The 139533-nt window shown below is 37.5% G+C and overlaps 13 protein-coding genes, 4 long non-coding RNA genes and 2 pseudogenes across 34 annotated transcripts in view; 11 read left to right on the forward strand and 8 right to left on the reverse strand.

Annotated features, from left to right (window-relative positions):
- Window positions 1-13327: 13327 nt before the first annotated feature.
- Window positions 13328-18425, forward strand: LOC126626151 (LRR receptor-like serine/threonine-protein kinase RGI3). Its single transcript, XM_050295377.1, has 2 exons — window positions 13328-16522; window positions 17698-18425. Exons 1-2 carry the CDS (start codon window positions 13648-13650, stop codon window positions 18180-18182), a joined length of 3360 nt encoding a protein of 1119 aa, XP_050151334.1. The 5' UTR covers window positions 13328-13647; the 3' UTR covers window positions 18183-18425.
- Window positions 18426-21195: 2770 nt separating this feature from the next.
- Window positions 21196-31875, reverse strand: LOC126626152 (cell division cycle protein 48 homolog). Its single transcript, XM_050295378.1, has 9 exons — window positions 31682-31875; window positions 30927-31092; window positions 30605-30833; window positions 29717-30483; window positions 29406-29627; window positions 22784-22855; window positions 22421-22702; window positions 21932-22291; window positions 21196-21653 (listed from the first exon to the last, which is right to left on the reverse strand). The coding sequence occupies exons 1-9, from the start codon at window positions 31738-31740 to the stop codon at window positions 21357-21359; spliced, it is 2454 nt and encodes an 817-aa protein (XP_050151335.1). The 5' UTR covers window positions 31741-31875; the 3' UTR covers window positions 21196-21356.
- A 2119-nt stretch (window positions 31876-33994) lies between these two features.
- On the forward strand, window positions 33995-35071 carry LOC126625602 (arginine-specific demethylase JMJ20-like). The gene is made up of 5 exons (XM_050294652.1): window positions 33995-34235; window positions 34321-34343; window positions 34492-34569; window positions 34655-34767; window positions 34879-35071. The coding sequence occupies exons 1-5, from the start codon at window positions 33995-33997 to the stop codon at window positions 35069-35071; spliced, it is 648 nt and encodes a 215-aa protein (XP_050150609.1).
- A 5476-nt stretch (window positions 35072-40547) lies between these two features.
- LOC126626153 (uncharacterized) lies at window positions 40548-45143 on the reverse strand. Of its 2 annotated transcripts, XR_007624616.1 has the most exons (8): window positions 44275-45143; window positions 43858-43944; window positions 43534-43746; window positions 43169-43333; window positions 42992-43045; window positions 42718-42864; window positions 40775-41606; window positions 40548-40742 (listed from the first exon to the last, which is right to left on the reverse strand). XR_007624616.1 is itself a non-coding variant. In XM_050295379.1 (7 exons), exons 1-7 carry the CDS (start codon window positions 44761-44763, stop codon window positions 41229-41231), a joined length of 1533 nt encoding a protein of 510 aa, XP_050151336.1. In that variant the 5' UTR covers window positions 44764-45143; the 3' UTR covers window positions 40548-41228. The 2 variants fall into 2 exon arrangements, 1 of the variants encoding a protein (XP_050151336.1); XM_050295379.1 differs by having other exon boundaries at window positions 40548-41606.
- Window positions 45144-52417: 7274 nt separating this feature from the next.
- Window positions 52418-54464, forward strand: LOC126626157 (plant UBX domain-containing protein 10-like). The gene is made up of 3 exons (XM_050295385.1): window positions 52418-53265; window positions 53599-53772; window positions 53977-54464. The coding sequence occupies exons 1-3, from the start codon at window positions 52711-52713 to the stop codon at window positions 54370-54372; spliced, it is 1125 nt and encodes a 374-aa protein (XP_050151342.1). The 5' UTR covers window positions 52418-52710; the 3' UTR covers window positions 54373-54464.
- Window positions 53293-54134, reverse strand: LOC126626168 (uncharacterized). Its single transcript, XR_007624629.1, has 2 exons — window positions 54002-54134; window positions 53293-53757 (listed from the first exon to the last, which is right to left on the reverse strand). It is a non-coding gene; the product is annotated as an uncharacterized LOC126626168 (long non-coding RNA).
- An 844-nt stretch (window positions 54465-55308) lies between the features above and the next one.
- Window positions 55309-58059, forward strand: LOC126626162 (phosphatidylinositol transfer protein CSR1-like). 2 transcript variants are annotated; one of them, XM_050295394.1, is made up of 6 exons: window positions 55309-55555; window positions 56056-56214; window positions 56391-56537; window positions 56735-56887; window positions 57094-57216; window positions 57759-58059. In XM_050295394.1, the coding sequence occupies exons 1-6, from the start codon at window positions 55421-55423 to the stop codon at window positions 57834-57836; spliced, it is 795 nt and encodes a 264-aa protein (XP_050151351.1). In that variant the 5' UTR covers window positions 55309-55420; the 3' UTR covers window positions 57837-58059. The 2 variants fall into 2 exon arrangements, with proteins under 2 accessions (XP_050151351.1, XP_050151352.1); XM_050295395.1 differs by having other exon boundaries at window positions 55310-55555; window positions 56062-56214.
- Window positions 58026-61130, reverse strand: LOC126626156 (probable apyrase 7; annotated as a pseudogene).
- A 1450-nt stretch (window positions 61131-62580) lies between these two features.
- LOC126626154 (protein MODIFIER OF SNC1 1-like) lies at window positions 62581-71787 on the forward strand. Its single transcript, XM_050295380.1, has 11 exons — window positions 62581-62909; window positions 63816-63892; window positions 64092-64166; window positions 64257-64301; window positions 64428-64791; window positions 66313-66415; window positions 66875-66949; window positions 67078-68386; window positions 68469-68742; window positions 68817-71433; window positions 71509-71787. The coding sequence occupies exons 2-10, from the start codon at window positions 63861-63863 to the stop codon at window positions 71337-71339; spliced, it is 4800 nt and encodes a 1599-aa protein (XP_050151337.1). The 5' UTR covers window positions 62581-62909; window positions 63816-63860; the 3' UTR covers window positions 71340-71433; window positions 71509-71787.
- A 1457-nt stretch (window positions 71788-73244) lies between these two features.
- Window positions 73245-75966, forward strand: LOC126626161 (uncharacterized). Of its 2 annotated transcripts, XM_050295392.1 has the most exons (5): window positions 73245-73493; window positions 74028-74094; window positions 74290-74420; window positions 74637-75077; window positions 75242-75966. In XM_050295392.1, exons 2-5 carry the CDS (start codon window positions 74068-74070, stop codon window positions 75654-75656), a joined length of 1014 nt encoding a protein of 337 aa, XP_050151349.1. In that variant the 5' UTR covers window positions 73245-73493; window positions 74028-74067; the 3' UTR covers window positions 75657-75966. The 2 variants fall into 2 exon arrangements, with proteins under 2 accessions (XP_050151349.1, XP_050151350.1); XM_050295393.1 differs by lacking the exons at window positions 73245-73493; window positions 74028-74094 and having other exon boundaries at window positions 74642-75077.
- A 1072-nt stretch (window positions 75967-77038) lies between these two features.
- Window positions 77039-80920, forward strand: LOC126626158 (uncharacterized). 3 transcript variants are annotated; one of them, XM_050295386.1, is made up of 5 exons: window positions 77040-77394; window positions 78162-78228; window positions 78502-78900; window positions 79710-80053; window positions 80368-80920. In XM_050295386.1, exons 1-5 carry the CDS (start codon window positions 77314-77316, stop codon window positions 80578-80580), a joined length of 1104 nt encoding a protein of 367 aa, XP_050151343.1. In that variant the 5' UTR covers window positions 77040-77313; the 3' UTR covers window positions 80581-80920. The 3 variants fall into 3 exon arrangements, with proteins under 3 accessions (XP_050151344.1, XP_050151343.1, XP_050151345.1); XM_050295388.1 differs by having other exon boundaries at window positions 78191-78228; XM_050295387.1 differs by lacking the exon at window positions 78162-78228 and having other exon boundaries at window positions 77039-77394.
- A 232-nt stretch (window positions 80921-81152) lies between these two features.
- Window positions 81153-82650, forward strand: LOC126626163 (cysteine-rich receptor-like protein kinase 10). 2 transcript variants are annotated; one of them, XM_050295397.1, is made up of 4 exons: window positions 81153-81286; window positions 81383-81620; window positions 81739-81862; window positions 81953-82650. In XM_050295397.1, the coding sequence occupies exons 1-4, from the start codon at window positions 81253-81255 to the stop codon at window positions 82022-82024; spliced, it is 468 nt and encodes a 155-aa protein (XP_050151354.1). In that variant the 5' UTR covers window positions 81153-81252; the 3' UTR covers window positions 82025-82650. The 2 variants fall into 2 exon arrangements, with proteins under 2 accessions (XP_050151354.1, XP_050151353.1); XM_050295396.1 differs by having other exon boundaries at window positions 81739-82650.
- An 824-nt stretch (window positions 82651-83474) lies between these two features.
- Window positions 83475-89623, reverse strand: LOC126626155 (uncharacterized). Of its 3 annotated transcripts, XM_050295381.1 has the most exons (13): window positions 89045-89623; window positions 88785-88920; window positions 88448-88584; window positions 87917-88118; window positions 87399-87637; window positions 87181-87292; window positions 86797-86941; window positions 86503-86645; window positions 86226-86392; window positions 85810-86109; window positions 85667-85728; window positions 85148-85359; window positions 83475-84885 (listed from the first exon to the last, which is right to left on the reverse strand). In XM_050295381.1, the coding sequence occupies exons 1-13, from the start codon at window positions 89252-89254 to the stop codon at window positions 83693-83695; spliced, it is 3258 nt and encodes a 1085-aa protein (XP_050151338.1). In that variant the 5' UTR covers window positions 89255-89623; the 3' UTR covers window positions 83475-83692. The 3 variants fall into 3 exon arrangements, with proteins under 3 accessions (XP_050151338.1, XP_050151339.1, XP_050151340.1); XM_050295382.1 differs by lacking the exons at window positions 88785-88920; window positions 89045-89623 and having other exon boundaries at window positions 88444-88584; XM_050295383.1 differs by lacking the exons at window positions 88785-88920; window positions 89045-89623 and having other exon boundaries at window positions 88440-88579.
- Window positions 89624-93832: 4209 nt separating this feature from the next.
- On the forward strand, window positions 93833-98759 carry LOC126625603 (homeobox protein knotted-1-like 3; annotated as a pseudogene).
- Window positions 95417-97925, reverse strand: LOC126626167 (uncharacterized). 3 transcript variants are annotated; one of them, XR_007624627.1, is made up of 4 exons: window positions 97518-97925; window positions 97313-97434; window positions 96492-97227; window positions 95417-95610 (listed from the first exon to the last, which is right to left on the reverse strand). It is a non-coding gene; the product is annotated as an uncharacterized LOC126626167 (long non-coding RNA). The 3 variants fall into 3 exon arrangements; XR_007624628.1 differs by having other exon boundaries at window positions 95417-96550; XR_007624626.1 differs by having other exon boundaries at window positions 95417-97227.
- Window positions 98760-99772: 1013 nt separating the features above from the next.
- Window positions 99773-106737, forward strand: LOC126626166 (uncharacterized). Its single transcript, XR_007624625.1, has 2 exons — window positions 99773-100099; window positions 106138-106737. It is a non-coding gene; the product is annotated as an uncharacterized LOC126626166 (long non-coding RNA).
- LOC126626164 (uncharacterized) lies at window positions 102186-107804 on the reverse strand. 7 transcript variants are annotated; one of them, XR_007624618.1, is made up of 6 exons: window positions 107790-107804; window positions 105217-105529; window positions 104747-104832; window positions 104501-104620; window positions 103826-103915; window positions 102186-102486 (listed from the first exon to the last, which is right to left on the reverse strand). It is a non-coding gene; the product is annotated as an uncharacterized LOC126626164 (long non-coding RNA). The 7 variants fall into 7 exon arrangements; XR_007624619.1 differs by lacking the exon at window positions 107790-107804 and adding an exon at window positions 107738-107752; XR_007624621.1 differs by lacking the exon at window positions 107790-107804 and having other exon boundaries at window positions 104501-104626; window positions 105217-105557.
- Window positions 107805-112117: 4313 nt separating this feature from the next.
- Window positions 112118-114357, reverse strand: LOC126626160 (uncharacterized). Of its 2 annotated transcripts, XR_007624617.1 has the most exons (4): window positions 114251-114357; window positions 113666-113997; window positions 112774-113575; window positions 112118-112294 (listed from the first exon to the last, which is right to left on the reverse strand). XR_007624617.1 is itself a non-coding variant. In XM_050295390.1 (3 exons), the coding sequence occupies exons 2-3, from the start codon at window positions 113985-113987 to the stop codon at window positions 112863-112865; spliced, it is 1035 nt and encodes a 344-aa protein (XP_050151347.1). In that variant the 5' UTR covers window positions 113988-113997; window positions 114251-114357; the 3' UTR covers window positions 112619-112862. The 2 variants fall into 2 exon arrangements, 1 of the variants encoding a protein (XP_050151347.1); XM_050295390.1 differs by lacking the exon at window positions 112118-112294 and having other exon boundaries at window positions 112619-113575.
- Window positions 114358-135593: 21236 nt separating this feature from the next.
- LOC126626159 (homeobox protein knotted-1-like 6) overlaps window positions 135594-139533 on the forward strand; it is a 7123-nt gene continuing 3183 nt past the window's right edge. The window contains exons 1-3 of the mRNA XM_050295389.1: window positions 135594-136116; window positions 136499-136627; window positions 136796-136913. Coding sequence (XP_050151346.1) covers window positions 135712-136116; window positions 136499-136627; window positions 136796-136913 — 652 coding nt within the window. The 5' untranslated portion in view covers window positions 135594-135711. The remainder of the gene's footprint in view (window positions 136117-136498; window positions 136628-136795; window positions 136914-139533) is intronic.

The following is a 139533-nucleotide window of genomic DNA, read 5'->3' on the forward strand; positions in this document are numbered from 1 at the left end:
CAAAAAAATTAATCTCTCTAACATCAACCGTTACTACATGTCCGAAAATGCTCCATGAGTAACACACGGCATGTCTGTGTATGAATTGATACGTAGAGGTCCATGCATCCGTGTGTGTGCATTGATACGTAGAGGTCCATGCATACGTCTGTGTATGCATTGGTACGTAGAGGTTCATGCATGCATGCATGGACAAAAGTTTTCTTAATTGAAAATTGAAAGATGATCCTTCAGTCTTAAAGAGATAAAGCTATGAATATATATTGTACGTTAATCAAATTTAATTATATATATCGCGCCGAAAGAAGGAAAGCTAATTAGGCCATTAACCTTGAAAGAAGGGAAGAACATCCTTCTATATATTAAAAGCAATACAACAAAACCCACAACCACGTCAAAAGTTCGTCAAAGATAAAAACTAGGGCAACTACTATACCCTCAAAGAAAAGAATAGTTAGCCTTCACTACGTTTGCTTAATTATTTAAATACGAGATTAATTCATTTCTAATGATTAATTTGACTGCAATAATGCACACATAAGTTCGTAATTGATGACATATTTCAAACAAATTAATGTTACTTAATTCCATTAATTAACAACTTTGTTCAATTAATCATATGTATATCTACCATCATCAGTTCGTGCGTTTTCCACTCGTGATGGTGACCCAAATGGGCCATGCATATATGCATTCATGCTTGGAAAATAGAAAAGTTGCTTAGTAAAAAAGCCTCATAGTTGATGACGAACCCTTGATGATATAACCTTTTTCATTGGGATCGTTTTTGCTCTTATTGTTTAAATCAGTACGGGATAATTCAGTGGTTGGGAACGAATTTCAAATCTGTATTCCACACGACACGTCCTTAGTTTGATTCCTAGCGTTGGTAAATTATAAGATGATGGTTAAGAGTGTTAGAATGACAAATGGCAGCATCTTAGTGTGACAGATGTAGGGTTATGATGAGTGAATAATTAGATCATATTGAGTTGTTAAGGTGGTTAGAAGATTGTTACAAGGAAACTTAAAGAGTAAGCTAGATAGTTACTATAAATAGTGGCAGCTGTAATATTGGTTGTTGTTGATGTAATATTCCTTTAGTAAATACAAGTGACTTACTGTGCAATTGTGAAGACGTAAAGTGAGTTTTGTAACATTGGTATCGAGCCAGTCGACGATTCCTCTTGATCCTTCAGCATTGTATGACTCGCCAGACTACCAGAAAAGCCATGGAAGCCCGCGTTTCGAGCATGGAAACTTCGATTGACGATCTCAAGAAAACCCAAGAATTGATCCTGATGCAACTACAATCGTTGGCGGCCAAGGGTCATGGTGGTTCTTGCGGTGGTGAATCCTCTGAAGCTACACCGAGCAATCCAATTGGGCAAGAAAGGGCAAACCCTAATTTTGGTCAGCATTCGACCCAACAAGTTCGAGCGCCATTCATGAAGATGGAATTTCCCAGATTTATGGAAGGAGACGACCCTTTGGGCTGGGTTTACAAGGCCGAACACTACTTCAATTTCTTTGGTATCGACGACTCGAAGAAGGTGAAAATGGCGTCTTTTCATATGGAAGGTGAAGCCCTTCAATGGTTTCAATGGGCCCAGTGTCTCTCTAATTACCCACATTGGGAAGATTTCACGAAGGTATTGTGTCAAGAATTTGGACCTTATGAATTTCAAGATTCTGCTAAAAATTTGGTTAAATTGAGACAGATTGGTACTCTTAGAGATTACATTCTAGAGTTTCGCAGACTATTGAATCGTACAAGGGATATCAGTCCTGCATTGCTCAAATCGTGTTTTATTGGGGGACTTAAGGCTGAATTACGCCATGATGTGAAGTTGCTTAAACCACAGGATGTGCTTGAAGCTTATTCCTTCGCTCAACAAATAGATGCCAAGATTTCAGATCTCAAGGTGAAATCTTTGCCTAAACCACCTTTTGTTCCACCTACTTTCAGATCTCCAGCTTTGAGTAATGTCCTTACTCAACCATAGTTTGATTCTCGTCCCAAGTCTAATACTGTTCAAAGGCTAACCCCTGAAGAGGTAGAGCATTGTAGAAAAAATGGATTGTGTTTCTATTGCAAGGAGAAGTACGTAAGGGGCCATTCTTGTGAGAAGAAGCAATTACTTTTACTTGATGTGCAAGAACAGGAGTCGGAGGAATTGCTAACTGATGAAATGGAGAATGAAGAACCCGAAATCATGGCTTGTGCTTTGTTCAGTACTCATGCACCGACTACAATCAACACAATGAGGGTTACTGGATTCATCAAGAACTGCTCGGTTACCATTCTTATCGATTATGGCAGCTCACATAATTTTGTTGATTTGGGGTTAGTTAAACGTTTGAGAGGGCAGTTGGATACAAGTCACATTTTTAATGTGAAAATTGCAGATGGTGGTCGAGTAGCTACAAAGGGGACTTTGGCTCAAACAACAATCAAGATTCAAGATTATAATTGTACAACAGATCTCTATGTGATTCCCTTGGGTGGTTGTGAAGTTGTACTAGGAGTTCAATGGCTGAGAACTCTTGGTCCAATACTATGGGATTTCGACAAGTTATACATGCAATTTTCGAAAGGCTCTCAGACCTTTTGTATTACTAGCCCCCGGTCTACATTGCACCAAATGGAAGATATATCAGCTATGCAAATGCAGAAGCTTCTTCAACAGGAAAGCACAGTGGGAGCAGTGTTGTATAAGATATAACAGGAGCCTATTCAAGTGCCAATTGGAGATCATTCTGTCAATCAGTACCAACATCTCACTGTGCAACAGCAACAAAGCTTGCAATCATTACTAGACAAGTATGAGGTACTGCTTTCAACTCCTAACACCTTGCCTCCACATCGACTGCATGATCACAGAATTCCATTAGTGGAGGGACATAAGCCTCCTAATAATAGACCATATCGATATGATCCTGTTTAAAAGACTGAAATAGAGAAATGTGTAAATGAGCTATTGCAAGCTGGGTTCATAAGGGTTAGTAATAGCCCTTACTCATCTCCGGTTATTTTGGTTAGAAAAAAAAAGGGCACTTGGAGAATGTGTATGGATTACAGGGGTTTAAATTTGATCACCATTAAGGACAAATTCCCTATACCTCTTATTGATGAATTGCTAGATGAATTGTTTGGAGCTCAGTATTTCTCAAAATTGGATCTTAGAGCAGGGTACCATCAGATTCGAATGCATTCGGATGACATCGAAAAGACAGCTTTTAGAACACATGATGGCCACTATGAGTTTTTGGTTATGCCATTCGGTTTAACTAATGCTCCAGCCACTTTTCAATGTTTAATGAACGAAATTTTTCAACCATTATTAAGGAAGTTTATTTTAGTCTTCTTTGATGATATTTTGGTATACAGTTCATCTTGGGAATCTCATTTGCAACATCTGCAAGTTGTCTTTGATACTCTGCAACACTACACCCTCTTTGTGAAGAAGTCCAAGTGTGCATTTGGGAGGGATAAGGTGGAATACTTAGGTCATATTGTATCTAAAGAGGGAGTTGCTGCAGATCCTGCAAAGCTGGATGCCATATCCAAATGGCCTATTCCTACCTCTGTGAAAGCCTTGAGGGGTTTTTTGGGATTGACGGGATACTGTAGGAAATTCATTCCTCACTTTGGAAAGATTATTGGGCCACTCACTGCCCTAACAAAAAAAGACAATTTCAAATGGTCCGAGGAAATTACCAAGGCATTTCACACTCTCAATGAAGCTATGTTGTCCCCTCAAGTCTTAGCATTACCTGATTTTAGCAAACCTTTTATAATTGAAAGTGATGCTTCGGGTCATGGCATTGGGGCCGTGTTGCAGCAAGAGGGCAAGCCAATTGCTTTCACAAGTAAAGCTCTTAGTCCTCGAAATCAAGTTCTTTCAGCTTATGAACGTGAAATGTTAGCCATTGTCCATGCCATCCACAAATGGCAAGCTTATTTAGTTTGCAACCATTTTATAATTCAAACAGACCATCACAGCTTGAAATATTTTCTGCAAGGCCGAGCTCACACTCATTTTCAACAGAAATGGGTGTCTAAACTCATGGGATTCGATTACGAAATTCAATATAGACAAGGCTGTGATAATCAGGCTGCAGGTGGCCCTTTCTCGTAGTCCATTAACCATTGAATCTTCATTACCTGTTGATTGTACAATCAGTGAGTGTGTGTCAATCTCCTATCCTTATTCTACATAGATTGGTGATCTGAGGAGATACAATGAAAAGGATTCTTGGATCATTGAGAAGACTCAATCAGTGTTATCAACCTCTCCCGAGACAACTCCTATTGGAAATTTCAGATTCACAATTGATAATGGGTTTCTAAAGTACAAACAGAGAATTGTTCTTAGTCCTCTTAGTGCTTGGAGGTCTAAAGTGTTTCAGGAAAACCATGCTACCCCTACTGCAGGCCATGAAGCTTTTCTTAAAACTTACAAAAGAATCTCACGAACTTTCTTTTGGGAAGGCATGAAGAATAATGTGAAAGATAGGGTTGCTGCTTGTTCAATCTGTCAACAACACAAATATGAGACACTCTCTCCTTCTGGGTTTTTACAACCATTACCAATTCCATCGAAAGTATGGACAGATATCTCTATGGATTTCATAGTCGGTCTCTCTCCTTGTAGAGGTAAAACAGTGATTTGGGTAGTAGTGGATCGATTGTCGAAATATGCACACTTCTTGGCTTTAGCTCATCCCTTCTCAGCATTAATGATTGCTCAACTCTTTGTTGACAACATTTTCAAGCTACATGGCATGCCCACTTCTATAATTAGTGATCGAGATCCTATTTTCTTGAGTAAGTTCTGGAAGGAGTTCTTCACATTACAAGGATCTGCATTATGTTACAGTTCAGGGTACCACCCTTAAACAGATGGCCAAACTGAAGTGATGAATCGATGTCTAGAAACATACCTCAGGTGTTTTTGCAGTCTGGAACCAAAGAAATGGGTTATGTGGCTTTCCTGTGCTGAATGGAGTTTTAATACCGGCTATCATACTGCAACGAAGCTAACACCTTATGAGATTGTGTATGGTCAACCCCCTCCAATTATTCCCTCTTATGAGCCTGGTACTACAAAGGTGGAATCGGTCGAGCAATGTTTGGTTGAGAGGAACAGGATGTTGTCCCTACTCAAATCTAATTTGGAAGCAGCTCAGTGTCAAATGAAGGTCCAATATGACAAAAAGATGACAGAAAGGAGTTTTGAGGTAGGTGATTGGGTTTATTTGCGATTAGTGCCTTATCTGCACAAATCTCTAGCTTCTCATTCATTCCACAAGTTGCAGCCTCGCTTCTATGGACCCTTTGAGATTTTGGCAAAATTTGGGACAATAGCATACAAATTGAAGTTACCTGACAGTTCTAAATTGCATCCCGTTTTTCATGTATCTTGCTTGAAAAAGCATTTGGGTACTCAAGTACTGCCCATGATGCCCTTACCTGTCATCACTGAAGCTGGAATTCTGCAGGATGTTCCGGTTGCAATTTTGGAAAGGAGAATGGTTAAAAAGGGTCACGGGGGTGTCACTGAGGTGCTAGTGCAGTGGCAAAACCATTCACCAGAGGATGCTACTTGGGAGTTTTATACAGAGTTGAAGACCAAATTTCCAGATGTTGTCAATTTCTGATAGCTATTACCTCGATTGTACTTGTTCTTGTCTTTTGTATTAGTAGGTTTTCAAGGGGGGGTATTGTTAGAATGACAAATGGCAGCATCTTAGTGTGACAGATGTAGGGTTATGATGAGTGAATCATTAGATAAGATTGAGTTGTTAAGGTGGTTAGAAGATTGTTACAAGGAAACTTAAAGAGTAAGCTAGATAGTTACTATAAATAGTGGCAGTTGTAATATTGGTTGTTGTTGATGTAATATTCCTTTAGTAAATACAAGTGACTTACTGTGCAATTGCGAAGACGTAAAGTGGGTTTCGTAACAAAGATGAGGCTAAAATGCTACTATAAGTTTTCTTAACCTCCGGAAGAATGGATTGCCATTGTGAAGCCATCGTATGGTTTTTTTTTTTTTTTTTTTTTTTTAAGAAAAAGAAAAAAAAAAGCTAGCAAAAACCACGTAACATGTTACAAATGTGCATTATAGAATCTCTCCTTTCTGAATCTTTAGAATTTGAAGGCGTCGAAAGAGAGAGACATAGAGAGTAGATATTACAACGGTTACAAGATTTTTCTCAATACTAACTAACAACATATTCCTATAGATAGATTAATAGGTCACGTACTATTGCACCGTTTACTCTAAATTTGTAATTAACTAGAAGGAGATGTCAAATATGCTAACTAGGACTTAAAGACATCAAAGCCTTCTCCAAGAAAATGTCATATATGACGTGGTAGCTGAGTCATTTGAGTCATTACTTTCTAGTTGTTTTCTTTGTTTGCTAACAAAGATGGAGTCTAATGCCTTTAATTTAATTTTTTGATGTATGGATCTCATTAACAACCAATATGATGAAATTTTAATTTTTTTTTAATAGTTAATGTAACTATAAAGCCCAATATATTAATAAATAAATATTTAACACATCCATTAACAATAAAATAAATTTTTAACATATTATATTTGACATATTCTTTAAAAATGCTCTAAGTCGATATATTTGAAAAATGGTATATTTTAAGAAGGACATGAAAGAACAACAATTAAGAATATATAACAAGAAATCCAATGACGGAATGATAATATATATATATAAAGTATGATATAGAGAGTTGTTGTGACTTCCAGCAATTATGCGTTCTCCTCAAAAAATAAAACACACACACACAAAGTCACTTGGTCGACAGAAATATATGATCGCTATTTAAATAACTAATCAAAAAGTTTGGAAATTAAAAAGTAGAAAACTCTGTCCATGCTATATGCTAATATTAACAGAAAAATGCTAATATTAACAGAAAAAAGGGAAGTCATATCATCCTCCCAAATTCTTAGACTACGATGATTTTATTGTATATAATATATTATTAATTTATGTGTTATAATATCAATGATATGATAAGATAACTATTTATTGTATACTTGATTTAGCAACATTTAACCTTTACTTTGGTTGCATGATGATTTATTCCAGCAATACTCCATTTTTTTTTTATCGAATGAATTTTTGAATTTTAATTACTCATGAAATTGAAAGAGAAAAAATTATCTCAAAAGGTTGACAAGGTTGACCTAACGTGCCTTGTGGCCCAAACCTGAATAGCTAACAGCAAGTCCACCTTTAAAAATACGTTGGCACCCAGTTCATTTAATCCACTCAAATAAATAGTAATTGACCCCAATAAACAATAAATGGCTAAATGCATCTTCACCCCAAAAAAATGCGCTCGCACAAAGTCTACTCAATTTGTATTAAAATATTAGTTTTTTTATAAAATAATAATAAAATAGTTTTAATTTCAGATAGGATTTTTAACCAATCTTGTTATACCACGTGTCATTATCCGAAAATACTATTTTGTGGATAGATTTTCGATCAAATTTTCAATCAATCCTAACGCACCACGTGTCATTATCAGAAAGTACTAATTTGTGAATAGATTTCCGATAAGATTTTCAACCACTCCCGACGCACCACGTGTCACTATCTATTTATAGAAAGAAAAAAAATTTGTATTTTAAAACATTTTTTTATTAATTTTTATTAAGTTAATTAATCTGGACCGTTGGATTTGAAAAAAATTGAAATCCAATAGCCCAGATTTGGACACGTGGCCAAAGGTAATAATTCTGACCGTTTGCTTTTTTTTGGCCGAAAATCGTGGACTGTTGATATAGGAATTGGACGGTCCAAAACGCACCACATCACTAGCCTTTGGGTTTGAATTTCAATTGTTTTTTACCTTTGGAAATCTAACGGCTCAGAAAACTAGTCGTTGGAAATCCAACGGCCGAATAAGCGCCACATGGCTTTTCCCACTCCCCTTTTTTGCGTCTAAGAAGGCAAGCCCTGCTGTCTTTTTTTGTCAGGAACGCGCACCCACTTGCGCGTGGGTGCAAAAAAAAATTATTGGGCCTCGTTGACGTCATACTGACGCCAACGTGACGTCACATAGCCCGATACATTGCTCATCACATTTTAGACCGACCTACATGCTGGCTTGGGTTGTAAGCTAGCCTATTTGGATCGGCTCGAGGGGATTTGAGTGAAGCTAGTCTATTTTGTAGGCTTTGTCCCAGCCTACCCCATTGAGGTAGACTTGCTCTAAAATAAAAATACGCTGGCACCCAGTTCATTTAATCCACTCAAATGAATAGTAATTGACCAAAAACAGTAATTGGCTAAATGCATCTTCACCCCCAATAAATGCACTGGCACAAAGTCTACTCAGTTCGTATTAAAATATTAGTTTTTTTTTATAAAATAATAATAAAATAGTTTTAATTTCGGATATGATTTTTAACCAATCTTGTTACACCACGTGTCATTATCCGAAAATACTATTTTGTGGATAGATTTTTTATCAGATTTTCAACCAATCCCAACGCACCACATGTCATTATCAGAAAGTACTAATTTGTGAATAGATTTCCGATAAGATTTTCAACCACTCCCGACTCACCACGTGTCACTATCTATTTATAGAAAAAAATATATTTTTTAAAAAAAAATTTCTGTATTTTTAAACATTTTTTTATTAATTTTTATTAAGTTAATTAATCTGGACCTTTGGATTTGAAAAAGATGAAATCCAATAGCCCAGATTTGGACATGTGGCCAACGATAATAATTCTGACTGTTTGCTTATTTTTTTGGGCGAAAATCATGGACCGTTGATATAGGAATTGGACGGTCCAAAACGCACCACATCACTAGCCTTTGGGTTTGAATTTCAATTTTTTTTTACCTTTGGAAATCTAACGGCTCAGAAAACTAGTCGTTGGAAATCCAACGGCCGAATAAGCGCCACATGGCTTTTCCCGCCCCCCTTTTTTGCGTCTGAGAAGGCAAGCCCCGCCATCTTTTTTTTGTCAAGAACGCGCACCCACTTGCGCGTGGGTGCAAAAAAAATTATTGGGCCTCGTTGACGTCATACTGACGCCAACGTGACGTCACATAGCCCGATACATTGCTCATCACATTTTAGACCAGCCTACATGCTGGCTTGGGCTGTAAGCTAGCCTATTTGGATCGGCTCGAGGGGATTTGAGTGAAGCCAATCTATTTTGTAGGCTTTGTCCCAGCCTACCCCATTGAGGTGGACTTGCTCTAAAATAAAATAAAAAATCGGTGAAGGCTGAAATTAAGCTAAATGTCCTTTACAAAGCAGCTTGGCCAAGCTTTGGTGTCTAATGTCTGTATGCACATGATGTGCTTTGCTTCCCTCCATGCAATTATCTAAGAAGATTTACGCTCAGAGTAATGTTGCGTTAGCTATGCATTCAAACCAATCTATTGATATTGACAATACCAAGGGAGCATTTTTGCTCATCATTTTGCTTAAGGAGTGATGAGCTAGCTTTATCACCTCATTAACTGTCATTAAACGAGTGTGACTTTTTTGAAAGAAAGGAAACTTAAATTGCAAAAGCCTCGAGGGCACAGAATACAAGCAGCGTTAAACATATATGAATTTCCAAATGTTTGTAGCGCAAAGATTAAATCACTCATCAATAACGGTAATGCTTATCATGCACCAATCAAGGGGGTGAGCAATAATTAGCGATCCGCGACCAATGCATGATTTAGGTTAGCAATTTTCGTTCATTGTCTTATGATTTAGGCCTAATTAAGAAAATAGCTTGTCTAACAAAACATAATCAAATTTCTTTTTTAATAATACAAACGGAAAATCGAACACAAAATCGAACAAAAATTCAAACAAAGGATGATTGTATTTGATAATTTTTAGTTCAATATTGGATTGGTAATGGTAGATAGCAAATATTATAGAAGACAAATTAGAGAACGAGTGAGATGGATGTATAATATAGTGAAGTGACACGTCTACTTTTTGTGATGGGATGTGCTTGTCTCTTTCCCTTCGCCAACGACAATGCAAAAAGGAGACTATAATATATCAAAAAGATATATGTCCTGTACTCAAAACAGAGATCTCTCTAGAGTTTAAAGATCAGATGATTATGATCGTTCAAAATTAGATATTCGGATTCTTGCTTTATGTGAGATAAATCAGTAAAATATGTCAATGAGAAACACAAAATTTAAAATGAGTACTTCGGATCACCTGGTCCGTTGGTTTTGTGCACAAAAATCCGAAGAGTGTCTCGATTCCTGTACTCCTCCATGGCCTATTTGTCCCAATCATCATCTTCCTCTTCTCCCACTTTCTCCCACCTCTCATGTGCAAAGCTAACCCCCAACTAGCCCTCCTCATAATCTCGTGCTTAGATTCCTAATTAAACACACTTGTACGATAATTTGATTGGATTAATAGCAAGCCACTCAGTCAAGTCACGAGGCTGCAAGCAAGCAAGGCATTATGTGTGTGACTGACTAAATATAATTAAATAACATAATCAAACCCAAATCCTAATTAAAAACACAAATGATTCGTATTATTCTCAGTATGGCCTCTTGTCACACGACACCACGTGACCGGTTTTCCCCCCCACTAATTACAGTTCTCAAGTGTTAGTGGGATTTAAGTATTCAATAGAAAATTAAGGTGGCAGATTTAGTGGGTTGCAGGTCACCAAGTCAAATAATCCCAGCAAGCAATATAAATCTGGTTAATTATAATTGGATAAAATTATTATTTAGCTAGATTTTGATCTAGTAAAAGTATGATGGGTTTGAGAGCTGGTGTGTGATTTTTTTTTAATTCTTATCCAGAGGAATCATTCTAAAAGAATATGAAATTTATAGGATGAAATAAGCTCAAGCAATAAGAGTTGATGGCGTTTTACCATAGTGGAGAAAAACAATTTTGCGTATACACTCTAGTGTGAGTTCGATCTCCAATAATCCACTTTCCGGCCTTTTCCCCTCTTCTTCCTCCCCTCCTCTCTCAGTTTCCTCTTCTTCTTTTCCTCTCTACAAGGGTAAAACAAGATGATAATGTGGCTTAATCTTGAGCGTTCAAATAGGAAGGGAGGAGAGGGGAGAACAAGAGGGGAGCAAATCTAGATCTATTTCGAATAATCTGAACATATCTTATTTTAGGCTATCATTGAAAGAATAACGTGCAAATATTTCGCTCAAATCGAAAGTTGTTTAGTTATCTTATTGTGACTAGAGACGAACATAATTGTTGATAAACAATGAAATGTTCACAATAATAGTCGAATGACTGAATGATTTTTTCGAGTTTATTAAATTTGTATAAAGATGTTATATGAATGATGACCTAAAAAATGAATTGATCGAATCATGAAATTACTATGTGGTGGTGTTTAGCGCAGTCGTATGTGTGTGTATGTATATGTATAAATGTGTATGTATAGTATATGTATTACGGTAATGCAACATCTTACTGGAACAGTAGTTGAATGCAAACTTTATAGAGAACCATACATTTCTGTTCAAGTCCATGTTTTTCTAATATAGATTTGGATCTAAATCTGAGCTCAGTTTTAACGTTAGGATCAGGATCTGCAATTTTATATTAGACATGAATATTATTGCTTAAAATGTTGTGGACATGGAGCCAATATAAACAAATATATAGTATTTCACCTATCAGCTTTGTTTTTCCTTTTGCAGCTTTTAAAAATTGCCAAAATGGTTCATGAGATTTGCATAACTTATCACTTTGGTCCCTAAGATTCCAAATCGATAAAAGTGGCCTCTGAAATTGTCTACCATCCATCATTTTGGTCATTCCGTTAAAAACTCCGTTAAGTGTCCCAGAGCTCTTGGCTGGAAGTTTGGGCAATTTTCAAAGTTTCATAACTCAATCGTTTCTTAACCAAATTCGACCCATAATATATCAAAATGAAGATAGGAAAGTGTAGAATAAGATTATACCTATTTTAAAGCCCAATGGTTGCCAAAGATGGCCGGAAAATAGCCTCCGAGTGAAAACTTGAAAACTCGCAGGAAACTGGGTAAACTTTAAACGCTCATAACTTCTTCAATACTCAACGAAATCAAGTGATCGAAAAACAAAAATCATACTTCTTGACAAGAATAAGAGAATGGTACCTTTTTCGATGGCTAACAAACCGTGGTTTGGCCAGAAAACGGCTCGAAAGTAGCTAACTCGAGACCAAAACAGCCACTTTCGAGCCGTTTTTCGGCCAAACCACGGCGATTTATCCTTAAAAAAAGGTACCATTCTCTTTGTCTTATTGAGAAGTATGATTTTCGTTTTTGAATCACTTGATTTCGTTGAGTATTGAAAAAGTTATGAACGTTTAAAGTTTACCCAGTTTTCGGTGAGTTTTCAAGTTTTCACTCGGACCAATCAACTTTGAGGCTATTTTCCGGCAATCTCCGGCAACCATTGGGATTCGGAATGATATAATCTTATTCTACACTTTTCTATCTTCATTTTGATATATTATGGGTCGAATTTGGTTAAGAAATGATTGAGTTACGAAGCTTTAAAAATTGCCCAAACTTCCGGCCAAGAGCTCCGGGACACTTAACGGAATTTTTAACGGAATGATCAAAATGATGGATGGTGGACAATCTCAGGGACCACTTTTATCGATTTGGAATCTCAGGGACTAAAGTGATGAGTTATGTAAATCTCATGGACCATTTTGGCGATTTACCCAACTTTTAAATGGTGACTTTGGAATCGAAAACTTTCCATATCTCTATGTCCGTAGTCGTTGGTTCGACCATTCAATTCAAATTATTTGGTACTCATTAATTCATTTTACAAGTTCATTTTATACAAAATCAAGTTTTTGAACGGTTAAGATTTCGGGATCCGTCGATTTCAGATAGAGAGATCCAAAAAGGATATCAATTCGTGGTTGGACATAAACAATTTTACCATTTTGATACACAAAATTTACACGCTTGCCGACACACGTAAATAAAAATAGGTTACATCTTTCTTTACGGGGAGTTTATATCAAGTTATCAACAACTATGTCGGTTTTTTGTGACTGAGTCTCGTATTTTCAGTCCAATCGTTTTCTGAATTTCATGCAAAAAATAAAAGAAAAGGTGAAAAAAAAGAAATCCAAATCCAAGAGACAGTGAAAGATCATTGTCCATGTCCGATGCCCAAAAATATTAAAAAGGAAAAGTTCATCATAAAAAACAAAGAAAAAAATGTATATAGAAAAATCTCACCCACCCATCTCTTTCTCCCCAACCCATTGTTTATTTATTTTTATTTTTTTTTAATTTTAAAAAAATAATATTGATCCCCTCCTCCTCTTCCCTCCACCTATCTCCGTCTTTGGACAGTAAAACAAATAAAAAATTGCAGAAGAAAGCAACCATCTAAAATTCCATTTCACTCTGCTCAAACATCATGGCCTAGCTGTTGCTCTTCTTGGATCCCGAGTTTTTGGGTCCTAAACCCTATGTAATATATACCATCCTAGCCCACCACCCATGATTGGCTTCCTCTCCTTGTCCCTCCCTCCAAGGCAGCTGCTGCACCTCCTCCTCCTCCTCGGACTTCTCACCCCTTTCATTCCGTAGCCTGCAGCCCAGTTGTCTGTTGTAATGCCTGTTCATCCATGGACGACCCTCCTCTCCTCCTCCTCCTTATTCATGTTGCTCCTCCTCTCTTTTTCTCTCGCAGCCTCGGCCTTGAACCCGCAAGGTCGAGCTCTGCTCTCGTGGAAGCAGAGCCTCAACGGCTCTGTTTCCACGAGTGCATTGGGAAACTGGGACCCGAATGACGAAGCGCCGTGCGGGTGGTTTGGGGTCACCTGCAACTCCAACGACCAAGTTGTGGAGTTGAATTTGACGTACCTTGATTTGCTGGGTCAGCTCCCTTCTAACTTTACCTCATTGTCGACCATCACCAAGCTCACGCTCTCCGGCACCAACCTCACCGGCTCGATCCCGAAACAGATTTCCACCCTCAGAGACCTCACCGTACTGGACTTGAGCGACAATGCATTAACCGGCGAAATCCCAACCGAGATCTGCTCGCTGCCGAAGCTCGAGCAGCTTCACCTCAGCGCGAATAGATTGGAAGGCGAAATCCCAACCCAAATCGGCAACCTCACCAGCTTGAAATTGTTGGTTCTTTACGACAACCAGCTCAGCGGCAACGTTCCGAAATCGATTGGCGATTTGCACAATCTTGAAGTGATCAGAGCCGGCGGAAACAAGAACCTCGAAGGCCCTGTGCCCCACGAGATTGGAAGCTGCAACAATTTGGTAATGCTGGGATTGGCAGAAACCAGCATTTCGGGCTACCTCCCTCCATCTCTTGGCCTCCTCAAGAAACTCGAAACACTCGCAATCTACACCGCCTTGCTCTCAGGTCCGATCCCGCCGGAGCTTGGAGACTGCTCCGAGCTCCGGGACATCTATTTGTATGAGAATTCGATAACGGGATCGGTCCCGAGCCAATTGGGGAAGTTAAACAACCTTCAGAACCTTCTTCTCTGGCAGAACAACTTGGTGGGAGTCATTCCGCCGGAGCTCGGCAACTGCCTGCAGCTATTAGTCATCGACATCTCTATGAACTCATTGACTGGAATCATTCCTGTGTCTTTTGGAAACTTGACTTCGCTTCAGGAGCTGCAGCTGAGCGTCAATCAAATATCGGGCGAGATTCCGGCGCAGCTCGGAAACTGCCGGAAACTGACGCACATCGAGCTCGACAATAACCAGATCACCGGTTCGATACCGGCGGAGTTCGGAAACTTGTCGAATCTTTCTCTTCTTTTCTTGTGGCAGAACAAGCTCGAAGGAAACGTTCCACCGTCGATTTCCAACTGTGTGAACCTCGAGTCCGTTGATTTGTCGCAGAACGGCTTGACGGGGCCGATTCCCGGAGGGCTCTTCAATCTCCAGAATCTCACGAAGCTGCTGCTGCTATCTAACAACTTCTCCGGTGAAATTCCGTCGGAGATCGGAAACTGCTCGTCGCTGATTCGGTTTCGGGCCAGCAGCAACAAACTCGCGGGAGGGATTCCGCCGCAGATTGGGAATTTGAGAAACTTGAGTTTCTTGGATCTTGGATCGAATCGGCTTAGTCGAACCATACCGGAGGAGATCTCCGGCTGCCGGAATCTGACTTTTCTGGATTTGCATTCCAATTCTATTGGGGGAGATTTGCCTGGAGGTTTTGATAAGCTTGTATCTCTCCAATTCGTGGATTTCTCAGACAATTTGATCGAAGGGACGTTGAGACCTGGAATCGGATCGCTGAGTTCACTCACCAAGCTCGTTTTGGGAAATAATCGGTTCGCGGGTGCGATTCCGAGTGAACTCGGTTCATGCGCGAAGCTACAGTTGTTGGATTTGAGCGGGAACGAGCTGACAGGGAATATTCCGGCGAGCTTGGGCAAGATTCCCGCCCTGGAAATAGCTCTGAACCTGAGCTTGAATCAACTCTCCGGCGAGATACCGAAGGAGTTCGCCGATTTGGACAAGCTCGGGATACTAGACGTCTCTTACAATCAGCTCTCCGGCGACCTCCAATTTCTCGCGGACATGCAAAATCTCGTGGTCCTCAATATCTCGCACAACAACTTCTCGGGGAGAGTCCCAGACACGCCCTTCTTTTCGAAGCTTCCACTGAGCGTCTTGTCCGGCAATCCCTCGCTTTGTCTCTCCGGTGACAACCAGTGCTCCGCCGCGAACAAAAATCCCGACGGATCCCGCCGCCGCAATGTAGCAGCGCGCGTGGCCATGGTCGTGCTACTGTGCACCGCGTGCACGCTTCTTCTCACGGCGTTCTACATTATCCTCGGAGCAAAGATGCGGGGCCCGGCCGGACTCTTCGGACGGTCCCATGAGCCCGACCCGGAGGACGACAGCGAGTTAGACGTGGGCCCACCGTGGGAGGTTACGCTTTACCAGAAGCTCGACCTGTCGATTGTCGACGTGGCGCGAAGTTTAACTCCTTGCAACGTCATCGGACGGGGCCGCTCTGGCGTCGTTTATCAAGTCACCATCCCCTCAGGCTTATCCATCGCAGTAAAAAGATTCCGTCCGTCGGAGAAATACTCGGCCTCCGCATTTTCCTCGGAGATTGCCACGTTGGCAAGAATACGACACCGTAACATCGTACGGTTACTCGGTTGGGGCGCGAACCGGAGGACGAAGTTACTGTTTTACGACCATCTGGCCAACGGTAATCTGGGTTCGTTACTGCACGAGGGGTGCGCAGGATTAGTGGAGTGGGACACCCGGTTCAGGATAGCGTCCGGCGTGGCGGAGGGGTTGGCGTACTTGCACCACGATTGCCAGCCGGCTATCTTGCACCGCGACGTGAAGGCGCAAAACATTCTGCTGGGGGATCGATACGAGGCCGTTTTGGCGGACTTTGGACTTGCTAGGCTGGTGGAGGATGACTCGAACGGTCCGTTTTCAGCCAACCCCCAATTTGCCGGGTCCTACGGCTACATTGCGCCGGGTAAAGTTTAAAAACTTTTTAATTTCGTTTTAGATGTCTTAATCATGGGTTTTACTTTTAACCATTATTTTCTTTGCTCGGTCATTATAACCGTTATGAATGACTTCTGATTGTGGTAATTAGACTTTTATTTAAGAATGTTTAGGAAAAGAACTTAGATCTAAACACATCAAATTTAGCTTCTAAAATAGTAATTTGACATTAATTAGTGATTACCATTAGACTTTTGGTTCAATTATGAGTTTGATTAGGTGACTTTAGATGAATATGATGGAATTGATGTGGGTATGATAGATGTTAATCATGTCTAGCAGGAAGAGAAACTCGGCCACAACCAAGTTTTCATCCACTTAGATGTACTTGTAATTTTTTTTTGCTATTAGTATCACTCACATCACGTGATAAGACAGAGATAGAAGGAGAGCGATGTATCTTGATCGAAAGCTAGAATCCACTAAGTGGGACTCAAGATGGGCAAGTAGTAGTACAGCTTTAGTAGACGGACCCTTCTAATTGTAGCTTTTCTTGTTGCTTGGTACTTGTCTAGTTAAATCAACCTTATGGTCCATATGCTGTTTGGGGTTATTGGAAAAAGGGACTTTTAACTGTGTGACATGACATGACATCCACCTTGCGATATCAAGTGTCGGAAAAGGATTCTCGCCAGATCTTTTTTTTATTTTAAGAATCTTAAGAATTCTGTGATCGTGACTGTTCATCGTACATCGTGCAATTATTTTTTGATAGGTACTATTATATTTAATTTTAAAATGATTTCTGACCGCATAATGTACGATGAACGATCATAATCATGAGATTTTTAGAAAAAAGATCCGGCGGCGATCCTTTTCCTCAAGTGTCCAAAACATCACATTCTTGGTGCTAGCTAACATCAAAAGATGCTTATTTTTTCAGCAATATTCGCATGGTTTTCATTTCATCTTTTTGCATTTGTCTTCCTCTCAGAAAACCGAAAATTTTACGATGCTTCTGAGTGTCTTAATGTTTTTAAAAAATTTAATCATTAAGTCTCGGGTATTGTATTTTTGTGAAAAATCTAACTGTTAAAACTCCTAATATATAGAATACACCAGTATATATATAAAAATCTCCTTAAAAAAAACTTGCATAGTTTTCCACAACACTAAAGCTAATAATTCAATTGTTACTTGCAGAATATGCATGCATGCTAAAAATCACTGCGAAAAGCGATGTGTATAGTTATGGGGTTGTCCTTTTGGAGATTATAACTGGGAAAAGGCCAGTGGACCCATCATTCACAGATGGGCAACATGTGATTCAGTGGGTCCGAGACCACTTGAAGAGCAAGAAGGACCCTGTTGAGATTCTTGATCCTAAACTTCAAGGTTACCCAGACGCACAAATACAAGAAATGCTCCAAGCTCTTGGAATCTCACTCCTCTGCACTAGCAACCGGGTGGATGATCGTCCCACGATGAAGGATGTGGCGGCATTGTTGAGAGAAATTCGACATGATCAGGGCCCGGTGGGAGGCGAGGTGCATAAGCCGGCTACCAACGCGTTGAAGAATTCATCGTCTTCTGTGACACCGGCTCAATTGCTTCAGCTACAAGGCTCCTCTCATTGCTCACTTGCTTACTCATCTGCTTCAGCTGGTTATCTGTCAGGAACTCAATAACAATAATGTCATATGTTGTATAAGTTGAAAACATATCATTATTTGTTAGGAATTAGGATTAGGTGTGAGATTATTTGTAGGATTAGGGCAACATAATATGGGCATTGCCAAAGAGTGCTTAATTAGCAAGAGTGAGATGGATTAATAGATATCACAAGTTGAGCATAGTGATTGTACAGCAACTTGACATTATTGTACTAATTAGTGAGTAATGAATGAGAGGCCAGCCATCAATTTCTTGAATTTCAATTTCCTTTCACATCTTATTAATGTTACGGATAATGAGTTGGGATCCACATACAGAACACGTACAAATGGTTGTTAATGATTTTTATTAGCTCGTAAGTCTTTTTAAAATATCAGTTAATCACATGCAATATCCTTGAAAATTACGCTTAATTCAATTTGTCGGGCTATGGAACAAACTCCCATGGCATTGGCCCGATTCTTTAATAAACGACAAATTTCAATACAGTATCAACACCATGTCAATATCACTATGACCAACATAATGTACTGACATGATATCGACGCAATTTCAACAATATCGATGCGCGTTCATTCTCTAGAGTAAAGAACAAACGTTATGCACAGAAAATTTCTATAATTTGATAATATGAGAGAGAGACACACACACAAAGAATTTTTATAATTCGATAATGAGAGAGAGAGAGAGAGAGAGAAGGGGGACAACAAAACTACTTCTATTGCTTGAATGTGAAGTCATTTTCCATAATTTTTTTCTCAAAAAAGGAGAGGGGGTGTGTTGATGGATGCGTGTGTTGTGTGCATGCAGATTGCAGATGCAATGTCTTATTTTTCTCATCTCGGGGATGTGAAGGTGGGAAAGGGAAAGGTAGGGGATTTATGCGTGGTGGGAAAATGTGGGCGGCTATATATAATTTGAGAAGCCAACGTCCTTATCTTTCACGGTCGCTGTCTTAAAGATAATAAGCAGCATCAAGGCCCACCATGTGAAAGTATTAGACAGAAGAATTTATCTAAATCAGAATAAACAAATAATATCTAAATCTTTTTATGCAATCGTGGTTGTAGTTACATTGTTTATAATAGATGCACTCGAGTTTGAATTGTGAAGAACTTCACCTTGGAAGTTTACTAAAGATTACATGTACTAATATAGAGTCAGGTTATTTCTCATACCGTCAATTAGTTTTATAGTATAATTTAAATTTGTTCATGATATTAGAGTAAGTTGATTCATGTGTGAAGCCTAAACTTACACGTGTTTTACGTCATCCTATTTATTTTGTTTATATGTAAGAACAGAAAATTCCTTACATCTTATCACACATATGGGCCGTTTTAGGATTTGAAGAAATGTCTAACACTGAGTTCAGCCAAACTTGTATGTCCTTATAATGAGTTGGGTTAGTCTATATATTGGCAATTTGTTTTATGATAAATCATTCATGTAGTTTGGATTAGTATAAAATAAAATGTTGCTTGTAGGAAAACAGTATTGTATCATAAGAGTATTTATTCTGTATTCCAGCTTTAATTTATGGCTAACTACATTTTATACCCTTCAAGTTTGAGGTGACTTTGAGGTTTCATTTTCTTCATATCGCACCCCTAGGTTTTGAAATTGTATCCGTTTACACCTTTTGTCTCTTTAAACATCTAACTCATCCATTACACATTTTGTCTCTTAAACATCTAACTCATCCATTAAACTGATGAGTATTTTTGTCAATACAATGCAAATTTGTCTTACATGTTAACTTTTATAAGGATCTCAAGCTCACCAAATCATCAGTTTAATGAATTATCATATAATAAATCCAACTGAATACACAAATTAAAACAATTTTAACACCTCCAATATGAAAAAATTAAAAAGTTATAATCTATTTTAAAAATCACTCCAAACCTAAAAACCTAAAAGTTATAAAATGAAAATATTTATCAGTATCTTCCATACTGGTGCAGAAAGGTAGACAGCAAGGAAAAGAAAAGGATACCTGTCTGGTGATCCTTTTGCTCGCTTGAGCTCACGTGATACACGTGCTAGCATGTGAGATGAGAGATCTGAGATCTCTCCTGTTCTTGGTGCGTTAATATTACGGCTTTTTTTTTTTTTCAAAAGCACACATCAAAGATTCCCAGTGTAGATCATGAGGGACTTGTATGGCGTATATGCAGCAGTTTGCAACGTTGTAGGGTCCACTGTTCATGATCTAACGGCTATATGATGCCCAAAGGCCTAAGGAACCAAGGCAGGCATGGAACCCAGTTTTTGTTATTCACATTCTGAGGTACTATTACTTATGGAAATGTTAGGTCAGTTGCAAATGCGTTTGCACGGGTTGATAATGGTCGTCCATACTTTTTGGTCTGGTTAGTTTTCGTCACTCATGTTTGTAAGACGCATAAAATATGAACGGCTACTTTAATTTATGGGCACGTGAACAACTAATCCTAGCACTTCTCTATCCGCCAATACTTGGCACTTGATCTATGAGGGAAGTGAGACATCTCATATGTTATTCCTTTGATCATACTTATCTGCAAATTTAAGGAAAATGTATGCCTCCATCACCAAGTATCAAGTCTACCTTAATATATAAAATAAAATAAAATAAAATAATTTGATTTGTGACTTTCAATTTGTTGTGAGGGAGAAAGGGTACATCTGAAAATTTAAGACCCAAAGGAGACGTTGTCCATGTCAATGTGAGAGTTTAGTTTTCTTTGGTAGAAGGTCACTAAAGTAGGATTTGTTTGGAACTCTTTTAAAATGGTTAAAAGTGTTTTTTGTGAAAATGTTTTTTGAATCAATTTTTAAATACAAGTGAATTCTGAAAAAACATTTAATGTGTTCCCATAAAAAACACATAATTGCTACTTCTTGCAGAAAACACTTTACATACTTTTAGAAACCAAAATATTTTTTTTTCTAAAAACACTTTTAGTCATTTTAAAAGTACTTACAAACGAGGCTATTTTATCAGACAATGATTGCAGAACAATAACCAATTCGGTAGTAAAAAAATATGGAGTAAACTCATACAATAAACAAAGTATAACCTCAAAGTTAATATTTATTACCTTAATATGACAATTCTTCCTCATCAAAATATAACATCAAAGCTGAATATATACCTAGGCTACTAAAGTATCTAAAAGCAAAACAAGAACTGGTTGTAGTTCTCAATCGTAGAGATCATCATCCTCTCCAGCAACTGTGGCTGAAGAAAATGGGGTTGGAGCTGCTTCTTCTCCATTGTTCTCTGTCTGTGGAAATCGAAATTCGGATCCAAACCCACGAGATTGCTGCAAAGTCTGAGCAAATACCTGGTACTTCTTGATGTCTGCATCACTCACACTTCTTCGGGCATGTTTCATTGATTCCTCAAAGTGCGCTGGCTTGATCTCGGGTACCTCATCAGTTTCATCTTCCTCCATGGCTTCGGAGTTACCATTCTTTCTTCTTTCCCTCTCAATATCCTATAAGTGTTTGAAAAGAGGAAAATATTAGTATAATTTTCATTAGTGTTGTGATTTTCATGAGATTTATAAAAAAATTTAGAATAAACTTCAACAAGCGTCTATGATCATGTTTATGCTGCAATTAGGTTTCTTGTATGTCAAGGAATGTTAAGGAAATTTTGTATTAGAAAACGAAAAAAATCTTTGAAGGAGCATAAGTTTTCTTCTGAAATTAGGGTTTTTGCTTGTGCTGCAAATAATTGCTTAATTAACTCAACTGGGGGAAAACCTCTTACCTTCTCAATGTCTTCTCTGATGGCATATTTGCAGGCACGTTGACATATCTCGGTGATATCTGCACCACTAAAACCGCGCGTATAACGGGCAAGAGCTGCTAGGTCAATATCCTTAGAGATGGGTGACTTGCGCAGACATGCTTTAAAAATCTGAAGGCGCGAAGCCTCATCTGGGAGCGGGATGTAGATAAGTTGGTCAAGACGTCCAGGCCTGAGCAATGCCGGGTCAATAATGTCTGGCCTGTTTGTCGCCCCAATGACAAAGACGGTTTTCTTTGCATTCATTCCATCCATTTCGGTTAGAAGTTGGTTCAAGACTCTGTCTCCAGCACCACCAGCATCCCCCACAGAATTGCCACGCTGATAGAGGAGGGGGTTTGTGAGTTAGTTCAAAGCGAAAAATAGTAAACCTCAAAAGAAACAAGTAAATTAACCAGTAAACAGACTTTACAATGTGATTGAAAGGAACAAAAATATAATCGTAAGTACCTGAGTTGCAATTGAGTCTAGCTCATCAAAGAAAAGAACACAAGGAGCAGATTGGCGAGCCTTGTCAAATATCTCACGCACATTCGCCTCACTTTCTCCGAACCACATTGTTAGCAGCTCGGGTCCTTTGATACTGATGAAGTTGGCCTGACATTCATTGGCAATTGCCTTGGCGAGAAGGGTTTTCCCACAGCCAGGTGGTCCATAAAAGAGAACGCCCTTAGAAGGTGACATCCCAAATTTCTCAAACATCTCTGGATGCTCCACGGGGAGTTTAATAGTCTGCCAGAGGTAAAGTAATTAGTATAAATTTTGGTCCAAAAATATTACGTATTGAAGAGGAAGATGAATCGAATCACAAACCTCTTGAAGTTCTCTTTTGACGTTCTCCAACCCGCCAATGGCATCCCACGAAACATTAGGTACCTCCACAACCTGTAAAACAAGAAAACAAGTTATCATCTCAAGTCCAAAGATATTCTGACTCTCTGAGTAGCAGCATCCAAAAAACAAGTTAAGCTTGCTTGCTACCCCAAAACTTCAACAACAACAACAACAACAACAACAACAAAGCCTTTTCCCACTAAGTGGGGTCGGCTATATGAATCCTAGAACGCCATTGCGCTCGGTTTTGTGTCATGTCCTCCGTTAGATCCAAGTACTCTAAGTCTTTTCTTAGAGTCTCTTCCAAAGTTTTCCTAGGTCTTCCTCTACCCCTTCGGCCCTGAACCTCTGTCCCGTAGTCACATCTTCGAACCGGAGCGTCAGTCGGCCTTCTTTGCACATGTCCAAATCACCAGAGCCGATTTTCTCTCATCTTTCCTACAATTTCGGCTACTCCTACTGTACCTCGGATATCCTCATTCCCAATCTTATCCTTTCTCGTGTGCCCACACATCCCACGAAGCATCCTCATCTCCGCTACACCCATTTTGTGTACGTGTTGATGCTTCACCACCCAACATTCTCTGCCATACAACATCGCTGGCCTTATTGCCGTCCTATAAAATTTTCCCTTGAGCTTCAGTGGCCTACGACGGTCACACAACACGCCGGATGCACTCTTTCCATCCAGCTCGTATTCTATGGTTGAGATCTCCATCTAATTCTCCGTTCTCTTGCAAGATAGATCATAGGTAACGAAAACGGTCGCTTTTTGTGATCTTCGCTAGATTGCTCCGGTCATTAGTGTGGATAAGTATATAAATGGATAGAGATAGGAAAGCAAACACAAGATGTACGTGGTTCACCCAGATTGGCTACGTCCACGGAATAGAAGAGTTCTCATTAATTGTGAAGGGTTTACACAAGTACATAGGTTCAAGCTCTCCTTTAGTGAGTACGAGTGAATGATTTAGTACAAATGACATTAGGAAATATTGTGGGAGAATGATCTCGTAATCATGAAACTTCTAAGTATCGGAGTGTGGTGTCGTCTTGACTTGCCTTATCTGTCTCATAGGTAGATGTGGCATCTTCTCTGGAAGTACTCTTCCTCCATCCAGGGGTGGTATCTTTAACTGGTGGAGATGCACAAGGTAATGTATCAATTTCACTTGAAGCTTACTTGTAGTTTCAGGCTTGGTCAAGCGCGATACAAACCATGTAGTAGGAGTCCCCCAAGTCGCCGGGCTAGGGGGTCTGCTGAAAGAGGTGACAGACAAGGTAAGCAATCAGAGCTCCGACTGATTGTTCACCTTCTCCCCATCTTGCAGCAGCATGAAGGATAAAGAGAAGAAAAATGAGAAGAGATGATATGAGATACTTTTGCTTTTGAAGAAGTAACTTTCCACAGGCTTATTCTTGAACTGAGCTGGAGGGTTTTCTGGTTTCCTCCAAAGTATAAGGCCGACTGAAGAATTTGAGGGTCAAAACAAGTCCATCAAATCTAGAGTACGTTCCACCCTGCTGATATGGGATACTTTTGCTTTTGACAGAGTAATGGATGTATCGGCACGTGTGCTGTTACGCTTGTCTCCACATGCTTCCTTGTATCCTTCGCACTTGCCCTATCTGTTCCTCAAGCAGATGCGGAATCTTCCCTGGAAACATAAGATGTTGAAGATGAGTACTCGAGAGCAATGCCAGGTAAGTAATCAAGTAAGGGGTTCCAGGCAGTCAGTTCCTGGCTGGAAGCTTGATTCCAAGTGCTGACTGATTGCTCTCTTTCTCCTTGTCTTGCAGGTAAAAACAAGGCCAAAAGAAAAAACAGGGAAAAAGCATGATATGGGATACTCTTGCTTTTAACCCTGATGATATGAGATATTCTTGCTCTAGTATAGCTTGTTTGCAGAGGTATTATCGGGGGGAAAGAAAGCTGAATATTTCGAAAGGCTTTGTTGGGAGTGCCCTATCAAATATGATGAAGGGTTGAGCATTTTTGCAGGTCTGCCTGTCCGTTGGGGATGGAGGTCGACATATATAGGAGTCTCCCTAACAACAAGTAGTAATGCTATTCCTTTACCCTGCTTGGTCATAGCACGGTAGTAGGAGCTGCCAGTTTCACATGTTTTAACTCTGTCAGAGCACTTTGAAAAAGTGGTCTGTGGTATCTGGCTCTTGAGATTCGGAGAACGATGCCTCTTCGATTTTTGAGAAAGCAATCATGTTGGGGGTCTGACTCTCGAGATTCGGAGAGCAGTGTCTCTTCGATTTTTGAGGAAGTAATCATGTTGGGAGTCTGGCTCTCGAGATTCGGAGGGCGGTGCCTCTTCGATTTTGGAGCAAGCAATCTTGTTGGGAGTGTTGTCTCGAATGTGAGTAAAGGTTGGACATGTTTGCTAGTCTACCTTGCCACGAAGCACAAAGGTTGACACATAGGGACTTTCCAATTATCCAGCAATGGTACTGTTCCTTTACCCTCTCTTCGATTTTGAGAAAGTAGTCATGTTGGGAGTCTGGCTCTCGAGATTCGGAGGACGGTGCCTCTTCGATTTTGGAGCAAGCAATCTTGTTGGGACTGTTTTCTCGAATGTGAGTAAAGGTTGGGCATGTTTGCTAGTCTACCTTGCCACGAAGCACAGAGGTTGACACACAGGGACTTTCCAATTATCCAGCAGTGGTACTGTTCCTTTACCCTTGTGGGTAATAATATGGTAGCTAGACCTTCAAAATTTATGTGTCTAAACTTTGTTAGTGCTGTTTCTTTGCTATTCTTTTACCTTTCTTGGTCAGAGCGATGTAGTGGGAGCTGCAAGCTTCACGTGCTCAACTTTGGCAGAGAACTTTGGCAAAGTGATCTGTGGTACCCATGAGTTATTGTTGCGTGTGGGAAGTGGGTGATTGAACAGTAAGATTCATGTGCTTTCTACTTCACCAGAAGTCTTCGACAGAATGCCCATAATTTCTGCAAAGCTGAGTGTGCGTGTGACAGGTGCTGACAAGGCTAGAAAAGTAGGTGCCTCTTTGATTTCTGAGATCGGCCCTCGTGGTCTCTGAGCAGCCCAGCTTTTGAGAAAGCGAGCGCCTCTTCGATTGATTCGGAGAACGGTGCCTCACCGATTTTTGAGAAAGCAATCATGCTGGGGGTCTGGCTCTCGAGATTCGGGGAGCAGTGTCTCTTCGATTTTTGAGAAAGTAATCATGTTGGGAGAGTGGCTCTCGAGATTCGGAGGGCGGTGCCTCTTCGATTTTGGAGCAAGCAATCTTGTTGGGAGTGTTTTCTCGAATGTGAGTAAAGGTTGGGCATGTTTGCTAGTCTACCTTGCCACGAAGCACAGAGGTTGACACACAGGGACTTTCCAATTATCCAGCAATGGTACTGTTCCTTTACCCTCTCTTCGATTTTTAAGAAAGTAGTCATGTTGGGAGTCTGGCTCTTTAGATTCGGAGGACGGTGCCTCTTCGATTTTGGAGCAAGCAATCTTATTGGGAGTGTTTTCTCGAATGTGAGTAAAGGTTGGGCATGTTTGCTAGTCTACCTTGCCACGAAGCACAGAGGTTGACATACATGGACTTTCCAATTATCCAGCAGTGGTACTGTTCCTTTACCCTTGTGGGTAATAATATGGTAGCTAGACCTTCAAAATTTATGGGTCTAAACTTTGTTAGTGCTGTTTCTTTGCTATTCTTTTACCCTTCTTGGTCAGAGCGATGTAGTGGGAGCTGCAAGCTTCACGTGCTCAACTTTGGCAGAGAACTTTGGCAAAGTTATCTGTGGTACCCATGAGCTATTGTTGCGTGTGGGAAGTGGGTGATTGAACAGTAAGATTCATGTGTTTTCTACTTCCCCAGAAGTCTTTGACAGAATGCCCATAATTTCCGCAAAGCTGAGTGTGCGTGTGACAGGTGCTGACAAGGCTGGAAAAGTAGGTGCCTCTTCGATTTCTGAGATCGGCCCTCGTGGTCTCTAGGGAGCCCAGCTTTTGAGAAAGCGAGTGCCTCTTCGATTTCTGAGATCGGCCTTCGTGGTCTTTGAGCAGCCCAACTTTTGAGAAAGCAAACGGCTCTTCGATTTCTGAGATCAACCCTCGTGATCTCTAAGCAGCCCAACTTTTGAGAAAGCAAACGCCTCTTCGATTTCTGAGCAGGCGCCTCTTTGATTTCTGAAGCTCCGTCGAGTGTAGATTTTTATAGGGGCTGGCATTAAGTTCCAAAGCACACTTGAATCTCCACCAGTAGAAGCTTCATTCTTGCACTTCTAAGATCTTGATTTGTCCGACCTCTTCTCTCTTCAACACCTTTGAAAATGTCTGGCCCCTCCGACCGTCGTTTTGACTTGAACCTTGTTGAAGAGGCAGCCCCGCCTTCTCCAGACAACATATGGCGCCCATCCTTCGTCTCCCCAACTGGTCCTCTTACCGTTGGGGATTCCGTGATGAAGAATGATATGACCGCTGCGGTGGTGGCCAGGAACCTTCTCACTCCCAAAGATAACAGACTACTTTCCAAACGGTCTGATGAGTTAGCTGTTAAGGATTCGCTGGCTCTCAGTGTTCAGTGTGCAGGTTCTGTGTCTAATATGGCACAACGCCTATTTGCTCGAACCCGCCAAGTTGAATCATTGGCGGCTGAAGTGATGAGTCTCAAACAGGAGATTAGAGGGCTCAAGCATGAGAATAAACAGTTGCACCGGCTCGCACATGACTATGCTACAAACATGAAGAGGAAGCTTGACCAGATGAAGGAAACTGATGGTCAGGTTTTACTTGATCATCAGAGATTTGTGGGTTTGTTCCAAAGGCATTTATTGCCTTCGTCTTCTGGGGCTGTACCGCGTAATGAAGCTCCAAATGATCAACCTCTGATGCCTCCTCCTTCTAGGGTTCTGTCCAGTACTGAGGCTCCAAATGATCCCCCTCCGGTGCCTTCTCTTTCTGGGGCTCTACCGACTGCTGAGACTTCTCCTAAGCAACCTTTGTGAAGGCTCCCTCTTGTGTGTTTATTTTGACTCATGTATATGTACATATTTGTAGCTTATCGGGGATATCAATAAATAAGCTTTCCTTCATTTCAACGTATTGTGTTAAATACACCAAAGCCTTCTTCGCTAAGTTCTTTGAATTTTCTTTTGTTGAAGCTTGTATGTTGAAGCTTTCTGAGTGGAGCATGTAGGTTGGGGTAGTGTTCCCTTAATTTCCCGAGTGAGGAAAACTTCTTGGTTGGAGACTTGGAAAATCCAAGTCACTGAGTGGGATCGGCTATATGAATCTTAGAACGCCATTGTGCTCGATCCTGTGTCATGTCCTTCGTTAGATCCAAGTACGCTAAGTCTTTTCTTAGAGTCTCTTCCAAAGTTTTCCTAGGTCTTCCTCTACCCCTTCGGCCCTGAACCTCTGTCCCATAGTCGCATCTTCTAATCGGAGCGTCAGTAGGCCTTCTTTGCACATGTCCAAACCACCGTAACCGATTTTCTCTCATCTTTCCTTCAATTTCGGCTACTCCTACTTTACCCCGGATATCCTCATTCCTAATCTTATCCTTTCTCGTGTGCCCACACATCCAACGAAGCATCCTCATCTCCGCTACACCCATTTTGTGTACGTGTTGATGTTTCACCGCCCAACATTCTGTGCCATACAGCATTGTCGGCCTTATTGCCGTCCTATAAAATTTTCCCTTGAGCTTCAGTGGCATACGGCGGTCACACAACACGCCGGATGCACTCTTCCACTTCATCCATCCAGCTTGTATTCTATGGTTGAGATCTCCATCTAATTCTCCGTTCTTTTGCAAGATAGATCCTAGGTAACGAAAACGGTCGCTCTTTGGTATTTCTTGATCTCCGATCCTCACCCCTAACTCGTTTTGGCCTCCATTTGCACTGAACTTGCACTCCATATATTCTGTCTTTGATCGGCTGAGGCGAAGACCTTTAGATTCCAACACTTCTCTCCAAAGGTTAAGCTTTGCATTTACCCCTTCCTGAGTTTCATCTATCAACACTATATCGTCTGCGAAAAGCATACACTAAGGAATATCATCTTGAATATGTCCTGTTAACTCATCCATTACCAACGCAAAAAGGTAAGGACTTAAGGATGAGCCTTGATGTAATCCTACAGTTATGGGAAAGCTTTCGGTTTGTCCTTCATGAGTTCTTACGGCGGTCTTTGCTCCTTCATACATATCCTTTATAGCTTGGATATATGCTACTCGTACTCCTTTCTTCTCTAAAATCCTCCAAAGAATGTCTCTTGGGACCCTATCATACGCTTTTTCCAAATCTATAAAGACCATGTGTAAATCCTTTTTCCCATCTCTATATCTTTCCATCAATCTTCGTAAGAGATAGATTGCCTCCATGGTTGAGCGCCCTGGCATGAACCCGAATTGGTTGTCCGAAACCCGTGTCTCTTGCCTCAATCTATGCTCAATGACTCTCTCCCAGAGCTTCATTGTATGACTCATTAGCTTAATACCCCTATAGTTCAAAAAAAATAAAAAAACTCAATCTATGCTCAATGACTCTCTCCCAGAGCTTCATTGTATGACTCATTAGCTTAATACCCCAAAACTTCAAAAAAAATAAAAAAATAAAACATACAGTTTCGCGCAAGGCAGAAGGATTTGTAGAGGACAGTGCGGTCTGGAAGTGTTCATTCGTCACAGCCATCGAATTCAACACCTCAGCATCAATCGTATCGTCTTCCAAGTCAATAACATCCATTTTTTCACGGATGCACTGGAGCGCAGCCTCTGTGGAGAGAGCGGCAAGATCTGCACCAACAAAACCATGGGTATCTTTTGCAACTCGTTCGAGATCAACCTGTAAGAGTTACAAAACACCAAGTAATTAACATAATTTATTGCAATGCAGGATAAACGATATGAAAATTCGAGGATAGAAGATCTTACATCATCTGCAAGTTTCATCCTCTTTGTATGGATTCGCAAAACTTCCAATCTTCCAACTTCATCCGGGACACCAATGTCAATCTCTCTATCGAATCTTCCAAATCTCCTTAGAGCAGGGTCGATGCTGTTTGGCCTATTCGTTGCTCCCATTACAATGACATGCGCACGGGACTTAAGGCCGTCCATTAAAGTCAGGAGCTGGGAAACTATACGCCTTTCCACTTCACCGTGGGTCTTTTCCCTCTTCGGAGCAATAGAATCTATCTCATCAATAAAAATGATTGAGGGTGCATTCTTTTCAGCTTCCTGAAACGCCTTCCTCAAGTTGCTTTCACTTTCACCTGCCATCTTGGACATTATTTCAGGTCCATTGATCAAAAAGAAGAACGCTCCAGTCTCATTTGCTACAGCCCTTGCAATCAATGTTTTCCCAGTCCCGGGTGGCCCATAGAGTAAAATCCCCTTCGGGGGTTTCACTCCAATCGATTTGAAGAGCTGTGGATGTCTAAGAGGCAGTTCTACTAACTCGCGTATCTGAGCCATTTGCTTTCTAACACCTCCAACATCATCATATCCTACATCCTCTAGTCTTTCCTCGTCCTCGCGTTTGACAGGCTCTCCCTCACAGAAAATCTCAGTATCCGGCGCAACAATGCAGTACTCATCAGGGTCTGTCTCAATGACCTTGAACTCAATGCTTCGCATCATGCCCCGAACTAGGAAAAGATCACCCTTCCTCACAGGGCGGTAAGCTTCCGCAAAGTATGCTGCCAACCAAGTAACAATGTTAAGAGACATGTCACAGAGGCACAAAGTGTAATTGCAAAAAAATATTTATGCGTCACATAAACAGTAAAAAAGGAAATAATTTTCGAAGAGAATACTCACGCTTCAAATATGCATCGAATAAGCTTCCTGTCACGCCTTCAATTGTATCATCGATTGGAAGGATGTGAACCTTCTTTCCATACTTAACATCAGGGCAGGGATGAACAGACACAATATCCCCGAGGCGAACCCTAAGATTAGCTCTCACAACTTTGCTCATTCTGATTTTCGGCTCCTCGCATTCGCTATCAGCCATAACAATGCAAACTGTGTCTCTCCTTTTCTTCCCCTGTACACCCAAAAAGGAAATAGTGAGATTTAATTTCTAGGCATTAGACACTTAAAGTTCGAGGCATTAGAAACATAGAAGAGCGAAATATACCTTAATTAAAACAGTGTCTCCACGGAAAAACTGAAGCTTTTCCATTGCAGAAGGGTGCAAGGAAATCACAGAATTATTATCATTGACAGCTTCATCGACAACAAGGCGATTAGGAGACTTCTTTCGTTCCAAAATGGCGGTCGAAAAATCTTTCTTGTTACTTTTCCTGTATTTGCAAAAATAAATACTTCAGTTTCTACTTTCTCGTAACGAAGCACTCACCAAAAACCAAAAGGGAAAATCACCAATGTGCATAAATTAAGAATCTAACAAATATCAAATTGTATCATTCAAAACCAGAATCCTGCATTACAAGACTTTCGGCAAAAGTTAAACATGAACTCCCCTGTAATTTCACGCTACAAAATTGTTATGTGGCTCTCTCCCCCTACCATAACCAAGCAATGCAAACACAGCGGTAGACGAGCATTCTTTGGAAACAAAAATATGGTGCAGAAAAAAGAAAGGTTGAATCTATCGAGTTCAAGATTAGCTAGAGCGGATGTGCTCCCCATGTGCACTGAGTTTGAATTCAGTCAGGGAAGTTTAGATTAGTTTAAAGTAGAATACCGTTTACATTGAATTAACAAAAACAACAAACACAAGCATAGACACATACACTGCCGTAAACCCTAAACCCTATTCAGTTTCATGAAAATTTTAGAAGTTAGGTTCTTTTCATGAAATTTTCACACGAAACAAACAGAGGCTAATACGAACTGCGAGAGCAATAACATATGGCTACGAATACATACGGGTCCGAGGACGAAGACGGCTGGGATTGATCAGGAGCAGATGGACTAGGTGGCGCCATTGTTGCTGCTTCTTTGGTTATGGTTTTTGGTGGTTTCGTTCGATCGTCAACAAAAGGCTTTTGGGAGTTTGGAAATCTGCAAAGTATGTGACAGTGAGAAAGGTGTTTCGTATTTATAAGAAGCTATAGAGGAAAGAGTGCACCTATTCCGTTTAGGAGTAGGGGGTCTCTCCAGCAAAGGAGTAGGAGTTTTATTCCGGTTACTTGCGGAAAAAGATACTTCTCTGCCAACGTGGCAAGAGGACCAAATACAAACCTCCACAGAAAAGTTATGGGTTATTTATTGTTTGATCCCTGTAAATTGGGCGAAGTTCCACTTGGGTCATTATAGCTTCAGTTGTTGGGGTTTAAGTCCTTGTAATCGACTAGGAAAACTAATGAAAATGGTTTGAAAACTTTGAGTTTTAACGAAAATGACAAAATAAAAGGTAAAGTGAATAGTACAAGAATTGACTTTTTAGTGAAAAATGTGGTTTTTCGTCAAAGTGAAAAGTACCATGAGCCTTTCGTTAAAGTTCCTTTAAAAAAACTTAATTTGATAATTTTTTTGCTAAATTAAGGGTGGTGTTATCTACACACCTCTTTTTATCTTTTACATGCATCTGTTAATTTATGTCATTTAATCATCTTTAATTCATTCAATTCAATGGTTGAAAATTGAGAAATGTGTGAAAAATGTAAAATAAGGTGTGTGGATAGCACCATCCTAAATTAATTTGTGTGAGGTTAAATTGGTCTTTACATAGGTATATAACATGCACATGCCCCTCAATTTCTAATTTCTGAAAATAGAACATTGACCGAATCAAATTAGTCCCTAAATTGCGACATTTATAAAGTTATACGGACTTAAATCGCAATAATTGAAACTATATACACTAAGGTGAAATTTCCCCCAAATACATAAACTAAAATCAAATTTGTTTGCAACGGGTTATAGTTCAGTTGTTAAGAGCATTTTTTCCCACCGTTGAGGTCATAATTTTGATTCTCACTTTCGCACTATTGCTTCTATAAAATAAGCAGAAAACAAGAGAGTGATTTTTGCACTTTGTTGTTTTAGTCATTTAATTGAATACCTCAACCAAAAATCAAGGGATGGAATTAAGCAGAGAAATGTAGAAAATCAAAATTAAAGTGGAAATCACTTCTTGAAAACTCAATACTTTTGGCAAAATGTTATTGGGCCCAGCCATAAAATAACTTCGGCTCTCTCTGGCATGGCCCGGCCCAACTCAAGTATTCTTCTGCAAATCAAAGAGGGCGCGCAGAGAAACAGGCGGAAGAAAACATGGGTAGTCAAATCTTCAAACTTTCGCCACCCATTTCGGAAAATCCAAAGTTCAGGTACTAAATTTCTTGAAGAAAGCTGATTTCAGTGAAATTTATGAATTATGAAGTGTGTTTAGAAGGAATTAATCATAATTAAGAGGATTGATTATGTGGTAATTAGATATTAGCTAACCCATCAGCCCTTTTTTGTTTTCTGTAGTTAAAGATTCAAGCTTTGTACGTTTGGTGCAATATTGCAATGCTAATTAGTTTGAAGGTGATGTGTGATTGTCATGATTAAGAAGTATGTTAGAGGAATTAATCATGATTAACAAGATTAGCATTTTGGTAATTAGATATAAGAACCCACAACCCCTTTTATTTTGCTTGGTTTTCTGTAGTTTGTAGTAGAATTAATGGCTTAAAGGTTCAGGCTTTGTGTATTTGATTAATTTAAGGTGAGGGGATAGTTTGTCACCTAATTTAAGGTGAGGCTTCAGGTCACGAAGCTATGAGCCAAATGTTGCTATATTTGAAGGACTGACATTTTGTGAAGGTACTAGTTAGAGACTTAGTATTCACCTTTATTTATGGTGAATTACAGGGCTGTTGATGACTTACTTAGTTTCATGGTGATTTATCCAGGAGTACCTGGAATATGAAGCATATAAAACTCCGGTGTTCTTTTGTGATGATTGGCTCAACATGTATCTTGACAATTATCACATGCACAATGATCTCAAACATTTACTCAGAAAAGTAATGAAATAAGTTGCTCGGATTATCGACGTTTTGTTTACATGGGAGCAAAAGGTTACAGAATATTAGTGATACGTTCATTCTTTCTCTCTCGCTCTCTAGTCTTAGATATGATCTGAGTCAAATTTTTCGAGGATATTAGCTGTACCTTTCTTTGGTTTATGCAGGTACTTAGACTCCTCTTCATGCTGATGTTTTCAGGTCATACAGCTGGTCAGCGAATATGTGTGGCAAAAAGCGGTGGATTTTGATCTCACCTTTCAAAGTCATCGTGTGTTTGGCGGCTACATTTACCTGCAATAATAGTAATCAGTTAGATCTTAGTTGGGACATTTTGATACTGTATTGCTCTGATGAAAGAAGCATGTATTTCTCTGCTTATCCAACTCTTGCTCTCTCTCTTTCTGTAGCTAAAAGCTGTGTACATAATATCTCTGGTGATGTTAGCGAAACTAATGTTCCTGGTTTTTAAAAGGTAAATCATCAATCTATATCTTCAAGTTTTCTCTTGTCTAATTGTATTTTTGCTGCTTTTCGTGTATTGAGCAGGCTTTGTTGTTGTTGTTGTTCGTGTATTGAGCAGGCAATCTGGTTGGAGTGCATTCAAGAACCAAACGAGATTATCTTTGTACCGAGCGGATGGTATCATCAAGTCCATAATTTGGTATTTCTTCAAGTTTGTTTTGTGCTTGTTGTTCCATTCTATCATAATGCTTTCAGGAAGATAGAATTTCCATTAACCACAATTGGTTCAATGCTTATAATCTTCATTGGGTGTTAAGTGGAACACTACTCCAAGTATATCGTGTTAAATTCTAGCGTTCCATGTAAAGCTGGCGATGCCAGTGTTCTATGGCACTAATTTATATCTATTTAATTGTAGTGGGATTGGCTTTTGAGGGAGTACTACGAGGCTAAGGAGTACATAGAAGACATCAAGGATATATGTGATTTGAAGGTCTCTGCCAACGCAACCTTGCCGCTAATACAGGTAATGTTTAAACTTCTGAAGAAAGCTTAAACTCGGTAGAAGACAGTTATCCTAATATTCTAGCAGGTGTACATGCAATAGCCTAAAGCTTGCATCTAATATAAAATCTATTGAAGATCTGACAGGAGTCATGGATTTCATTTGGATTTCCGGGAAACCTTAACTGATCCTGAGTTCTTTAAACTTAATACTGATTTGGGAAGTATATATGGGATGGTACACATGCAACCGGACTGTAGTTGTGATACTAAGAAAGCTTGGTTAGATGATATGAGGGACATGGACATTGTAGGTGTTGGAATTTATTAGGTTTATTTAGGAAATTAATTAGAGATTTGATTTGATTTTGTAGTAGGGTATTTTTGGCATTTATGCATTAGGGTTTCTTAGGTTTACTGCTCTATAAATAGAGCTTGTAATTTAGTTTGAGAGTAAGTGAGTCACAATATAGCCTCTTAGGGTTTTGTAGCCGTTTCGGCATTCTCGTTTATTTAATAATGTTTGGGATAAAATCTGAACTTTGGGCCAGAGAGAAAGTCGGCCCAAACCCAAGGCCCAGAGGAAAACTTAGGAGGCAGGAAAGAGGCTTTCGGCTGGGCACAAGTTACAAAGGCCACCTGCTTACCTGCTCAAAGACCACAGGGGGTAGGCTATTCAGTCACTACACAGCCCAATAAAGTACTTTATTGGTGGCATTCATGTAAAAAAGCTAGTGAGTCATCACCAAACCGCATTCGGGCACCGCTATTGCTACAGGAACCCAAGCTGAAGTCGTCTATAAAAGGAGGAAGAGAAGACAGAATTAGAGACACTCAAACAAACAAACAAAAGCCAAAACTCTGCTCAAGCCAGATTTGCCTTCAACGAAGCTGTAGTCAGCACAAGCCTTCATCCCATTCGGGATAAACCTTCCCAAACCCCTGTAATAGCTCTGCTACCTTGTTCATGGTGGTATCGATTCATTTTGTATCCTCTTCTCCCCCGTCAACCCCTCTAAAAGCTTTCAGACCTCTGACAGAGCCACAAAGATAGATTTTGTAAGAAGTTCAGCCTTGGCTGATAAGGTTCAAACTTACCCGACTATCTTTGCTCTGTCTTTGTCTTTTCTTTCTTTTAAAAGCACAATAACATGTTATATATTCCCAGTTATATACAAGTTATTTCTAGCAAAGTCATAATGAAAATAAGTCTTCAGCACTTGAATCCGATCTGAATCGCGTCAGAGTTCAAATCAGATCTAAGTCTTAAGCCCGGCGGGCATGTAATTTAAAGATCAGTTTAAAAGTCCTTGGCCTCAAGGCATAAAAAAGAACTCTATGTGGACTCAACCCATCCACGACAATCCTTGATAAGCGAGAAGTCCGAAGTTACTTGGGGCGCAAGTAATCAATCTATTTCTCCGTTTTGTTGCTATTATATCTTGATTCGTAGAAAAGGCTTAAGCATGGAGTGAATTCTGATAGAAAGCCTCAAGGCCTACACCTAAGGCCCCACGAAGGCATCTATTTAGCTTCATTTCATGTTGCGGTCTAGTTGGTCCGAGTATAAGGATTAACTCTGATGGGAAGCCTCAAGGCCTATACCTAAGGCCCTACAAAGGCACTCATTTGGGTTCGTCCTACCTCTTGGATTCAGATAATCAAAGGTATAATAGTGATAAAACTCTGGCAACCATAAAAGACCAAATATGATACACCCAAGCGCTGGTTTAGTTTGACAGGAAGCCTCAAGGCCTATACCTAAGGCCCCACAAAGGCACCTGTTATATCTAACTTGGTTTCTCGGGCGTATACGTATTCAATCAAAGCTTAACACCCATTCAACATCTGCCATACTGAAGATGGCAGTGGCACGCCTGAGCACGACAAAGTTAATCTTGATTGTGAGCCTTAAGGCCTACACCTAAGGCCCCACAAAGGCACCCTTTCAAATTAACTCTGTCCTTCTCTTTCAGAACTGCCCGACGAGCTTTGCCCAAAGTGTGTCTTGCCCGACCAAGATCTACCCGACAAAGGCTTGCCCGAGCGAGCCCGAGAAGAAAGCAGAAGTACGACAGATACCCTCAACCGACGCCATTCTCCCAGGGGAGCTGTGTGCTCGTCCGCCAGGAGATTCCTGCGACGAACATAGTTTTGGCACGCCCGGTGGGATCCTCTGATCTGAAGATAAAGATAAACATGCCAGAAGATTTACAGAATACATTGTTTCAAATGCTACAGAGACTGAATGAAGCCTCCCTAGGCTCTAGAAATGAGACAGGTTTGGCTCCTCCTAAAGGAGAAAGACACAGGACTACCCAACCAGATGAGGTAGTCATAGTCAACCCTGTGTTGCCCTTTTCTGAAGCCCCGGTAAACATGCTCAACATGACCTGGGCAGAGAAAGGAAAAGGGAAAATTATAAGGGAAGAAGAAGAAGGGAAACTAGCCAAACGACCTACGGAAGGGATAGGCAAACCATCCGAGTACCCAAAGGCTGCCATAATCAAAGATCTGGTTATGTGTAGTGGCACGCCTGAGCACGACAAAGTTAATCTTGATTGTGAGCCTTAAGGCCTACACCTAAGGCCCCACAAAGGCACCCTTTCAAATTAACTCTGTCCTTCTCTTTCAGAACTGCCCGACGAGCCTTGCCCGAAGTGTGTCTTGCCCGACCAAGATCTACCCGATAAAGGCTTGCCCGAGCGAGCCCGAGAAGAAAGCAGAAGTACGACAGATACCCTCAACCGACGCCATTCTCCCAGGGGAGCTGTGTGCTCGTCCGCCAGGAGATTCCTGCGACGAACAAATAATATTCTTATTATTTTGTAATCTTGTTCGTTGCACACCCTGATATTCAACTGTAGGAACTTGAAGGTCTCAGGTCTGTACTGCCAAGGGTCTTGTTAAATTTATAGAGCATGCTGTTGCGGAATTCATGGGTGTCTAAACTGCAGAAGCTGTTTCGCCCTTTAAATTGTATAATGAAAAGAGTTTCATGAGAATTGTCATCCAGCTACAAGATGTCCATGATGAACTACTGGTTCTCAAAATGTTTTGAAGGTGCATCTTGACCTTTTTTCGTGGTGCTTCAACGCCAAGATACAAATCTGCCTACAGCGCTGCTTATTCGGCTTATGAGGGTTTGATAAACTTCTGGTGAAATTGCCCTTTTCGTTTATGAAGGTTTGATTTTCGTTTGTGGGATCCGAATGGCAAGAATGGTCATGCCAACTCAAAGAACTTTGAACAACTCTACCGAGTCGCTGAATCCACTGGTATCATTCTATGAATCTTTAGCTTAACTAAACGATAAGAGTAAATTATAGTAATGGTCCTTCAACTTTAATCAAATTAGAGCAATGGTCCCTCAACTAAAAATCAATTATCATTGGTCCCTCAACTTATCAAAATGTGTAGTTATAGTCTTTTTCATCAATTTCATCTAAATTTTGTTAGAATAAGTTATGTTGGAATGACAATTTATACAATTATGGTCCCTCAACTCATCAAAGTGTGTAATTATGGTCATTTTTGTCAACTATGTCAAATTTTTTGTCAAAACGAGTTATGTTGGAAGGACCATTGCTACAATTGGGTTAAAGTTAAGGGACAATTTCTGCAGTTGAATTAAAGTTGAGGGATCATAGCTGTACGTTTTGATGAGTTGAGGGACCAATGATAATGAATTTTTAGTTGAGAGACCATTACTCCAATTGAGTTAAAGTTAAGGAACCATAACTACAATTTACTCAAACGATCACTTTCTTTTCCTCCGTGCACCACTGTATATATGTTCTTTTTGGATGAAGTTCAATTGATGATTAAGCAGTTCAGCTTGCTTTACTTTGTTACTTGCATTGTACTCTAATGATGTTTAAATGTGGTAAATAGGAGGTGGTGAATCTTATTAACGCATTTCATGATTCATCTGCCCCAGAAAGTAAAAGCTAAAAAGAAATGTCTCCTTCTCCTCCTGTTTTATTTGCTTTCATGTTAAGCGGTCTTCTGGTGCTTTTACTTTTACATACATACATACATATATATATATATATATATATATATAGATTGTAGGCGAAACATTGATTTTGTTGTCTGTAGTTTGTCAAAATTCCACTTCGGCCCTTATAATGTAGTTTACTAATGGTTGTAATTTGATGATAGCTTAAACCCGTCAGGTATTTTTTGACAAAATTATCATGTGTATGAGTGTGTGAGGGTAAATGTGTGAAAAAAAACATAGAATTAGTACACTATGCCTTGAATTTTGTCTAAACTGAAGGTAGAAGATAAAAAAACAAGAATAAAAGTCATTCGTACACTACAAAAATTGTAGGATTAGAAGGGATAACTTTTTTGTCATCGGTAATTTATCATCTACCCTTGGGAGCAGCCTCTCTATAAATGGGGGTAAGGCTAGCCGACATTCACCTCTCCCAGATCCTGCGTAAAGCGGGAGCCTTGTGCACTGGGTACGACCTTTTTTTTTTTTTAGTAATTTATCATCTACCATCAACTGACCTAATTAAAAAGTCTGTCTATTTTTTCTTTAAATGTGCCTTGATTTTTATGAGTTATTTCATCTAAGCTAACATTCTCTATCAAACACAGCGCACAAGACTTCAATCGCGACAACTGAAACTCCCGAGATCGAACTACAACTTTGCCCAAACCACATGGACCAAAGTCATGCTTTGCCCTATAAAATCCTTGTCACATCCTTGTTCCTAAAAAAGAAGGTGATGTGATGAAAGAATTGGTTGAGAAGTATGGAGTTAGGTAGGTAGGTAGGTAGGTAGGTTTTCCATCTACAAAACTGAACGCCCTGTCCTCAGGTAGGTGGTACACTCTCTGGTCATTTCAACCTGTAAAAAAAAAAAAAAAAAAAAAAAAAAAAAAGACCACTATTAAAAAAAAAAAAAGTTGTTAGGAGCAAAAGCCTAGTCCGGGAGTCTTTAAATCTTCTGCACTCAAAATTTTTTGTGACCTCGTTGTGATCTATTTCATTTGTTGACGTCTGATCATTTATTTAAATTCCACTTGACAGTTTTAACTCTTTAACTTATATTCTTAATAAATAAAGATAAATTGAATAAAAAAAAAGACACGTCTTACTCACGTAAATAAGTGATAAAAATGTCACACCGAATTTTGGACACAGAAAATTTGAACTCTGGTTTGGGAATGCAAACTTCTGCTTTTTATATATTTATTGGGGTTGACAACTATATGTTAATGTCACCATTTTCTTTCAACAATTTATTTATTTATTATTCTTGTTGAGTGGAAACTGAGATTCTTGTAATTACATGCAGATTTAGAAAATAGGGTTGGAAGCTTAGGATATAATATTATAATGGTAGAAAAGAGGTTCCAAGTAGTTAAGTGGTTATGTGTGCTGGATTTGTTTACTGTTTGCTTTCCTTGTTGCTGCCCACATGCTTTTGCCTTAGAACAAGGATTTGCTTTACCTATAAAATACATAAAAAAATCATGCATTATATTTGCTTGGGAACAAGAAAGTTTTGAACTTTTAAAAGCAATGTGGATTTTTTAAGAGAAATAATTTTTGCACACGCTTTTTTTTTTTTGGTTCTTTAGGCAGTTTGCACACGGAAATAAATTACCAAATAAATTTTTAGTTTTTTAAAAAATTGAAAACTAAAAGCTGAAAATTGAGACCGAAATGATTATCCAACCGTCCCTAAATTTTTTAGCCTCGCTTTCCTTGTATTCGCTGGTGTATTCTCCTATCATGTGGAAAGAATTTGAAGAAAGAAATAGAAAAACACTATGGATCCATGCAATACTATCAACATAATTTTTTCTTTTTATAGAAACATTGTAAAATACAACAAACCGTGTTGTTGATAAACTCTTAAGTGCAAACGGCCAAACTACACACAAAGCTCCCCATGGCCCTTGTATGTTGGTCTCACTCATCCTTTTGTGTCTGGTGTCCTATACAAACATCCGACACAAGAAACTTTCCCTTTAATGACCTAGAGGCTAGATCCCACACAATACTGTCAACACTTTATATATATATATATATATATAAACACTACAAAATACAACAAACCATGTTGTTGATAAATTCTTAAGTGCGGACGGCCAAACTACACTCATAAAGCACCCCATGCCCCTTGTATTTTGGACTCACTCATCCTTTTGTGTGTTTGGTGCCCTATACGGATGTCCGGACACTAGAAACTCTCCCTATTATGCAATACTATCAACACTTTTTTTATATAGAAACACTGTAAAAATACAACAAAGAACAAACTCTTGATAAATTCTCAAGTGCGGACAGTCAAACTGCACACCCAAAGCACCCTTGGTCTTACTCATCCTTTTGTGTTTGGTCCCCTGTACGGCCGTCCGGACACAAGAAACTCTCCCTATATGGTCTATAAAGAAAAAATAATCAAATACCTAAACACAAGAAATAAGAAAAATAAACAAAAATTACTATGCTGTTATTATATTCATGGACACCTCACATTTCTTCCAGGACCTCCATAGTAAAAGTAAGTCCCCCACACATTATTTCTTCCCTGTCTTATATCGTAACAATTAGGGTGATCAGCCTGGAGGTGGAGATTTGCGAGTGGGAGCAAATTGTTATCCCAATCCACAACCTGCAAGTTTCTGAAATAAGATGCTTTTCCAAACCCAGCTTCTGCAAATTGTCCACTCCCCATTTGTGTAGATGTGTGGTACCCTCTAGATCTGCTATTTACAATTTCACCCCCAAATTGCACCATGCTTGCATGGCTCCTCAGGTGACTGAACAAGAATGCTGGCCAGTATCCAACCAGTAGGCCATTTCCAAATTCTAGCCACCAATGTCCATGCCTTGGATCCTGCCAAAAATACATGATTTCATGTTGATCAACTCTGTTTTAAACAAAAAATAGTTGTGATCAATTAGCTTCTTTTGTCTTGCAATGTTTTATTTGACTACATAATGATGAGTTTTTGGGCTTATATGACTGCACCAATATACTCGTTTTCTTGTCTTTCGATTCTCTTTTAATTTATCTAATTTAAATTTTGAAAAATTATAGAAGAATGCATAAAGAGAAAATAAATGCAAAAAGAAAAAGACATGCAGGATAAAACTGTAATTTTGCGTGATAAAGCTTCCAAAGCCAGTTGGAGGAGAGAGAATAAACATGTAAATAACACAAATGCCCTTCTAAATAAAGAGAAATTTTTAGTTGTAGCGGAAATACATATAGTACATTATGTGTTTTTATGCAAGTGATGAAAATTTTTAATTTTTAAGTTATTAAACACACATAACCGACCATTTATATAAGGACACTTGGTGTACCATTTTGTATCCCGATCACACTGAAAACCTCTTCTAAATAAAGCAGCAAAGTTGACACGTCTGGGATGACCTTGGGGAAGTGAAAGAATCTCACTCTTTAAATATAAAAAAACCTTGGGGCAGTGAAAGAATCTCACTCTTTAAATAGAAAAAGTGAAAATATTTTTGCTACACTCAAGTGACATTTTATTTATTCACTGACATTTTATTTTTTCACTGTATAGATCTTAAAATTTAATGTATTACCATCACTTATAGTAACGCGCAAATATATTCTCAAATAAGAAAGAAATAGATCGATTGAAAGGTATGTTTGGCCAAGTTGTTTATACAAGTGGACTAGATGAAAAAAAATTCAAAAAAGGTATTTAAAAAAAAAAACTGGTGAAAAAACACTTCTTGTTTTGGCTACCTTAAACCTGAAGGTAACAAACTGAAATTTCATATAAGAAAAATTATACATAAGACTAAATTTATCTAAACTATGAAAAGGGAACGTAACTTGAGCCAAAAAAAAAAAAACAAACAAACACCGCTTTAGTCAAATTAACTAGTAATATGTCCATATTTTTATCATATATTGACTTGAGTTTATTTTTGTTGTTTTTTGGATTTGAATATTGACTTGAAAAGCTCACCTTCCAAACCATCAAGCCAATGTCAAATTGTCTGCTACCATAAGAGGACCTTGGGGAGATTGCTGCTCCAATTGCAATTTTATTATTTGTTTGGACAAATCCAGAGCAAAGCAAGTTGTAGCATCCAGTTGCTTGATATGCATCTGTCTGCAATTATATATTAAGCAACAAAATTAGCACTAATCATACTTTATTTCCTCATAATTTATGTCTGCATTCTTCTCTATGCAGAAGAAAAAAGAAGAATTTAATTAAAAACTTTAATAGAACTCACTGTCCAGTATGTAAAGAATCTTGGGTAGTTATCTCCATACAACTCCGGGCTAACCTGGAAAAAAAAAAGGATAATCTTAAATTTCGCAATTAATAAATATTTTATACAAACGATATTAGGAGAAGAACCATACGACTTGCGCTTAAATTTTTTAAGAATCAAAAGAAAAAGACATACCTGCCATCCAGCTTCAATGGTGTTGAGATCATGGCCAAAAGAACCAGAGATAACCCAAATCTGGGACAAGCTAAATTCATACTGATCAGTGACTCGTGGCGCCCACACATTGATGCTGGCCTTTGCTCCGTAGTACTGATCTCCATTTACAAACACAACTGCATGCTGTAAAAATCCAACCCAAAATAAAGTCAACATATTAGTTGTTGACCACTGAATTATTGGACACCATTTAATAGCTCCGAGCGAGATGACAGTAGGCTGCTTTTGATAGTACCATGGCATACGTAGTGTGCAGTTTTACTTGTCTAATCCTTTATTGAGTCGTTATTAACAAACGAAAAAAATAAAAATAAAAGACTAACCTCATGGCCACTGCCAGAGGAGTCTCTCCTCACATGTCTTCTAGGTTTTCTGCCGAATCTTCTGAAGGAGCTTGCGCGTAAAATGTCTTTCTCTCCGGTGCGCCGGATCGGTACTGTTCCTTGTGGACATGATTCACCTGAGTCTGTCCATAGCTGATAGCTCTCACCTACTTTATCTGTGCTGTTATGGTTTTTGGGCCTGTCTGGTTCGTCCTGTATCATTATCCTAATTAGTCCCTTAATCATAAATTTACAAGTTAATTATCCCAAAATTGACAAAAATAGAATTATCCCAAAATTGAGAAGGGCTGTTGTGGAAATTACCAATGGCTTCTTCCCTTTGAGCTCAGGATGATCAAAAGCTGGTTGGAGATGAGATAAAACACAATCTATCACATCGCCATCTGGACTCTGCAAAAGAAATAAAACAAGAATCCACATCGTTAAATCTCAAAACAATGAGAAACGTAAATGACTATTTGATCTAACGACACTTAGTTTGCAGTAAAAAATAAACAAAAAGCCAATCAAGAAAATGTTAGTGACTATTTAGTCTAGCGGCGCATAATTTTCAAACCTTATGAATGACGTTTTGTCCTTCTCTATTTGTTTATATCCAGTAAAGAGTGTAGAAGGATAAAAAGAGAAGTGCGAAAATCACTTCCCAACGGAAAACTGCAGACAAGAAGAAAATGAAGATTTGCAAAGAAATCACTATCAAAGAAAAGGGAAATGCCATGCCTGAATAGTCTTGACAGCAGGCTTGTTGATTTTCCTTAAATATGTTTGGACTTGGACCCCCCTCAACTTGTTGATCTCCGAGCTGGTCCGAAATGTCCGATTGGCCGAGGAGGGGCGGCGTAGGCCGGAATCCGAGACAACCGGGTGGGACAATGCAGGAGTAAAGAGAGAAGAAGAAGCAACAAGAAGTAAGAGAACAAGAAGCATGGAGACGAATGAGAAGGAGGTGGAGGTGTGAGAATAAGTAGGAGGAGCCAGTTTGGAGGAATGTTTGGGTTTGATTAGGGGAGTAGGTTGTTGTTGCTGTTGTCTCTGTCTACTGTTTGGTACAAAAACGGAATCAGAGGTTTGTGTTTGGTTGCATTGGACTGGTTGTCTAGTTGTTGTTGTGTAGTGGGATATCACATTCCTCAGTTTTGTCCATGGAAGTTGTGGTGGATTAGGATTAAAACTTTCTTCTCCTACTCCCTTCATGTCCTTACAAAACATAAGCAACCATCAAAGATGTGAGAGTCTGCTGCTGCCACTGCCAGCCAGCTAAGTTGTTTGCTTGACTCACTACCTCACCATTTCCAGCATATAAACAACTCCCTCACTCTCCCTCTCTCTCTCTCTCGAACTTCTGAGGAGAGAGATTCTTGGGTTTTTCTTGGTTTTTGGTGTTCTGACACCTAAGAAAAATTTGCAGGCATGAGGATTTTAAAAAAGCGAAAGATGGGTGGGGCTGTACTTCCCCAAGTTTTAACTATTATTAGGGCTTTGGTCAAAAATGTTTTAAATTCTTTTCACAAAGAGGGGCAAGAAAGATATGGGTGATTCAAGTTCAGGTTTATTTACAGAATGGTGAGATATGCTACCGCTTGAGAGCTAAGCCAACTAGTATGGCTAACAAGTGACGGCCTATGCGTTGTATGCTTTTCTTTTTGGCTAAAAGAATGTCGTTGCTTCGCAAATAAGCTTCTCAAAACTCCGTTTCATAGTCGGAAGCATTTTTAAACTTCTGTTTTGAATATAAAAAAATGTCAAGGATTCAAATTTATTTTACGCGATTGTTATTACACCTAATTGCATTTTAGCATTTTGTACTTACTTTGCATGTGCATTGGAAGTATTTTAATTCTCGTCTCTCCAGCATTTACAAAAACATGTGTATTGATTATTCCACGTCCTGATTTTTCATGTGTTTGTTTATTTCTTTAATTCATAATTTCGTTCTAAATAAATAAACATGTCATGATATTACTAATTGTTAGAGGAACTGCACTAATCAAGAAAAATAATCTTTTTATTTTACAATTCTGAAAGCTCATTCCATGTTTGGCCCTTGCAGCATCTTACCAGTCTCATTATTTCATTTCTTTTTATCTAACTATAATGTTCTGAATATTAATTAACAAAATGACCTATCATGGTGTTGTTGTCACCAGTTACCACTAGGAAGTGAAACAGTTAGAATGCACAAACAACCTTACATTCTTAAGTGTCTTATACACTGTTCTAAAAAATTTCGCCTAGCGCGATGCTAGGTGGCTGGCCACCACCTCGATTAGTTTCTAAGGCGTTTGAAAATTAAGAAAGGGTGTCTAGAGCTGCCTAAGGGCCTATCTTGCCCACCGAGACCCGCTTAGGTAGCGACTCTCACTTAGACAGAAAATAGATAACTTTCATTTTGTATTTTATTTTTCAATAAATTGTAAGAGACTTGTCAAATATTTGGATGAACACTCGTTATATAATTGGTCCCCATGTTTTCCGCATGTTCTACTGCTATATAATCTATATGTCATTCTATTTAAGTATAAGTAAAAATTTCTTAATATGCAATATAATAAATTTAATTAAAATTAATAAAACCATCTGGACCCCTACTTATCACCCGACTAACGCTTAGCGCTTAATCTTATATATTGATCATTTCAAATTGGACCATGAAAATTACAAAAAAGAAAGATAAGTTCCTACTTTACAATTGCATAACTTTTAAGACTTATTATTGGTAATCAAAAGATTCCTCAATTACTTATTAGTTACGACAGAAAAGAGAAGAAAAAAAATATGTTATTGTAATTGGTTAGATCAAGTGAAAATTTGAGAAAAAATTCTGCACCATGTGGCTCTTGTGCTCTCTCAGCGCTTAACTTGCTAAATCGGTGTGCCTTATTGTTTGTTTACTGGATGGTCAAAGCTTTGAAATTCATCCAAAATTCAAAAAGTCAATGATATAGATAGTTTCAAGTTTTTAACTAAACAGAAACAAAACAAATTTGGGAAAACAGAAAATGATGACAAAGCTTATTAAAGTATTCTAATTCTGACTAACTAGCCACAATTTTTTGTTTGTTACAACTTACAAACGATATAATTACTCTAAGCTAAGTTGATAAAAATAAAAACAATTTAATCCGAAACTATAAATTGAAGTAGAATGTGTATCCACAGAGGAACCTAGAATTTGCCAACTGGCCACAATCACCGGGTCAATATCTATTTCACCCAGAACAGATCAAATTTATTGCTGAGTTTACCAAGGAAAACGGTGGATTATGATTTGATGGGTCACGGTGAATATTGATTAGATGGGTCCAATCCTGCAATCCATATCATAATCTATTGATCTTGAGTAGCTGACGCCAAAGGTCAAGCATCTCAAAGCCTCGTATGCCGACAATTTGTGATGACATATATGATGTAATGACATATATGATACATCCCAATAACCATCCAATAGACAATGGTAACAGAATTACTGTTGGAATTGATAGTCTAACTAACTTCAATCTGGGTGATTAACCCTAACTCTCGGAGGAAGATGTTAGGATCAATTTCGCGTATAAAACTGAGTTGATTTCGACCATTCATACTTGAAGAACACACAAAACATGAACATAATGATCTACCCATTTGCACGTACGACCAATAGTAACAATCTAGATCTATACCTTTGCTAGCTTAATGTCACAAGAGATTACATAATCTAAACCCTATAATAAGAGGCTGAGGGCCACATATTAGGCTCAAAATCTTAGAAGTTATTTGTCTTATCATACCAACGTCACATAATGTTAGTAGTTGATGTGTAATTATACTAGAAGTAATTAACCAGTTTGTACTTTAGAATACAATACTAATAAAAATACTCATGACACAAGTGAATTCAGTAACTCCACCTAACGATATTAAGGTTATCCCGAAAATAAGCCATTACAACTTTTTCTTTAGGATTACCAATTACGATTAAAGTTAAAAGATTCCTACCTAGATCTAGTAATTTTGTAATTATACCATATGAAGATATGAATCTCTAGGGCACTAGTTTGTGGGAGGCAGAAAGGTATGGGCCCTTTGCCAGAGTGCTTTGGCTCTCGTACTAGGGTCCTGGTCAAGCAAAGGTGCTTGCCACTTTCAAATGGCCCTCCCAATTCCTTATCACTGTTTGTTAATTATACACCATGCATTCTTTAAAATTCTCTCTTCTTTTCAGGAAAGACCCTCCACTCACTCACACTCCCAACAACTTCTGCAGCAACCAGTTTGAAGAATATGTATATATATTGGTCCACCCTCTAAACCACGCTCGTTAAGTAGTTCCATGCCCCCCCCCCCCCCCCACCCTTTTTCTGTAAAGGTCTCCCAGAATTGATTCCAGCTACAAATTATATATTATATATATTTATGTGAAAAGAATACATTTTTTTTGAAATTTTACATGGTTGAATTTGAAGTAATCGAAAAGATTATAAGATCCCTTAGGGTGGGTTATATTCTATAATTTTAGGGTTTGTGATTTGTGCTGGTAATCCATAAGGTTAATGTCATTTCATGGCATAAACTATATAAAACTGTAACTTTCTTTCTGGTGCATAATACTGTGTCACTTGACTTGGAGTGAAAGGCTGCCATTGTCGTGCTTTTTGAAAGGGAGCACCAACTGGCAAAAGGAAAATATTAGTTATCATGTTATTTTTCGTGGGGCTAGCTAGCTCGGATTATGCTGAGATTTGCTCTAATTCTTCAAGCTTGGTGTGATTAGGATGATTAGGATGATATAAAATTGTACTCAATGTCTCCATCGTCTGCTGTTTGTATTGTTTGTAGCAGAAGGCACGCACCAGCTGGTAGATTGAAGATTCTCTTGTGAATTGTGAACATGTAGTTATTAAAGAAGAGAACTTTAATGAAAAACTTCTGATACTGTTTACTTTTACGAAAAACCATATTTTTACACTAAAAAGTCAATTATGGTACTATTCACTTCACCCTTTATTTTGTCATTATCGTTAAAACTCAAAGTTTTTAAAACATTTTCATTAGTTTTCCTATTAAAGAATGAAAGAACAATATAATATAATCATAATTATTCATTGATTAAGATTGCAGGTTAAGAGAAGGGAATCTTATATTATGCACCATTTGGGTTCAGTTTGATCCCTATGTTTCTAAATATTGGAAAAATACAAACTCTAAATTTACAAATTGTTATATCATTGACCTCTTCGTTTATTTAGCTATCAAGTTAACTTTTGTTTTGTTGTCATAGCACTTGGAAAGTTCATTGCTTGTTTAAATGGATGCCCAACCAATAAAATGTGAATTACGGGAAAACTCTAACCTTCTAAATATGAAAAATCACCCACATATTGTCAACATAACATTCATGTTAGCAAAAGATAGGTCCATCGAGTGTCACATCAAAAAACATATATTGACTTGAGATTTAAACGTGCACTTGGAGTAATAGTATAACAATTTGTACCTTAAATGATGTTAAAAAAAAAATTGAAAATATATGAACCAAAATGGTACAAATTGAAAAAAATTCCACTGGCAAATTCACCAAATTTCTTGACCTAATTTTTCAGCACCCATCATAAGACAGTCCATTTTTAGCTCAGAAGACATATATAGTACAAGCACTAGCAAGCTAGGGTGAAGTACTGAATGCGATGCTTGCTTACCAAGCATGAGTATCTTGTCTTAAAAGAGTAGTGCCTGCAGAACATACTGCAGGAGTAAGCTATATAGTCCCACTATATATATATATATATATATATATATATATATATATATATATGTATGTATATGTATCTTAGTGCCTACCTTGAAGGTTGAAGATGGTGATAGTTCGTACAAATTCATAATTTGATATGAATGTGGTGACCATGTGATAGTTTACACTGCATACATATCTTAGTGCCTACCTTGAAGGTTGAAGATGGTGATAGTTCATACAAATTCATAATCTGATATAAATGCGGTGACCAAGTGATGTTTATCTTGTATAGGAGCTATACTATTTTACACTATATATATATGTGTGTATATATGAAAGAAAAAGTTGAAATTATTTGCCTTTTTTAAAAGGAAAACACTTTAAACCTTCAAAGGTATGATGGAATTGTACAATGTAGGGACTATCACAGTAACATGGGTAGCCACCATCGCCACAAAATGTTGGAACTTATATGGGTTTTTATTTTTATTTTATTAAAAGTTTGACAGAAAATATGGGTTGTGGTTTGGAGGTCAAAAAGATTTCTTAGCATCATGATTTACCCAGAAAAAAAATGAAAGAAAGACCAACCTCGAATTCTTCTGAGAAAACTGGTCTGGAAGACTGGAAGTGCTCAAGCAACTCAAGTACTAAAACCACTATCGGTTGCTAAACTTGACATTTTGAAAATAGTAATCATACTAATCTGGGAAAAGGGCTACCCACGATGATATATAGGTACAGGTTTTCAGTTGTGCTTTATTGACTAACTAAAAAAGATGATCCTAGCTGAAGTGATTAAAAACTCAAATACTCATGCACTTAATGTCCTACATTTGAATTCCAAAAATCGTTGCACATAATATTCACTTTAGCTTTTGTCCTTGCTCCACAACGTGCTTGGAGAGCTCAAACGGTTAAAAAAATTTACCCTTTCATTCGAGGTCCTGTCTTCAAATACTCTCTTCATTATCGTTTATTAAGAATTTTTACTCCTACATTTGAGGTTCTGTCTCCATATACAACCCTCCTTATTATCCTTTTTTTATGAACTTTTATGTATCACTATGAATGATCCTGTTTTCAAATCCCCCTTCCCCATTTTTGTTTTGCATAAAGGAAAAAGGGATGCTCCAAGATATGTGAAAACGAAATTGTTGCACATAATATTCACTTTAACTTTTATCTTTGTTCCAAGATTGTGGCCGCCCTTCACTTTCCAGCTTTCAAGTATTTGGTATTTTTCCAGTTTTTCAAAAATTGGTATTGAAAGAAACATTCATGGAACAACAGATTATGAAAATAAACAGATTAATTTGTACAATAAGTGGAAATGGCCTTAAGAGCAAATCCACCCCTAAAGACTTTGTGTCAGCACTCAGCCCATTTATCCACTCCAGTGAACAGTGATAGACTCTAATGAACAGTAATAGACCAATGCATCTCCATCCCTAAAACTAAATAGCCTAGTCAATTTTATTAAAATATTATTAATTTTTATTATAAAATAATAATTTGGTTTTTTACTTTCTGACTTCTTCTTCCCTTCTTCTTCTTCTAGAAATGGACCTCCTCCTCACCACACCGACGCTCCCCAAAAAATGGACCTCCTCCTCCTGGAAAAGAACCTTCTGGGTCTCTTCGTGGCAAGAAATTCAAGCTCCTGCCTGGTCTCATACTCGTACCCGTTTTTGGAAACTGGCTCCAGGTCGGCGACGACCTCAACCACTATAATCCCACCGACCTTGCCAAGAAATTCGGCAACTACTTCCTCCTCCGCATAGGGCAGCGCAACCTCGTCAGAGCTCACAAGGGGAATGGGGACATGGTGTTGAATATATGGATTTATCAGGGGAAGGGGGTTGATGGGGTTCTAGGGATCGGGTTCCAGGCGTTGGATGGGGTTCCGGATGAGAGAGACAATAGCCATGGCGTCAAATGAGCCGTCTTCTTCCTCTGTTGATTTTAGGCCAGCATGTGGACTGGCTTGGGCTAGGTGCCAGTCTATTCCACGGGTTGGAGTGAATTGGCTGAGTCCCAGCTTGTTTTTTCCACTGGGTGCTAGGCTATTCCACCTTCGGTGGAACTGCTCTAATTAGAGCAAGTCCACCCCTAAAAAAATGCGCTAGCACCCAACCTATTTAATCCACCCAGTAAACAGTGATAGACCCCAATGAACAGTAATAGGCTAAATGCATCTCCACCTCTAACAAAAAATAGCTTAGTCAATTTTATTAAAATATTATTATTTTTAATTTTTGACTTTATAAAAAATATTATTAATTTTTGATATTTTTCCGCTCCCCATTTTTCTGAAACCCTGCCCTCTCTCTCACCTCCAAGCCTTCCCTCTCTGCTTTCTTAGTAACTCCCACCTTACGCTGTCGGGCTCCTCCATGGCTGGTCGTGGTGTTGTCTGCTGCAAACCTCGACGCCAAGCCCACCATCCTCGTCTGAAGCTTGGAGAACCCGAAATCAACCTCTTACAATCTCAGCCCCGAGGAGCTCTGCACCAAGATCTTGCTCTGCGACGCGTTGATTGTGCGTAGCAGGACCAAGGTCACCCGCAAGGTGTTCGAGTCCTCCAGCGGGAGGTTGAAGGTTGTGGGAAAAGCTGGCATCGGCATTGACAACATGGATGGCCTGGTTGACATCAGATGGCTCGGCTGTTGGGTCTGTCAATTCTGGGCCGGTCTCTTGCCTGACTTGGGCTAGGTGCCAGCCTATTAGGCTGGGGTGGAGTGATTTGGCTGGTGGCCGACTTCTTTTGGGTGCTGGGTGCCAGGCAATCCACTCCCGGTGGACTTTCTCTAAGGAAATATCCATTTGTGCAAAGAGCATGAATTTTTTTGAAATTTTAAGTCCAAAAATAAAAGGGTGGTGCTATCTATACACCCATTTTTATCTCTCACACACTTCTTGTTAATTTCTGTCATCCAATCTTTCTTCAATTCATTCGATTCGATGGCCAAATGGATGTGTGAGAGGTAAAAAGTGGAGTGTAGATAGCACCACCTAAAAAAATCTTTCAAATTCGACTCTGGAAGGATCGATTAGAAGATGGACCAATCTGTTTCAGTCTATATAGATGCTCCATAGTGCATGAATCTCTTCCTCATTCAACGGTGGGTTGTATCACAAGCAAAGCATAATCCTCTCCTTTCATCTTTGTAGACGCTAAAAAAGAAGCATCTTCACATTCTTTAATAATTCTCTTTTTATCTCTACAGTTGAACTTTCATCTAATAAAGCAACAATGAAACTGATTGATTGTTGAACTACTTTGAACAACCATATATCTCAATTAGCTCCGCTGTCGTGTTCGATAATGTTCGTAATGGCTTCCCTAGAGGCTTCTCGTTGTAATTAACTGTCTTTCGTATATAAAAAAAATTAAGGACTATCTCAATTGGTCTTATTACAAAAGAAACTTTCAATTGTTGGCAATGAGGGAAGGCATAAGATCGGCAGCAGAGCCCTCTTGCAGTGGGATAGTTCGCCGGATGGTAAGCCTTCCGAGAAGCCTTATGGGACGATTTTCGAGAGCAGTGGGGCACGGTAGACACCTCATAGGAATAGGATCAGGAAGAAGAACTCAAACCCTACCATCAAACTTTCCAATGCAGAATCCAGAAGAGCCTCTAATCCTTCCAGAAGTATCGGCTTCTTTTCTAACTAGCTTCGAGCAGCAGTATGGCACCATGCATCCGTTCTTTTATGCGTGTAGTTTTATGGAGGCCTTAAAGATGGCAGAAGATGAGCATAAGTTCTTGTTCATTTATCTCCACTCACCGGAACACCCTTTCACACCTTCTTTCTGTAGAGAGACGCTGTCTTCGGAGGTGGTGGTGCAGTTTCTTGATGCTAACTTTGATTCCTGGGGAGCAATTGCAGATAGAGAGGAAGGTCTTCAAATGGCTGCAACTCTGCGTCCTACTTGCTTTCCATTCTGTGCTATTATAGCTCCCGTTGCTGGTGATAACATAGCAGTGTTGCAGCAGGTTAATTGAAACCTTAAACTTGAAGGATTTGAATGAACTTATCATCCATTAGTTCTAGATTTATTATTGAATGCCCAAATTTGCATCCATCAATGCTTAAATTAACAAAACTTTCCTGCAACGAGATGTCACTGTGACGGTATCCTAGGCGACTCAATGTCATGTGACACAAGTTAATTAAAACATATCATATATAATGCATATTCACTTGCTATGCCGCCACAGTGACACTCCCGTAAGTTTTTCTCTTTAGTAACAACAACAGTTTCAACTTCCAATACTAATGATAAGGATACTTCAACTCTCTTTGTTCTCTTCTTTGTCCATGCTTAGATGGAAGGGCCAATTACCCCAACTGAGCTGGTGGGGATTCTGCAGCGGACGGTGGAGGAGCAAGGGCTGGCGTTTCGCAGTTCAAAGGCCAAGAAGGCAGAAAAAATAATAGCAGACCGCCGTCTAAGGGAAGAACAAGATGCAGCATATCTTGCAGCTCTACAAATAGACAAGGTTTGTTTACACTTTTGTGTTAAAGGAAAATTTTCAGCAACACCCCTAAACTTACGGTTTTACTTTTGTCCGTTCAAGTGGGGAAACTAATGGAAAATGTAATACATTTAACGATAGAGGGAAAATTGATACGTTTTAAAATTTAATGGAGCTCAAAACCAAATAGAAAGTCTGAGAGGAACTCATATTCTTGCCTACTTGCAGGAAATGGAGAGACTAAAGAATTTACCTCCAGCTGTTAGACCTCATAAACCAGCAGAAGCCCCAAACAAAGCAAATCATGAGAGGCTTCAGAACCATTCTGTCAAACAACAGCATGGAAAAACTAGAGAGGCTTCCACTGATCCTCAAGATCCTCAGGCTGCCCGGATACTGATAAGGTTTCCGAACGGCGAAAGACGAGAGCAATGCTTCTTGTGCACAGACAAACTGCAGGCAGTTTACAGATACATTGATTCATTGGGTGTTCCTGGTATAGGTGGAAACTACAGATTGATATCAAGCTTCCCACGAAAAGTGTATGGAGTTGATCAAATGGGGATCACACTCAAGGATGCTGGCCTGCATCCAAGAGCAAGCCTATTTCTTGAACTTGTGTGACCGATATCAAATTGAAATATATTTGTATCAAAAACTCAGGCAGATTATTAGCTTGCAACTATATTAATGATCAAGATTAATATTTGGGTTAAGGAGAGGTGATTCCAAATTGATCCAACCTTTTAAAATATTCTAAATAACTACTCAACGTTTTGAAAATTTAACATACGTTCACTAATGTTAAGTGATGATGTGGACAAATATTGAATTACATTATAACTCTAAATTATTTATAGAGCTTTGAGTCCCCAAATTAATCACCTTTGCAGTTTAATTTGGCTTAAATGAGTCGAATTAGGGACTAGAGCTCAAAAAAGTGACGATCAATGAAAACCAACTTCAATATTTGTCAACGTCATACTTAACGTATGTGAAGCTAATGAATGCCCAGTTTTTAAAACAATAGTTATTGAAAATGTTTTAAATGATTATGGCCAATTTGAATCACCCAAAACATTGGGTAGTTATCTGTGTTTAACTCTTACTATATGTATCGATATCAGATCATGTAGAAATATGATTTCTTGTATTAAGTTGTGTGAAGTATTACAATATATAAGGTTATATCAATTTCTATTTAGATCGAAATCTTACACTAATTACAATCGAAAATTACATTCCTCTAATACAAATGACAATTATACAAGCATCAAGATTATATTTTTGTAATACAAACGATAATTACGAAGATAATTATCTCTAATTTAACATAAGACATCCGCCCCAAGGTCGTTTGTCTCTTCTGAATCTATTTACCAACCAGTCCTCTTAGACAAAAGATTTTTTAGCGTGATTGAAATACGGATAATACATTACGTGTCATTATACCAATAATAAAATACGTGTGTTAAAAAATTAATAACTTAAAAAATACAATATTACACTATTTATATAAGAACACGTGTTCTTGTCATAATGAAAATTTTTACCTCTTGAACAAATAGGTTTTTTTTCGGGCCTACGTGGCGGCACAGTGAGCTGCCCTCATCGTCCTCCTACCAAAAACCGCGATCGGATTCAGCGGTTTGAGACCACTTAATCAGAGAAAATGGAGCTCCGCAGTATCCGTAATCCCCTGCGTCATCTTCCCGTGCTCTCAAATTGCTCCTACCAAATTAAATCCTCCCAAATTCGCACTTTCTCAGTTCGGAGCTGCCGCTTAGACGTCAGCGAATCACACAAGGTAAGTGCACCTGCAATTCCCACTAACTCGGGTTCTGTTTGGTTTCTGAGAAAATGTGAGAAAGTGACTGAGAAAGTTGTAAATTATGGCTATTAGATATGCCAGCTGAGTTTTGAAGTTTGGATTCTCGGAAAATGTGGGGAAGTGGCTGGGAAAGTTGTGATTTATGATTCCTAGATGTACACGTTTGAATTTTTAAAATTTGGGTATTTTAATTCACATTCTGGGGAGCATAAAGATTTAATTTTTTTATGTTTCTTTATCTTTGGGTTTCTTACATTATCCTGAACTCTGTACTCTGTTTGGATACTCGGAAAATGCGGGCAAGTGACTGGGAAAGTTGTAAATTATTATTCTTGGATATGCAAGTTTGAATTTTGATGAGCATAAAAACAGATTCGTATGTTTCTTAATCTTGTTCGCATTGGTTTTGCTTACATTGTGTTTTGAATTGCTGATAAGAAAATTGTGGTTGTGCTTATCTTCTGTGCTTCGAGAAGTTGCAGCTGGTTTTGGAAGTGAAGGAGAAGCTTGAGAAAGATTATCGAAGTCTTCCTGTAGGGAAAAATGGAAGAGATGATGAGGATATGATCCTCTGGTTTCTCAAGGACCGCAAGTTTTCGGTCGAAGATGCTGTTGAAAGATTGAATAAAGCAATTGTATCCTTCGCTAGCTCGATCAATTGCATTATTTGCATTAGTCGTTGCTTGAACATGTTCAGTCACTTACATTTTACGTTGGAAAGGTTCTTTCCTTATAGAGTTTTCACACCTTAAGCAGGAAAAATAATTATGATTACAGTTTCTTTTTTGGTATTTCCCTAATCATGTGATAGAAATGGCGTCAAGAATTCAGAGTGTCCGAATTGTCTCAAGATTCAGTGAAGGATATAGCGGAAACTGGAAAAGCTTATGTACACAACTTTCTCGATGTTAACGGCAGGCCAGTTCTCATAGTGGATGCTTCTAAGCATCTTCCTGCTGTAAGTTTTATTCTTTTGGTCATGTCCGACTCCATACCATATAAACTTAATATTCTTGAGGTGTTACATACCAATTTTAATCAACAAAATAGTGTTAGTTTGTACACCGTTTCGAAAATTGTGATCAATCTTTTGCTACTTTTGGCTTAGATCAAGTTTTGTATGGTACATTGGTAACTGTACAAAAAGTGCCACAGGTGCATGACCCTGCTGAGAATGAGAAGCTCTGCGTGTTTTTGATTGAGAAGGCGTTGAGTGCCCTTCCAGAAGGGTGCGAAGAAATACTCGGAATCTTCGATCTACGAGGGTTTGGTAGAGAAAATACAGATTTAGATTTCATAACATTTTTGGTAAGCTTTACGAGCTACCTGCTGATTGATCCTTTGATTACTTACTTTAAAGAAATTAGCGTTTTTTCTTGTTGCTGCTTCTGCTTGTCATACATCATAATTAAAGAACTTTGATCTGCTAATCAGATTTTATCGTTTAGTTTTGATATTAACCGTCAAGACGATTATATGATGCCCATTGTGAGTTGATTCCTTATCTCTTGCAGTTTGATATTTTCTACTACTATTATCCAAAGCGATTGGGCCAAGTCCTCTTCGTGGAAGCTCCATTTATATTCAAGCCAATTTGGCTGCTCGCCAAACCGCTGTTAAAATCGTATTCTTTGCTGGTATGTATTGCAGTCAAAGATGAATATCTACGTACCATATTGTTCAAAAAACCTATTCTGGGTCAAAAGGAAGTTTCATAATGCGTTCTATACTGGAACGACATTCGAATTTGATACCTTTAGTATGTGCATATCTTATTAAGAGGAAGAGGATATCCTTCTTGAAAGTTTTGCTTTAAGAAGCTCCTCCACCTATTTGTGTAAGAGAAAAAGAAAAGGGGAACAAGTAAAAAACCGATGTAGCGTTACAAACCAGAAGCATGCTTAACCACAAAATTTCTGAAAGTTTATTCTTACTTCGTGACGTTAGGCAAACTATAGAGGTTTTCTCCTACAGAGTTCTTAAATTTTTTCTTCAATGAGGGCTGTCAATTAAGTTACGAAAGCGATTAGGTGTCTATTGTGAATCTGATGCATACTCCCTACTGCAGACTTTCTGCAGTCCGGACCTTAGTCCGCGACCTTCATTCATTTCATTTGAAGTAATTGTCTTTTGTTATCTGTCCACTTTCATTTCATTTGAAGTAAATTGTCTTTTGAAGGTGAGGTTTTGCTCCGTGGAGACCGTCAGGAAGGAGTACTTTACAGAAGCAACGGTGCCAGCTAAATTTAGAGACTGAGAAATGTTACTCTCAAGTTTTGACTTGATGCACTATGCACTAGAGTACATGTTTTTTTTGTAGAAATATATATGGCTTTCAATGTAACAAATTTCAATTGACAAGAAGCGTCGTGCTTTTGAGTTTTGATGATCCGTTACCGCGGAAGCATGTAGCATATGTATCACAACTTCTGTATTTAGCAAAGAATTTTTACTGAATAAGATGTGTATTGAAATCGAAAGAGTACGTAAAATCTAATCCATCATCTTCTGTTCTCTTACTGGCAAAGATGCCCTAGCTGCGCCTTGGTTGCCGATCATGGGCAGCTTGACTTGACTACACACAACTACCAGAAGAAAAAGAAGTAAAACAAGTACAAAAATGGGGGAGGATGCAACCTCCATGTTTAGGGTCAAAATGCTGGTCCGAGATCGACTTGTACTGGACCATAAATACTCTCCTTCGACCAGGGCAGCTCCTAATGTCCAAGTAACGTCTGGAGGACCAAAAACGATCTCTTTGTCACCAAGACACAGAGCATCCTCGACGAGTGATGCCATGTAAGGTACCCGAAAACAATATTGCCAAGCAAAATAACCATTTTGTGAGTTGCGGGTTTGGTCGGACCATGATTTGGAGCATAGTTGCTGGCCTTTCTCCCATATCTTGGGCAAGGTGGCTCGGCCACTCAAATTCAACTTGTCATAAACAGCGAAAAATCCAGATAAGGCGTGAAAGCGGGCTGTGGGGTGAGCAATAGCTGTCAAATTCACCATTTCACTCCCTGTGACAATGAGCAGGGAATGAATTACAACAGTGATATGAATCCTCAAAATCAACTTCAATAAGAAGGAAAAAGAAAGTAAACAGAGTAATGCAAGTAGAGTTATCGCGATGTAATGAACGAAAAAAGGGGAATTCAAACTTGGGAATGAAGACAGCCAAACTGAGACCCGTCTTTCACCCAAATGAATGTAAATTTTTTCTGAGATATAATTCTCCGTAAAAGTATGTGACTTTTCGACAAAGGAAAGACTTTCTTTAACTGAATGAGTTGAGTCAAAGTGCATAAAGATCAAGATTTTGAGAAAACGAAATAATTTGTAGCTGGTGGGGAATGAAAGGAGTGCTTACCATTATCAGAACATGGCCTTGTTCTTTGTTCTGCGTCAGATGTGCTTGAATTGATAGCAGCAGCCTGGCAAGTGTTCTGCATTGCTCCCAATCCGGTGCTCCAACCAGATGCACCGAAGGAAATTTAGTTTCTTGCAATTGGCCAATGACATTTTTCCGATCAGCACCATTTTGTTGGACACAACCATAGCACGTATAGTTTTGGACCACATCAATACGAAGACAAGGATGTCTGATCTCTAATACACCTGCAGCACTTTCTCTGCGTTGGCTCAGCATAGCAACTGTCCGATCAAATGCTTCATTTAATCCGAATTCTGACAATGAGTAAGCTAAAATCTCCTGTTCAACAAAGCCAAATTTTGATCTCAGCAAGTTTGCATCTTCTCTTGCGCCATCAGTTTCCACTACAACCTGCAACGATGAACCTCCCAAGTCGAGAAGTCCCAAAGTGGGTGACCTTGAAGGATTCTGAAAACTATGGATTTTATAATTTAGAGCAACCCAACCATAATAAGCTTCTTCTTTGCCACTCAACACCCTAATCCAACTCTTTTTGTACAAAAAAGAACATTCTTTTAGGACGGATTTGATATCATCTAAGACCTGCCTAGAATCCTCCACTGCCAATCTCCTTAATCCAGCAGTAGCTAGAACAAAAATAGGAGTCTCTCTGCGTCTTTCCGAAGGAACCTTATGTTCCGCCAATGTAATTAGTGGTTCCAAAGATGCTCTTACTCCCGACAAGTTTCCAACAAATTTATCCAAACCAGGCTCAGTTTGCAGACAGTGATACTTACAGCTCTTTGAAACCATACCCTTAGTTGAATTATCCGGATAAGAGTACAACAATGTAGGCAATTCCTTACCACTAACACCCATTCCCAGCCACTCGTACACGTTAACTCGGGTACCCGTGCTTCCACAATCAACAACCACAGTAAAGTATGACCCTTTAGATGCACTAGCACTACGGCCTTTCACGGAATTAAATCCGAAATAGGCACCAAAGAACAAGAGCATTATAACTATGATCATAATACTTGTTTTAAATGCCTGTTTATATTGAGTGGATCCCATGATTGAGAGCTTAAGTTTTGAAGGAGATTTGGGTTCCATAGATGCATCACCAACAAGAATGCATCCCAAATTTAATAACAGCTCTTTAACGCTCACTTCACCTTCAATTTTCCGTCAAACCCCACTCCGAAATACACTGATTGTAGGATTAGAAGAGAGATAAGTTTCAATTTAATGTCTAATCCCTTTGATGAAAAATCATTCACCTCTACCTTCACACATACCATGGATTATGATCCGATCCAATCCAATCCCGGACACCAAACGATCCCTAAATGTTATTGTTCCAAGTCAACTAGGAGATAGCACAATAGTCTAAAGTTGAAAACCAATCAATGTCCTACTTCCTTACTACTCAATTGATCAAATTCAAATCCAAATCGAAAACCATTCAACTGAATGTGACCTAATCGACATAACTTTCGCAATCTCAATTCGATGAAGCAAAATTGAAAATAGCCAGGCAAAGCTGCAGAAAAGGTCTACGCAAGCAAACTTCAGTATGTACATAAAAAGTGAGCTGGAAAACCTACAAAATCAGCATTGAACAAACAAATCTGTCATGCCTTGTTCGATGTCCAGGATTGGATTGGATAACTCGCTAGATTCAATCAGACAATCCTAAATACCAAACAGAGCACAGGAATGCAAAACCCAGCTGCCATGATTAGCCAAAAGCCACAAAGTTTCCATCTTTGTCAAGAAATCGGAAAAGTAGTTTGCTTAAAATGGGCATCACAGACGAAAATGATAGCTAGGCGAAAAAGGAGACGTGCAAAAAAAGGCATATAATATAATTATGCGGAAAATGACATGATTGAAAGAAAGAGATCTGAATCCAATCCAATCCACCCAAATCAAGAAATGCCTGAAAGAAATTAAAGCAAAGCAGCGTTTACCTGAAAGAAATGATTGAGCTGAGTTTTTTTTTCAACGGAAGGATCCATCCATCAGCCTTTCTATCTCCATAGCGCTGAGTCCTGACCTGCGCTTCCCCACCTAGTTCACCGATCTCGCCCATTTTTGTCTCGTCTGCTTATCGGCTCATGAATTCTTCAGACGGGGCCAGCATACATATTATCTACAGTAGGAGTGAGGATCAACACTTAACTACTTAACTGGAATAATATGGTTCAAATTCGTATTTAGCGAAAATTAAATCTACAATCTTTCAATTACAAGTAAAAATGAGTAGCGCTCGACCATAGCCTCACAATAAGTCACTTTCTGTATAAATGATATGGTGGAAAAATTAAACTTGAAAACTCGAGTGCCTTAGTGAATGTTTTTAATTGATTGAGCAACAAACACTTGTGCTCGTTTATTTTTTGTTTAATAAGAACTAAAGGCACCTAAACTTTCTTTAGTGTCGTTGGATTAAATCTACGGAACTTTAACGAAAAGCTTTCGGTATTATTTATTTTAACGAAAAATCATATTTTAACACTAAAAAATTAATACTGATACTATTCATTTTACCCTTTATTTTGTCCTTATCATTAAAACTCAAAGTTTTCAAACCATTTTCATTAGTTTTTCTTTAAATCTATTTGTGAAAGTGATAGTCCTATGATTCCAACCCTCCATTCAATATCCTAAAACAAAAGCAATTAGGATAAGGACAGTTTACACCTAATCTCACTACTAATAATTTAAAATGACATTCTTTCCACTCCCACATCACTTGATAAAACAGAAATACAAAGAACTTTGCCCTTTTTCAACAAAAAAATAAATAAAAAGTTGTAAAACACAAATTATCAAGGAATTTATAGCCCAACTACCACGGAAACATTAGTTGGAGATTATTTCAAACTCGTTTTTCACACGTCACGTCTTGAATCGATTAATTGAGCTAATGAATCGCATGATGGTGGCAAAAAAATACTGAAATATCTTTGTGAATCTTCTTGAGTTTTGAAAATTTGAAATAGAGGCACCGCTTGGTGCTTTGAATTAAAAAGATTATTAGAGTACCTCTAAAGGAGATGTCAAAAGAAAAATGTCAAATGTTAATTTGATGGCTAACGTGGCAATGTCATATTTTTTTTTCTTCCAACCGATATGTTTTTTTGTTATAAATAATATTTGTAAGATCCATTTTAAAAAGAAATCAATTACAAATAAAATTTTAATATCTTTAATTGGTGCATTAAAGAGATTCACATAATAAAATAATTAAAAATTATTTGATATCACCTTTGCTCGGATGTTGAATTTGACATATATATGTCAATCCACATGATGAAACTTGCTTCTACCTTCAAATTTAATTACATAACATTCCACTGACATCTCAACCGAAAATAGTCTTTAGACCAAATTGGATAGAGAATTGTTATTAGTACTCCAAAAATCTTATTCTACACTCCAAACTTTTTATATTAAGAACGAAAAATACACTTATGAGAAGTATAGAATGAGATTTTTGAAATACCAATAATATATCGCATTAGATATTGTAGTCCATCTAAAACCAAACCCATACGTTCTCCAAAATCCTAAAACTCCTGGTAAAAAAATTCCAAAAAATTCTGGAAAAGCCCTAAATTTCAAATTTAATTTTGCGAGAAGTTCCTGTATTTACAAATTTACAATTTATCGGATTGCATCTCGTACATCCTCGATCTCCCTCTCTCTCTCTCTCCCCCTCCCCCCTCTTCTCCTTCTCTCTCTCTTCCCCTTCGCCTTCCCTTGATCTGAAACCGATCACACTCAGATTCTCTTCCAACTCACAGAGATCTCTGTTTCTCGGAACCTTCCTCGCGATCTCACGAACCCTTAAACGCTGCGTTTCGATCGTTCATTCTCTCCCAAAACCCACATCAGCTTTCCTAGGGTTTCCACGAACCTCTTAAAAACCTATTCTTTTACCAGGCAAGTCATTGTTATTTAATTTTCTCGATTATTTTATGCTAATTTGGCCTGTTTGTTTCCCCGGAAAGGAATAGAAAATCTGTAAAAAGTGGATGAAATAAATTAGAATTTGCTATTGAAAACTGTAATTTCTACGCTTAATTTGTTCTGGAATGTTCTTATCGTTTCACATGATTCGTTGCCCAACTAAGCGAATGCATTCGTGTGGTGAGATTCAGTGCTTTTTTGTTAAATATGTGTATGTGTGTATGTATCTGTTAACCAATCATTTTAGGTATGTGCTTATCATTTGTTTCATTGGGTGATGAAGGATTTTTCGGATATTGTCGTGGTTGGATCGATTCTTATCATAGTATTGGGCCATTGTTTACTACGAATGTTTTCGATATCAGGGAATTTTTGTTGTTGTCGAAAACTGGGTCTCGCTTTAACAGTGCTGTGCTTTTTTTTGGAATGGAAAACTTGATAGGTTTAGTTTGGCGATCGAGGCTTTATAAAATGCTCAAACTGTAGTAGTGCTTTATTGTAAAAAGGGTTAAGAAAAGAGAGTAACAAATTTTAAGACCTAGCATTGATCATACAGCAGAGGCTTACTTAAGAAGGATGAAATTTGCGTCTTTGTGCTTTGTTGGTGCAAACACATGCACCGGAAGTAGTCATGTTGTAATTTTTAGTTGTAATGCTAAAAAAAAATGTTTCGTGCAAGCATGCAACATGAACTATAAAATATTCTTAGAAGATATGATAATTTTGAGTTTTTGTGGCGTCTTATGTCACTTGCTAACCCTGCTAAAACTGTGCTTTATTTTTATTATTGTCAAGAAAACTATGCTTTATTTGACTACTTGGTTCAGTTACTGCAATGTCATGCTGATGGAATCTTCAATTGTCTTCTATTTTTTCCAGGCTTTGATAAATTGGCTTGAATGATCGTGTGGCAACAATTGAAACATGACATCGAGTATGTTGTTTGGCGATCGGAGGTATGAAAATCTGGCAACATTCACAATGTTTCAGCAATCGGAAATTGTTGGTTTAAGTTTTTTGAGTAGTCTGATATTGGTAGATTTAAAGAAAAAGCATTGAGATTTTCTAGGGAAAACTGATTTACATACAGAGACAGACAAGCACATAGATATCAACATCCTGTGGTGGTTTTTAATTCTGTCCTTGCTGTTGCAGGATGTCTTCCTCCAGAAGAAGTGGAATGACTGTTTTAGGGAAAGTTCCAAAACCTATAAACTTGCCCAGTAAGAGGTATTTCTTTCTACTAAACTGCCCTTAAATCAATTTATTGTGGTCCTTTGTCTTTCGGCTAAAATTCTTTACTTGTCTTGACTCTTCAAGGTTAGAAAATCATGGTGCGGACCCAAGTGTGGAAATCGTTCCCAAGTAAGTTCTCCCTCCCTCCCTCCCTCCACCCCTCCAATCCAATTTCTGTTGGGATCGGTGTATAATATTTTATTGCTACTAGTACTAGCTCATCACCTAGGTGTTTCTTGATTTCAACTATTGCAGGGGCACCCTCAGTTGGGGCAGTAGATCATCTTCTGCATCAAATGCATGGGGTTCGCCATCATTGTCCCCAAAAGCTGATGGTGGCACATCACCAAGCCATCTCAGTGGCCACCTTTCACCTGGAAGTGGCACTCGACCATCAACTGCTGGTAGCGACAAAGGGCATGAACCTTCTTCTAATGCATGGGGTTCAAATTCTAGGCCATCATCGGCTTCTGGGGTCTTGACATCAAATCAGACAACACTGACCTCATTGCGTCCTCGCAGTGCGGACACAAGACCTGGTAGTTCACAGTTGTCAAGATTTGCTGAACACTCTGACCATCCAGTGGCGTGGAGTGCTCCTGGGACTGCAGAAAAATTGGTATGGTCCTTTACTTGTAAGCTTTGTGTTTGAATATGTATTAGCAACACTTACTTGGTTAATAAAGCTTCCGACCAGCGAATGATCATCCTGGGAATCTCTCATTTCAATATAGATGGTTCAGTTAGAAACCTTTATAATGTTGATGTTAGTGGAAAATTCAACATATATATATATTCAACATTAGAAATGCCGGTAACATGATGGAATGTCAGTAAAAAAGGAAGACTATAGCCAAAACATCCAAGACTCACCTAACACCTGATTTGATGAAGACCATATCCTTTTTTAGCCTTTAGGTGTGTGTTTGCTAGCTAGCTGGGTGGTAGGTGAGTCTTGGATGTTTTGGCTACGGTCTTCGTCAGATAGATTTATCTTGGGTGGTGGGGTTTTTGATAAAAAGAAAAGCCCAAAAAATGTTGTATAGGCTATAAAGCACTGGAGAATCCATATGTCAGCAATATGCTGATTAGTATCTTTTGTTCTCTCCCTTTCCATCTCTTAGAATGAATGTTCGTATATTTGGCAACCGCTTGGATTGAAATCAGATCTTCCAGGTAATCGCCCAAATCAGAAATATACCCCCATATATCGGTTAGATAATATTAATGTTGCATTCCTTGATAGTGTCTTATGTTTGATTGTGTTGAATAAATTTTAATCATATGACATGCTCATTCTTAAGAGTATACGATTGCCAAGGTCCCTTGCAGTTTACTGAACATTCCACCATGGTCCTAGTTTCAGTTTTAATCATGTTAACCATGTAGCTTCCGGTTTGTGCTAATATGGTATTTCTAGTCTTAATTAAACCATATTAACTTGTGTTTTCCAAATTTGGTCAATTTGCTCTCTTCATCCAATTCTGTTAAGCATGATATCAGCTATTCGTCCAAACCACTCTTTCCAACCATCCAAACTGACCTTGTAAGTTACATGCGGTTGCTATCCCACCTCTTTATGCTGCTTATACAAAAGCTCTGACAAGTAGGAAAATATGGTCATGTTGATAAGTACTTCAGGATTTATTTTGTAACTAAATATTTCAGGACTAAATAGCTACTTTCTATATGTAGCAAATTATTATTAATTTTTTTGGTAAACTTTACACCCTTTATAAAACATATGGTTTGTTATTGACCACATGAGACCCACATATGTATATGTGAAAGCAGTAATTTGACTTGTTACGGGAAAAACTTATAGATGTTGAGTGTTTCCTTCATCCACTCTAGCTAATGAAATTAGATGGAGGGGAAATATTGAAATAAAAAGAAGTGTAGGTGGACATTTTTTTTAGTTTGCTTTTAGTTAGCTTAAAGGAAAATAATTTTAATTGTTAGGGGAGTTGAATTAAGGTAAAATAGGGTTAGGATTGAGGTTTTGCCCCATATGCTTTACCCAATCCAATCTTAGGGGAGCCCAAGGTGGTTGAACACTGCCTCTGCTATTTCTACTCTCTTGCAGTCAACCCAGTATTTATCTGAAGTTTAATTTGATTAACTGCTGTTACACGTGCAGGGGATGATGTCATCGAAGAATGATGGATTTTCACTTACTTCTGGAGATTTTCCGACGCTTGGTTCAGAAAAAGATAATCCTGGAAAGAGTGCCGAGCCGCAAGGTCTTATGCCTATATTTCACTTATATAATTTAACATTTGAAGACACTGTGTACCAAGATTTTTTCAAATTTCACATGATGGTTAAGTTGGCATGCCACACATTGCATTACCTCATCGACTGTTTTTGGCAGTGCCATCGGATTTTTATTAATTGATGTGGCACTGACATGTAAATTGCCATTCCATGTTTACAAAATAATTTGCAAAACTTTACACCTAGCTGCCAATTTTCCAACATGTCCAGAATGGCTGCCAATTTTACTTATTCCAGTGTTTATATACATTTTCTTTTTTTGCCAAATAGAAGAAGAAAAAAGTAGCTGAAAAAAAAAAAAAAAACTACGCCTATTTTTTTGAGTTCAAGTTTGTGTTTCTTTTCTTATGGGACAATTATGTTGTTGTAATGAACTTGATGCTCCATTTTGGTTTACTGATTGCTTGATCAATCATTTATGACAGATCACAGTTCTTACAGTCGTCCTGGCTCTTCTAGTGGTAGAGTGGCAAAAGAGACGACTGGGACTTATGTAGTTGGTTTGTGCACATGCTCTTAACTCTTTTGTGTTTTATTAGAATGTTGCAATATTGATCTTTTATTAGTTAATGTCCGTGGTTTCTCATTCACTCATGTATATAAGTATGTGCTTGGTTTCCATATTTAGGCGAGATTTCTGAAAATGCAAATGTGAAGAGTGGAACTGCTAATTCATGGAAAAGAGAAAATCCCTCATACAACGAAGATGGAGGTAGACATGGTATGGAGAAGTGGCAGGGAAATCCTCACCCTTACCCTAGTGCTAATGTTCCTCCCGGGCACTATGATGGATGGCATGGTGGTCCAGTAAATAATCCACAAGGTGGTGTTTGGTATAGAGGACCTCCTGGAGCTCCCTATGGAGCTCCGATCCCTCCTGGTGGCTTTCCTATGGAACCATTTCCATATTATCCTCCAGGACCTCCACAGATTCCACCTGCTGCTATTGCCAATCAGCAATCCATTCCTCCACCTGGAGCAGGACCAAGAGGACACCATCCTAAAAATGGAGATATGTACAGACCTCATATGCAGGATGCATATATCCGTCCTGGTATGCCAATTAGACCTGGCTTTTACCCTGGTCCAGTGGCCTTTGAGGGATATTACAGTTCTCCAAGGGGCTACTGCAATCCAAATGAAAGAGATGTTCCGTATGTGGGAATGACAGCTGGTCCCCCTGTTTATAATAACTACCCTAGCCAAAGCGCTCACAGGCCTGCCATTTCTCAAGGCAGACCCAGTGGATATGGTCCTCCCAACCCCCAGCTGATGTCGGAGCAATTTGAATCTGGTCATCCGCCTGATTCTCGTGGACCTTACAAAGTTCTTTTGAAGCAGCATGATGGTTGGGATAGAAGAAATGAGGAGCAAAGGAATGAGGGTGCTGTCACAAGACTTTCAACTGATGCATCATCTCTTGAGAGGGAGGATCATCCTAGAACGTTGGGAGCAGAGAGTGATTGGATATCAGATCACAGAAAGGAGGGAGTGAGGGATCAAAGGAAAATGGTCGGTGAAGAAGCTGCTTCAAGGAAGTTTGACAACCAAGGAGCCGCTTCAGTTCCTAAGAAAGTGATGTCTCCTGAAAGTTTGGAACAGATAAAGACAGTTGATGTCATCTCAATGAAGAAATCGGGTACTGAAGCCTCTGGCACGCCGGAAGTTGCACAACCACTCCTGGATGCTGCAAAAGACTCCAGTCTGATTCAGAAAATAGAGGGATTAAATGCAAAGGCACGTGTTTCAGATGGACGAAGTGATACTTCATCTGTTTCCACTAGGGAGGAGCAGAAGAACAGATTCCAAGTCAATGCTAAAACTAACAATTCAGTTAATGAACCTGTTGGTGGTGGTATTGTAAATCCGGAAAGATCTCATGCCACGGAGAGCATAAATCCTTCTCTTGAAGTGGGCAGCACAATTTCCATCTCCAGGTTCGTTGGCGATTTTTGGGTTCCATTGAGAATGTACATGTTATTGTAAATTAATGGAATATGCTGATTTTCTGATGTACAGGCGATCCAATCGTGCCATGCATGATGATAGATCAGATCATTGTGGTAGAGGAAGGTTCAATAATCAAGAAGGTGAAGGGTGGTCAAAGAAGTCCTTGGTCTCAGAACCGACAACTGTTGTATCAACTGCACGTTTTGAAATTCCTTCTAATGTTCATCTGCATGACCACCTTGTTTCAACGGAAGCAATTGAAAAGTCAGGATCTTATCCACAAGGCAGATGTGAGGAGGAATTGGCCACACCAATGGTTGATCCAAATGATTCTGAGGCACAGGTATACACGTTATTCATTTTCTTGTTAGATTTTGTATCAACTTTGCATTGCAACTAACTTCTCTTCTTTACCAGCGTGCTAGGATGAGGGAATTAGCTAAGCAACGTACCAAACAGTTACAGGAGGAAGAGGAGGAACGGACAAGAAGGCAGATGGCCAAGGCTCGTGCAAAATTGGAAGAGTTGAACAGACGTACTCAAGTGGAGAGTTCAAATCAGAAGATTGAAAGTCACTCAAGTGGTGCCATCCAGATTAAGCAAGAAGAGTCTCAAACCGCAGGTGAACCACTAATTGGTGGCAGGAAATCAGCTCTGGGATCTAATCTTGATGGTGCTTCAAGGATTAATGAGAGTAGCACTGGAAAAGATGAAAAGTCAACTGTTCTGGCTAGTGACCTCCCTTCAGACACGCTAAAGAGTGTCGGCAAGGAACCTGTTCTGATGCATGATGAATCTATGCCTAAGCCGAAGGAGGTTATTGTTGCTAATGTCGTTGATCGCAACAATGCTCCCCAGGGTCATGAAAGCAATATTACTAGGGTTAAGCAGGCCCCTAAACAAAGGCAGAACAATCAGTTAGAAAAGAAGCCTACTGGAAAGTTTACTTCCACCAGCACAGATGATGCAACAAAATGTCAGACAGATTCTGTGGTTGATGTTTCCAAACCCCTTGGAGTTGTACCAAATGAAACAGCCTCAAGCAGTGAGTCAAGCCAGACTGCTAATACCGGTGCCATACTTGAGTCAACTTCTCATCCCAGAAAGAAAAACTACCGAAATGGAAAGAATAAGCAGAAAACAGAGAGTACATCGACGGTGGCTGCAATGCCATCCTCTGCATCGAAAGAAACAGATATTGCAAATGCCACAGCTGAAAGTGGAAGGCCAATGGTATCTGAGTTGGAGTTGGATCCTAGCTTGGGTCAGTCCCAGACCATTCCTAGAGATGCATACCAGTCTTCGGAGCAACACTTGTCTCCATCAAATGAAGAATCTAAAGGTAGAGGAAATAGCCAGTGGAAACCGCAGCATCCTCGCAGGGTGTCAAGGAATTCGCAAGCTATTAAGCACTCAGAAAAATTTCACAGCACTGATGCTGTTGTCTGGGCACCTGTGCGGTCACAGAACAAAGCTGATGTACCTGAGGAAGCCATCCCCAAAAATGAAGTTGAGGCTGTTAGTGCTGTAAAGACTGAACATAAAGTGCAAAATAGTTCAAAAAATAAGAGGGCTGAAATGGAGAGATATGTTCCAAAACCTGTAGCTAAAGAGATGGCGCATCAAGGAAGCACTCAGCAGCCAGTGGCTTCTGTAATCAATCAAACTGCAATAAATGAGACCATTGAGAGATCAGATTCTGGTTCTCAAGTTGCTGAAAGTTCCCAACCTATTACTCTAACTATTGGAAAAGTGGGAATTGCCATAGAGTCGAGGCATGGGAGTAGTAGACAGAGTAAGCACGGAAAAGCACATGGATCATGGAAGGAACGGGGGTCAACAGAATCAACTGCCATGCATGGTTCGGAAGATGGACCGTCATATACTTCAAATGTTGGTCAGAGTGATAAAAATTCAGTCCAGAATCATCAACCCCAGAAGCCTGATGTTGTCTCAGAGATAGAGCAACCAAAGAGTTATGATTGGAATGATTCTGATGGATGGAACATGCCTGAAGAGCCTGTTGCTGTTGCACCAGTCTCTGTTTCTGCAAAAGACCAGGCAACTACCAAAAGAGGAAGGCAGCATTCATTCAAGGGACAGAGAGCCATGGGAAACAATCATGATCTGGATGAAAAGAAAAATAGCAGAGGGGATACCTACAAAAATAACAATCAGTTTTCAGCCTCTGAAACGGGTCACACAGACTTAGCTGCTGCTTCCAGAGAGAATCGAGCTGTTGGGGAACGTGCAGCGCCTCATTGGCAACCCAAATCTCAGGCACATTCAGGCAATAGTCAACTGGGAAATAGGGCCAATGGTGGTCAAAACGTTGTTGTGGAAGTTGGTCGGACTTTCAAAAAGGAGACCAGTCCCCGAGGTGCAGTGCCACGTCCAGCAACACCTAACAAGGATAATACTGAATATGTGGCCCAGCATCAACATGATCAGGTGATATCTGAGAGAAACAATGCAGGGGAAGGACATAGTAAGAGAGAGAGGAAAGCCTCATTCAGGGGACGCCCCCACTCTCCGAACCAGGGTCATGTTACCCCAGTTGAAACAGCTCCTGTTAGTATGGATACTAGACAAGAGCAGCATTTTAACACTGGGTTCCGCAAGAATGGAAACCAAAACAGCCGTTTTGGGAGAGGTCAAGAGTCTCGTGGGGATTGGAATTACTCAGGGCATGATAGTAGGCAGCACAACCACCCTGCAAACCGGGAGAGACAGAGGCACAGTTCGCATTTTGAGTACCAGCCAGTTGGGCCGTACAACAACAATAACAAGTTCAACAATTCCGAGGAACCACGAGATGGTCCTTACAATACTGGTGGAAGAGTCAAGGAAAGAGGCCAGACCCATCCGCGACGTGGTGGGGGTAACTTCCATGGACGGCAAAGTGGCACCTCCCAAGTAGATGCAGATATGGAGCAGTAGCTGAAGATTAAAGATTCTGAAGATGAGGTTTTTATTGATTGAAACCCACCTTTTTCCCACTCACGCATCGTTAGCAGTGGCCGATAGCATTCAGGTATTCTATCAATTGGTCAAATTTAGTGTTCATACATGTTAAGTAGACAACTGACGGCTTCTGTCCACCGAGCAGGGCTTGCGGCAAAGTAGACGGTGCTGAAGTAGCTAGCTGCGGTTGGAGGTAGTCGATCGTGTCGTAGTTCTTATTTATCTTCTTGTTTCAATTGAATGGGATGTGAAACATTGTGATATGGTCACCCCCTTGTTTCGTACGGAACGATTTAACATTGGTTTTCTTGTTCTGGCCTTTGTATTTATTGTTTTAGAGTGACTCGTAATCCCTTGCCTTGGCTCTAAATAATAATATTGGAGCGGCAGGAAAGGAATGAAATTAGAGATAGCTTATGATTTCTCTCTCGATTCTCTGCTTGGCTTGGCTGGTTTGCTTGCTTTGCTTTGTTTGCATCTATTTGTTGATTAGTAGTATTTTTTGGCAAAAATTAAAATATATATTGTAAATCCAACAAAACGGAAATCGGGTGCCACCTAACAAAACATGCGTTACTTAATATATTCATCATCTAACGGTTAGATATGGTACTCACTTTATGGTTGGTAGGTCACCAAAATTGTAAGGGATAAAGAAAAAAGAACTTTAACGGAAAGTTTCCAGTACTGTTTATTTTAACAAAAAATTATATTTTTACATTAAAAAGTTAATCTTGGTACTATTCACTTTACGTTTTATTTTGTCATTTTCGTTAAAACTCAAAGTTATCAAATTATTTTCATTAGTTTTCGTAAAGAAAATTGTTATCTAATTAAAGTAAAAATATTTTTTAGTTTATCAACAAGGAAAATTATATTTGAAAATGGTTAAGTGAACTTGAAAAGCAAATTGTTATGTCATCCAGCGGTTGATCAACACAGAAAAACAAGGGAGTATTTTTGCTCACCATTATTTAGTGTGGTGTATGCTCATCATCTTATTTATCATCATTAGATAAGTTTGAATTTTGAGATTCGTGTAGTAGATAGGCACAAATCTCGAAATTCAAATCATCTAATAGTGATAAATAGGATGGTGAGCAAAAATGACTCGGAGGTGGTCGCTGGTTGAGCTAGGTCAGTATTTTTCTTTTGGATCTGGACTCGACTTTTTCTTTTTATTTCTTTTATTTTTTTATAAACGAGTGCAAGCCAATCTAAGTTTATGTTATTTTTATTAGTGGAACCGACTCATTTGAATTTGTTTGATACGATTTGGACTAGGTTACCAGCACATAACAAAATTTGAACTCAGTTTTGGACTCGTTTTTTTACACAAGCCGAGTCTAACATGAACCATATTAAAAATTAAAAGTAAGAACCAAATAGTATTACATCAAATTGGATGTGGTCTGGATTCATGGGTCCAAGGACTTGTATGCCCACACTTATACAACTCATACTGTTCATCTTAAAGTTAGGGAAATATTATTGACCTTTAAAAAATCTAATTGTGCAGTCACTCAGTATTACGGTCTGATAATATTCCTCTTTACTTGAAAGTGAGAGATCTTAGGTTTGAATCTCGTGGATGACGAATTCGATACCAAATTAAGTAGCTCATTATGTGGTTTAGCTGAACTCCCCCTCCCCTTAAAATAAAAATATCGATGTACTTGAAAAAAAAAAAATCCAATTTAGAGTACAAAATCAAAATTTTGAAATCACGATAACATTTCTCTAAAGTTATCATTTTACTAATTAACTATAATATAAATTAGTGTTAATTATCCCACATTGCCAACCCTCTCGAACAAAACGGCGTCGTCTTATAATTTTGTTAGGGAATTGTTTTTGTCATCTGGCTCCCTGGCTTTGGTTTCACCTTACCCTCTGGTTTTTTCTGCTTCATTATCCTCCGCTCCACATTCCGCTGTTAAAAAAAATATTGCATATAAAAACCCTAATTTCACCACAAAAGTGTCGAAGACCTTTTTCCTCTGTCTATCTCTTTCTTCTATCCACTATCTATTTTTGGCAAAATTCAATTCGGAGAGCGCGACAAAGATAAAAGCAGCATTTGTCCCCGAATTTCACTAATTTTTGTGAAGGGAGGGAAGTTCATGGCAGGTTAGTTTGAATTTTCCCACCAATTCTTTCGTTCTGAATTTCAGTTATGCAATTTAATTGTTTTGGTTTGGTTAGGGTTTGATTTGTGAGCTTGGGATTGTTTGGTTGTTTGGGTTTTTTTTATTTATTTTTATTTGTAATTGGAGGAAATGGGGAAGAAGCGAACTCTAAAGCTATGAAATTTGTGTTGTTTTGGTGAAAATTCAGCTCCTTTTTTGTGTTTTTGGTTGGTTTAGTGGGTTTTGGAATCCATTGTTTGTTGGGTTGCTGGGAATTTTGAGGAAAGGAAAAAGGGGTACGAGTTTTCAAGCTATTGCTTAATTTTGTTTCTGGGTTTTTTTTTTTTGGTATAAGTACGATTCTACTATTTAAAATCTTCCTAGCTCGAGATGGATTGGTGTTCTTGGTTTTAATTGTTAACTGTTTGTGATAAGTTTATGAATTCTGTTTATTGGTGTTGAGTTGTTCCTTCTGCAAGAGTTGTTGTGCTTGCTGCGAGAGTTGGTGCTTATGTGTGGTTGTTTATGAAATTAGGCCCTGCTGAGTAAATGATTTGGTTGTTGAGGTGGAGACGATGGCATTGGTCGTGCATCAAATGCAGGTAATTGATATTAAGAGTACCCTGAATTTCATATTACATTGTATCCGTTTAACCTATTAGAGAGATGATCCATGTTTGCCCCTTGGTTTTCAGTTTACTTCGGCGATTTCTTGAATTTGGGATTGTATCTTTCTGTTACTAGCTTTCTCTTTTTATGCTGAAGTTTCTTCGTGTTTTTTTACCATTGCATTTCAGGGTACTTATGTTACGTATCCCTCGAGGCCCTTATCATGGAGCAAAGGGATGAAGTTGAAGCAGTGTGTAACAACACATCAAATGGTGAGGACAGAGAGGTGCTTTATATTAAAGCGCAACCTTTGTTTAAGGTGGGAGTTTTTCCTCTTTAAGTTTGTTATCTTGTTAATTGTTCTATTTACTTTCCTTTAGGCTTCGTGGTTGTCATTTTGCATTGAAATTCTTCTACTTGCACTTGTGGGAGTCGCATATGCACTATGAGGGAATGGATACGCACACCCACATCCACACCAAATACACATTTTTTTTTATCTTGATCATTTAAATTCAGAGAACTTGTTTCACAGCGTAGGGGCTTCTCTCATGCGGGGACCAAAAGTTAAACCTTTCAGAGTTTCCGCCTTCAAGGGCAGTGCCCAGAATGATAAATCTGGAGGTAGAACAAGAGGATCAAAGCTTCCCAAGAATTCAGCCAAACTGAAAGAGAATGAGGATACCATTACGAAATCTCAGGCAAATGATATTCCTCTTTCTTATGCCTCTGAAGCAAATGAAAGCATTGCATCGTCCCCCATCATTCATAATTTATTTAAGAAATGGCTGAGAATGCTTCGAACACCATCATCAAGTGAAGTAGAAGATGGGCTTTTGGGGGAAGAACCGCCTTCAATGGAGGCATCAGAAACTAAGCATGAGGTTCAAAACAAGGAAAAGGATGGGATTCTACGGACCTTTTGGTGCAATTTTCTCAGTCTAAATGCTACAATAAAGATACCCTTACTTATATTGTAAGTATAATGTGTGCTCTATCTCTCCATCTGCTTGTCTGTTTTTCCAAGTCCATGATTATTCTGTTTGCACGAACTTTTAGTTTTATGGGGTTAACGTGAGACATCTTGGATTTATTTGCTTTTATCTACGACATCATTTTAATTGTTCACTAAATATGCAGCATACCCATGTACCTGGCAGTTAATACGATTTATGGGGCCGAAGTTTCAAAGGAGTTGACACCCTTGTGGGTTTTAGGACCCTTCATTGTAGCTCTCTACATCAAGATGCTTCAGTGGTTGTGTGCACTCTATGTTTTCAGCTTCAAGCAGACTGTTAAAGTAATCAAGAATTTACCCTCCTACTTCATGGTGGCCTATACATACATTGCACATGGGAAGCTTAAAGAGGAAATACGGGCTCGTTTCTGGCAACCTTTACTGAACGTTAGGAATTTAGACTACAAGAAATTATCAAGAAGAAAGCTGAAAGCACTGCAAGAGTTGATAGTCGAGAGATACCTTGATTTTGTGGAATCAATATGGCCTTATTACTGCAGAACAATCAGATTCCTAAAGAGGGCTAATCTCATTTAGATGCATCTGAGAAATGTCTTCCTGTGAGAGCAACGGCTGAAAGTCGGAGTTGCTCCTGATGATGGTTTTAGAAGTTTGAGTTTCTTTCGAAGAGCCAGCGGACCCCATTTTAGACCGGGGTTGTTCTTGATGTCTAGCTAGTCGAAGGATCATGACAAGCGGATTTGTCCGGTTTCTGTAATTTTTACAAGGTAGCATTCTTAATTTTTGGATGAGGTCCCTATTATTTTGTATCTGTGTTGTATTCAGCTGCCGCGAATGCTTTTGAGGTTCCATGGTGAGATGGGGTTTGAAATTGGATGTTGTAGAACTTGCTCTTTTCTTTTTTGTGCTTTGGTAGCTAGTCTGAGAATCATCATGCATATCACCTTAAATCTTCTGCATTCTTCCCCTATCCTTTCTTCCTCACGTTCTTCGGAAAACCGATTAGGGTTTAAGCATGGATCGAGTTGTAGGGGCTCGATTGCTGGAATAGATAGAAGTAGGGCCGGGATGGATGCCCGGATGATAATGTACTAGAAACATCATGTGCCGGTGTGACTGCAACACTTCGAAACTTATCTATCAGCACCATACTAGGCTTGGAAATTTGCCTTCCACAAGAGTTGAAGAGAAAGAAGTAGAAAGGATTCCCTTGGGAAGCTTGTGTGGAAAATACTTGTTCATATAAGCACTTTTCTTAGAAGTTATTTTGTTATGAACACGTTAAAATAAGGGGAGTTTTAACAAAACACTTCCGGTACTGTTTATTTTTAACGAAAAATCATATTTTTACCTTTAACTGGTACTATTCACTATACCTTTAAAAAGGGTTTTTCGTTATAAGAGAATCTTTTTGAAATTTTCGTTAGTTTTCTTAAAAATAAAATCTTTAATAAAAAAAGAAATTGTTATTAATACTTTAAAAATCTTATTTGACACTTTAAACTTTCTATGATTGGAAAGAAAATACACGTGTAGAATGAGATTTTTGAAATATTAATAACAGTTCCCATAAAAAATTGTGTGTTTCTGAATAAACATCTAATATGTGTTTCTCTAGATAATGCTGTATGATTCATAAACACTATTAACTTATTCTGTTAAATGCAGCTTGAAGCACTTTTATATTGCTTTTAGGCTTTTCAAAAACAAACGTTGAACATGCCCTAAAGATAGAAAAGAAAAATGTGGCTTCAATGTTACGTATTATTCAATGTGACGGGTATTTTAGTCATTAAATTTAATTCACAACTGTTTAGATCTTCAATTTTCAATCTCAATCGTTGTTTTTCAGTGTTATGCAATATTAAGAAATTTCCGAAAAACAAAAATAGAGAAGACTCTCGTGAGAAGCAAAGGACGGAAATAAAAACAAAAAATCCGCATAAATATAACGTAGGAGTAGGATTTGTCCAAAACGAAAGTCGTCCGCTTCGCCCCACCGAAAACACAAACGAAAGCCGCTATCTTTCGCTTCAATAACTCCAAAAACCCCCCACTCCTCAGTTTCTTCGAATTCCTTTACTTTCTCACCCTTTCCTTCGTTTTCCCGGAAATTTTTCTTCATGGGTAGCCTTAAATATTCATCGAATCAAAACGGGTTTGCGTTATAATCCCGCAACATGCCGCCGTTGACTGTCTGACTGCCTCGGCTTGTTGTTATTGCTTCATAGATATGACGCTTAAATGTGGTTCTTCGTTTTCTTGCTTGGCCACTTCTCCTGCTTCCCATTGCCAAACGAGAAGGGGTTCCCAGGTGCGTTGTAGGACCGTTTGGTTACTGAGAAAAAGTCTTGATATCTCCCAAAATTTTTGTTTTTTGTTTTTTGTTTTGATGTTTGCATATGAACTTGTGAGAATGTGTAGTGGGGTTGTTTCTGGTAGCTAAAAGGTTTGGAATTGGTGTATTTTTTAGGCCAAAAGGTGTGGAATTGGTAGGTGAATTTTGATTCTGCAAATACTGGTCAAAAAACAAAGAAGGAAAGAAAAAGTGGGATACTTTTTAAGGTCGTTTATGTAAGAAATAGGGTATTATGATGTTAAAGAATCTAGTTTGGGAGAGATTTAGTTGTACTCGGGTTCGTAGTATTCGAGTTTTTTCGATTTAGGCATGGCTTTGTGAGAAGCTAGAGGTATCTCTTGGGGCATTTATGCCGTATCAAGAGTAATTTGTTCATACCCTCTATTGTTTTATCTCCTACATGAATGAGGTAAAATTTTTTACTTATACTCAGCTTAAGCTTCTGGGATTGATTCACATCAACACATTTGAAATGCACCTTGTGCGGTAGAATTTACCGTTGTTGACTAATTGGTGTCATTTTGCTATGCTGAAGTAAACTATGCTCGAATTCACTTCCAATCGGAGTCATTTTCCTAAATAGAGTAATTTGTCTTGAGATTTTTTTAATCCACATCTAGTTGTCTTATATGACTCTTGTCTGATAATGTCAAATGACTGCCTCCTTTTAGAAGAACTTTATCGAATCTTCAGCTTATAAATACATTTCCCTTGATGTCCAGTTGAGCTTATTGCATGTACCGTACTGCAGCCAACGATGTGGTGCTCAGCAGCTAAGATATGTTAAAGGTAGCTTTCATATTTGGTCTATAATTACTGAAGCCTGCAATTTTTTTTCTTTATGGTGCAATGTAGCCAGCATAAGATGTGGTTTTTCCCCGAGGTAATGAGCATAGCGAACCTATGGATTTCATTTTATTGTATCTACTTTTTCTAATTTGACCATTGTTAGGTAACTTTTTTACCAAATAGTTTTTGAACTGTAATGCCATTACTTTGAAAAGTGCGAGATTTTTTTGGCTCTAAATATGCTTGGTCTATTTTTTCTGTTGCTGTAAGCAGGTAATTCATGCATGTTCAGACATCAAATAGGGCAGGCAAGCAAAAGGATTCCAAACAGTCCCAGTGTTCTCTTTGCTGTTGCTGAAGACCAGTCAGAATATAGTGATATAAAACCAGATGCTACGGAGCTAGAAAATCACTGTCCTAATTCTGAAGATATATTTCCTTCTAACAGTTCATATATCCATTTTGATGGTACTGGTGGAAAACCAGGTTTAGTCTCATTTTATAACCGTCCATATAAAAAGGAAGAAGAAGTTTCTACAAATAATCCAGAAAGGAAGCAAAACAGCCTCTTATGGTTCATCGGTCCAGCTGTTCTCCTAGCTTCTTTCATTTTCCCCTCGCTCTATCTGCGCAAAATACTATCTACTATATTTGAGGATTCGTTGTTGACAGGTGAGGATGCATATTTATATGTCGTGATTTTATGTTTATTAAAGTCCACATATTTTTCATCACATGTTTTTTAACTAAAACCATAATTGCAGTAGATAGGATAGGCAGAACAGAAAATTTGTCTTGTCAGCTTGAGATTTTGTTTCCTTATATCTGTATACACCTTTCTGTGTATCACTTTCTCCACGCCACAACTTGCATTATTTTTTATTTCGCGTAAGACTATCTTGGGGTGTTGGAGTGACTCTATTAGAGTGATTATACTGAGATGAAAGTTAGTGCAGCCCACTAGAATGGATGAGGGTTAGGGAATCTAAATAGTTGTTGGTGAAGGAATGATCCTAGGAAACTTTAAGTCAGTTTTGCTTCTAATGAAAAGTGAAGACAGAGGAAGGGTTGGGTGACTGGAAGTGGTTTTGGGTGATATGTGAGGTGGGTTAGAAAGTTTTAACTTGAATATGATAGAAATATACGAGAAAGGGGAGAAATATCTACAAGTGAAGGGCAATAATCAATTGAACATGGACGGAAATATTAAATAATGACGTGAAGTTCTAAGAAGTAACGTTAGATGTGGTTCAATGGACTGGCAAAGTAATGTCTGTTGTTGGTTCAACTCTTGGGAATAAATGAATGTTGGCATTATGTAAAAAGTTGACATCTTCATAAAGTCTATAGCGTATCACAACTTTTGGCCTATATCCTTCTTAACATATACATTCTATTTTCCTTTATGAACTCATTTAATTCTTTCAGTTTAGAAAGTAAACCTTTTTCTCCTGTCTAAACCATAATATGTTTCTTCTCAGATTTTCTCATCTTGTTCTTCACGGAAGCTCTCTTCTACAGTGGTGTTGCGGTGTTTCTTCTTCTGATTGACCGTTTAAGGAGGACAACTGAACCAGAATTGGTTGTCCCCAGTAACAGAACCCCAGCCCCTCAATTAGGACAGCGAATCTCATCTGTAGCTTCCTTGGTACTCAGTCTTATAATTCCTATGGTGACTATGGGTTATGTTTGGCCATGGACTGGCCCTGCAGCTTCTGCTACTCTTGCTCCGTATCTGGTTGGTATAGTGGTCCAATTCGCATTTGAGCAGTATGCAAGATATAAGAAGTCACCTTCATGGCCTGTTATCCCGGTCATCTTTCAAGTAAGCCAATCCTTTCCTTTTCACTACGGATGTTGCATAAAAATTGAATTTGAATGTAGGAAAAATCTTGTGTCTCTTGTTTGATGGTAGGTTGTTAGATTACTACCGGATGATAGTTCTTAAATTCTAGCCTGTCTAATTAGATATGCACCAATCAATCTCCGTCCTTAAACTGCGTGTGATTTAATAATCTCAGTTGAATCAACTTGAAAAACGATAAAAATGATATGAAGGACCTCCTGTATGTAGTTTATAATTGTGTACGTATGCTGGCCTACAAATCAAAAAGTTTTTATTTCTGTTACGATTGGCAGGTCTATAGATTGCATCAACTGAATAGAGCAGCGCAACTGGTGACTGCTCTGTCCTTTACAGTCAGAGGAGCTGAGACGACACCGCACAACTTGGCAATAAACAGTTCCTTGGGTACACTGTTGAATGTCCTTCAATGCCTTGGAGTTATCTGCATTTGGTCTCTCTCAAGTTTCCTTATGAGGTTCTTCTCTTCCACCACTAATCCACCCTAAAGCCCGCAATATCATGTACGGATCATGTAACTCAGTGACACTACCATCGGACTTCTCTCAAGAAAATTAAATGAATCTCAGTTGGGTCCAGTTTCCTTTTTTTCCGTGGTTTAGTTCCGCTCGGGCGGGAGTTTGACAGCAAATTGCCATTGAAGTATTTGACTGGTCTCAAGCAAAGTTAGACGGTAGTTGCAGGATTTTGTAAATGAGATTCTTAAAATGAGAGAGAGAGAGAGAGAGAGAGAAAGAGAGTACATAAGATAATTTTTGTTTCATAAAATCCTATTTGTTTAGAATTTGACAGAACTCAGTTGCAAGCTCATCTGATTTCTTGATGAAACCTCATCAGAGTTTAGCAGCTAATGTTGGTGACTGCTCTGTCCTTTTACCTAATATTGGTGACAGAGAACTCACTTGTCTTAGTAACCTTTTACCTAATTAAGTAATATTGGTACCGTGGTGGTTCTCTTCGCGGCATTTCCCTTCCTCTACAGGGAATGTTGCCGGAAAATCAAGATGTAGCGATAAAAGGGCTGTCGAAGAAGTCAGGGCAAGGACATCCAGGAGGTTTGGAACGAGTTGGAGCTTATAGCCAAGCTTCAGCATACCAATCTTGTTAGGCTCTTGGGTTGCTGTGTCGAAGAGGAAGAACTGCTACTGATCTACGAGTACATGCCCAATCGGAGTTTGGACAAACTTTTGTTTGGTATATCCTCATTTTTTTCTAAGATTTATATACTTTGATTAGGTTTCTCCATTGAAAAAACACTAGCTCATTGTCCTTCATGGTTTGTCCAACCAGATCCATGTGAAAAAACAGAACTAGATTGGGGAAAGCGTTTTCGAATTATAGAAGGTGTCGCTCAAGGAGTACTTTACAGCCACAACTACTCTAGACTGAAAATCATTCACAGGGACCTAAAAGCAAGTAATGTTTTGTTGGATGGCTCGATGAACCCAATAATATCAGACTTTGGAATGGTAAAGATTTTCGAGATAAATCAGACCGAAGCAAATACCAATAGGGTTGTTGGCACATTGTAAGTCTACATGGAACATGCTTTCAATCATCTAAACCTTACGCAATCACTACTTTAGTACCTTTGCTTATCGTACCACTAACTGATGTAGCGGTTACATGTCTCCCGAATATGCAAGATATGGCCATTTCTCTGAGAAACTGGATGTATTTAGTTTCGGAGTGCTGTTGCTGGAGATTGGGAGTGGAAAGAAGAATGCTGCATTTTATCGCTTTGAACATTCACCAACTCTTGCTGGATGGGTAAGTGCTAAAAAAACATTCCAACTTATGATCATTGAGTATTTAAGCCTTGCAACTACAAATGACCGCAAAATTCAACATTTTAATTAGGCATGGGAGTTGTGGAAAGAAGGAAGAGGAAAGGAGGTGATTGATGAATCAGTGAACATGCCGGCCCGATGAAGCTTTGAGGTGTATCCATGTAGGGTTTTTGTGTGTTCAAGAAGCTCCAGCTCATTCGACCAACAATGTCTTTGGTGATTCGTATGCTGCAGAGCAATGAAGCTACATCTCTTCCACCTTCCAAAGAACCTTCCTTTTCAACACACATGAATTCTAGTTTTGTTCGCTCTTCTCAAACTCCAACCAATTTTTCCCACAACTCAGTCACATGAGTTTGCCAGAAGGTCGATAGGGATTGGAAGAGAGTGACTGGCAAGCAGATGAGAAAATAGTGTATTAAATTAGAAAAAAAAAACAGCCCGAAACTATAAGTTTTATACAAACACTTCAAGGGCTCAATTGGAATATGTTCATGAGGATGTTGGTTTTACTATGTGTGTATTTGATGTGTGGAGGTACATCATAAGATTGGTGTAGTGATACACACTTAATCAAAGAGTGTGATAAGATGTCTGACTTATCATAAAAGTTATAACCCTTCTGTAAGTGATATGTCTTATCATGAAAGGATAAGACCATTCAAAGAAGTCTCACAACTCTCTCTCAAGAGTAAGATGAAGTCTATAAAAGGAGGATTCATTTCTTCAGACAAATGATCCAATATGAAAACAATTTCTCTCTTCTTCCCTTTGGTGTGCGTAATCAATAGTCTAACGACATTAGAGATTGATCCTGTGAAATCCTACAATCCAAACTAAACCTAATAGCACCAAATTTTTATTGTTGTTCAGTTGCAGATGTGGGTGTAACCATATCATAAAAAGACAAGTACACTGAACTAAAGAAAAAAGAGAGAATTTTCAACATCGTCCAACTTTCATAAATCAAGTACACTACACCGAAAACTAATTTGTCTAGAACAAAGAATTTCACATTAGAATATTCATAATTCACAACATGGGTTTTCCAGGGTTGGAATTGCAAATTATACAATCTGACATTGATAAACATCTACCGAATAGCAAGTTGACAACTTGAGCTACAAGTAAAATATGTGTTCAACAAATCTTTTATCAATGAGAATTCGAACTTGAGACATCTAGACCATTTGGTGCGTCGGATCATGTTAAACTTTACTTGTATTAAAAAGAGGATTGAGCTGTGATGATGATGGGCTTTCAGGGAGCAGAGGGATTGCTTGGCCTGCAACCAGTCTGCTCAAACCATAGAGAGACTGAATGCACCCTGCAGATCCAGAAAAAAAAAGGATGCGTGTACCTGACGGAGTTCAAATAGTTGTGTCTTCTTACTGACAGAAGCATTGGAAAGTGAAGGAACAAAAGTTTACAATTTTTCTTCTGTAATACGTTCTACTGAGTAGTCCGGAAAGTTAACAGTTAGATCTTGCATATAGGGATCTAATGTATCTTTTCAATGATTAGATCGTGTATAAAACTCGTACCAATGAGTGAGACGTAGCATTGTATCTACTGGCAGCTAGTGGTCAGAATTAGATTGGGGAAATTTTTTTTCAGATGACAGAAGGTATTGCTCAAGGAGTACTTTATGTCCACAAGTACTCTAGATTGAAAATCTGTCAACTATACATTTAACTGTTGAGACTTGAGAGACAAGCAATTGCAAAACAATTTGGAACATCTTTGGCTGTTGGGAAAACTTCTCTTTGTTCTTGTTTGGTAATCAGGGAAAACTTCCCTTTTGTCTCTTTCACTTAGATGCAAAAATGGCCTCTAAATCTTTGTACAGCCCTTTTGATTTCGATTTGTAATCAACAGAAGAATTTGGCGTTGAGGAGCTCCCGCTCCCTTTCGCACTCCAAAACCCGCTCCATCTGGTTCGAGTGTGACTACTCGAAGGATCATTCGTAACTCCACTTCCTTCTTTACTAAAGCTAGATTTTGCCATCTCCCTTAGTTGTTTTAGCCACGGTTTATCTGTTGCAGCTGAGCTCCGGTAACCTCCTGTAGATGAACTAGGATCCCTCGTTGCTCCCTCGGTCTGCTGACTCACTTGGAACTGGCTCTCCACTTGGAACTTGCTTTCCAAGGTATTGATCAATTTCCGCGGCATGAATAACAGGAGGCATCCAACTGAAGCTAATTTCAGACCCGTTAAGAAGTTCTCAGCAGGATCCAGCAGCAATGTTTGTTTGTACAATGCATACCATTCATTAATCATCTGTGCAATAAATCCGACTAGGAATAGAAATAGCATGAAAAGTCCAAGTTTAGTCTTGTCGCCGGCTGAAAAATCCTTCTCCAAGAGAAGCAAGCATGTTGCAAATAATCCGACTTCACTGGAAATCGAGATGATCTCCACCAGCTGAACCTTTTTCTTAATGAAAGGCTTCTTGAGAACAATGAAAAAGAGTTGGAAAGAGGTTATGCAAAGTAAGGTGATCGAAGGAGTTTTCGAGGACCATTTGTCCATGTAGACACCAGCCATGATCCCAACAGCAACCCTTTTCACGCATTCCAGCAGCGTGTAGTATATTCGCAGTATTCCAAACACCTTTTGGATAAAAGGTGCTTCTGCATCTTCTGTTTCATCATCGGAAGCTATGATGGAGTCCCCATGTTTGCCAGCATTGCCTTCAGAAATCTGAGAGAGCATGTACTTTGGGGGGCCTCTTAGATCTTCAAAGAGAGGGCCAAAGATGATTAGATAAACAGACTTCTGTTGACCTTTCCATGTCCACTGACCTCTTTTGCCCGGACCTAGGGTCACCCGGACTAGCTCTTGATACCAGTGAAACTTCAGGCCTTCGCGATGCACTTCCTTGTACTGAAGTAGCTTTCCGAATGTAATGCCAACTGAGAGGAACAAGAACAAGGCGAGCAGCAGAAAAGATATGACAACCAGCAACAGACTGCCAACTATAACCCCAGATGAAACTCCTCCTAAAACAGTCAAATTAAGATTTGTTTACTTTCCGAAAGTCTTGAATGAGAACAAAATAACAACAAAACTGAATGTTTATTGGGATTCTAGTTTGAGGAAATAAACGGTTTATGATTCAATGCTGATATCCAATTACTCGTCTGGTATATACTAAAACATGAATTCGAAAATCTAAGCAAATCTAAAGATGTTTTGATTCCTGCCAAAGAAAAAACTTAGAGAAATGAGAGGACGAAAGAAACAGTATCGAGTAAATTGTACCTCTAATTAGAGCAGCAGAGGCCTCACAAATACAAGGCAATGCAAGAATTACAAGAAATATCTCAAATCTGGGGAATGTGAGTGCTCCATAACATCCCCGTTTCTCAGAATTTTTCCTCAGTTTCAAGATAAAAAGAACCAAAAGACGTAACAGAATCAAACTGCCACAAATCACAGCTAACCAGAACATCGTTCTATCAAAATTCCTCCACCTACACAGGAGACAAAATCTTTAGAAAAGTAACTTGTCTCTTTATAATTCGCCTGAGATTTAACACAAGGTATTAATCAAAAGAAGAAACCGTAGCATTAGGAATACAAAATTTAGTAATGACGTTGTAAGGACCATGATTAGTATATTTTGCAAAGTTAGTCCACAAAATCTTCACAAATATGTAGAAATTTGGATTGCGTTTACTTCTTTGGCATGCCGCATGCCTATTGAATTTGTGTTTATTCCTCCCACTTCGAAGTATCTGCGTTAGAAACATATCTACAAAATAAATACCATTAACTTACCGGTTAGCGTTATAAGGATTGGAGAGATACTCAGCTTCAGGTGTAATGTTTTCACCGTCCAACTGCAGAATGCAATTATCATAATTATATCCACCGGACACTAATAGAAATCGCTAATTACAAGAAAGGCCAACGTTTATCACCTCAAAAAACATTCTGTATTCTGTTGGACTAAGTGGCAACCCGTATAGTGAAGTATCCTTCTTAAAACTCTCTTCTTCTAGTTGCACACCTTGCAAAATTTCGGAGCTATAATTCTCGATCATGTAGGAACTCGAGCTGGTGAAAGGACTAGAGACTGGGAAGCCATTCCCTGATTCCCATGGGAGACTATAGTAAGGAATGCTCCACTGTAAACCCCTTACTAGTTCATAATAATTAACGGGTAGTGTAACTGCCAACCATCTAGAGAGTGCAAAAACTTGAATATGGCAAGCAATTCTCTGGATAAGAGTAAAAAAGAGAAGTGCATAATTAGATTTACAATGATGGAAAAATGGTGAATCATACAAGTATCTGTTTATTAAGATGATGCATCAAAAGAAGTTGAGTGTCGTACAAAAAGATTTCTTGCTGGTTCAGATGCCAAAGAAGATGGTCTGCTAATTGACCAAAGAGATTGAAGGCTTGCAGTTGAAATCGAAAGCAGCCCTGCAGCTATGGACGTCACCACAAAAAGAGCAGTTGCAAATGCAGATATGACGGAAGATATCATAGGCACCGAATCTGCATATAATGTCCATAACATTCATCACTGATAACTACGAGAAAAAAGAGAAAAAGACGGTTGAATTGCTGATATCAATTAATTAACTAGCACAAAGTTTAACCCTTACAGTGTGTCACTCGTAGAACATTTGATGCAAGATTTTTATTTCCAGCAACATCTCCCGATGTGTTTTCAGGAACATTGACAGAAACAATGTCATCAACTCCTTGTATTTCGGCAATGTATGTGCTCTTACTTATTTCGCGAAAGCTGTAGATAGTAAAGATTCTCATACGGTGTACAAAAATAAATATGCAATAGACTTCACAGCAATACGCTATTGATTCATCGTGTCATAGTACTGTGCATCAAATGAAAAAAAATGTACGAATACTAAGGTTGGGAAAGATTTAGTACTTGCCTTTGTAAGCGCCCTCCTGACAGTGACAGAGAAGAAGAGTTGAAATGAAATACAGGCTTCATAAACTTTATAAATACGGGGATACTGTGTTCTCTTGTTCTCATACTTGAGGGTGTACTCAACTTCACAGCGGGTCTTTTTGAATCTAAGTTTTTGATATCCAGATTAACAAGTGAAGAAAAGAACCAAATGTCAGAACCCTTATGTAAAACTACTTTAATGCATACCGAAAAGATATGTTTGAAGTTCTTTTGTCAATATAAGGGCTCATCACTTCAAAGAGCAAAAATGTAAAGTTATACAAACATATATATCACAATTAATATCATGGAGAACATATGAATGGACTCCAGGAAAGCTCTACAAAACCAAAGCAGTTCGTACCAAAAAGGAAAGTTGTCGGTGAAATTGGAGAAACTGGAGTCCCTTGTCTGCTTATTATCAAGTTCGAATTGAGGCTTACTGTGACTATAGCGACGCTAGATATATCTGCAACCTGAAATGGAATCATGTGAGAAAATTCCAAGGATTAGGAGAGATACGCCTAACATCTACGACATTAAAATTCAAACTAAGGTACATCAATCTATAAACCAACTAACCATAAAGCCAAATCTGCGATTCCCGAGGTCCTTTCTGCTATCAGGGTGAAGTGATCCCTGACTTATGTTGAGGGAATTTAAAATTTCTGCAGATGAATTCAGAACTGGTTCTGAGAAGTACAAATAAATCTTTAGGTTATTGTAATTGTTAGTTGCCTGCACTGTTCTGGTTTCACCATTCAGCTGAAGTAGCCTTTCGGGAATATGAATCCTCAAGTTGACATACTCCTTTCTTCTATCTGCAGAAAAATCCATGAAAAGAATACATTCTGAGAACATTTACATCGAGTATATAATTTCGTATGTGACAAAATGGCTACAAATTGTTTTGTAGAAAGAAAACAAAAGTTAGATTTAAGTCCGAATTAGCATTCAGTGTAAGTTATAACATGCTGCATTCCAAAGGTAAACAATACTGCAAAAATCAACAATCCTTTCCATCGAAATTCAGAACCATATTCACGGAGATATGCATATCCTCTTCCAATGTACCCTCGAGAAGTAAAAACAACACTCACCAATGCGTACATAGAATCTTGAATTTTCTGTTCTTACAAAACCGTTTCCAGCATTATCGGTGCAGAAATTCTTGTCCATTACCAGGATAACTCGTCCGTATTGAACAGAAGGTGATAAACCCACAAGAAGAGAATATCCAAGGTTCGGCTGCAGAGTATTGAGTGAAGATGGTACAACTTGGCCAGCCCCATAGACTAGCAGCTGCAAAGAAAAAAGAGAAATCCATCAAATCTCCTTGTTTTCTTTACAACAAAAATCACCGGCCAGAGGAAAAGTAGCCCATTCACAAGAACAAAGTGCACATAGAGTACGTGTGCACCTATGTTAAATCTGTTAATTATACTAACTCAACTTCTTATTCATCGTTATAACTGATTAAGCTATGTTTAGGAATGGAAAATTGCCAAATGAATCTTCCTACTTTAAAAGCGTGACTAAAAATGATTGTAAATTCGTAATCACAGCGCGATATAGAAGAGTACATGCTAAAACATGAGCAGCATTATAATTTTGAGTTTGCACCTACTCACGTTGCAGGTGTTCGTAGACAAACATCCAAAACCTCCTCCACCAGTACAGGGCTCACTGAAAGAAATATTTACTGAAACATTCAAAGCGTTCGTAAAAGATCTAGAGGCAGTAACAGTTGCTGTTGGGTGTATTGTATCTGCAGAAATGCATATAACTTAATGTTAGAACAAAATTTAAACTTAAATTTCAAAGTACGCGATAGTTTTTCGAAAAATTTGACTCCATCAAACTTCTTTTATAGAAAGACACTTAACTTTTAAGCAAGGGAGGGATTACTTAGATTCGGAGAATAACGAAAAGAGTAATACTCAAAAAGGATAAGGGAAGGGTTCTAACCAACAGTCCAGTTATGCGAAGCACAAGCAACTCCTGGAGGCCCATTGGTGCAGACCTCAACTGTATGATTTCCATCCTGCAAGCCTGAGTACGAAACGTTTCGAGTTCCACAATAAGAACTCACCCCATCATCCAGCTGCATCATATTACATAACCAATGTCTTCACTTTCAGTATTCATATAAAATAAACAACAAAACTCCAACACAGAACATAAAAAAATTTGAGTGATGAGAGAGAGAGAGAGAGAGAGAAACAAACCTTGCAACTGAAGCTACAATTTGTGCAGGACTCTGCATTTCCTCCAACCAAAGCTTCAAAGGAAAATGTGGCTGAGTTGAGATGAGAGAATGCATGTGGAGCCTTCAAGAACTTAACAGAAACCTCTGAACCATCAGAGTTTGCTTTCAAACACAAAAATGGAACCACCCAAAGAATCAAAACTGCCCATGAAATTTGAAGAAACCCCATTTCTGATGAAGCCTCAAAGAACCAAAATTTACTGTAAAAAGTCTGAGTCTGACATATCTATCTAGAAGTGTTTTGAGCAATGAGAGAAGGACAGTGCATTATAAATTTTGTTTTGGGTTAGAGAGAGAGAGAGAGAGAGAGAGAGAGAGAGAGAGATTAGGGAAAATAATGGAAGTGAGAGGAGTTAGCAGGATGAGTTGGGGTGTTTAGTGGTTGACGAAGTTTCAGATAAAAAATTGGTGCCTCTAGAGAGAGTTGGCTGGCATAGCAAGAACAAGTGTTATCCTGGGTGGGTAGATAAGAGAGAGAGAGAGAGAGAGAGAGAGAGAGAGAGAGAGACTGGTAAGAAACACCACTGCTGCTATCAGCTATAAATGAACTGCAGGGCTCAATAGTCCAAATGTCAGCCATTGAGTCTTAAAGTGGGAGCTCCTAAACCAAGATTAGTAACATACTAGTGGGTTTGAACCAAAAAACAGTGAATTGAAGAAGACCCCATCTTCCAAGGCAATTCACCGCTTGCAGATTGTCGAAGCTTAAATTTTGATTAAATGATAAGCTGTGCATTAGGACCCTAATCACTGCTTGACAAGTTTTAATCGTTTAAAATTTTGGTGAAGAAAAACATTTCCACGTGCATGGATAGCTTCCAGGGACAAAAGACAGGCAGACCCATGTTTTCCTTCTCAGAACTTTATAATTTTAATGCTTCATATTTTATTTACTCTGCTACCAAAAAATATAGATACATGTGAGAGCAGATTTGCTCCAATAATCCCACTCGAGAGCAACTAATAAATTAATCAAATTCCGCATTTTGATTCCGAATACGGGTCAATAAAAATGTCATTACTCCAAACAACCTCATATACTTTATAAAGGAGACGAAAAAATGTTTGGGCATGTTACTTCTGCAGTAAATAGCAACGGCAGAGTCAAATTTATGATGTTCTCCACAAAAGACCAATCATTTGGTTGGTAAAAAAAGAAAAGTAACAAAAAAATGGTTACATCTAAATCATGATGTGATTCTCAAAGATGCAAACGTTCATTTGAATAAAGCCAAATTGTTGTGCGTCTTTCGTTCTTTGTTCAATTGCAGCCAGTGAAAGATTCAAATTGTGATAATTTGTAGACCATCCTTGTTTGACGCCACCTCTTTTCTTTAGCGGATACGGGTTAGTTCAGTTGGCCAGAGTAGTATGTTTGTCTTTTGCATGCGAAGTCAATCCTCTATCCGTAAATCAAGTAATTTAAGACTTGTTTGGAAGCACTTTTAAAATGATTAAAAGTGCTTTTGGAAGAAGCACCAGATATGTGCTTCTTGCAGGAAGCACTCAAGTGCTTTTCCAAAATAAACATGGAAATTTACTAAGGATTGGTTTGAAAAAAACATTTTCACCAAAATCGCTTTCAATCATTTTAAAAATACTTTCAAATGAGTTTTTAGTACTTAAACTAGTTGGTTAAAGTAGTGTGTTTGTTTCTTACGTCTGAATTCAATCCTCCACCCTTAAATAAAAGTAATTTAATATTTACACCAATTGATCAAAGCAATGTGTTTGTTTCTTGCATCCAAGTTCAATCCTTCACCCATAAATCAGATTAATTTAATATATCGCATTGATAGGGGCCAATTGTTTGCATGGGGACCATCGGTATTTTCAAGAGTAAATGTAAACCACGAAGGAATTTAATGAACGAAGAGGGGATGAAATTAAGTGACTTGCGTCTTGTTGGGGTCGTACTTTTTGTGCCACACATGCATTGAAACAATATAGCAAAGACAAAAATTGGGGAAGATTATTGTCAGATTGTGAACCCTGGTGTGACAATTACATTAATTCTTGCTATAGAAATATATATTTGAAAATTGTCATGGATGCTCCACCTCAAAAACATTATCTCTCTAATGCAGTACAGTGCTAGGAGGAAAGGAAACTGATGAAAATACTGGGTTTTTGGTCATTAGATTCTTGGTTATTGAAAACTGGAGGTTTTCTATTACGCTATGTGGTATTCTATATTTCAAGATTTTTTATCGTTAAATTTTTAATTATTGGAATAGGGGTTGTCTATTATGCTTCGAAGTATCTTATACTCTAAGGTTTTTGATCGTTAGATGGGCTATGGATTTGAAGTATGGTGTACCTCGATCCTTGCTACGTAATAGAACAACGTGACAAACAATAAAAGGAGACAAAACAAAAGAATATCGTCTTTTTTTTTGTACACAAACATGACCTTCACATGTACCTAAAATCTTTCCTTCACTTGGCTTGTTGTAGCTGTAGAGTTCCCTGGAAGATGGCCCAAACGTTCAACAACATTTTTCAGCAGGCATAGATTCTGTACAATCTTTGATCGTTAAGTATTGAATTGAGAAGTTTGGTTAGTACCAGGACAGGTGAATCCCCAGAGTTCGGTATGAAATCCAACTCGACAAAAGGAGAAAAACTTCACTGGAACTATTGAACTATGCCGCTATGCTACCAGCTAGTTCTTAATCTAGTGATACAATGCTACTTCTCCTTTCGAGATCCCAAATTCGAACCCCTCGCCCGTCATTAAAAAAGAGCTACGCATCACTCGAAGGAACACATTCATCTAAATTTATCATCGAAAAACTTGAACACCTTAGTTTATTGTTCCTTATTTTGTTTGTATTTCTCTCTATATTTGTTTAGTTCACAAGGCTCACAGTTAAAGTGGCTTTTCACTGGAAATAATCCCAGTAAAGCAGGACCCCCTGTTTCAAGGTTGCTGTCCAATCTTAGCAAATAGTGAAGTGTTAATTGTTTAATCATAAGATAACTAGAACTTGAAGCAATTAATACAAAAATAAAAAGATTAATGCAAACTCCACCGAAAACAATCGTAGAAGCAAAAGCAGACCATGTTTCATGGGTTCCTGTCTTAGCTTTAGATCATAAAGTAGTAATCATGTCCGTTGTTTAATCTTAACATAGCCAGAATTTGAAAGTCTCGTGTTAACTTAAACGAAAAAAGATAGGGTTCATGACTAATCAGTACCTAATAATGTGCGAATGCAGAAACCGTCAAATTGACGCCATTGGATCGTTCCCAGCTCAACTAAAATGATGTACTCAAAGCACAGAATCCTGCAAATCACTTTCCAGCATCCATAAACGAAGAAGACGGTCATAAAATGAGCAAGTAGCAACTAAAGTGCTATTCCTTTTGCCTTCATGGAACGATTTGTCTCTGTGCCAGTCAGCTCCATATGCAATTGACTCGTGCTTGCTGTACGTTTCAATCACTTCAGTTTTATCCTCATTAATCTTGACCATCGAAAATCCGTTGTGCATACAAGCTGTCAAGACGAGACCGGCCACAAAAGGATGGAACTTGATTCTCCACACTCCTCCCCCTAAGCAAACAGAGGTTTCATTAACTGGTGTTGATATTGATCTTACATCCCACAACCTCAGGTACTCATCATAGCTGCCAGTAACTACACTAATCGAATCGTAGGGATTTTTTCTTCAAGCGGCACATGATTAGTGTTGTATCGGGGCTCAATTAGTGTCTTGCCGATGTGAGCAATCGGTAGCCTCGAGTCGTTAGCCATCACCACTAAGCGGCCTCCTTTGTATGTAGTCAGACTTTGTAACTTTTTCTCATCACCTATCATATGGTTTGAGTAGCCTGAATCCATGATCCAATCATTTTGGTAGTCAATCAACTCCGGACTTGCTGCTGTGAGAGCTGACTCTTGCTTCTCCATAGCAACGGATGCTCCAGCGTCCCATTCTTCCTCCAAGGCTAGAGACGCAATGACATCCCAATCATCTTCATTTTTCTTCTCTGAGTTGGTGACGTTACTTTCTGCAGGCCTTTTGAACCAGCAATCCTTCGACATGTGGCCCTTCTTTCCACAATTGTAGCACTTGCCCTCAAACCTTTTATTATTATGGGACTGACCATGGTTGTCGTGATACTTCGGAGCTCCCCCTGGTCGAGAACTCCTTCCTCCTTGATGACCTTTTGCCTTGTCACCATTTCTTTTAGATCCACTACCAGCACGCCGCTTAAAGCTGCCTTTACTTTCGGTGTAGAGCGCTTCATCCTCACCTCTTGACGAGACTCCTCCCATTTGCTTTGCCAAAGCTAGATGAAACCCATATCATGCAAATGGGTGTGCAAGAAAAAGCTTCGTCGTCAACTCGGCATGGAGGAAAGAATGAGCTGGTGTTGAGGGGGAGTGTTGAAGATCAACACCAGCCCAATTGGTGTTTGGATTCTAGAAGATTCTAGCAAGTAATATTAAGGTGGCCGGTGCATGCTTGAACATGCCAGACAATTCTAGCAATCTTTGTCGGCAAAAGTAGCTGGAAAATTCCAGCAATCTAAGTCGGTTATCCACCTAAATATCTAAGCTAAAGAATATACTAGAAGGTAGTGTATGGATATTGCAAAGCCTATGTCGGTGGCATGCATAATAAGTACCTAGAATGATCTAGCAATGTCCAATGTCGGCAAACATGCCTATAAATAGGTGTGTGTGTGTGTGTATTGCTATGTAACCAACCAACAAGAAAATAGCCAAGTAGGCAACCAAGTGAGAGTGAGAACTAAGAGTAGTCTTGTGAGGAGTGTGAGTGGTCTAGAGTTTGTCTCTAGAAAGAGAGCGAGTGTCATTGCTTCTAAAGTGTTTTTGTATCCTTTTGAGTGTTGTAATATTTTGTGTGTGTAATACAAGTAATTTGTTTACTTGTGTTGTCTCTCCAACACTTGTGTTAGAGTTGTGTACTCTAAGTTTTCCTCAACATTTTTGGCCATGCAGCAAACTACAATTGCATGGCCCTTGGTGTTCTGAAACGCCAACTTCGAAGGACCGTCTCGCAAATCCCAGCATTTGAATTTGCAGTCATCTGAACCACTGTACACCAACTGGGGCTGGTGGATATCATAGGAAGCTGTCCAAACCTCAAAATCGTGCGCTTTCCATGTTTCTTGTGTCTCAAGTTGGGATTCCCCAATTGAAGCTATTGCGACAGAACCATTCGAAAGCCCCACGGAGAAAAGAAGGCTTACCAGAACTTGGTTGCATGCCAACTCAAAACGACTGTGAGTCTCAACTCAAACTATATTCAGCACCATGTCCAGAAGATGTAAAAATAGCATCACAAAATATAAACACCATTGAAAACAGACAGGTTGCTTAAGGCTTATAAACGAAATCTTTAATTTGTACAATATAGATAGAAAATGATACAGCTGGTTGTTTACATACACAAAAAAATATTTCAGGCATCTGTTGGATTTTAGCACCTGGAACTGCTTTTCAAGCACAACCAGCATTGGGATACAAAAAATTGGCAAATGCTGGTTAATGTACAGGCAAAAAATATTATAAAGTTCAGATCAGAAAGATATTTACAGGACAGGGAAATAACATAAATATTGTCTGATACAAGTTGACAAAAAACCATCAGGATTTTTTAGCAGTGGAGGTCAACTTCTGTTACTGCATTGTTCATTTTCAAGAAACCAACCTAGGGAAAGAAAAAAGAAATTAAGAGAGTTAGACGGCTGTTAAATCCGCGTCTAAATTTTCCTCTACTCCACTGTTTTAAATGAGCCATCAATGATAAACAGCATGACTACACACAAATTTGAAATTTATACTTGCAAAGGTAGTTATGGGACAAACCTTTGTTCACCGACGTTGAAAAGAGCTCTCCTGATTAATTCCCTCTTTCGTTTAAATGACTGCTCATTTGTTTCAGTCGTTAAAGTCAAAGATGAAACGGTGGTGGAAGACACTACGATTTCTCATTGATATACATTATATATATGTATATGGGTGCATGGGTGGCCGCGACTTGATCCACTGGTCCTGCAATCCTGTTCTTCAGCCTTTTTGGATTATATTGGGCTCCATCTCTCTGCTCACATGGTCGAGACTCAAAGTCTCAACTCTCAAGTCTAAGCTTAACAAATAAAAGGGCTTGTTTGAAAATCCGTAACCAGAATTGGAAGAATTAAATTGAGAGGGAATTGCTAAGTTTTGTTGCATTGTGGCTTTTGGTTATATTATTTATTCTTTCTCTACAATTAGAATGTAGAAATTAATTAATTATGTGATTACGTCTTACAATATGTTAGGGATGAAATTTTACAGCACTTGACTGTGGAGCCAATTGACACACCCCGTCCCGAAGGAGGGCATGCTGGCCGTCACGTGAGAGTGACGTGACCATTTGCACAGTATGGAAGCTTTAAGATACAATTTATAAGTTGATACACCCGAAGGTGAGTCCTAATTTTGTCCAATCTGTCAGAACACCGTCGAATTCCTCGTAGTCACCACACCTTTGTGATTCCTGAACCTGGAGGGGCGCAAAACCAAAATTGAGTGGGTCAGTAAAACAATTCTTTTCCAAATCCAAACATTTCTCAAAACGTTGTAACCCCTCTCCGTAAAACCTGTATACTTTCCCAGAAATGTAAAATATAAATATACATATATATTCTCAAACTTCATTTTTACTATCTCAACATTTTTCTTTATCAATCATGCCATGCCATGTCTAATTCAACAGTTAAGTATGGATGCATCAACAATAATCATATCAGGTGCAAGAAAGTAATCAACCGGAGGCCCTCTAATAGCCATGTACGGTTGAACCTAGAGCTCAAAATCTATCACTCTCACTCTGCCGGAGTCACCTCTGTGACCTGTCCGGCCTTCTGCACACAAGTTACGCTCTAGTGCTTTCTCATCAATCATCTGTGCACATAATCTAAGGTCACCCACCAGTCGAAATCTCACTAACACTCTTCGACTGGCCCGTCGCACCCACTCCGCGTGGACTGTGCGACCAGCATCTACTTGGATCCAAGGCGAGCGTGCGATGCGGTGAATACTATAAGCACTAAACCATGGTGCAGGATTTGAGCTCAATATACATTAACATCATCATATCAGTATTTAAATACTCACCTGATACTCACCTGTGCGTCCGCCGCACCATTCATTCATATGCATCATATCTCAATTTCATACTTTTCATATCATTTCATGCATGGCAATTCGATTCACATTTCTATATACTTTTCATATACTTTTATGCATGGCATCTCAATTCACATTTCAATATACTTTTCATATAATTTTATACATTGCATTTAAAGCATACTTTCATTCAATTTCAATTTCTGGGAAAACGTCAAGTATATATATATACGGAAAACAAAACTGCCCACTCACCTGGAGTTCGCCCTACAACTCCCTAGCACAATATGCCAAGGCGTCATGACGATCGGCGCCTAAAACAATAATCAATTCCAACCTCAGAATTCATATCGATAGAATATATAACTTATATAAAATACGTCACTACGTAGTTCAATCCGGAAGATCCACCACTCAGATTTTAAATCCATAACTTCCAGAGGTCCACAATATATCTCTAGGATAACATCCTAAAATTTTATTATCATCCAACGGTCGGATCTCCGTCAATTTCCAAAACTAAGTGACGGTTAACATTTTATTTTATGAACTTACAACTCCAATTCCGGAAGATCCGTAACTCGGATTCCCAATCCGTAAGTTCCAATAATCCTCAAACATTACGTATTGCAACGTATTAAAGTTTGGTAACGATCCAACGGTCGGATCATCAATTCACATTTTCACCTAATGCGAAAACTATAAAACGTTATTCGAACACCTAACCAACAATCCTTAATAACTTTCTCATACGGTGCTCAATTTGGGTATATGAATATACCACAGTGATCTACTCGACGTCACGGACGTCGACATATTTTTAAAATAATTTTTTACTGTAGCACGCGCCCCCACGCGCCAAGGAAGGCACGGGTCCACGCGCGCCCACGCGCACCTTCTTCCTCGCGGGTTCGCCGGACTGGTTTTTCCGGTGGCCGGAAAACTGGGGAATTTTCAAATGCTTCGTTCTCCTTCGTTTCTCAACCATTTTCTTCGTATAATATATCAATTTAAAGCCCTCAACATGTAGAATCACAATATACTACTTTTAAGCTTCAACAACAACTAAATCTCACCGGAAAAATCCAAGCAAAACCGGCCAAACTTAACCCTCGTGATCCCGACGTCCAAATCCTTCCAACGAAGCACTCCGAGCTTCCTTGGGACCTCACTAAGCTCACTATGAGCTTGGATTGTCCTAAAAATCAACCAATTCAAAGCTCATGAACAGTACACATTCACGGCAACTTTAGAAACTAGGGTTTTCGAAGTGAAACTTACCTTAAACTGGTACCTACGTGATCGTGGAGTCCTCAGGAGTGCAATGGTGGTTTTAAATCCGGCGTTGGTAATAGTTTTAGGTGGTTTTGATGGTTGCCCGTGTGTTCGAGAGGGTGAGAGAGAGAGAGTGAGGTCTGAGGAAGAGAAAGAGAGTATGAAGGACAGTATACGGGAAATGGGGAGGGAAATAAGGAATGGGGATCCCACGTGGTCCTTTTCCAATCCCCAACTCTAAACCACAAAATTTTAACCTAAAAATCTAAGTTCCATCCTTATTAAATTCCATTTTATTTTCAAAACTTAGGAACCTAGATAATTATCAACTTGAGCTTCACATACTTAGTATTTCTTAAGGGCAATTTCGTCCATTCACAGCCACGAATGTAATATTTTGGAACGGGCTGTGACACCAATTCCATTTCTTAAAGCAGTTTCAATTATATATTATGGGTTGAATTTTTTTCCTTCTTTTGTGACCGTTATTTGTGGTGAAGGTGGTTAATTTGTGAGCACATTGGACAAGTTATTTAAAATTTGGCATGATAGATTTCCGTTCAATTATATGAGTCAGGATTCTTTAATTGCAGACGATGCTGCTGGTTCAACGGACGAAGGAGACTGGAGTGGAGGAGAGATAGAGGGACAAGACTCTCCGCGGACAAAGGAAGATCAAGAGCTCAAGGATAAACTGTTGCGTAAATACCGTGGCTATATAAGCACTCGTAAACATGAGTTTTCCAAAAGTCCAAGACGAAGAAGAAAGGAAACCTCCAAAAGAAGCAAGGCAAATTCTCTTTGATTGGTGGAACCTTCATTATAAATGGCCTTACCCAACGGTAACTATAAATTATAAAAGCTTAATTCTATAGGTTTCACTCATACCCGTTTTTTCTTTGTGCACAACTCTGTTTACCATTGTCCATTGATCCCTTTGAGCGTGTTCAATCTAAAAGGCAAAAATAAACAAAGTATGCAGAAGGAGAAAATGGAGTGTGGAAATTAATCACTCTAATTATATAATTTTGACGCTATACTCTAGATATTTTTTTTTTCTTTCAAATTTCTTGTTTCTGGGATGGTGCAGGAAGCCGATAAAATTAGTCTTGCCCAAGAGACTGGACTGGATAGAAACAAATAAATAACTGGTTTATAAATCAAAGGAAGCGCCATTGGAAGCCATCAGAGAACATGCAGAAGCGCCATTTGGCAATTTACCGCCCTATTTTTACTCTTTGTATATGATTAACAATTAACTTGATCGATCTTATGCCATTGCCGGAAAAAAATATGCTTATTTCGCTTTGGTTACGTCCTTCGTTTACTAATGTTCGTTTTGTTATTAGTATGTGTAAGGACAAAATATTGAGACTCACATTCATTCATTGTGCCTACGAGACGACTTCATCAACTACTTTCATAGTTGCCTGAAGATCTATTGCATCTACTGCAGTATTTACACACTTAAGAAAGTGTTGTAATTAATATTTCACATAGTGTTATTGTGTAAATCATAAGTACAGATAAGTTAGGAATCTTTCAGGATTTAGAAGATCTTTTTTATTTGACTTTGTATTACTTGGAGAACACAAAATTTTCTCCTTCTTAGACCATCTCCAACATTTGGGTTAAAACCTAAAATTTTTTACCAAGAAAATTTAAGTTTTAACCCGCAAATAGTTTTTTTTTGTTCCAACCTTTTTGGGTTAAATTTTTAGCTTGAGATTACTAAAGAATGAATTTAGGATAATTTTTTTTCTCTTAAAGTAACTTTTTTTAAAAAATAAAAAAATTATGTAAACTACTCTAATTTAATTTTATGAATATTTTAACCTAAAAATATTTAGATTTCATCAAATATGAAAAAATTACTAAACCGACACCATGAAACTTGGAGAACACTATAAATAAAGGCATTGGAATATACAGAATTTCTTAAGCTTTAAAGCAACTCCACCCTACCAAGTTGCCCAAGCAATCTGAATCTTCACACCGAAATTGAACTGCTAGGGTATTGGTATTAAAATGTTATTATTTTTTTATAATATAATAAAAAATAATTTTAAATTTAAATTTGGATCGGATTTTTAACAAATTTCATCACGCCACATGTCAACATCCCAAAGTACAAATTTTGTGGATAGATTTTTAACCAATTTCATAACGCCACATGTCATGATTCTGTAAGAATTTTGTGGATAAATTTCCAATAAGATTTTTAACCATTTTCATCGTACCACGTGCACTATCTGTTTAGAATCCTTGTGGATAGATTTCGATAAGATTTTTAACCAATCACAGGGTGCCACGTGTCAATATCTACAACCTCATCCCTTTTTTTTTCTCTATATAAACTCTACATCTATCCTAAAAGTCACACACCAAAATCAAAATCTTTTAGAATCCTTCTTCATAGTTTATAAATCTTGAGTTCTTAATGGGAGAGTAAGAGCATAAAAAATGTAGAATGAGAGATGATGAAACAAGAAGCGAGATAGCCTCACAAAGTCGTCGTGTCATGCCAGTTGTAGAGGTAATCTCCAAACCCAGGTGTTCCGCAAACCTCAATTGGAGGGAACAACGAGGTAAGAATCTCTTGGACAATTATTTAATTCCAAACACAAAGTTCACATGAATCTATTCATAATCTGCCCTCTTTTGCGTTATTTTCTTTTTTCCAGTTGTATTTTCAATTGTTAATTAGCTTTATCAGAGGCACAATTGCTCTAGTACCATGTAAAGAATAAAATAATTGTGAACAAATTCATTGATTTCGTATGGATATATTACATAGGTGTTTATGTTCTGCATATAAATTGTGCGAAGCTACCATTTCAATGTAGAGGTTTTTGGGTTTGCCTTGGCTGGTTGAGCAGATTGGTGCAGGACATGAGGCATCCTTATTTTAACTAAAATTTTAAACAGTATGTAACAGATGTGTCCCAGTTATATAATCATGATTGACATTAGCAGTAATGAATAGAACAAACAATCAGTTGAACTACAAAGTCTCTATTGTGGCATTAGCAGTAAAGAAGGTCCCAAGTGTATACAAATTAGTAGTGGAAGTTTTTTCTATTAGAAACAATAGTGCTTTAAGTGAAAACTAAATAAAATAGAGCAAACAATCAGTAGAACTACAAAGTCTCTACTACACTACAGTAGGAATACATAATTACTTCTATTGGTTGTCCTACATATTCAAACTATTTTTGGCATCAATCAGTGCTCAAATGTTTACACGAGGAACACAACAGCACAGGTTAAGGTAAATAATTGTACATGCGATTACACGTCTTTCAATAAACATACACATAATAACAATCTGCCATCACAACTAATGAGGTGAACACATAGGGAGAGGGAGAACGTGTTTGCTTACTTGATAAAAGGTGGGCACATTCTTGGACATTTGAGATGTTTGAACTCATATGTTTCCACTGTCTCGACAGTAACGGAGAAGACAAGATTCTCTGAGATGGACAGTCAAAATAACACTACACGTGCAGACAATACAAGGCCAACAGACTTTTGGAGGCCCAAAGCACCATCCTCGCCAACAGTGTCCAAAACATCATCCTCTCCATAAGTGTCCAAAGCACCATCCTTGCCATCAATGTCTTCATCTTGTGATACATACTTGGGACCCAATCCATGGTATACCAGGCACATAAGCCCATCGCTTAAATGAGTGACGAGGGAGTGTCATACAACCTCGAAACGAGGATAAAATATGCCTTGGAGCTCGTCTAACACCCGAATTTCCATCGGGATACCATTGGAGTTCAACTCATATATAACAACCTTTGACTTCAATCTACACATTTTGTCTCTTTGAATGTTTACCCATCCATTAAATTGAAGAGTTCCTTCGTCAATCTATTGCAAATATGACTTACAAGTGTTAACTCAAGGTATTTTTCCGATCCCTAGAACAATGTAGGCCTAAGAGAAGGCCGACTAAGACCCAAAAAAAGAAGAAAAGACCAATGCCCAAAGGGGCAAGCGTTCATTGAAGTAAGAGGTTGTTGCATATGAGTTGAACTCCAATGGTATCCCGATCGAAGTTCGAGTGTTAGACGAGCTCCAAGGCATATTCTATCCTTGTTTCGAGGTTGTATGACACTTCCTCGTCACTCATTTGGGCGATGGGCTTATGTGCCTGGTATACCATGGATTGGGTCCCAAGTATGTATCACAAGACGACGACATTGATGGCAAGGATGGTGCTTTGGACACTTATGGAGAGGATGATGTTTTGGACACTGTTGGCGAGGATGATGCTTTAGGTCGCCAAAAGTCTGTTGGCCTTGTATTGTCTGTATGTGTAGTGTTATTTTGACTGTCCATCTCTGAAAATCTTTTCGTCTCCGTTACTGTCAAGACGGTGGAAACATATGAGTTCAAACATCTCAAATGTCCAAGAATGTGCCCACCTTTTATCAAGTAAGCAAATGCATTCTCCCGCTCCTTATGTGTTCACCTCATTAGATGTGATGACAGACTGTTAATGTGTGCATATTTATTGAAATACATGTAATCACCTGTACAATTATTTGCCTTAACCTGTGTTGTTGTGTTCCTTGGGTAAACATTTGAGCACTGATTGATGCCAAAAATAGTTTTGACTAGAAATTGAGCCCGCGCGATGCCGCGGGTTTTAAAACTGTGTTAAACATGTGAAATATATTAAATTTATTCTCATCTATATTAAAATTTATTTACATTCTATGATTCTCATGTTCAATAAAGAACCAAAACAGTCTACAAAACCACACGTAATAGTCTTAGTCGATCCGTCTTCCCAACATATCAACAACCAATTACTAAATAAAGCACATATCTCGTTATTGAAACAAAACTAATTTATTGAACTTACCCTCTCAGCTAGAACCCTAATCTCATAAGCATGACATATAATGCTGGCAAAGCCCATGTCATGTCCCAGTTCTGATACTCCTGAATAAAAGCACTGCATATCCACCATCACATATTAGTTAAGAATCAAGGTTAAATCTAGTGCAACAGCAAAGAAATACAGTAAAGGATCATGCAAAAGAAAGTTATATAGTTTGATACTATATAGATACATAAGGGACCAAATCAGAATACTCTTGAAGGCGTTCATTAACCAATATAATTTGCAGTCACAAAAACTTTAACCAATTCATTCAACTGGAAATGGAGAAGGCAAATAGAGCATAAAAATTAACTGGGTTAGCCACTAAGCCAAAGCATGTTTGCTGAGGTTGATGCAATGAGAGTTCTCCTCATACATCAGCATTAAGCAAAATTAAATGGGCCGTGTAAAGATGAGAATCCGTGCTTCAGGAAATCCCACAAAATTCTCAGCAACAAAATTTTCAATAATATTGCTCTAATTCAATGAACTCTCAAAAGATGAGAGTAAAATTGTATTCAATAAAATGTATTAAATTGATATCAGATGATGCAACACACATATCCATTGCAATCCATAGTTGGCAACACAAATATATTCTCATCTTACTTGAGCAACACAAACCACCAGCTCATTAACTCAAAACAATCTGAAACATGCATATAAAACATGCACATTTACCACCTTTTCCAAGTATTAGAAATTTTGAAGGAAACCCCAAAATAAGAGCAAAACAAAATACATAGCTAATTTCAAATATTTATTGGGAGCAAGCATTGTTCAACTTTAATTGCAAATGGTAAATAAAATAGCTATCTATTTTCAGTGATAAAGAGCTAAACAGATATTGAAGTTTTTATAAATAAGTTGTGTATTTGCTTATGCTACCAACACCTATATTTCTGTGTGAACTATGTAAATAAATTTTGATATGAACTATGTATATATAATTGTCCAACAGTTTTTTCTTGTACATATACATAGATATGGTTATCTTAGGTTGGGTCAACTTCATCAGTATGTTGCTTAAAAGCAAGGATTTTTGTTGGTTTTTTCAATTTATTAATGATGGAATTCCAATGCTTTAGCCAAGTGTATCAAAATTATGTGTTTCATTTGATCACCCATTTAGTGGGAAAAAGCTTTGTTGTTGTTGTTGTTGTTGTTGTTGTATTTGATCACCCATTTGCAATTTTGCATAGTGACGGAATTTCAAAATCAATTCCAGTTCGTCATTGCTTAAACAAATTAGAATTTTAGAACCAATCCCAATGAACAATAAGCAGCAAACATAAATAGTAATGAGCGGATAAATGTAGAGGCGCAATTGTGATTTGCTTAAAGGTGACCGAGTAAAGAGATAAATTGGAAAATTAACAAAAATAAGGTTGTACCAGGATGAAAATGTTACCAGATTGCTCAGCTACTGTATTAAATATGAGAAATAGAGTTAAAGAGCAGCCAATAGTGGTCGAGTTCTCTCCAAGTATTTGCCCTGAGTCTTCAATATGAGAAATCAAGTTAAAGAAAAAAATTGTAATTTCTCAGTATACGCATTATCAAATTAAAAGATAATGTGAAATATAGAGCATATCCAAAACCAAATGTAAAGAACCAAAACTAAATGTAAATTGTAGTTTCTTATAGAGCATATCCAAAAGTAAATCCTATCTCTCTGAGCATCCAAACAGAGCATACCCAAACAACAACAACAACCCAAACAGAGGATACCCAAAATACCAAAAAAAAGATTAAAATTTGGTTTAGCACTTATTGAAAGTTTAAAAAAAAATAAATAAATAAACAAATAAACAAATAACAATACGGAAAGAACAACAAAATACAACCACGAACAACACATGATGGGTAAGTCTTTCTCCGTTGGAGACATTACTCTAAAATACAAAAACCCAAAACAATCCCATTACCAAAAAACACAAAAACCCATCAAAAAACAACTCAAGGTGGATTCAAACTCATCAAAGATTACATTTTTAAACCAAAAATCCAGCACTTAAACAACCATAAACACGATTAAACAAAGATAAGCAAAGAGAGTGTAAAAATAGAACAAAAGCAGTCATACCAGTTCATTGCCCAACTCCAGAGCAGCGTCACGGAACACTTTCCTGAGGCCAGAGTTGCTTCCACAGAACACACAAATCCTCCTGAACTTGCTACGTTTGCTCTCTTCCATTCACAAAGTCTGCAACTTTTTTATACTTTTTGTGGTCAATTCAGCATCACTTGTGAAAAAAAGAACTGAACCCAAAATAATCTTATTACAAAAATTAAAATAAATAACACCCTAGAACAATGAAATGTATCTCACTCTCTAGAAGTCACGCCGGAAAATGCTAGCCTCTTCCCTCCGACGTCATTTTCGGCTGTAATCAACCACCAATCGTGCAGGCATACCTTGAGAAAATCAAAAGTGTCAAGTGGTCCAACTTCTTCAAAATTTCCAATCCCAAAATCAGAAAATCAATATATTAACATTGTACCTTAACAAACCCCCAAATTTCGAGTCAAAGAAAATTAATACAATATCTCTAAAAAATAATCAAAAGACAGAAAAATCTGAAAAAAATTACTGACAATAAAAATGCAAAAAAAAAAAAAAATTTATATAAGAATTTCTAAAATCATAAAGACATCTGAGATGGAAGGAATTAAATGAATAACTGAAATCACATAAAAAGTTCAATGAAGAATTTTTCCAAAACCCAGAAATTTAAACGAAATTTTTTACAAAAGCATGAAAAATTACTAAAAACCTAGAAATTTGAAGCAGACGTTTACCTGCAATAGGTCTAGAAGCTACCTGATGTGAAGAGCAACCGTTTGAGACCAACCTCGAGGCCGGCCGTTGCCGAAATCGCCGCCGAAAGACACTTTCTATTAAGTGAGTCACGGAGATAAAAGTGAGAGGAAAGAGAGAACGGAGAAAGAAGAGTTGATGAGGGTTTGGTTATGGTTGGCTTGCGGTTTGAGAGTTTTAAGGTTGCAGAGAGAAAGTGAAGAGCGAGAGTGGAGAGGGGGAAGAAGAACGTAACGGAAGCAAATGGAACGTACGGGAAGCAAAGTGAAAGACCCGGCTTTTTCAGTCACCTTCCTAAAAGCGATAACGACACGTGTAAATCAGGCAGAAATGAAATAAAAGAACCAAGCAAGGGCAAAAAAGGAAGAACACTGTTAATGAACAGTGTTTTTCGTGTTGGGTTTTAGTATATGTATAATATGTAGGATAACCAATATAAGTAATTATGTGTTCCTACTGCAGTGCAATAGAGACTTTGTAGTTTTACTGATTGTTTGCTCCATTTTATTTAGTTTTCACTTAAAGGACTATTGTTTCTAATAGAAAAAACTTCCACTACTAACTTGTATACACTTGGGACCTTCATTACTGCTAATGCCACAATAGAGCCTTTGTAGTTTTATTGATTGTTTGCTCTATTCATTACTGCTAATGTCAATCATGGTCATATGATTATATAGCTAGGACACATCAGTTACATTTTTTTTTTAATTTTAGTTAAAATGAAGATGCCTCATGTCTTGCACCAATCTGCTCAACCAGCCAAGGCAAACCCAAAAACCTTTATATTGAAATGGTAGCTGATAAGTGAATTTTATATTATATATGTAACCCTATTCTTAGTATATTTTGATTCATATTTTGGAAGAATTTTGATATTTTGAATTGTATTTTCAATATAGGACTTTCTACTTCCTCTGGAGCAAAACGTGGTCAAATGGATGAATTTTGGAGTAATTCTAGTTGGGAAGACGTTTGTGAGTTACTTAGCTTGATCGTATCAAAATTTGAGATTTTTCCACCAAGCGGTTATTTTCTGGCGATAAAATAAATGAGCGATATGCAGTGTTGGAAAATGACGTTTCTGGGCTTAAATTGCGTTTTTGGAGCCTAAGATGACCTCGGATGGGTTCTTGGCCTTCTAGAGATGTGTTCAGAACGTCTTGATCTTCAAAACAAGCTATCATGGGCCGGATTTGGAGGATATCTGAGACTAAAACGTGGCTGTACAGTTACCTGGCAGATTCTCCTAGTTTAATTAGGACTTTATTTTCTAAGATATTTTATTATTATTTAGTTTCCTAGTTGGAATAAGAGACTTATGTTTTAGGGTTAGTGTGATGGCTTAGCAAATATATTGCTTGGCCGTCTACAGTTTTTCTCTACGCTTATTATTATTCAACTTCAGAGATAAAGAACTTTGCTAGGGTTCTTGGAGATTTTCTACTTTAAGGTGTTTTCATTCGTTTTCTTCTTAATAATATTTTCTATGATTTCAATTATGAATATGCGTAACTAATTCCTCTTGCTAGGGCGAAACCTTGAGTCTTAGCATGAATATGTAATTTTTATTTAATTGCTTATGATTGATTGCATGCACACTTTGAATTATTGATCACTGTTTTAAACTATCTAATTGTCTTGATGACTGGCCACCATTAGGATGTTTAGACAAGTGATTGGATGCAATTCGGTCGGAATATCACCGGAGGATTGAGTATTGCTTCTTGTGATTGATAATTGTAATTTCATCTAAGGCGAATATTACGCTCTTAGGGGTTGCATGGTTCTTCAAAAGGTTTTCATAAAACTTAATGAGTTTTGCATGTTCATATTTGATCTGAATATTACAGACGGATTGCATGTTAGATATACGTTCTTGCTTGAATATCACGAGAATAATATATATTAGGAAAACCTAACTTTCAAAGTGGCATGTGTAAATCATGAGAAATTCGTAGGATTGCTAGGTGATGGTGGAACCCTAGTGCTATTATAAATTGGTATTTAAAACTCTTTTCTTTTGTCATATTAGTTTTAAATTAAAATTCGTTTTTAACATTGCCCACTTTCATAATCTCTTTTCTCAAGTCATTAATTCTAAGTAGTTGATTATGAATTGTTTTTACATAAATTATCAAAATAGTCCTTGAGGAGATCAACCTTGCATGAGCATCTATACTACAACATCCTTATATTCTTGGAAGTATTTCATGTGATTTTGACCTTATTTCCATAGACGTTAAAAATCCTATCAATAGCTTTGCACAATTTATATACAGAACATAAACACCTATGTACTGTATCCATACCAAATCAATGAATTTGTTCACAATTATTTTATTCTTTACATAGTACTAGAGAAAATGTGCCTCTGATAAAGCTAATTAACAATTGAAAATACAACTGGAAAAAAGAAAACAACGCAAAAATGGGTAGATTATGAATAGATTCAGGTGAACTTTGTGTTTGGGATTAAATAATTGTCAAATAGATTCTTACCTCGTTGTTCCCTCCAATTGAGGTTTGCGGAATGCCTGGGTCTAGAGATTACCTTTACAGTTGGCATGACGCGACGGCTTTGTGAGGCTATCTCGCTTCTTGTTTTATCATCTCTCATTCTACGTTCTTCATGCTCTTACTCTCCCATTAAGAACTCAAGATTTATAAACTATGAAGAAGGATTCTAAAAGATTTTGATTTTGGTGTGTGATTCTTAGGATGGATGTAGGGTATATATGGAGAAAAAAGAAAGGATGCGGTTGTAGATATTGGCACATGTCATCCCGTGATTGGTTAAAAATCTCCACAAGTATTCTAAACAAATAGTGACACGTGGTACGATGAAATTGGTTAAAAATCTTATTGGAAATTTATCCACAAAATTCCTACAAAATCATGACATGTGGCGCTACGAAATTGGTTAAAAATTTATCTACAAAAATTTTACTTAAGGATGTTAACATGTAGCGTGATGAGATTGGTTAAAAATCCTATCCAAATTTAAATATAAAATTATCTTTTATTATATTATAAAATAATAATAACATTTTAATACCAATGGCCTAGCAGTTCAGTTTCGGTGTGAAGATTCAATTTGCTTGGGCAATTTGGTAGGGGTGGAGTTGCTTTAAAGGCTTGAGAAATTCTGTGATGATATTCCTCATGTTTAATGCCTTTATTTATAGTGTTCCTCATGTTTCATGGTGTCGGTTTAATAATTTTTCCATATTTGTTGAAATCTAAATATTTTTAGGTTAAAATGTTCATAAAATTAAATTAGAATAGTCTACATAATTTTTTATTTTTTTAAAAAAAATTACTTTAAGAGAAAAAATTATCCTAAATTCGTTCTTTAGTAATCTCGGGCTAAAAATTTAATCCAAAAAAATTGTTTGCGGGTTAAAACTTAAATTTTCTTGGTAAAAAATTTTAGGTTTTACTTTTAACCCAAAAGTTGGAGATGTTCTAAGAGGGAGAAAATACTACGTTCTCCAAGTAATACAAAGTCAAATAAAAAAGATCTTCTAAATCCCGAAAGATTCATAACTTATCTGTACTTATCATTTACACAATAACACCGTGTGAAATATTAATTACAACACTTTCTTAAGTGTGTAAATACTGCAGTAGATGCAATAGATCTTCAGGCAACTATGAAAGTAGTTGATGAAGTCGTCTCGTAGGCACAATGAATGAATGTGAGTCTCAATATTTTGTCCTTACACATACTAATAACAAAACGAACATTAGTAAACGAAGGACGTAACCAAAGCGAAATAAGCATATTTTTTTCCGGCAATGGCATAAGATCGATCAAGTTAATTGTTAATCATATACAAAGAGTAAAAATAGGGCGGTAAATTGCCAAATGGCGCTTCTGCATGTTCTCTGATGGCTTCCAATGGCGCTTCCTTTGATTTATAAACCAGTTATTTATTTGTTTCTATCCAGTCCAGTCTCTTGGGCAAGACTAATTTTATCGGCTTCCTGCACCATCCCAGAAACAAGAAATTTGAAAGAAAAAAAAAATATCTAGAGTATAGCGTCAAAATTATATAATTAGAGTGATTAATTTCCACACTCCATTTTCTCCTTCTGCATACTTTGTTTATTTTTGCCTTTTAGATTGAACACGCTCAAAGGGATCAATGGACAATGGTAAACAGAGTTGTGCACAAAGAAAAAACGGGTATGAGTGAAACCTATAGAATTAAGCTTTTATAATTTATAGTTACCGTTGGGTAAGGCCATTTATAATGAAGGTTCCACCAATCAAAGAGAATTTGCCTTGCTTCTTTTGGAGGTTTCCTTTCTTCTTCGTCTTGGACTTTTGGAAAACTCATGTTTACGAGTGCTTATATAGCCACGGTATTTACGCAACAGTTTATCCTTGAGCTCTTGATCTTCCTTTGTCCGCGGAGAGTCTTGTCCCTCTATCTCTCCTCCCCTCCACTCTAGTCTTCTTCGTCCGATGAATTTTGATATAACGGCTACAAACAGAGAGTTTGTTTAAAAATTATAATAATTGTAGCCGTTGAATCAAAATTCAACGGTCCAGATCCTGAATTAAGTGGATTTGGTGAAAGGAGGATCCCTTTCCGTAAGAAACACCACTGCTGTTATCAGCTATAAATGAACCGCAGGGCTCAATAGTCCAAATGTCAGCCATAAAGTCTTAAAGTGGGAGCTCCTAAACCAAGATTAGTAACATACTAGTGGTTAATATCTTTTTAATCTCCTTTAATATTACTCCTCAAGTCTTAAGCTAGATAGAACAAAGTTACAAACAGATGTGAAGTTAAACTATTGGAGTTTTTTTTTTTTCTTTCACAATTGATATTACTAATTTAAGCTGCACTAAAAAAATATGAAAGAGTTTGAACCTTAAAACAGTAAGTTGAAGAAGATCCTATCTTTCAAGGCAATTCATCACTTGCAGATTGTCGAAGCTTAAATTTTGATTAAATGATAAGCTGTGCATTAGGAGCCTAATCACTGCTTGACCAGTTTTAATTGTTTAAAATTTTGGGGAAGAAAAACATTTCCACGTGCATGGATAGCTTCCAGGGACAAAAGAGAGGCAGACCCATGTTTTCCTTCTCAGAACTTTATAATTTTAATGCTTCATATTTTATTTAATCTGCTACAAAAAATATAGATACATGGGAGAGCAGATTTGCTTCAATACTCCCACTCGAGAGCAACTAATAAATTAATCAAATTCTGCATTTTAATTCCGAATACAGGTTAGGAAAAGGGATGTGCTATCCACACACCTCATTTTACTTTTCACACATCCCTTCATAATTTTTGTCCATTGATCTTCTTCAATTCATCTTATCCAACGGCCGAAAATTAAAAAAATGTGTGAGAAATAAAATGAAATGTGTGAATATCACAACCCTAGAAAAAATGTCATTAGTCCAAATAACTTCATATAATTTATAAGGGAGACGGAAAAATGTTTGGGCATGTTACTTCTGCAGTAAATAGCAACAGTAGCGTCAAATTTATGATGTTCTCCACAAAGACCAATCATTTGGTTGGTAAAAAAAGAAAAGTAACAAAAAAATGGTTACATCTAAATCATGATGTGATTCTCAAAGATGCAAACGTTCATTTGAATAAAGCCAAATAGGTGGGAGCCGGATCCCTCCGGATCATTTGGAACTGAGCCATTTATCAAATAATCTAGGCCATTGAAATTTAATTCAACAGTTACAATTACTATAACTTTTAGAATAATCTCCTATTTGTATCCGTTTAATCAAATTTCAATGGTCCGAATTATTTGATGAATAAGCTCAATTTCAAATGATCCGGAGGGGATCCGGTTCCAAATTGTTGTGCGTCTTTCGTTCTTTGTTCAATTGCAGCCAGTGAAAGATCCAAATTGTGATAATTTGTAGACCATCCTTGTTTGACGCCACCTTTTTCTAGCGGATACGGGTTAGTTCAGTTGGTCAGAGTAGTGTGTTTATCTTTTGCATGAGAAGTCAATCCTCCATTTGTAAATCAAGTAATTTAAGACTTGTTTGGAAGTACTTTTAAAATGAATAAAAGCGCTTTTGGAAGAAGAACCAGATATATGCTTTTTGCATGAAGCACTAAAGTGCTTTTCCAAAATACACTTGGAATTTTACTAAGGATTGGTTTAAAAAATATTTTCACTAAAATCGCTTTCAATCATTTTAAAAGTACTTCCAAATGAGCTTTTAGTACTTAAACTAGTTGGTCAAAGTAGTGTGTTTGTTTCTTGCGTCCGAATTCAATCCTCCACCCATAAATAAAAGTAATTTAATATTTACACCAGTTGTTGCTTGCATCCGAGATCAATCTTTCACCCATAAATCAGAGCAATTTAATATATCGCATTGATAGGGGCCAATAGTTTGCGTGGGGACCGCAGGTATTTTCAAGAGTAAATGTAAACCACGAAGGAATTTAATGAACAAAGAGGGGGTGAAATTAAGTGACTTGCGTCTTGTTGGGGTCGTACTTTTTGGGCCATACATGCATTGAAACAATATAGCAAAGACAAAAATTGGGGAAGATTATTGTCAGATTGTGAACCCTGGTGTGACAATTACATTAATTCTTGCTATAGAAATATATATTTGAAAATTGTCATGGATGCTCCACCTCAAAAACATTATCTCTCTCATGCAGTACAGTGCTAGGAGGAAAGGAAACTGATGAAAATACTGGGTTTTTGGTCGTTAGATACTTGGTTATTGAAAACGGGAGGTTTTCTATTACGCTATGTGAAATTTTATATTTCAAGATTTTTTGCCGTTAAATTTTTAATTATTGGAATGGGGGTTGTCTATTATGCTTCGAAGTATCTTATACTCTAGGGTTTTTTTTCGTTAGATGGGATAAGGTAAGGATTTGATGTATGGTATACCTCGGTCATTCCAGTGTAATAAAACAACGCGACAAACAATAAAAGGAGACAAAACAAAAGAATATTGTCTTTTTTTTTGTACACAAACATGACCTTCACATTTACCTAAAATCTTTCCTTCACTTGGCTTGTTGTAGCTGTAGAGTTCCCTGGAAACTGGCCCAAACGTTCAACAACATTTTTCAGCAGGCATAAATTCTGTACAATCACTGATCGTTAAGTATTGAATTGAGAAGTTTATTGTTCCTTATTTTGTTTGTATTTCTCTCTATATTTGTTTAGTTCACAAGGCTCGCAGTTAAAGTGGCTTTTCACTGGAAATAATCCCAGTAAAGCAGGACCCCCTGTTTCAAGGTTGCTGTCCAATCTTAGCAAATAGTGAAGTGTTAATTGTTCAATCATAAGATAACTAGAACTTGAAGCAATTAATACAAAAATAAAAAGATTAATGCAAACTCCACCGAGAACAATCGTAGAAGCAAAAGCAGACCATGTTTCATGGGTTCCTGTCTTAGCTTTAGATCATAAAGCAGTAATCATGTTCGTTGTTTAATCTTAACATAGCCAGAATTTGAAAGTCTCGTATTAACTTAAACGAAAAAAGATAGGGTTCATGACTAATCCGTACCTAATAATGTGCGAATGCAGAATCTGTCTAATTGACGCCATTGGATCGTTCCCAGCTCAACTAAAATGATGTACTCAAAGCACAGAATCCTACAAATCACTTTCCGGCATCCATAAACGAAGAAGACGGTCATAAAATGAGCAAGTAGCAACTAAAGTGCTATTCCTTTTGCCTTCATGGAACGATTTGTCTCTGTGCCAGTCAGCTCCATATGCAAGTGACTCGTGCTTGCTGTACGTTTCAATCACTTCAGTTTTATCCTCATTAATCTTGACCATCGAAAATCCGTTGTGCATACAAGCTGTCAAGACAAGACCGGCCACAAAAGGATGGAACTTGATTCTCCACACTCCTCCCCCTAAGCAAACAGAGGTTTCATTAACTGGTGTTGATATTGATCTTACATCCCACAACCTCAGGTACTCATCATAGCTGCCAGTAAATACACTATTCGAATCGTAGGGATTTTTGGCTATGCAGCAAACTCCCATTGTATGGGCTTTGGTGTTCTGAAATGCCAACTTCGAAGGACCGTCTCGCAAATCCCAGCATTTGAATTTGCAGTCATCTGAACCACTGTACACCAGCTGGGGCTGGTGGATATCATACGAAGCTGTCCAAACCTCAAAATCATGTGCTTTCCATGTTTCTTGTGTCTCAAGTTGGGATTCCCCAATTGAAGCTATCGCGACAGAACCATTCGAAAGCCCCACGGTGATAGAAGTGGCTGAAGGGTTCCAATCCAGGAAAAGGCACATGGATGAACTGATCTTTTCATCAGTTATCTCCCTCAAAGAAAACCCTGCACCAAAATTTCATAACAGCGATCATATTGAAAAAGCTAAAATATTTTCATTGCTTACAACTCAAGGAACACATAAGCATTCCATACCTTGTGCTTCATCTGAGCAGGATTGCAGACCGTGAATTCTCAAGTAACCATCAGCGTCGGCTAGAGCAAGAAGAGGACTCACGCTGTCTCCAACTGGGTTCCACTTTATATCGAAAATCCCTGCCGTTTCAATCCGCTGAAACAAATCAAGCTGACCCAAGTCAGCACCAACGTTGAAAAGCGATATACTTCCAGCTCGGATCGGTTGTTCACCCTCTTGCAGCGTGTACGTTGAAGCTGCCAGAACATGGCGGTATGAATCGTGCGGGCAAAACTCTACGGCATCGGCATTGCCCTCCAAATTACAATGTGCCACATCCATTCCTTGATCACTTTCAAACAAATTAGATACTCATTTGACGATTCAACGTCGATTCAAAACTACTTAGGCATTTCGTCAAACACGTAACATGCATAAACTTGAAGTGATTACAGTTCGTGTAAAGGGTGTGGGCTTTGACAAAAATTAGATTCTTAATTTTGTGTTAGGAAGAAAATATGGTAATACAATAATTGAAAAGAAAATCTACGAGCTTGATTATATTACGCATATAGGTATATGATCAAAGGAGAAGAAGATGTTACCGTTGTTCGTTGGCGGGTTTTTCTTAACTGCAAAACGGGTGCGAAGGACTTAAACGAGGTTTCGCGGGTGTTTTATTACGTAGAGAGTGCGGACACGACTAAAGAAAGAAAGGAATTTAACAAAAAAATATATTTTTACATTAAAAAATCAATTCTGATATTATTCATTTGATTCTTTGTTTTGTTCTGATCGTTAAAATCCAAAGTTTTCAAGTTATTTTTATTAGTTTTCCTAAGAAAAGAAACCGTTAACCCCAAACACAAAATATAGCTCATTTTGTTCTTGTTTTTTAAAAGGGATTATTTTTTACTTCTCACACACCTCTCTTAATTTTTGACCATCAAATAAAATGAATTGAAGACGATCAATGATAAAAAATTAATAAGAATGTGCAAGGTAAGAATTGATGTGTGAATGCCACTATCCTTTTAAAATAAACCATTAACCCCGAACACAGCTCAAAATCTTTTTTATTAGTCTTTTCACATTTGAATGTGTTTCGTCTCGTCTATTGATTAAGAATTCATGATTATTTATTTATTTTTTTGCCTTTAATATTTAAAGCTATATATTCATATTATATAAACGCATTCATCAAAATAATTGCTTGGCAAATATACAAATGAGAAATAAAGCATAATATAATGCATCACTTGTTATTTATTTCTCTGTTTCCATTAGATTGTGTTTGAAATCGTCTTCGGATACAGTTTTTAGAGTCGGGTTTGGGCTGGGTCATGGGCTGTGATGAATCAAGGCCAAGTTCTATTCGCTAGTCACCATGTCATGTCACGATATAAGTTTTGGCATAATAATGTTACAGTGGGAAGAAAATTAGGTTTCTACCAAAGTGATTGGATTATTTTACATGCAATAAAATTAGACGGAAGAAGCGACATTTAACCAACCAAAGTGATTGAACAATTGGAAATTCAAGGGCTAATAGATTATTTACTGTTGCCATAATTAGAAAATGAATGTTTTGGACTGTTCATATTGTTCGGATTAATGCAACTTTGATTTGGCATATCAGTTTTGGGCTTGTAATAGATGGATTCGAAGAGAATGACGAGATTTACAATACTTGATGTTAGAGTCAAGTTACATTATAAATAGGTCATCTTGGACTTAGGTTTGTAATATTTCAACAATTACTTAATAAACATGAGTTTTCTCTCTATTTCGTAGTGAACTCTACGACTTGATAGTGGATTATAGTGTTGAGATTTCGTTCGATTTCTCTTATCAAATATCCTGTTGCATCAAGGATCTCCCTTCTCCTCTATTGTTATATCCTACATCGTCTAGGGGAGTGGATCATCTAAGCCTTATATGTATATTCTCATCTCTACCTAGCACGAGGCCTTTTGGGAGCTCACTGGCTTGGGTTTCATCGAAACTTTGAAGTAAGCGAGTTCACGTGAGAGCAATTCCATGATGGGTGATCCATAGGGAAGTTCTCGTGTGAGTTCCCAGAAACAAAAGTGTGAGGGCGTGGTCAAGGCCCAAAGCGAACAATATCGTGCTACAGTGGAGTTGAGCCCAAGATGTGGTAGGGGCTCGGGCTGGGATTTGACAATTTGGTATCAGAGCCAATCTCTGGCCGGAAGTGTGCCAACGAGGACGACGGGCCCCTAAATGGGGTGAATTGTTATATCCCACATCGCCCAGGAGAGTGGATCCTCTAAGCTTTATATATATATATATATATATATATATATATATATATATATATATATATATATATATATATATATTCTCATCTCTACCTAGCACGAGCCATTTTGGGAGCTCACTGGCTTCGGGTTTCATCGGAACTTCGAAGTTAAGTGAGTTCGCGCGAAAGCAATTCCATGATGGGTGACCCACTAAGAAGTTTTCGTGTGAGTTCCCAGAAACAAAACCGTGAGGGCGTGGTGGGGGCCCAAAACGAACAATATCGTACTACGGTGAAGTCGAGCCAAGGATATGGTAGAGACTCGGACGGGAATGTGACATCTATGGGATTCACTCTCAACACAGTGGACAATTCATCTATTTTGGTGGAACTTTGGTTTCTCCAAATTCAGTGCAGAAATATTTGTCATTTTGGAAAAACTCATTTTAAAGTTGCCAAAAAAGTTACTTTGGCCGTATGGGATTTCTTAGTTGCATGTGACCCCAAATCCAATCTTGAAACCCAAACATACAGTCTCATTGGAGGAAGCATCCCAATTAGTTACTACCCTGAACCCCTCCGATTAGTAATCTTCAAATCCTTTGTGAAGTGAAAATCATCTCCCTGAGTACCTCTATAGTCTACTATGTGTAGATATTATTAACCAGTGCACGTTACGGTACCCATACATTTATATTACATATGAGATGAGAAGCCACGCAATGTCTTCAAGGTATTCCGTGATACTTTTAAATTGCTATATATTATTTTATATATTTAAATAAAATATAAAAAAAAATTAAGTGAAATTAACTCTTCAGTACTCTCACGTTGTTGTGCATTATTTTATATATTTAGAGCCTCCAAGTTTGGTATGCATAGTATTTTGTCCCTTGCTTTTAAGTAGTTCCTTTGCAAGCTTGTAATCAAAATAGCCAATAGATGGTTAACTCTAAAAATAATTAGTTGAGCATTTCGAGAAGTTCGGCACAAAGTGATCAGGACTCCAGATATATCCAAAGTCAAAGTCATAGATACATATACTACTAATTTTCTAATTTTGCTATATAATATGGTTTAAGAACTTAGGATTTTGGCCACAGGAGAATTGCTTTTGGAGACATAAGCTTGTGGCGAATCAGTTTTATTCCACAGATAGGGTTTCAGTCACGTTTCTCTACCCTAATTCGGCCGTGTAATTTACTTAATTAATTAAACTTTTACTTTATCATCATTTTAAAAGTTTTTATAATTTAGAAACTTTGAAAAAGTCATCGTGTTAATCTTTTGTTGCATTTGTATGATATACAAGAATTGGCTTCCTTAATTTCGTGCTAAAGAAAAGTTGTATACTGTTTCCAAAAAAAAAAAAAGAAAAGTTGTATATGCTTTGCTGCTTAAAAAATAATCCCACCCAGCTAGCTTGGCCCCGATACGATCGATAGGGCAATACCGTCGTACCTTTATGTACGCGGAGAAATGTTTTCTAATCGGTATTGTCAGGCAAATTGATATATTTATTTTGCTTTTTCTTTGTATATTTAACTCACTCGTAATAACCACCACCTAGTATCGAACTTTTACCACAATTAAATGTTGCATTACGTTAGATTTGGGAAAATCATGTATGATTGGTTAACATGACACTAACATGCACGAAAAATTCGGTGTTTTGAGCCTAAATGAATTATGTTGACAAGCTAATGGACCCGTTTAGAAACAGATCATGTTTGTATTAACACGCCAAACTCGTTAGTAACCATTTAATAAATTAAGTTATTGTATCCTATTATATGTGTATGCTATTGATTATATATTCTGGACATTTTCTTTGAATATATGTTTCTTATGTATTAACTTTTATTCTTTGTTAAAAAAATTAATTTACAGTATAATTCTTAACAAGCGAAATGGATTATGTTGCACTGTTACTTGTTTATTTTGAAGTTCATATTTGTGCTTGGATGCCCTCTAGTTTATTGTGGTTGTTTTCGTGTCAATCTTTAAGAAAAGAGTTTGTGTTCAACAGACTTTTTTTTTCTTTTCCGAACAACGATATTATTTACATTAAAGAGAGGGGATGAGCTTAGATTATTTAGTCTCACAATTGGCTAGTAATTATGTGGTTCAAATTTGTATTTGGTGTGAATCAAATTTAAGACCTCTCACGTACAAATAAAGATAAATAACACAAAACCATAATACTAAGGTGTTCAACCTAGACTTGAAAACAAAAAAATAACCTCATTTATGAGGTCTAGTAATGTGCAATAATTATTAATAATTACTGAAATAACACGAAAAAAGAAAGAAAAAACTAAAAAGAATTTTGGTACCTTCTGGTTGGGAAAAATTTATAAGGAAATTGGTTATTCTCACTACCAGTGTTAAGATATACCTACAATCTCGAGTCGTAAGAACTTACACGTTCGTGGTACCCAACTGCCAACTGTCATCGATATGAATTTATGTATGAATTTACATATTGCGCACCAATGAGGCTGCTGATAACGAAACTTGAACCTTAATGAGGCGATGCACAAAAAAGGACTTTAACAACAAAGCCAACCATTGTCGGCTAGAATCTTGGTGACTTCATCTAAGGAAAACCAAGTATATATGTTTTGATATTCGTTTTCGTATAATCTCAATATATATTTGTTTAAGGGAAGAAAAGCAAGCACCTTCACTAACATACATTATATATGCTGCTTATTATGGTGATGGAATAGGATTGTATAAAAATAGGAGATTAATTAGATATAGATAGGAATCAACCCAAGGAGAAGAGAATAACATCTAAACTGGAATGAGACCTATAAAGAACCGAACGCCATTATTAGGCCTGGCAATTCCTGACACGACCCGATAACCCGACACGACACGACACGAAATTAACAGGTGTTCGGGTCGACACAATAACGAAACGGGTCGTTATCGGGTAACCCGATAAGCACCTGTTAAGATAACGGGTTTGTTCGGGTATACACGTGGGTAACACGATACACGATAAGCAGAATATTAATTTAATAATTTATAACCCTAAAAAAATACTATAATAATTATATATATATTAATTTAACAATTTTATACCCCTAAAAACTATAATAATTATATATATATATATATATTAAATTAACTATAATAATTATAATAATTATATATACTACAATAATTATACCCAAATATTAACTATAATAATTATATATATATATATATATATTAAATTTATACCCCTAAAAACTATAATAATTATACATACAAAATAAATAGATTTAAATCTACTTAATAAATAAATATATATATATATACACACACACACCATTGAACTTCATGGGATACGAATTATACGAAACTAATTTCAATGATCCAACCGTCAAACATGTTTGTCTATACTTCGAGATCGCATACACCAAAAATTGCAAAAAACAAACATTCAGAGAGCAAGTAACGGGACAAAACTTTTCGACGGTTATAAACGAAAAATCATGATTTAACCGTCATTTTAACTCCGATTTTGATGATTTTTTACAACCACACTCCTTGACCCTATATGAATACAATGATTGAATTCGATCTTCAATTTAAAATATTTACACTAGTGGATACCACAAAATCTTATGTTATACTTAATAAAAGTATGAAAAAACTCTTAAGTATTAGTGAATCTATTGTTTTGATGGGATACTCATTCTACAAAACTAGTTTCAATGATCCAACCGTCAAACATGTTTGTATATACTTCAAGATCGCATACACCAAAAATTGCAAAAAAAAAAACATTCAGAGAGCAAGTAACGGGACAAAACTTTTTGACGGTTATAAACGAAAAATCACAATTTAACGGTTAATTTAACTCCGATTTTGATGATTTTTTACAACTACACTCCTTGACCTTATATGAATACAATGATTGAATTCGATCTTCAATTTAAAATATTTACACTAGTGGATACCACAAAATCTTATGTTATACTTAATAAAAGTATGAATAAACTATTAAGTATTAGTTAATCTATTGTTTTGATGGGATACTCACTCTACGAAACTAGTTTCAAAGATCCAACCGTCAAACATGTTTTTATATACTTCGAGATCGCATATGTCAAAAATTACAAAAAACAAACATTCAGAGATCAATTAACGGGACAAAACTTTTCGACGGTTATAAAAAGAAAAATCACAATTTAACGGTCATTTTAACTCTGATTTTGATGATTTTTTGCAGCTACACTCCTTGACCTTATATGAATACAATGATTGAATTCGATCTTCAATTTAAAATATTTACACTAGTGGAAACCACAAAATCTTATATTATACTTAATAAAGTATGAATAAACTATTACGTATTAGTGAATCTATTGTTTTGATGGGATACTCATTCTACGAAACTAGTTTCAAAGATCCAACCATCAAACATGTTTGTATATACTTCAAGATCGCATACGTAAAAAATTACAAAAAACAAACATTCAGAGATCAAGTAACGGGACAAAACTTTTCGACGGTTATAAAAGAAAAATCACGATTTAACGGTCATTTTAACTCCGATTTTGATGTTTTTTTACAACCACACTCCTTGACCCTATATGAATATAATGATTGAATTCGATCTTCAATTTAAAATATTTACACTAGTGGATACCACAAAATCTTATATTATACTTAATAAAAGTATGAATAAACTATTAAGTATTAGTGAATCTATTGTTTTGATGGGATACTCATTCTACGAAACTAGTTTCAATGATCCAACCGTCAAACATGTTTATATATACTTCGAGATTGCATACGCCAAAAATTGCAAAAAACAAACATTCAGAGATCAAATAACGGGACAAAACTTTTCGACGGTTATAAACAAAAAATCACGATTTAACGGTCATTTTAACTCCGATTTTGATGATTTTTTACAACTACACTCCTTGACCCTATATGAATACAATGATTGAATTCGATCTTCAATTTAAAATATTTACACTAGTGGAAACCACAAAATCTTATGTTATACTTAATAAAAGTATGAATAAACTCTTAAGTATTAATGAATCTATTGTTTTGATGGGATACTCATTCTACGAAACTAGTTTCAATGATCCAACCGTCAAACATGTTTGTATATATTTCGAGATCGCATACGCCAAAAATTGCAAAAAACAAACATTCAGAGAGCACGTAACGGGACAAAACTTTTCGACGGTTATAAACGAAAAATCACGATTTAACGGTTAATTTAACTCCGATTTTGATGATTTTTTACAGCTACACTCCTTGACCTTATATGAATACAATGATTGAATTCGATCTTCAATTTAAAATATTTACACTAGTGGATACCACAAAATCTTATGTTTATACTTAATAAAAGTATGGTATAGTACTATTGTTTTATTTTTTTTCATAATTATTTTGGTAAACTTCTCATAATTTGAATGATTTTTAATGTTTGGTTTTTCTATGCTTAGTTTATGCAGAATATAGTTATGACGTGGAAAACCTTACTGAAAACATCATCAACATAACTCTTGAAGGCAATAGATCAAGCCAAAGTTCCAATGCAATTTCATGATGATCGATGTAAATCGAGGATTTTGTAAATTGAGGTTTAAACTTTTGAGAAAGATTTCACAACCTTGAAAACAAAAACTGTTTCATTTTGCATATCCTTGCACATTTAAAATTTGTAATAGATTAGTAGTGTATGTATTATTTTTTTATTAGGCTCTTATTTTCGAGTGTAGATGTAGTACTTAAACGACAAATGTGTTTTAATGTTTTGAAGTAATATTTATGTGGCAATGTGTGGTATGTGCAAATTTAAGAAAAAAAAATATTTTTCTTAACGGGTCATAATGGGTAGGGTCACTTTACCCGTTGGGTAAAGTGACACGACCTGTTAAGGACCCGTTAAGATAACGGGTGTGACACGACACGACTCGTTAAGATAACAGGTGTTACACGAAAACGACACGAACACGACTGACACGACCCGTTTGCCAGGCCTAGCCATTATCATTGAAAATAATACACGAATTTCGGACAGCATTAAAGCATTAAGAGAACCATGACGACGAAAATGAAAATGATCCGGTTCCGATACGCTCTTGGTAATTTGGTGTATCATTTCATTCACTCAACAGTATAAACCACTGACTCTCCCTCTCTTAACTGTGATATATATGTATGTATACACACAGAGTGATACAGTACTGTCAGTAGGTAGCATAGCGTATAAAGTGGGTGGCATCCCTTCTCATATCACATGCTTATTTTATTCTTCTACCTTTTCGAGGACTTGAACCAAACAATCCATGCCTAAACGCTGTTTAAAACGCGTGGGGTGGAGAAGAGACTCATGTCTAACTTGGCTTGCTCAAGGAAGGAAAGTTTGGACGCCAACTTGTATATTTTTTTTCAAATAAAGTTAGAAGATGGAGAAATTCTGAAGACAATTTATTCTCTTAATCTTCACAAAAACAGTAGGATTGAGAGGTATTCAAATTAAGCCAATCTTAGACATCGAACGTGAAGAAAGTTGAAGTTTCACCATACAACTACTTGACAATATAGGGAGTAACTCAATTTACTTATAACTTTATGCAAGGTCCTTATCCCATTAATGTGTGATTCACTTTCAACATGTCTCATCACGTGTGACAAATTTTCAAGCCTAACACGTGGACAACACTAACAGGATAACATGGAGCTTGCTCTGATACAATGAAAAAGTTGATGTTCCACTATAAAACTAATTGGAAATATATAGAGAGTAACTTAACTAAGTTATAAACTCATACAAAATCACTCATTTCATCAATATGAGATTCATCCCAACAAAACTAGCCCTCAAAATCTCAACTCACAATTATATTTGGCAAAATATATATTATGACTACCGCGGTTATCCGTTCATTTAAAACTCACGGTTATGGTTATGGGTAACCGTTTAGATAAATAAACGGTTATGAGTATAATCGTTTACCCGTGAAATTTAAATGGATAGTTATAGGTATTACCCGCTGTTATAAACAGGTACCCATTTAACCGTTTATTTTAATATATGTATATTAAAAATAAACATTAGTTTTAGCTAGGTTTAGTATCTCGAGAGTCGAGACATAACTGGTTATAAATGGGCTATATGTGTGTGTGTGTGTGTCTGTAGGAATCCTTTAACAAGAGAGATCCCTATTTTTGTAAAACAATAGGGACATCCTCTTAACAGTTGGATTTGACTTTAATGAAACTGTGTGGCCTGTGATTTAATCTCAACCACACAATTTCATATATATATATATATATATATATATATTAATTAACCTACAACCATGCATGATTCTGTAATAGATTGACCATCAAATAATTGGGAGACATCACATATATTCATAAATAATATTGCTGTTAATACGAAAATACATGTTAAATGTAATTATAACGGTGTTTAATTGTTAGAAAAAGAAAATGATGACAAATTTCTTTTTTAATTTTGAAGTTGTAAAAAAAATAGGTAGACGGGTAAATAGAATAGTAAACAGGTACACAATTATGGTTAAATGGGTATGCGATTATGACTATGGTTAACCGTTTATAAATGGTTATGGGCAGTGGTGGATCCACAGAGGGACTTGGGAGGTCCTAGGACCCCTCAAAGACCCTTGAATCGTTGCTTGAAATTTTTCAAGGACCCTTCGTACTCTAATGAAGGTTGTGCAACTGCAGCAATGGCGTCCTCACGAGGAAGACGAACGCGCTAAGGAAGAAATTTTTTTTGCCCTTTTCAGCCTTGGCCCAAAACTCATGTTTTAGCCAACTGATTAAAACTTATTAAAATTTTTTTTTTTTTAAAATAGGGTTAAATGGGTATGCGATTATGACTATGGTTAACCGTTTATAAATGGTTATGGGCAGTGGTGGATCCACAGAGGGACTTGGGAGGTCCTAGGACCCCTCAAAGACCCTTGAATCGTTGCTTGAAATTTTTCAAGGACCCCTCGTACTCGAATGAAGGTTGTGCAACTGCAGCAATGGCGTCTTCACGAGGAAGACGAACGCGCTAAGGAAGAAATTTTTTTTGCCCTTTTCAGCCTTGGCCCAAAACGCATGTTTTAGCCAACTGATTAAAACTTATAAAAAAAATTAAAAAAAAAAGACAATGGCAGAACGCTGCCGTTTGCTTCCTTTTTGTTTTAAGTCCCCAAGACCCCCGTCACTCTTCCCTGAATCCCCATACCTTACTCATCCTTTCTCCCAACCCCCCCATCTTCACATATCCAATCCTCAATTTCCCAATTCTCGAAACCCTAAAATCCTAAAATCCCACCCAAACTCATATTTTAATTTTACTCGAATATCATATATCAATTTGTTTCAAATATCCACACCACCACCATTTGGTTCAAGATTCAAATAAGTTTTTTTGGTATTTTAATATAATCTCAACTAAATTATATTATTTATTGATGGAGGTTTATAATCTATTATTGATATGATTATAAATATGTTTTATGTTTGTATACTCATTTAATTATTGGAATTTTGTTTATTGATTAATTGGTATAAGTTTTTTGTGTTTTTTTGTTAACGTGTGTAGTGTAGAGATAAGAAATATGGAAAGGTTTTTCAAGACAAAGAGCATATTTGCAAATGGAACATTTTCAGACTATGAAACATCATCGTAGACGCTTGAATTAGAATTTTATTGCTTGTAATGTTGTTTGCATATGATTCATGATTGAAATGTATTATAATTTAACTTTTAAATATTATTTTTATCTATAATTTTTTCGACCTTTATTATTGGGACCCCCCGAGTTTAAAATTCTGGATTCGCTACTGGTTATGGGTATGGGTATGCTCGTTTATGCAAATACCCAACAGGTAAACAATTATGCAGGTAAGAGCTTAAACGGTTATGAGTAAATAATCCCGGTTACATGTCCGTCATAACCGTTGCTCATCCCTAATTATGACCAACGCTTCATGCAATATGAGCCACTATAGAGACACTCACATATATCAACAGCTCATCATAGTGTATGTATGTAAAGAAGGAGATAAGAGCTAGAACTCATCCTTTGGTGGTTATAGTGTAATGAGGTTTTATTGTGTTCGGAATATGTATGAGAGCAAAAGGAGAGATATATTCGTGTATTAGTAATTGTTTGTGTTTTGAAGAAAATGTGAATGAATTAAAAATGTTGTAAAATCGACAGTGTGTGCAGTGGAATAAATAAACAAGATACAAAATTTACGAGGTTCTTCTACAGTCAGTGTGACTGGAGTACGTCATCGGAGCAGTAATGATGTTTTCCATTATAATTTGGAATAATAGGAATACAAAGATAACTTTCTCTCTATTCTCTCTATTCTCTCCTCTCTCATTCCTTTCTTTGTTTTCTCTTATTCTTTTGAACACTTGTAATGATTTATTTATTGAGCAAATACTTTGAAAGCAAACAAATTACACTATTAAGCATATGAAAAGTTTACTATATGCATGTGGGCATACATACCCACTATTTACAACACTCCCCCTTGGATGCCCACATAAGTCTTCAATTAACTTGTTAAAATCTTGATCTGTTTTTGGATGCTCCCCCTGACGAGTATCTCCCCCTGATTTCAAATTCTTTAGGCTAATCATTGATCATTATGCTTCAATCCCTTAGCGAGGAGAGTTGCCGAAAGAGATGTTTTACTTGTTGTTAGCTTTCCACATGCTTGTTCTTGAATTGGGTTGGAGGACCTTCTGCTAGACTTTCTCCAAATGTCTTAATTTACTCCTTTTATCTGGAGCTAAATTTAATTCAAGGGTGGTGGACACTTAATCTTAAATCAGACTAGTGATTTCTTCAAGGACCTTCGAGGCTTGATCTTGAATGAAATTGGATCATGAGGAGCTTCACGTGGCAAGTGATATTCGGCTTTGTCGGGGATGAATCATCACGTGTTTGTTGCGCTTGTCTCCACATGCTTCAATGTATCATTTTCACTTGCCTTATCTGTTTTCCTTGCATAAGTGGTATTTTCCCTGGTTTTCCCCCATGCATGTGTGGCATATTCTCTTCTAGGATTTGTCCACTGATGCAGGAGTGGAATGCAACCCTTGCATTTGAATGGTTCATCACTTCTTGGTGACTCATCCATGTGTGGCAGCTTCAGTGTAAATAGCCAACATCATATTAACAGTTGAAGATGAGTACTCGAGAGCAATGCAAGGTAAGCAACCAAGCAAAGGTTCCTTACCGGGAGTTTGAGTGGAGGTTCTAACATATTACTTTCTTTATCCTTGTCTTTGCATGCAAGAACAAGGACAAAGGAAATGACATGGAGAAAGCATGATATGAGATACTCTTGCTTTCAACCCTGATGATATGAGATACTCTTGCTTTCGACCCTGATGATATGAGATACTTTTGCTCTGGTGTGACTTGTTTTAAAGAGGTATTCTCGGATAGGAACAAAACTGAGTATTTCGAGATGCTTTGTTGAAGATGCATTCTCGGAGATGAGGAAGAGTTAGGTATTCTTGCAGGTCAGCCTTGTTATAGAGAACGGATGTCGACATATATAGAGATTTTTCAATAGCAGGTAATGGTGATGTGCCTTTACTTTTGTCAGCAACTGTGGTGTAATTGGAACAGTAAGATTTACGCGTTTTCAACTTTGTCAGAGATTTTTGACAAAGTTGCACGCGATATCGAAAAAGCTGAGATTGCTTCTGAAAAATGTCAACGAACTTTATTCAGGAAAATCAGGCTTTTGAAATTCAGATAGCAGTGCCTCTTCGATCTCTGAAATAGTGACTCTGTTGTCTCTTCTTTTATAAAGACATTAATTGTGTTCAAGAGTATGCTCAGAAAGTTGTTGCCTGTAGAAATTTTCCCCTCTTGCACTTCTGAAATTTTATTTGACCTCATTTTTCCTTTATCATTTCTGAAAATGGCTTGCCCATCTAACATTTGCTTAGATTTAAGTCTTAGGAGTGATACAGACGAGCAGCGTCATGATAATATATGGCACTCGTCCTTTTTATCTTCTAATGATCCTCTTACGATTTGGGACTCTGTGATGAAGAATAACATAACTACTACTGTGGTAGCTAGGAATCTTCTCACTCCAAAGGATAACAGAATCCTTTCAAAACGGTCTGATGAGTCGGCCGTTCAAGACTCTTTGGCTCTCAGTGTTCAGTGTGCTGGCTCTGTTTCCAATATGGGCAAACACCTACTTGCTCAAACTCGCCAAGTTGAATCATTGATAGCTGAGGTGGTAAGTCTCAAAAAAGAGATCATAAGGCTCAAGCACGAGAATAGAGTGTTATACGTGCTTGCAAATAATTACTCTACGAGCATGAAAAGAAAGCTCGACCAGCTACAGGAATCCGAAAGTCGGATTCAAAGTGATCACCAAAGGTTCATTGCTAGATTCCGAATGCAACTGATGCCTTCCCCTTCTGGTGTTTTGCCAAGTATTGGGGCACCGCATGATCAATCTCCAGTGCCTCCTCCTTCTGGGGTACTTCCAAGTACTGAGGCTTCACATAAGCAATCTTTGTGAAGGCTTCATCTTGTTTATTTGTTTTAACTCATGTGTATGCACATATCTATAATTTCTCAAAGATATTAATATATAAGCTTTATTTCATTCAGTGTATTATGTCAAATACAATAAAACATATACTTCACTAAGATGTGGTACTTCTAGACCAAACATTCATTTATCTTTACCCTCACAAAGATAGATGATTATTCTTAGTGTCGACATCATTTGAGTATTCAACTCATAATCTTCAATCCATATGATTCTTTAATATCATAAACATTATGGATAAAATTCGAGTTGGCGTATTGTTCGATCTGTAGTTCGAGACAATATTTCTCTCAACACTTTATAATCTTTCTAGACTCTTCGGGGAGTTTCAATTTAATATCATCAACTCTTCAGGAGTTGTAATTTAATATCATCAACTTCTTGCAAGAGATTTTAGTATGTTACAACAATATCATAATGATAGTACTCATTAAGGCAATTTATACCATTCATTGGTATTGAGTACATAATTTATGCTTTATCCTTTGGGGGCTTACTTCAAGCAATTTGATTCATTCAGGGATTTTTTACACTTCATGACACATTTTCCTTTGGAATTTATACAGAGCAATTTGCTCTCATGTATACTTGAGGAATTTACTTATGGAGATATGATGTGGGCGATTCACAACCCTTCGTATATAATTCTCCATTCATATGAACTCGTTTACAAGAGTATAATTTCAGGTTTCAATTAGTAACCTTGTGTCATATCATGTGAGTGTATTACATTGTATTACAAATTATCATATGTAACCTCCTTGGTTCAACATCCTTTGGTTATTTGTATTGTATTCAAGTATATAAGTCCATTTTTCCACGTTCTTACAAATTTGTAATGGAATTGCCTTTCTCCATTTTTGGCCAATAATTTTCCTTTTGTCGACGAACAAAAGAACGTGATTCAATATTAATACAGCTCATTGATGAATTTAGTAGCTACTTGTAAAAACAAACATTGTCATTGGTTATCATCAATCTGTGATCTCATATTCTCATGTGCATGCGCATGCATAAAAACTTTTCATTTCTTTTGGATATCCATTGCCTCTTCAAGGGCATTACACTATCTCTTTCAGGATAGTCGTAATTTAGAAAATGCGGATCATAACCTCTTCTTGAGCGTTATAGAGTTTGGATTTTAATCTCCACTTATGAGAGTTGAGTCATTGGAACCTATACATCTATCATGCTTCATGCATGAGACATCAAAATTCCCATGTTCACAGATTGTCCTTCTAGACCATGTATTCATGCGGCAACTATCATGCTTCTGGCATACAACAATTATGCTACAGGAATGCAATAGTTCAGTAATGCCATATTCTTCTTCTTTCGAATGACTGAACCTTTTGAGTCTGAGTGTCTGCCACGCTTCAGGCATGCAACAGATAAATCATTTGATGCCATATTATTTTGTCCAACAGGAACATCAATTCTTGTAGGCACATTTGCAGCAAGTATATATGATTTCATCACTTTCGTTGCATCATTCAATTATTTCTATTTCATTTTCTTATTGATTGCTTCGTGAATCAAAATAAGACAAATTCTCTTCGTTCTTCTGGAACGGTCTTTTCTTATCATTCTTCTGGAATGATATTTTCTCATCGTTCTTTTGGAACGATTTTTTCTCCCCCTAATGGCGGGAAAATTGTCTTATCAAAATGACAATCCGCAAATCATGCGGTAAACATATCCCCAGTCAAGGGTTCTCAATATTGAATGATAGATGGTGTTCAACATCAATGTCTAATCCGCGATAATGCCTCATTTCAGGACGTTGTGGCAATGCAATAGGCACATAGATAACACAATCAAAAACTCGTAAATGTATAATGTTTGGCTGGTTCCCAAACACGACTTGTACTGATAAGTATTGATGGTTGGTAACATATCTCAACCGAATTAATAATGCATCATGTAAAGTTTACATGTTCCCATGTAGAAAATTAGCAATTTCGTTTTCATGAGCAGAACACGGGTAATCAATTTCATTCGCTTAATAAATACTTCTGCTAAACCATTTAGAGTATGGACATGAGGAACTTCTGGTCCTTATTTAATAGTCTGTAGGCTGAAACTCTTATGTCCTTTATTATAATTAAGTTAAGGAACTGCGACACTTCAAACTTACAGTACTCATCAAGGAACTTCATGTCCTGATCTTGAGGATCAAGGGACTTCATGCCCGATCTTTTTGCATGATGGAACTTCAGGTCCAATCATTTTTATATGTTGGGGATCAAGAAACTGCAGGTTTTGATCTGATCAAGGAACTTCAGGTCATGTATATACTCATCGTAACAAAAGATAAGTACAATAAATAAATTAAAGCAATAGGCGGTAATTCCAGCCATAACGAATAAATTGCATTTAAGTAAATAAAGCTTGTGACAAGGGTTTTAATTAAGCACCATTCACATAAATCAAAACTTAAATCAGTAGGCGGTAAAACCGTCCATGGTAAATAAATTGCTTTTAGGTAAATAAAGCTTGTGACAATGGCTTTGATTCAGCACCATTCTTATAAATATCAAAGCTTTAAAGCAAAGGGTAATAATTCTACCACTATAAATAAATTGCTTTAAATAAATAGAACTTGTGACATAGGCTTTAAGCCAACACCATTCACATAAATATGCCAAAACCATTCACATAAATATGCCAAAACAGAAAATGTAATGATTAAGTTCTCATCTTTAGCTTTTTCATTTTCTTGGTCTGCCACTTCTTTTGTTTGATTCCTTTTATTTTTATTTTTATTTCACAGTTCTGAAGTCATTTTGGTTACTCAGTAAATAATAGTAACAATAAGTTCCAAGTGGTGTTCCTCCTCCGGTGAGTTTCGAAAAAGTCGAAATGGTTCCTATAAGTTTTGGAGTCAAGATTGTCTGCAACTTATGAGAAGATCAAACCGTTAGATTTAGTTCAAATTTTAGTATGATATGGATAAGAGGATACCAAACAACTTTCGTGAAGAAACAATTTCGATTTGAGCTACATAAATGGAGTTGTGGTACTCATAAGGTGGCTGTTCAGTTTTCTGCGGAAATTAGAAACTGATTTGGTATTTCAAACATGTGCGACGATCACACCGTTAACGTTTTCTGAAATTTTGATATGTTGTAAATACTAAGCGAACAAACAACTTTCAAGAAGAAAGTATTTCAATTTGAGGTACGCAAGTTGGAGTTTTGAGGCTGTTTACATGGTTGTCAAATTCTTTACGAATTTTGAGTCTATGCTCTTTTGCTTCTACAAATGATGATATACAGTCATACAACAATATATATAGTTGCTTCAAGAAAATCAATTGTACTGAGATTTGAAGATGGAATGAAAAGATTTTCTTATCTGTGAAATTCCAGGCAACAGAGGTAAACAAGATTTGTGGCGTTGTGCTTTCCACTGACATGAGAGTTTCTCGTGCTGATAACGTGTTGTAAAATCGACGGTGTGTGCAGTGGAATAAATAAACAAGACACAAAATTTACGAGGTTCCTCTACAGTAAGTGTGACTGGAGTACATCCTCGGAGCAGCAATGATGTTTTCCATAATAATTTGGAATAATAAGAGTACAAAGATAACTTTCTCTTTATTCTCTCCTCTCTCCTTCCTTTATTTTTTTCTCTTCTTCTTTTGAACACTTGTAATACTCTATTTATAGAGCAAATACTTTGAAAGCAAACAAATTACACTATTAAGCATATGAAAAGTTTACTATATGCATGTGGGCATACATACCCACTATTTACAACAAAAAAGTTTTTTTATTTTTATTTTTTTATCAATACCGGCTTGTAACTAAAGAAGTGCAATGTTAGAATTGCCACTTTTTTTGTACCACGTGTCAATTAATATCAGGTACAAATGATGTCTCAATGGTGATAAAGTATTTGAAGATAGTCTTTGTGATAAAAAGCTAAGACTCAAGCTCTTTCTTCTGTTTACCTCCTCTCTTCGTCTCTCTTCACTCTCTAATTGTAGCTTCACATTCTACTCTCCTCTCTCTTCAAATATTTTTTTAAACAATTATAGCAATAATGTTAAGTCCCATTCTTGCAGCTGCTGCGCTATACAGAACTGTTTAACATTCACTCCATGGATGAGGCATGAAAAAGACTTGCTGATAGTCGAGGTGATTAGACTGATACATTGACCTCTATTTACAAATTCTTCAATCTCTTATCGAGGCATGCTGAGACCTAGCTAGATAATAGAGACAAATTAATTGTAGAAATCCAACTTGCCGAAGATGCTGCCAATGGAATAAGAGATTGCAGACAACCTAACTGAGGAATCGGCCTTGAGAATGTGAGAGAAGGGAGGGTCGTTGGGAGAGAAGACATGAGATTGACCATTAATGACGGTTCGTTGACGACGAGTTTGAGAAGATAGAAAGCTGGCGTTGAGGAAGATCGGACAGGGGAAGGAGTTGGACATTTTTATCCTGACATCTAATGAAGAGTTAACAAAAATCTCACTTTTGGTCAAATTTGCTAACAATTTTTACCACGGAGGTTTAAATTTTAATTTTTTAACTGCTGGGCTATCATCTGAATATCTTATCATTACGAAAACCATTAGTCCAATTTTACCGTAATTTATTATGGAATAGTTCACTTTACTCACAACAATGAAATGATTATAGTTTGTAGGTTGTGAATCTTAAAAGTTTCGGACACTACTTAGTTACTTACAATTAAGCAAAACTTTAATGAAACAAAAAAACAAATAAAATACCATACACGCATGTTAAACTTTGATTTGTTTGCAAAGAGTGCATTCCCTTTGAGCTTGAAGTTGTACATGTGAAACTTTGATTTGTTTACATAGAGTGCATTCTCTTTGAGCTTGAAGTTGTACTTGTAGAACTAAAATTATACAATACATGTATGAGATACACTAAATATTTTACCATAGATCCGATGCATTACAGAGTCGGTGTGCTGTAGAACGACTTTCTAAAAATAGGAAACAACATTATGGCCACTTTATGTTGTTTTATAGGGCGTGAAAAGTGAATGGGACGCTCTGTTCAATTGCGTGGACCATGTGATGATGTGTTTTTTGGAGGGTTAAATCAAAGTCGTGATCAGAGGGTGAAAATAAGCAAAATCAGGTTGCGAACAAGACACGGCTCCAGTTTCTCCTCGTACGTACGCTAAAAATTTACACTCCCAATGTACAACCCCTTACAACTAAATTAATTAATTAATTATTTTATGGCAAAGATACATTTACAAGAATTAGCTTATCAACTCCCAATACTATAAGAATCGTTACTGAACATCCCCTTGTAATTGTGCATGCTCTTATAGCAATAACACATTTTGGTTCAGTCATAATGATCAAAGTCGAATCGTGAGCCGATTAATGAAGCAACAATTAGTACCATAGAGAAGCGACCATAAATTGGAGAGTCTTGACCAATTTAAAAGATCACTTCATGCGGTTGAAATATCTGAATTTTGAGTTGTTCAAAGGAAGTTGTAATTGTCTCAATCTTTTATTATTGTTTGATGACTATTCAATTTAACACAATAACATATTTATACAAGTGACACTAGATAGCCTATTTATTTGAATCGTATATATATTTTGAAGAACACATTATGTGAAACTTGATGGTTAAATTCCTTGTTTTAAGTCAAGAATGTATCAATTATCAACAGTCAAATCATGTGGTTTATAAAATATTATCTAAAAAACTATCTTCCTAATATTTTTCTATTTAATATTAAGTATTGAAAGATTTGGACAAAGACACATGATAATTCAAGTATAACCATTCAATATTGAACTTGCCATTATCAAAATTTCAACATAAAATTTACAACACAAGTAGAGAAAAATATCATTAACTTCAGAGCAGCTCCACCATATTCAATAGCCCGGTGGACCGGCTGTTGCTCCAACCTAATTGCCCTAGCTAGTAGCTCCAGCCTATGTGGGCGATGGGGCTTGGGGGAGGCCCAGTGGACAGGCCAGGAGAGAATCAATCGCCCGAAAGCCTAAGGCCCAAGTGATGCAAGGCTGATGTCAGGGTGACGTCAACCACGATTTAAAACATGAGTCACCGGAACCCTTGTGGGAGAACACCAGAATATTTGGTAGGGATTCATCCCGATTCCGATCTTGACTTAAAACTCCATTAAAAATTGTAATTTAAGCACAAAAATGATGCTAAAATGAAAAGGAACAAAGATTCTACCACTGTGAGCAACAATCGTGGTCAAGATTGGCTGGGATTGGTCACGGAGCTCGCCGGATTCTAGAAAAACGAAACAGAAAGCATGCACAGCGAAAAGAATAAAATTTAACCATTAAATGCACGTTTGTTTGGCTTCTTTAAATCTCATTGGACTAGACTGCCTTAGATAGGAGTCCCAATCACCAAATCTTGCATTCTTCTTCGTACATGAGCTGCAGCCCCTTCTCCAGTCATCAAATCAGAAATAGCTCTTGCCGATCTCCGTCCCGCGAACCCAACCCCCTCTTTGCTTCAACAATGAACTCGTCCAGTTAAGTTTCCAATAAGCCTAATCCACCATGAACAACACTTCAATTCAAACATTAAAGCTTATAAATCTAAATTACACAAAATATCAAAATCTACGGTAAACCCAGAAGTCAATTGCCTTGTAGTGCTTTTCTCTAGAAATTTGTAGGAAAAAACGAAATCAAATTTGGATTTGTAAAACATAAATTATAGAAGAAATTTGATTTGTGATTTCAAATTTGTAGTGCTCTCTCTCTGCTTTGAGGAACAAGAAGAAAGGCATGCTGGTCTTTCAATCCAAATTAGGTGCAAAATCCGCAGCTTTCTCCTTTGAGGAAGAAAACAGGGAGAAATGGAGGAGAAAAAGAGAGCGGGGAAGGAGACGGTCGGCCGGAGAAAAAATGGAAGACAACGAGGGAAAGGGGAGTGAGAGAGTGGGAAGGAAGAAGAAAAAAATGGTAGAAGTTTCCACAGGAAGAGATTTCCAAAAGAAAAAGATAAATTAATAATATAATATTAATTTATACAAAGTAAATAATATAATATTAATTACAAATAAAATAAATATTAATATTTTATTACCTATTGCCAGAGTTATTCAGTGTAGAGGTGAAGATGTAAAAAGCTGTTACTATTTATTAAAAGTAATTACTGTTCACTGGATGGATTAAATAGTGAATAGTCTTAGGGAACCTTTGCAACGGGTTGCTTTCAGTGTTAAGTGCCTAATCAACTAATTATTCTTTTAAATTTTAGTGAGAGGACCATATGGAATGCTAGTTGACTTTCTGACTTCTCTACAAAATGGAATCTAGTTGACTCTTTGACTTCTCTACAACCAAATCTACATACATACATTTGTTCACAAAAATTCTAGTTTAGAAAAAATTCTACATACATACATCATGCATGATATAGCCTCATAATGTTTTTAACATGATTTACTTTCAATTATACTAAAAGTAGGAGAGTTTGAATCTCCGGTTAGCTCAAAAAAAGAAGACTCTAACCACACAGCAAATTGTTACTTAGAATTTCAGTTTAATAGTATTTTTTTTACACTTATAAGTAAAATATTTTATGTTCAATTCTAGCTAAAGATGAATTTGAACCACATTATTGCTAACTCATTATAAGACTTAGCTCACCCCTGATCCTTTAGTGTAGCTAATTTCGTTTGTTAAAAAATAAAAATAAAATTACATAGCAATTTACCTATCATCTCTTAAAGATAAAGGATAATACCACTCGAAATGGAACCTCTCCGGATCCCTGCTATCAAATCCACATAATCAATCAATTCAAGACTTTGAAATTTGATCAAACGGCTATAAACATGAACTTCTTTAAAAGTAATAATAACTTGAGTCGTTAGATCAAATTTCAAGAATCCGTATTATGTGATTGAATAGATTTGATGGAAGAGATCCGGTGACGGTCCCTTTCTAATGCCACTTAATCGAAATACAAAATGTCATTAGCACCATAAGTTATTTTGCTATGATTATTGACCAACTTTAAACCTAATTAATTATTAAATTAACTTATAATGATGAATGTGTGCGCTCTCTCTGGCCTCACACTTCCGCTTTCCATCCGTATAATTATAAGCTGGAAGCTCTCTCGTCTTTGTGTCTTTCCCTAAGCAGATAGCTTACCCTAATCTCCTCCTTCCCTCCCTCTCGGTGGAAACGCAACATTGATGGAGGAGCTGTACGGCCTTGGGGGCTCATCGTCAACGCCTTCAGCTGGTTTCAGCTCTGATCAATACTACTCTTCATCAATGGCTGCCATGCCTTTTCCGGCCAATCAGACGGTTCTTGATCATCAGGTGGACTACTACGACAACTACAGGAGTAGGAGCGCTAGCTTTGAGCCCTTAGCTGCGGCTCTGGGGGAGCAGTGGTTACCCGGGACGGTGAGGCCCGACCAGATGTTTTCAGGGTCGTCGTCCGGAGTGTCAGACGCTGCTTCGGTGGTGGCAGCTGGGATTCAAAGAGAAGGAGGAGGTTGGGGAGAAGAGGTTTCCTGTCAAATGAATATTGGGAAGATCGCTTCACATCCTCTATACCCTAAGCTTCTTCAAGCTTACATCGATTGCCAAAAGGTGGAGTACTAGAGCTAGTACTAATACTATATAGTTAGTAACCCTAACACATCTATCTTTATTGTTCTGAAAATTAAAAATTGCAAACGGAACGAAAAGAATACCAAGAAATAAAGATGTTATAAGTGTTAGTCTCGCTAGAAACCGTTAGCAAATAAGTTTTGAGTTTTCAGAAAAGAACAAATAAAATTTGAAAGTAAAATGATTATCAAACGATTTCTAATCTTCAACAAATTCGAATATTTGATAATTATATTATATGTAAACAATTAGGTAGTAATTAAGTGCCTTATTTTTTTGCTTTTGATTCTCTTAAGTTGCTTAATTATATTGTTTGTGTTTGTGTTTAATTTGGCTGAATAACAATATTAAATTTGTGTAGGTGGGAGCGCCACCAGAAATAGCAAGTGTGTTGGACGAAATCCGGCGACAAAGTGATCATCTAATTTCCACGAGACCCACCGCTTCAACTTGCATTTCTACTGCCGATCCTGACCTCGATCTCTTCATGGTATCTCTCTCTCTCACTCTCTTCTCTCTCTCTCTCTCTCTCTCTCTCTCTCTTCAAACTCTGTGTATGATGAAATCTCCTTTGTTTTTTGCCTAGCTAATTCTCTCTCTCTCTCTCTCTCTCTCTCTCTCTCTCTCTCTCTCTCTCTCTCTCTCTCTAATTTCTTAGGAAAGTTACTGCGAAATATTGTTCAAGTACAAATCGGATCTTACGAGGCCATTTGATGAAGCAATCACCTTCTTGAACAAAATGGAGACGCAGCTCAACACTCTCACAAATAATACCAGTACTCTTTCTTCTTAAACTTTCTCTCTTTAATTAACCCAAATCCTTGTTTTCTTTATGCGATTTGTTTAGCTATAGGCGCACGTTAGCGCTTTGCACCTTAAGTACAGGGCACAAATTAACTCAAAGCTAAGCCATTTAGGAGAAGGAAGAGAGCAGTACTGTAATTTTTTATGTGACTATCTTACAAATTTAAGCAGATGAATTAAGAAACCCTAGAATAGATAAAAGAGACCCAAAAATATATCAGAAACACTGTCATGTGAAGGTATTTTGTGACACTTGACTTCACAGATGTGGATGATTTCCATACACGGCAGTACCCTTGATTATAGCATATGATATTTTCAAGTCTAGCAGCTGCCTATGGTCCTGGCTAGGTAATTGAGTGACTGTCACAAAGGATAAAATAAAAATGGAGCTTTAATTTGGTTTATTTATAGGTAATTTGTATTGGCCTGTGATTGGATCACTTGTGTTGGTATTACCTGTAAAAAATTTTTTTTTCACCATTTCTGTGTTCTTCAATGTTTTTTACTTTTTAATACGTATATTGTGGGTGTAAAGTCAGTCGTTATTTGATCCAACTTACAGAGATGCTAACATGAATTGGTTGACCAGTTTCTAAGACAGTGTTTAGAGGGGAAAAATCTAATGTAAGCTTGTTCCTTGCCACACGTGTGTGATCTAATCGGAGACAACTAATGTATGCGTCTAGTAGGATTGGCCTAATTTTCCTTGTGGGAATGACTCTTGCTTTTTGCATTTATACTAAACTTGCATTTATCGAAATGGTCAATATTGATGGTAGGTATGTGAAAATTAAATCTTCAATGAATTATTTGGATATGATCCATAGAGCATGAGTTTTGGTGCGTGCCATGCGAGGGAATTAATAACTTTACCTTGGTAAAGGTATTATACTTGATCAAATTCTTCTGTATATCCAAATAAAGAGTACTTAGAAGAATGATTAAGAATAACTGCTGGCGGTTTCAATTGTTTAAAATACAATCCAAGCTGAAATAGACCACTTTTCTTCTAATCATCCACATGATGAAGACAAGGAGATTCCTAATATGGAATCCTGTGACGAACACCAGTTTAATATACATATATCATGGCAGGAGAAGTACATTTCCAAAATATTATGTCTGCCTAGGGGACTGACCTTGTATTCCTTTAATTAGTGTTGATATCCTACTTTTGAGGTTGTTCATATACTTATATAATGGCTGAATCCATGAGATTCGTACTTGCAACAGATCGATTTTGTCGCTGAAATTGTTAGTTTAGCATTACCTATTGTGCTTAAGGCAACAAGTTTACAGATATAGTATGACAATATTTTTTTTTTTTTTTTTTTTTGCACCGCTTTAAAAGAAAGCTTCTTTCATGGGATGTTATAGATTCTGTTGGGGACCATTGGTGTGGAACTTGGTTGTTACTACTTAATTGGTTTAGGCATGCAATAAAACTATAGTTTAACTTCAAATTCAAAAGAGTTCATCACCTTTAAGGCACCTGGCTACTGAGTTTGAAAGGTTCTATTACTTAATGTGCCAGCAGTGTGTTCTTTTCTCTTAATGACATGCTTGAGCAGGTACTTTTTGAATTTTCAAATACTATATCTCGAGGATGCCTTAGATATACATGCAGTCCTTAAGATCTATCGAATGAAATTGGCATGTGCTATTTCTTGTTGTTAATGGTTAAGAGCTGTTGAAGCTTTTCACAAGTATGTTTTGAGTGCTCTCTGCCGGCAGATTAACGTTTCTTTAGTAGCTGTTCATGTTTGAAATTTGAAAGTCTTAAATCATATCTAGTAAGTTTTGTCTCTATAATTAATGAACGGAAATGTTATTAACACTCTAGAATGATCCTCTCATTCCTACCTCCTTTGTTTTTCACTTACTATTTTGTAGTGCCAATAACAACTTCCTTTACAAAATAATTTCAAATTTAGCTATAAGAAGTAGCTCTAATTGGCTAAATATAGGTCAAACGTTTTATTTTTTTGGTAGCATTTGGAAAATGTGTCTTTGAAATGTGATGTGGTTTGAATTGAACCCTAATGTACCTGGGAGGTAATAGGTTTGGGTCTTTGTTCAAATACGTCAAAGGTTATATACATAATCCATATTCCTTCATTGTAACCTCAAGCTATAACACTAGGTTTTGCCGTAACTGCCATGTCATTTAGGGCCAGATACAGGTGTAGTACTCAAATGAATTAAAATATAGATGTTAAACTTAAAACTTGCATGCAAATAGTAAGTGATTAAGCATGGTATTTAGTTTAATGAAAATTGGTGCTTAGGCATCAGGATTAGGTGTTAATCACTAGGTATTCTTTCAACCTCTTTTTCTACCTACTTGAGTTTGAACTGTGACTGTGACTGTGACTGTTCTATGTCTGCATATCCATTATCATTACTTTGTTCTAAAGCAAATCAATTAAGTAAAATTTGTAATACAAACATTATACACACAGAGAAGCGCCCAATTATAGCGTTTTCTTAATATTGTGTTTGAGTCCGCTCCACTCATGATCGGAACCGTTAAAACTTTAGATTAAAATATAGTATGACCTTTTTCAGGTAGGTTCTGCAATATTTCTC

This window comes from Malus sylvestris, chromosome 6 (genome assembly GCF_916048215.2).
Source record: "Malus sylvestris chromosome 6, drMalSylv7.2, whole genome shotgun sequence".
NCBI classification, from domain to species: Eukaryota; Viridiplantae; Streptophyta; class Magnoliopsida; order Rosales; family Rosaceae; genus Malus; species Malus sylvestris.

Coding starts and splice junctions, on each gene's coding strand:
- LOC126626161 (XM_050295392.1), top strand. CDS start 74,068: ATGGCATTGGTCGTGCATCAAATGCAG. Junction 74,095..74,289: donor TGGTCGTGCATCAAATGCAG/GTAATTGATATT, acceptor ATTGCATTTCAG/GGTACTTATGTTACGTATCC. Junction 74,421..74,636: donor AAGCGCAACCTTTGTTTAAG/GTGGGAGTTTTT, acceptor CTTGTTTCACAG/CGTAGGGGCTTCTCTCATGC.
- LOC126626162 (XM_050295394.1), top strand. CDS start 55,421: ATGGAGCTCCGCAGTATCCGTAATCCCCTGCGTCATCTTCCCGTGCTC. Junction 55,556..56,055: donor ACGTCAGCGAATCACACAAG/GTAAGTGCACCT, acceptor TGCTTCGAGAAG/TTGCAGCTGGTTTTGGAAGT. Junction 56,538..56,734: donor CTTCTAAGCATCTTCCTGCT/GTAAGTTTTATT, acceptor AAAGTGCCACAG/GTGCATGACCCTGCTGAGAA.
- LOC126626160 (XM_050295390.1), bottom strand. CDS start 113,987: ATGGATGTGGCACATTGTAATTTGGAGGGCAATGCCGATGCCGTAGAG. Junction 113,576..113,665: donor CTGCTCAGATGAAGCACAAG/GTATGGAATGCT, acceptor ATTTTGGTGCAG/GGTTTTCTTTGAGGGAGATA.
- LOC126626158 (XM_050295386.1), top strand. CDS start 77,314: ATGACGCTTAAATGTGGTTCTTCGTTTTCTTGCTTGGCCACTTCTCCT. Junction 77,395..78,161: donor AAACGAGAAGGGGTTCCCAG/GTGCGTTGTAGG, acceptor CTTGATGTCCAG/TTGAGCTTATTGCATGTACC. Junction 78,901..79,709: donor TGAGGATTCGTTGTTGACAG/GTGAGGATGCAT, acceptor GTTTCTTCTCAG/ATTTTCTCATCTTGTTCTTC.
- LOC126626157 (XM_050295385.1), top strand. CDS start 52,711: ATGAGGGAAGGCATAAGATCGGCAGCAGAGCCCTCTTGCAGTGGGATA. Junction 53,266..53,598: donor ACATAGCAGTGTTGCAGCAG/GTTAATTGAAAC, acceptor GTCCATGCTTAG/ATGGAAGGGCCAATTACCCC. Junction 53,773..53,976: donor CAGCTCTACAAATAGACAAG/GTTTGTTTACAC, acceptor GCCTACTTGCAG/GAAATGGAGAGACTAAAGAA.
- LOC126625602 (XM_050294652.1), top strand. CDS start 33,995: ATGTGTGGCAAAAAGCGGTGGATTTTGATCTCACCTTTCAAAGTCATC. Junction 34,236..34,320: donor TAGCGAAACTAATGTTCCTG/GTTTTTAAAAGG, acceptor TGTATTGAGCAG/GCTTTGTTGTTGTTGTTGTT. Junction 34,344..34,491: donor TTGTTGTTGTTGTTGTTCGT/GTATTGAGCAGG, acceptor TAATGCTTTCAG/GAAGATAGAATTTCCATTAA.
- LOC126626153 (XM_050295379.1), bottom strand. CDS start 44,763: ATGTTTTGTAAGGACATGAAGGGAGTAGGAGAAGAAAGTTTTAATCCT. Junction 43,046..43,168: donor CCATTGAAGCTGGATGGCAG/GTATGTCTTTTT, acceptor TTTTTTTTCCAG/GTTAGCCCGGAGTTGTATGG. Junction 42,865..42,991: donor GATTCTTTACATACTGGACA/GTGAGTTCTATT, acceptor ATATAATTGCAG/ACAGATGCATATCAAGCAAC.
- LOC126626155 (XM_050295381.1), bottom strand. CDS start 89,254: ATGGGGTTTCTTCAAATTTCATGGGCAGTTTTGATTCTTTGGGTGGTT. Junction 88,585..88,784: donor TTCGCATAACTGGACTGTTG/GTTAGAACCCTT, acceptor GCATTTCTGCAG/ATACAATACACCCAACAGCA. Junction 86,646..86,796: donor TCAGGAGGGCGCTTACAAAG/GCAAGTACTAAA, acceptor TACTATCTACAG/CTTTCGCGAAATAAGTAAGA.
- LOC126626151 (XM_050295377.1), top strand. CDS start 13,648: ATGCCTGTTCATCCATGGACGACCCTCCTCTCCTCCTCCTCCTTATTC. Junction 16,523..17,697: donor CTACGGCTACATTGCGCCGG/GTAAAGTTTAAA, acceptor TGTTACTTGCAG/AATATGCATGCATGCTAAAA.
- LOC126626152 (XM_050295378.1), bottom strand. CDS start 31,740: ATGGCGCCACCTAGTCCATCTGCTCCTGATCAATCCCAGCCGTCTTCG. Junction 31,093..31,681: donor CCGTCTTCGTCCTCGGACCC/GTATGTATTCGT, acceptor TTGCAAATACAG/GAAAAGTAACAAGAAAGATT. Junction 30,484..30,604: donor ATTCGATGCATATTTGAAGC/GTGAGTATTCTC, acceptor CTTGGTTGGCAG/CATACTTTGCGGAAGCTTAC.
- LOC126626154 (XM_050295380.1), top strand. CDS start 63,861: ATGACATCGAGTATGTTGTTTGGCGATCGGAG. Junction 64,167..64,256: donor ATAAACTTGCCCAGTAAGAG/GTATTTCTTTCT, acceptor TGACTCTTCAAG/GTTAGAAAATCATGGTGCGG. Junction 66,416..66,874: donor AAAGAGTGCCGAGCCGCAAG/GTCTTATGCCTA, acceptor CATTTATGACAG/ATCACAGTTCTTACAGTCGT.
- LOC126626163 (XM_050295396.1), top strand. CDS start 81,253: ATGCCCAATCGGAGTTTGGACAAACTTTTGTTTG. Junction 81,287..81,382: donor TTTGGACAAACTTTTGTTTG/GTATATCCTCAT, acceptor TTGTCCAACCAG/ATCCATGTGAAAAAACAGAA. Junction 81,621..81,738: donor AATAGGGTTGTTGGCACATT/GTAAGTCTACAT, acceptor CGAATATGCAAG/ATATGGCCATTTCTCTGAGA.